The following is a 113,743-nucleotide window of genomic DNA, read 5'->3' on the forward strand; positions in this document are numbered from 1 at the left end:
TATGACCCTATTTACAGGTAATATTCTAACCAGGCTGCAGTATACAACATGCCAGGAGTACGGTTATCAGTTCTATGTACTGTATCGTTTTAAATATATCAATCTGAGGACAGAATATTGCGTTTTGATCATCACTTGGCCTGAGTGATATAATCTGTTCTTAACTTTTTCCCAGTCTTCCGTAGGTAAACTCATGTTCCTAAAATATCTTTTTTCTTTCTTTGTAGAAGTTATTTATTAGCTCAGTCACCTGGGACCATTTCTGATTCCCTCCCTCAAACCATACCTTTCATGACAATGTTTGAAATTAATGCGGGAAACTGCTAAAAATAGAAGTTCTTCACTTGCACTTTAAACGAATAACGAAATGCTCTAAATATGGCTTTTGCTAGAAGAAACGATCGTAAATATTTATTTTCTCTGTATGCATCCCGCGTTTCCTGAACTGTAAATCACATTATAATAGCGATTAAAAATAAATAACTCTCCGTCTGCATTTGCGCAGCCATAAAGCTGTCGGCTCCCTCTGCTGTTAAGCTCGAGAGCGGCAACACAGCTCGCAAACACAGGAACGCTTCGGGGACGCGCCTTAACCCTACCCGGAAGCGCGCATAAAAATGGCGGAGGGGCCGCCCGACCACCCCCTGCCAGGACGGAAGTGTCACGTAGACCACTTCCGTCCGGAGGTCGACTCGCTGCGCGCGCAGACAGAAGGTGTACGGTGAGTGAACGGGGCCAGAAAAGTAGCGCGCTTGCGCGCACATTTTCGCGCGAAAGCTGTTTTGGGCGCCTTCCCCGCCGGGCGGGGCCTGCTCGAGTAGTGGACAGATGCGGCCGGCAGGAGGCGCGCTGGGTCTGGTTGGCGACGGCGGCGGCTGCGCCATTGGCGGGTAGGAAATGCCGCCAGATGGCGGTTTAGGATTGCGGCTCTACTGAGGTGCGGCCCCCGGCACCGCCGCTTGTTCGTTCCGGCCCGGCTTGGCCCCGGCCCGCCTGGACCCTTCTCCCGTGGCACCGTAGGATTCCCGGGGGCGCTGGCCCAGCTGAGGTAACGCAGTCAGCGCGGGCGGAGGGAGGGGGGCTCCGAGGCTGAGATCCAAGATGGAGGCGCAAGGGGCGGGGGCAGCGGGCCCGCTCTCTCTCCCGCTCGCGCTCTCTGCCTCGCTCGCTCGTTCGCTCACACTCGGGCCGGGCCAGCGGGCGGCAGCCAGAGCGAAAGCGGGGAGGGAGGGAGGGAGCGGGCGGGCGGCTCTCGCCCGAGGAGGTGGCTCCTCCCGGGTGGCGGCCCTCTTTCCCTCCCGGCCCGGCCCTTCTTTTCCCTCCCTGCGGGGCCGGGGTGACAATGGAAGGGCGGCGGCCCCACGGGGCGGCCTCGCCTCCCCGACCCCGCCAGTGCCTTCTCTGGGCCCGGAGCCCGCCGCCGCTGTGCACCCGCCCCCGCGCGGGGCCTGCCCGCCTTCCCTCACTCTCAAGCGCTCTTTCCCCGGCTCGTTCTCGGCCGGGCGGCGGCGCTGAGCGAGAAAACGTCGATCACGCTGCCCTCGCTTTCTCTCCCGGGGGTGGGTGGGTGGGTTGTTTGCCACTGGCGACGCCGTGGATGTGGAGCCGGGAGAGGCAGAGGGCCCACACAGCGGGGACACTGGGATGGGATCGTGAAAACCGGTGGCGGGCGAGAACGTTAGCAGGGCAGCGCCAAGGCGGTGGAAGGCGGAAATGGGGAGGCCATTTGGGGGTAGCGTTGATCCCCGAGGGGGTTGGCCGAGGCGGAATCGGAGAAGATTCCTAAAATAGCGGGACTGAGTTGGACTGAACAGTTGCGGGAGATATCAAGTGTTAGCTCCTGGTTGCAACTCTGGTTCTTGAAGGGGGAAGAGATTTAGAGGCAGATTTCTAGTAAACGCTGGTCAATACTGTAGGGTGATGGGTTGACGCTGGGTACAAGTTGGAGTAAGTGGAGAGTGGCCACTTAGGATGTTTCGCTTTGGTGGAGTGGAATAATTGGTTGGTAGGTGACCAAAGCAGTAAGCGCCAGAAGTTCCATTCTGGTGTTAAAGATCACCTTGGATCTTTGTGTTCCTGCCTGGTGGCATAACTTAAGAATGTTCTACAAGTTGTATTGACTGGAACACAGGTCATCTTGTGCTAGACGGCGTACCCTACAGGAAGACTAGCTGTGACTATGGGACATGCAGCAACTAGTGGATCATATAACAGCAGTAGGGAATGGTAGAATGTGGGGGGTGGGGCGACACACACATATTACCTTCCAGGAATGTTTTCATCACTGATTTGAATAGGCAATGCAGTACTTACTTGAGAGGAAAACATGTGAGTCAAGAGATAGGCCAATAAAAGTTAGCTTTCATTTTTATATAATCTTACAACCGTGTACCAAAGAATAATTTATCTCCTTTATATTATAGAACATTTTGTTCTTGTCCAAAACCAGAACATCAACTCATATACACTATAAACTTATTCACACTTTTTTTTTAGGTAGTGCTCTTCCTAGGGTTGAAATATTGTGTATTGTTAAATAGTCAATACTTTTGAACATGTTGCAGAATCTCAATGAATATTGTGAGTTTTGATGAATAGAATATAGATAAGTGCTTTGCAATTAAGAAGTTGATTGGAATGTTCTCTTTTTGTTCCACTGGAGGAGGAGGATATTTTTAGATTTATTTTCCTTCACCAGAAGGTCCTAAGGTGGGTCACTACAATGTAAAATTCAAAAGTAAAGCAGTTTAATAAAACAAAATACAACCACACCTAGGGTGGGTCCTAAATAAATACATGAAGTGTGATAAGCCAAATTAGTAATACAGAAAAAGCTGTTCATGTAAGAACCAGAATGGTTTCACCCAACTCTTTAACTGTTGACGTTCCTCTGAAAATGATTGAGCAACCACCCATTGGAATAATATAATACATTTAACCTTCTGAAGATTTGCTTAAAATAAAATACTGGGAAATTTGCTTTAATGCAATATTGGACATAGCTCAAGATTCCTAATTAAATTTATTTACAGCTTATTTGTTTAAAACATTTAAACTCTGCTTTTTAGGACAAAAGGTTTTCCCCAATGTTCTGCTCAGAGAAGATCTATTGAAAATAATGGACATATTGGGATCATTAATTTCAAACTTGTTAAATTGGATACAACCTAAAGACCTCACAAGATGACTTACAACCAGCAATTTAAGAGCAGTACAGCGAACAATTATAGAACAGTTAAAACTGAATACCTAGTGAAACCACAACTGGTCAACATAAAAACATTAAGAGAAAAGTTACTGTAAATATGGGAAGGGACCTTAAAGGTAATTAGTCCAGCTGTTGCTAAATATAGGAAATCTGCTGCTACAGGCAGCATACCTGATAGGCTGCTAACCAGCCTCTGCTTAAACTTCTATTAGCTACGTTCTAAGCAGTCTGTTCCACTGTCAGACAGCTTGTACCATTAGGAAGTTGTTCCTGATGATTAATTAAAATCCCATTTCATGTCATCTGCATCCATTGGTTTGGATCCTGCACTCTGGGGCTGCTTCTCCCAATCTGGTGCTCTTCAGAGGTTTTGGACTTCCACCAGGGCCCCAGCCAGCATGATTGGTGGTCAGGGATGATGAGGATGTAGAGTACCTGATGCCTGGCACTTTGATTAGAATATCAACAGGAAAATACAATCAATCAAACCGATAATATTTGATTGTAACATGAGCAAACTATTAGGATTCTACTAGCATCTTACGTAGTCACATTTTGAGCAGATTTGAAGTTCCTGAAATATCTTTAGAGGCATACAATATGCTAGATTGAATGTAACCAGTGTGTGTGTTTGGGCAGCATCAGCTTTAGGGCTGTGGGTGGGTGGGTGGTTGCCGTCCCACAGGGTGCCAAGCTGATGGGGCGCAAAATTGAGAAGATCCATTTAGGGGAGCCAAATTTTGGGCTCGCACAGGGTGCCATGTAATGAAAGATAACCAAAGTCTGCCCTTGGTTTGGGGCCCAGTCAGCTTCTTTGAGAGAAGGGTACAAACTTTGTTGAGTTTGTTGTTCTTATACCTAAAGCAGGCATGTCCAAAGTCCATTTCGGGGTCCCAAGCCTGGGGTAAAATCCTAAAAAAAGCTCAACAACTTCAACTAAAAAAAAAAGGTCACAAATTTTGGTCGGCCCTCATGGCCTTTCACTTCATCAAATCTGCACCTCTGTGAAAAATGTTTGGACACCACTGACCTAAAGGATGCAATTGTAAACTCAAACAAGGATTTTAAACACCCATTTAAACGTGTTAACCTGAATACATATGTGTGTGTATTGCTTGAATTCATTTCAGTAGAGCTTCAGGGTTTTTTCCTGCATTGTGTCAAAAAGTTGCAATCTGGATTTCATTGAAATTATCACTTCACATTGCCATTTATGGAGTTGCATTTCTATTTTCGTTCTCCCCCAACCCTTCAGGTGTGTAGAAGTTGCCTCAGTGAAAGCAGTACTAGATGATTTGGGGCCAGGGTTAGCTGAAATGCAAAATTATCTCTTTGTTGAAACAAAATAAAAAAATTCCTTCCAGTAGCACCTTAGAGACCAACTAAGTTTGTCATTGATATGAGCTTTCGTGTACATGCACTTTGTTGTTACTTAATTTGCTTCCTGTGCAATCCAAAGAACATTAGAAGAGCCCTGTAGACCAAAGGTCTATCTCAGGCACCCCCAAACTTCAGCCCTCCAGATGTTTTGGACTACAATTCCCATCTTCCCCAACCACTGGTCCTGTTAGCTAGGGATCATGGGAGTTGTAGGCCAAAACATCTGAAGGGCTGCAGTTTGGGGATGCCTGGTCTATCTGGTGCAGCATTCGATTCTCATAGTTGGCCAAGAGATGCCTATGGGAAGCCTGCAAGCAGGACCTGAGTGCAATGGCACTCTCCTAGCTTGCAGTTCCCAGTAATTTGTATTCAAAGGCATACTGCCTCCAGCAGTGAAGGTGCAGTGAAGGTACCGGTAGGACAAACTCATTGTTGCTTGTAGCCACATTTAGATGTATGTTCCTGGGTGGGTAAACCATAGTTGAGTAAACTAGGAATAACTGTCAGCCTCATGCTCTTTTCTTATCTCTTCCCATGCCTCTTATCTCACCAATCATGCTTAGCTTATAATACAGTTCTCTTTTGTGTCTAAAATGAGGAACTGTGATTTTAATAATCACTTTATTAACCAGAATATTAAACCATTAGTATTTTGTTAGACTTTTGAGCTGCTGCTATTTGAATAAGCAGCATCATTCAGGGGATTGGCAACTACAATATGGCTTGTTGGTTTCTGGTGGATATACCTGATACTGTTACTTATTTGTCTATCAAGATGTTGCTATACTGTACCACCCTTTGCCAAAATAGTTACAGGCTGTTTTCCATCAAAACAAGGTAATACAAAAACACAATACATAAAATACAAATAAATAAATAATAAATGAGTAATATAATTAGTAAATTCAAACTTGTTAGATCATTTCTTTTACACAGTCTTCTAAAGGAATCTGTTTGGTTCACTTTTTGAACTATATTGTTGAAACACATTATGGGAAAAGAAAATTATATCTATCATAACAACTTGATTTCATTGAATTTTTTAAATAAAAAACAATCTTAAATTTTAACACATACAGTATAATTCAAAAGATATTACATGAGTCAAAAGATATTCAAAAGCAATTACTGGTATAGTGAAACTGGTAACTCAACTTCATGCACAGGAAGAGACACCTATTATCAGATGATCTTGCCTAGTTATTTAGTCAAGGCTTGTGATGTATTATTTGTTTAATGATGATTAGTATTAAAAGAATTGACCAAGACACTAATTAACTATGTAGCTGTTCCCACAACATTATTGTAAAGATGAGGTTACCAGCGATCACCAACCTTCTTGGACACATGGGTGCATTTGGAAATTTGAGAAACTTGTGAGCCCCACCACAAAATGGCTGCCATGGTAAGTGTGCCCAGTCAAAAAGGACAATATATGACACAGATGGGGTCTTAGCCCCAAATACCAAAAAGCAAATATTTGACCCCACTTCACATAGTAAAATACCAATTTCACTGGTGGGGTTCAACTTGCCCATGAAACTGAACACAAGGCTGCAGTCCTTTGCATTCTTATATGCAAGTAAGGTCCATTTAACTTGGTGGGATTTAGGTCTGAGTAAAACTACATAAGATTACTCTGCATTTCTCATCCACCTCTTGGGTGACCAGATGCAAAGTACAGGTCCTGAACAGCATTAGAAATTCCCCAGGTGCCAGGCATGTTTTGCGACAGGTGTGGGTCCAGTTGTGACTACTTGGGAGATCTCTGTATGCCAGGTAGGCAACTGACATTTCCATCTGGCTGGCCCGCCCAGCTTTCTTAAGCAGGTGAGCAGAGGAGCTTATTTATTGTATTTATATCCCACATTTTTCACATGGTTCACCCCCTCCTCAGTTAATCCCTACACTGACCCTGTGAGGTAGATTAGGAGGCTGTGATTGGTCCTAGGTCACCCATTGAGCTTCATGAATGAGTTGGGATTTGAACTCTGATCTTCCAGGTCCTAGTCCGACACTAGAACCACTCCACCACACTAGCTTTCTAGAATACGTCTTCTATGGGGCAGCTATACAAATTAAGTAGGTAAATAAATATGGGGAAAGTAAAACGTCACTTAGACAAGGATCTGAAATATTTTCCTTGAAGCTTGAATTTGTTTTTTTCTGGATTGCTTTATTTGACGTTTTAATGTGTTGTAAACCGCTTTGAGATTTTCTTCCCCTTTAAAATATAAAGCAGTATAGAAATGACAACAGCGGTAATAGTAATAATTATTATTCATTCCAGAAAAAAATGATTCTTAAGACATTTTGTTGTGGCAACTGTAACTGAGGTGCCATTTGGAAATTACCGGTAGCTTATATATCTGAGTTTCTAACACTAGTCCTGAACCTTGGACAGTTGCCTAAGTTCCATGACAAGCAACATCTGCTGAAATTCCCTCTCCTAGAAAGTATTAAAAGTGAAGGAGTCCTGTCTTACTCTATCTTCATCTGTCCCCCTCTTTCCTAAGGCTGGAATCGAAAGCATGCCTACATGCTTGCTTCTGGGTAGACTTATGTATAATTGTTCTGTTCATCCTAGCCACACACAGTCCCCTCTACACAAGCATACTTTTTCTGTGAAGTGACTAGTGATGTTAAATTCTTGAGAATAATCTTTTGGAGAATATTCTCGATTAAAGAGGTATGTACATTTAAAGCTGCTGTGTAGACGACACAGAATTTACAGTTTGTGGAGAATATTCTCCAGAGAATTTTCTAGCAGAGAATATTCTCAAATAATCAGAGAATGTTCTCACCTCACATCTAGCAGTGACAGAGGCACACTAGTTTAACACTGATTCATTTGCTTTTTCTCATCGTCTTTTTCTGTGGGTTCCAAAGCTTGCCCAATCAGAAAGGAAATGGAGCGGGTGCAGACATTGAAGGCTGAACAAGGAGGGACTGGGACCTGAGCAGTCAGAAGAGTAATTGATGAGCAATTCAGCACAGAGGAGAGTAGATCACCTGCTGGGTACCATTGCATGCCTCTGGTGTGCTGTGGTGCTTTTTAACATCATGTTGGCAACTCCAGAAGTTAACTACAAATAAAATGATCGGTTGCATGTTGGCTTGGTCTGGAGATCTGCTTCCACTCAGGGATAATTGTGAAAGTCCTTGATACGCCTTTAAAAAAAATATAGATATTTATTTTGATATGCCTCCATAGGTATGAAACAAGGTTTATACTATGTTGCCATCAGACACCAACTGTATATGCTATTATTATACATTAACAGGTTCACTAACACAACTCCCCCTCCCACCCCAACTCAGCAGCTGATTTGCTGATGCACTTACCTTTATCTGCTAAAAACACTGGCCAGTAAATCCAGAAATGCAGAGATGAAGCCATCAATTGCACTACTTGAAAATTTACCGATAGGTCTTGTCTTTTTTAAAAACTTGAAAAAAGAATCTTTCTACCTCCCTTTCTTCCAGTAGGTCCTTATTCCTGTTGCCTTTATTTTCTTTTCAACCACCTCTCCCCTCTTCCCATTTGCTCTTGCATACTTCTAACTGTACTGCATCTTTATTTTTGCTGTGTGCAGTGAACTGTGCAGTTTACTCTTAACAATTCATTGCAGTAGGTCTTTGCAAGTGCCGGTAAGGTTTTTGCCTATTGCAGGCAGAACTCAAAACCAAAATATGCCACAAGTTAAGTCCAAAGTATGGTACATTGCCATATGTCATATGCCATACATATACAAATAATGCATATACATTCATCCCTTCTGCTGCTCAAGTGTCTTGGTGTAGTTTTGCATCTGTTCTAATGAGCCAGAGAACATGCTGCAACATTGAATGGATGAATCAGGCAAGAGCACAGCCTGACTGTGGTGTAAATAGGTTCACAGGCCCCCTACCTGCTATCCAGTTGTGCTGCAAACCCCAGCTGCTTGCACTATATATGATGAAGCATTCTCCCTTCATTTTAAAAAAAAACCAGAGTGGCTTATATATCAGTAAAAACTTAAGAAAGTACCTGTATGAGGCTTACAGTCTTAAAAAAAGAAAAGGAAAAGGGTGGGGAAGGAAGAGAGGAAAAAGCAAATTCAGGCATAGTTCTTAAAGTTATAGTTGTTTGATCACCTTTGTCCAGGACAGTGGTATCCAAACTTTTTTCAAAGAGGGCCACATTTGATGAAGTTAAGGGCCAACCAAAATTGTTGACCCTTTTTTAGGTTTGAAATTGTTGTGGTTATTTATTTTACCCCGAAGTTGTTGAGCTTTTTTTAGGGTTGAGAGTGTTGAGAGCTTTTTTCTGGGATTGAAGTTGTTGAGGGTTTTTTTAGGATTTTATGGCGGACTGGATTAGACCCTCAAAATGGACTTTGGACATGCCTGGTCCAAGGAGTTAAGGATGATGGCTGTGAAGTTAACCCACTTTGTTTAAATAAGAATTCTAATGGGGCAGGTTAAAAAGAGAGTTGGCCTTGGGCCACCTGATACCTGATCAGCTTAATGGCTGAGCAGGGGTTTGATCTCCAATCCCTCTGTTTCATACTTAACTCTCAGTATCAGAGATCAGAGCTGCATGTACACTGAGTCTAATACTACATGTGAGTACTGGATAGTGTCCTCCACGCTATCATGAATTCACCATAGTAGTGATACTGGTGTTGATAGGATGGTTCTGCAGCTCTGCACCACTAGCTGCTGATGCTCATATTGTGTGCTACATTTACAGTTACAATGCAGCTTAGTGTTTCCCAACCTTGTGCCTCCAGCTGTTTTCGGACTACAATTCCCATCATTCCTGACCACTGGTCTTGCTAGCTAGGGATGATGGGAGTTGTAGTCCCAAAACATCTGGAGGCACAAGGTTGGGAAACATCTTAACATGTTAAATTTCCCCCTTTCTCCAGTTAAAATTAAGCTTCATCTACCATTCCCTTAAAAATAGCCTTTAAAAACCACATGCTGTATCCCACAAACACTATGAAGTTCTATCATGCATTAAATGCTGCAGTGAAACAAACTAAACCTTTTATCTCAGGAAAGGTGGTAATTTAACAAATGCAGATGGCTGTGGTGGGTAAGAATCCTATGTACAGATGTACTTAACATATGTAAGCTGCATATATTTTTTCTAATGTGAAAAAATATATAATGAAAACTAAAAATACCAAACTAATTGATTGTAGACATCTGTTTGATCCTTAGTGTTTACCCCAAAGTAGCAAACTAGTATACTCAAGGTGTATGAACATTTACTTGGTAAATTGGCCTGTTTTAAAGACTGCATTAACATTATAGGATGCAAGGCAAATTTGAGGAAAAAACACTTGCTTGGTGACTTAGTGGATGATGTTTATTACCAAAGTGTTATAGCTAAGGGATAGGGCACATATTTGCATACAAAAGATCCTAGGTTCAAGCCTTGGCATTTCAGGTGGGATTTCTTCTCAGCCTACCAGAAGCCAAAGAGAACTGTTGTCAGCCAGTGCAGAAAATATGGAGCAGAATGAACTAATTGTCTGATCTGATGCAAGGCAAATTCTGTGATATTTCAATTGTTCCTAGCACAGGTACTATGCTTCACAGTTCAATATGAGATGATTGTATCAATTGGGAGGATGCCATGTGCTAGACTATAGCCCTATAATGTAGTTACCCTTACACAGGGAACAGATATCTGTGTGAATCCTGTTTAGTAAAATTCAGAACATACAGTGGTACCTCGCTAGTCGAATGCCTCACAAGATGAATTTTTCGCAAGACGAATGCGTTTTGCGATTTCAATGGAGACTCGCAAGACAAAGTTTCTATGGCCCGCTTCGCAAGACGAATTTTTTCGTCCTATAGGGTGCCTCGCAAGACATTTTTTTTTTTTGTCTTGCGAGGCACCCTATGGGAAACCGCACTTCAATGCGTTCCTATGGGAGCCGCTTTGCAAAATGAATCTTTCGCTATACAAAGTGACTCGCGGGACGAATTAAAAGTACATGGATAGAACTCTTAAGATAACTGGAATTGGCTTCTCTGATTAACCAGCTATTCTGGACTCTATACTTTGCTGTTGCCAGAAGGGGTTGAAGGAGTTAATGCAGGGAGGCTGACATTTTAGCTGTGATTGAATAGCTATTCAATGTTGTAGAGTCAAAAGGCCACTGCTTTACCAAAGAGGAGGACTGTTTTTCAGAAAGCCTTCCTATTAGCAAAGAAAAGATCTTGCAGAATGATTAGTGGGTGCGAGGGGGACACCTTTTTCAGATTTTAAAGTTTCTGATTGAGACAAGTCAAGAAATAATCATTAATTAGAGTGCAGTTGAGACTGTGTGTTGTGAATTTATGTGCTAACACAGGAGGTTTAGGGCATTGGACATGAAGGAAGATTTCCCTTGGCAGTTGTTTATGCCATTTCATTCCTTGGTGTTTTGCTACCTAATACTAAGATATACAAATGTAAGCAGAAACTTCCAGCATCTTAAACAGTGGTCCTCTACTTTTTCTCTAATATATGGAAGGTATCTCATTGTTACACAGGATTTTTCTGTATTTCAAAATCAGGAAAGGATCACCTTTATTAACACTTACATAACATTCAGAAACCCTTGTAAAAATGCTCTAGGTTGAAGCACTGCAACTACAAATGTGCATGATTCTGTAAGAAGTGCAAAACCTGATGGCTGAATGCTGGATGAAAAGGCTGTTCTAATTATTTTTGTTGGCCTGAACCTCTGACTCCTCCCTGCTGTTCTTGTGGGGAGAGAAGGTCTCAAGAGCAGTAGGGGAAGAAAAACTCCTTTTTGTCATTTTGGTATATAATTTTGTATTGCAATTCAGCATTTGTTGAATCAAATTGATATGTTAGTTTCTCCAGACTCTGGATCATATTTCAGGCAATATCTGTTCAGTGTTGCTTATGCTCACATATTACAATCACTGCATTTTAAAAATTTCCTAAAATAAACAATCTGAGGCAGATTATTCTCTTTTACAGATAAAATGCTAGAACAGCGAGAAAGATCAAATTGGTTAGAAATGGTTTTTTCATAAGGGGTTCATGACCCCCAAAGCAGGGTGGATTGATTTACCGTATTTTTCCATGTATAAGACACCCCCTATTTTTGGAGACTCCAAATTAAGAAAACACCCCTTAGCACTATCTGTGTATAAGACAAGCCCCAATTTTAAACCTAATTTTTTGATTAACCCCGCCCCTAGCGTTATACATGGAAAAATACGGTAAATCACAGTTATCTAAATGAGCTAAAAATGATGCTGATTTAAATTGACACTATTCCTAAACAATTCCTAAATCTGAGCACTAAACCATGTCATATATATATATATATATATATATATATATATATATATATATATATATATGATTGATCTACATACAGTATATGTATATGTATGTGTGTGTGTGTATATATATGTCCCAGCCTTTCACCGTAACCGCTGAACCGAATTGCATCAAATTAGGACAAAGGGAGGGAATCTGGCATAATTTCCCCCCCAAAAAACCATACCTTTCATACCTAAAATAATGATTAAACACACAAAAAAGTGGCGCACAAATTAGACATCACCAGCAGAAGCTCTGAAGACTCCAGCAGCATTCAATAGAAAAGCAGACCGCGCTCTGTCACCAGCAAAAGCTCTGAAGGGTGGTGCCAAATAATGACATCAACCGAGCAACAGAAACCACCAAGGTGGCCATTACCAGACAACCCACAGAGTCAGGCCGGGGCCAAGGAATCGAGATATAGGATGGAGGCCTCAGCTCGCATTTAAATACTAGTCCAAGCCAAGGCCGAAAGACTAGGCCCTGCCTCTAAAGCCTACAGACTAGGGCTCGGCTCTACTTTACAGACTAGGCCTCAGCTCTACAGTCTACAAACTAGGCCTCTGTAACGAAAGCTCCTCCCTCTCTATTACTAAAAATGTGACACAGGAATCCAGGGGGGAAACCACCCTCCCTCTTCTCCTGCCGCCTTAAGATAAAACCCTTTTACTTGTGGGTTTCTTAGTAAAGAGAGTCTTCCAGCTTACGTGGCCTGGTATCATGAGAAACTCTAGGCTGTTTGACGGAATAACCTCCTGCCTACAGTGAGAGTCTCACTCAGTTTGATTCCCCACTGCAAAAGTTTGCCCTTTCCACTCTGGCAACTTTGTAGCACCCCAGGTTACCCTCCTAAGCCTCCTCAGTGTAACTCTAAGACACAAACCGTTGCCTCTATTCCCGAGGTAAGTTTTGTCTTCTATTGAGCCACCACTTCTGTGAGATTAGATACCCAGCTGGAATAACTAAGCACATCCACTAACATTTAAGAAAGCTTTATTTTGACTAGATGACTTTTAAATGCGTAATGGTTTCATGTGTACAGGTTCTTAGATCGTATTCTTAGTTTCAATTAACAATGGCTAGATAATATAATTCAATTAAACTCCTCAGAACACTTTAAGATCTCCTACGCCTACCCACACTCTCCCTTGCTCCCACAACCCTCTCAACCAAATTAACTGCCTCCCATTCCTTTTAAACTCCTGGCAGTCCCGCCCCTCAGGAATGGAATGCGTCATTTATCCAGGAGGTTGGGGTTTAACTCTCTGCACCCTGGAGTTCTTTTGCCCACCAGGCCAATCCGTCACAGCCTCTACTCTACTTTAAATACTATCCCGAGTGGAGACCTGGGTGGGGGGTGGGGGGAGCCACAGGGTGGGGAGAGGGGGGGATGGGATACCTCATGGGTCGCTACCGGATGGGAGTAATCACAGGGATGAGACACAACAACGGGGGGGACGGACCACATAGTCCAGGGGGGAACGGACACATCCTCCTCCTTTCCTGGGAAACAAGGACCCTGAGTCAGGCACAGCAAACAATCATAAGAAAACAAAAATAATTAAAACAACAAATCCAAGGACAAAGTTCATACATCCGGAAGAGCATATGACATCAAAACACTAACACAAGTTATGCAACCATTACCATTCAAAACACAAATGAGATCAATACAACCCCCGGCTTCCGGTAGCCGGGGACTGCTTTCGCGGCTGCACAGCCCAGTCGCGGAAACGCTCCCCGGCCTCCGGAAGGCATCGGAGCCGGGACTTCGCTCCGATGCCTTTGCGGAGGCCGGGGACCGCCTCCGCAAAGGCATCGGAGCGAAGTCCCAGCTCCGATGCCTTCCGGAGGCTGGGGCTTTGCTCCGATATCTTTGCGGAGGCCGGGGACCGCTTTCGCGGCTGCAGCCCAGTCGCGGAAACGCTCCCCAGCCTCCGCGAAGGCATCGGAGCAAAGCGGTTAATCCGTTCTAGGGGGTGTTTTTCCTCCTCTAGAACGGATTAATCAACTTCCCATTACTTTCAATGGGAAAGTTCACTTCGGTTTACGAACACTTCGGTTTATGAACAGACTTCTGGAACCAATTGTGTTCGTAAACCGAGGTTCCACTGTATTGTATCTTTTTTACAATGGGCATCCATGACAGTTTAAGGTTAACAGTGCAATCTTGCCTACTAAGAAATAAGTCTCATTGAATTTACTCTCTGCCAAGTGAGTGACTGCATCTTAAGTACGGGAATATAAGAACATATATGGTTAGTTACCTTTCCCCCGATTGTTACTACTTTCTGTTTCACTCTCTCCTACCCTAGTTCCACCCTCTCAAACAAAAAAATGAAATATCCCATGATTGATAAGTAGCTATTTGAGAGACTAGAGCAATTCCATTTTTTCATGTGGCAATGAAATGCCCATGTTTGGTAGGTAGAATGTAAATATTCATATTGTGAGGAATTGTTGGTTTTTTAAAATAGAAAAATCTCATTTAACTTTTTGTATCTGGTAGAGATTGGTTCACTTTAAGCCCTAATGGTTGGGCTAACCTGCTTATATCCAGACATTTTTTTATTAAGCTATTATAAGAGAAGCTTAGTAGTTAGTTGCTAATAATGAACTCAGTCTCTGAGTGCCAATCCTTATGTAGTCAAAACAGCACTGTCCATGCATAAGCAGGAAGGTATAAGCAGGTTTTGAGGAATCCCAAGGGTTGCAGAACTCTTAAAAATACTGCCACAAAAACAACCTGGTGAGAACTGAGGAAACTAAGTACTGTAGCTACATAATGCTGTGTGAACCAGGGGGCAGGGGGCATTGAATTGAGTGGACTGAAAAGAACGCTTGATGTTTTCTGAACCCCCCCTTTTTTTAAAAGCTTTGATTCCAAGGTAAATGAGGTAGTGTGAGCATGATTAACACAGTGCTTATTTTATTTAAGCTCTGCAAACAGATTCTCTACTAATTGCTTAATAAAAATTGGTCATCCAATAATTGTACAGACTGATTTCTCATTGAAGTTCTTAAACTGAAATTCTGAAGCCTTATAATCCATCAAAAAATAAGAGGTGATATTTAAATCCTGACTCCTTTCCCTTCACGCTTGGATGCTCTGGGTTATAGACCAGTTACCTTCTGAGTAGGTCTTTCTGGTATATTGACACTTCCTTCACTACTGAACTGCACAAAATCAAGAATATCATTTCCTCGAGATTAGATGGTGAAAATTTGCAAGAGTACTCGTGCGTAAGAGTTTCCTGGTTACTTGTTAGAACCATTTTAAGAAACTTTGAAAGTATCTATATACACATGACCAGAGTAAATCTTAAAAATGCAAGTAAAACCCACCTTGAACAGATGCCCCGGAAGCAGCTTCCAAAATTATTGGCTGTTAAATAACTTAAAGCTGTATTGAAATCACATTACAATGTATATTATGACGACATACTTGAACATATGGTTTTACCTTATTATCATGCTACCTCTGCCTATTAAAGTTGGATGGGATCAAGGAGACTTTTGCCAGTCTTTTTAGATGATTTAAGAAAAATGTTATGACTTTGGATTTGGTGAAAAATGTAATATCTATGTAGTATTGTCCCATCCTACTACTACATGGTGTAAGTAGGGAGTGGGTGGCACTGTGGTCTAAACCACCGAGCCTCTTGGGCTTGCTGATCAGAAGATTGACAGTTCAGTGCAATGGGATAAGCTCCCATTGCTTTGTCCCAGCTTCTGCAACCTAGCAGCTCGAAAGCATACCAGTGCAAGTAGATAAATAGGCACGGCTGTGGTGAGAAAGTAAGTGGCGTCCATGTCCCTTTTTTTGGATTACAATCCTTTTTTCTTTCTTTTTTGAGGCCCCATTGGCGAAAGCATGCCTTGGGTTACAACCTGTTTTGGGTTACAACCAGACCTCCGGAATGGATTATTGTTGTAAACCAAGGTACCACTGTATTTTACTTTAGTGGATTTCTATTGTATATTGTATCTTTCCCCTGCAGATTGTTTTGGGGCGCCTTTTGAGGGAAGTGATATATAAATTGGATCTAATCTAATTGCAGGTGCTGCTGAAAGTGTCAATACGATATTAGGTGGTATGGCCTTCAGGTAGGAAAGCACCATTTTCCTCTGTCTACAGAATATTGTAATGTTTTTGTCTCAAAATTGGTAAACTTTTTGCACTTTCATGGTGCTCAAAAGTTTTGACAGGCTAAGATAGAGGTTTGTGGAAAGTATTAAATCAATATGATAGCAAGTAATTACTGTATATAATAAATTGACTACATAAGTTGCAATGAATTATTAACGTTTTATTTTATTTTATCAAGAACTTAGGCAAGTTTGCCTTTTTCAGCTGCGCTATTTTTTGTAAGCGTCGAGCCTCTTCCAAATAGTAAAAAGGAAGATAACCCATATAAGATTGGAAAATCTAAATTGTGCGTACATGCTAATTTAAGTAATTTCAATAGACCGATGGAGATGATTCTATATTAATATTGTTATAGTATAAATCTGTAGTATAGTATCTGGTTTACAAATTGAAACCAAAATCAGATTAGCAGCAATCATTATTGATAGTAGAGCAGACTCTTGGATAAAAAAAGTATGGTAGTAATCCAATTACAAAGGAGCTAGAAATGCATCTCATATTTAAAATGGCAAATGCTCTTAAAACTTGGTGTTTGGATAGCTATGGCTGGTGATTTGGTGCATGAAACGGGATAAATTAATGCTTTACCTTCAAAAATTCCTATTTGTATTCAGTTTGATAGTCATCAGAATTCCTTTGGAGATGCTGTTGTTGTTGTTGTTTGGTCATTTAGTCGTGTCCGACTCTTCGTGGCCCCATGGACCATAGCACGCCAGGCACTCCTGTTTTGCACTGCCTCCCACAGTTGGTCAAACTCATGTTCGTAGCTTCGAAAACACTGTCCAACCATCTCTTCTCCTAGTGCCCTCAATCTTTCCCAACATCAGGGTCTTTCCCAAGGATTCTTCTCTTTTCATGAGGTGGCCAAAGTATTGGAGCCTCAGCTTCACGATCTGTCCTTCCAGTGAGCACTCAGGGCTGATTTCCTTAAGAATGGATAGATTTGATCTTCTTGCAGTCCATGGGACTCTCAAGAGTCTCCTCCATCCAGCACCATAATTCAAAAGCATCAATTCTTCGGCGATCAGCCTTCTTTATGGTCCAGCTCTCACTTCCATACAGCAATGATAAAGAATATTCATGCATTCATAGACCCATAATAGAGTCCTAATATTATATAATATTGGCAACAAAAGGTGGGTTGTTTGTTCTTAATTTAAAGATTTATTATTATGCTGCCTAGTTAGTTGGTCTTCTGGTTTTTGAAAAGAAGAAATAAAACTTGTGGTTGAAGCTTGGATAGAGTAGCATTCCAACTCATTGAAGTTTATGTTATGAATATTAACAGCCAAAAATAATTGTCAAGGAATTGGGGCACTGTAATAAATAAGACTAATAGTTTCTTCAGTGCTTCCCAACTTTGCAGAGAGTTTTTGACCCCCTCATTTACTTTACTGCTTGTCATGGATGACTTTATGGAAGCTTTGATAATTAGGGAGGGTTCTGCAATACTGCCTGCTTCAGCAATAACATATTTTCCCAGTGACTGCATGTTTGGATTATTTTAATTTGAGACACACTTGTAGTCTCTTTTGGCATTATGGAAAAATTGGAGAGGGGTCTTGCTCCATGTCGGGTGGGAAAAACACTCTTCCCTTTCTCTAATTTTTCTCACTTGTGTAAACAATTCAGGAAATGATTAGCCTTTCATTTCATGCTAGGCTTGCAAGAATTCTGGAATTCAACAGGAAGGGCAGGGGCGGAGTCTAACTTCCACTCTGGAACAAGCATGGAGACATTTAGAAATACGCAAGAAAGTTGCAAAGTGAAAGTCTTGACATTTTCATGAATCCTCTGTACATGAGAACTTGAAAGGGGTAGAATGGGGTAACTTCAAATAACAGTTGGCTATTTAAGAGACCTTGGAATAGAGGTTTCAAGAGTTAACTTAGTGGAAATGCACCCTAAAGCTAACTTTTTATCTACAGATGAAATTAAAATGGGCTTAGTAAAAATGGTTGAAAATATTGGGCTCCAGCAGATCTGAAATGTAAGACACTGCCTACCTTGGATGAATATTGGTGAAACAAGCCTGTGTTAAGGGATTGCCCTAGTCATTTGCACTAGTCATTCATCATAGATAGATACACTTCTAATTAGTATAAACATGAAATATTCAGCTTACTGTAGAGGATATACTATATTTTTATACTATCTGTGTTAGATGCAGCATTTTATTATGTGGAAACTTTAAAAATTGCACCTCAGACCTAATCATTTTCAGTACAGTTATGTCTTCTGTGTCATGAAAGAGACTGCCCTACTTTATCAAACAATTCATTTCACTTTGATTTTGTACTGGAGAGTAAATGACATTGTGTGTGTGTGTGTGTGTGTGTGTGTGTGTGTGTGTTGTTTTGGGGGTGGGGGGAAATCTTCACAAAATAAGGTGCTTTTTGTCCTAGTTACCAGCGCCTGAGAAGTGAAGCATGATTTGCATATGAGAAAACATCTGCTTGCTTTCATGATGCATTAAAGTCTTGCTTGCTTTGCATGCCTTCCAGCCCCCACACAATAATGACAGATTTTATGTAGGCAAACTGTAGACCAGAATCCACCATGCAAGTAAAAGAACCAAAACAAAATAAAAAACACCAGAAAACAATGAAAGCCTTTAAAAAAAATATTGATTATCTTAAGGTATTGCAGTGTTCTGGTTCTTTGTTAGCCCAACAGTTTACAAGGCTCTGCTTGAGCTAGGAGGAAGGAGGCAATGCTCCTGGTGATAAATGAGCTGAGTAAATATAATCTTTCTACTGAATGTGTTACCCCTAAATTACAGTAAATAGTCCTGCTTATTTTACAAAAGCCAAAGGCAAGTATTAGACTTTTCCAACAACGTTTTGGTCTTGAAGCATTAAGCAAGTATAAAGAGGCAGCTTACATCCCGAATCCAAAGAGTTTAGCAGTATTAAGTAATTGAAATTATAAACTTTTGAACAGATGTATCAAGACTTTGAAAATATGATGTTAGCTAGCCTTCTCAGTCTAAGTCCTATGAACTAGGCTCTTTAGTAAGTTATAGTGGCATCTCTTGATAGATTTATCCAGTGACTTACTCCTTCACAGATTTTTACATGGGGACAGTGCTTATTGAATCTACAATCATAATATACAGAGTTAATACTGCCCTGAGGAGTTGCTGAGCAAAATATATATGAATGTTTGAATGAATCGCAGTGATGATGGCCACATCAGATAAAAGCGAGGTTGAAGTTTAAATATTCAGCAGATGTGCATCAGCAGTTTGCAGTTGAATACACAGGAGTCTTTGTCTAAATATGCTGTGTACCTTTGAAGCAGTGCTACCTCCAAACTAACTGCTGTCTTCATTTCAGTGTATCACAGTTAAGGAGAGACATTCAACATTTTAGGTGAGCCTTCTGTTAACTTTAAAAACAAGTAATAAAACAGTCAGAAAAGCAACATCAGAACAATGGGGAAAAACATTGCAAATTCTGCTTTAGCTATTTGAACATGCCTTCTGATAGTTATCCTCTAGCTTTTGCTTGTTTTCTTAGAAGTTTGGTTTACTAGAGTGACATGATTAGAGATTATGGAGTGTTATGACTTGTAGAAGTTAGTTGGCCCATAACATACCAGACATGGGCCCACCATCTGTTGGTGCTTCACCACAACCAGTGTGATCAGCAGAGTATGCACAACTCCAGCATGGTCTTCTAGCAGAACAGCAGAGTTTTTCTGCTTTTTCGTAATCAGCCTCTTCCAGAAACCCCAGTTAAGAAAACTCCTTTCCTACTCAGTTGATTTTAAAGTATAAAGTGTTTATTGTGTCAAGACACAAGACATATCTAAACACGATTACTACTATAATAGAGTTCTACTGGCCTTTGAAGTAAAGAAACAAATATACATAGAGATCCACTAGCGATTTGCTATGCTAGCTCACACTGCTATGTAAAATCCACCAAACATGGTTTCTCACAGACTCCCCCCCCCAATTGCCCCCAGGCCGAGAATGCAATGCAATCTTGGTTTTTATACCCATCTCTGCAAGTACACACATTCCTGAGCTAAACTGAAGATGGATGAGTCAGCAAGCCAGACTTTCAGTCTTCTACTGTTGCTAGGCTACCCAGTGCACCTGGCATTCTATCTCTAAGCAAGATCCAAACAAGGGGGATATGCTAGCTCAAGAGATAGACCAAGCAATTAGTGTAATTTCATTCCCTTTTCAAATTACACCAACATGGAAGAGCATTGTTAGTAGCATGCATGTTTAGGTACTTGCATAGTATGTAGAATTAAGGTCTATTGACCTCTGTTAATCTTAGTTCCGCAGTGATGGGCAACCTTTTGAGCTTGGTGTGTCAAAATTTGCCAAAAAACCGAGCTTAACATGGGTGGTATGTCACTTCGAGAAAAGAACCATAACTTCACGATATTTATAGTTTAAATAACAAAAATGTATAATTGTAATAAATAACTGTATTTAATAAAACAAAAACTAATTATTTAACTTACCTGCTTAGTGACTTCTTTGTTCATCTGTCAGTCGGTTTCTTTTGTTGGTCTTGATATTATTTAACTTGTGTGGGATGCTGTGAACTAGCATATTATTTTACTGGGGAGGCAGGGGGAGCACACACCCCTCCAGTTTTAAACAGGTATTTTTAAATACTTTCTTTTTCTGGAAGAGATGAGTAAAAGGGGAGTCTATGTATTAAAGGTGGGGGGATGGGGTAATAATAATGATATAAAGGTGTTGATATGGGGGGAAGCAAAGGGGGTTTAAAAAAGTGAAACTGAAAAAGTAAGAATAAAAATAGGGATGAAAATAACAACAATAATAATAGTAGCACAGGTAACAACCACAAAAAACCCCCACAAAAATAAGATAAAATAGAAAAGGATGCAAAAAATAAATTGTTCTCCCTTCTTTAGGTAAAATGGAAAAAATAAATAAAAATGCAAAGTATAAAACATAAGAGATAAGAGACCAAAGCAAAAATGAGATTTAAAAAGCAAAATTATAAGCAAGAGGTGGTTGCAATGATAGTGCCTTGCTTAAAAAGGAGAATATTTTTTAAAAGGGAAAAATTTTGGGGGGGTGGTGTTTGTCTTGTTTTTGTTCTGTTTTCCAAATTAGGAGGAATAGAAAATACGGGGGGAGGGGGAGGCCTGACAATAAAAATAGAAAAGATAAAAGTGGAATAAAAAATAAAAACAAAATTTAAAAAAGGGGGGGGGATATAAAAAATAAAAAGAGAGCTCCTTGGATGATATCAAGCAGTGTTCTTCAACCACGGGGAGTCCTCGGCCCGTTCAAGGCACGCTGATCGTCGGGAAGGGAGGCCCGGGTCGGGCCTGGCCTCGGCCGCGTGGTTTTTTGCGGCCTCCCTGGCGCTCTCTTACCTCTGTTCTCCCGGCAGCAGCGGCGACAGTAAGCCAGGGAGCTTGGGTGGTCGGGGGTTCCTTCTTTTCTCCTCTCCCTTCTCTTTCCCCTTTCCTTTCCTTTCCTTTTTACTTACTTTTTCCTTGGGCGAAAAACCGGAGCAACTGGGAGCAGGGCAAGAGGGAGAAATCCTGCCGCGGTCTGCTTGAATCAGGCAGGCCACACACCCCAGCTGACTGGATTGGGTGGGTGGTGGATGACTCGTCCAGGGTTCCGCTCAGTCGTGCAGGACTGGGAAAACATCCTGTGCGCACGTGAAGGGATTGTGCCTGCCCGCAACCCCACCTCCTGCTCAGGCAGAAGTGGCTCTGTAACATGAGGGGATCACGAGAACAAATGGGGGGGGGAACCCAGCGTGAATGGGCTGATGGTGCGTGTGCTAGCAGTGAGGGCTCTGCGTGTCACAGGTTCTCCATCACTGGTGTAATGAGTTTATAACTGATACAGCTTTTGTAGCCCCTCTGCTCTGGCATATTTCTTTCCAGTTCAAGGAGCTAGTCCCAGTATTGAATCCATTGAGTGAAACACCCTGGTCTAAGCACATCTGCTTGCACATCTTCTGCGCATGTAGCTCATGGAGCAGGAGGAACTGGAGCTAAATCTGTTTTCCATACAAACCTGACTCAGGACGTATCTCTAAACATATCTGCACATGGCTTCTCTGTGTTCAGGGAATAAACTCTTCTGGAATGTGAATGCTGGGGGATTCAACTCAAATGTTGTGCTAGGGGAGCTACTTGCTGAAGGAAGCAGTAGAAGTTGAATTTTTAATTATTTTTTGCAGGTCCATACTTTTAGTTCCCTAAATTGCACACATGCTTGCCTTGTATTGCCTGCTTGTAGGCTCCAACGTAGTATATTGTGTTGCATAATATATTGTTGATGATCTGTCCCATATGTTAGCACTTAATAATCCTAGACTGGTATATGCTCAGGAAAGAAAACTTTCTGGAGTTCTTTAGAATATATATTTACCGCAGCCCAACGTGTATTACATTTTCACTCTTAACTCTGTATTTACAGAGAGTATGTGAGATTAAAAGTGGAATGCAAGCTGGGCTGCAGTAAGTATATTCATATATCTTCCTCATACAAACATTTGTCACACTCACTTTTCTTCATCTGTATGAACAATTAGGTAGTTCATTTTTTATATATAAAAATTTAACAAGATCCTATTATTGGTCTTTAAATGAATGTAAACTACATGCTAAAACGTATCTGGAGTATTGTAGATTTCAGAGAATGAATTAGATTAGAGAACACTCCATGCAAGGCTTTTTAATCCCCCATTATCTACATCTGCAGGTTTAAGCAGCTGCAGTAGATTATCAGCATTTAAGATGAATAAAGATGATGATGATGATTATATTTGTAGACTGCCCTTCTGACTGGGTTGCTCCAGCCTCTCTGGGTGGCTCCCCAGCAGAATAGTAAAAACACGATAAAACATCAAATATTTAAAACTTCCTACACTAAAGAAGTGTGGGGTGCAAACAAAATAGTAAAATAAAATGTGGGAGGATAGAGAAAGGTGGCTTAACTATTATTGTTTTTTAGAATATGGGAATGCTAAATGGAAGCTGCATAACCTGTTCAAGGCATTTTAATTCTATGTAACAGTCATAGAATTTATGGCTGTTACGTTACCTTGTTTTGAAATTACTATGGAATGAAATAAAATAAAAAAATTCCTTCAGTAGCACCTTAAAGACCAACTAAGTTTTTATTTTGGTATGAGCTTTCGTGTGTATCTGAAGAAGTGTGCATGCACACGAAAGCTCATACCAAAATAAAAACTTAGTTGGTCTTTAAGGTGCTACTGAAGGAATTTTTTTATTTTACTATGGAATGAAAGTAACAAACTTAGACTTAAAATATTTAATGTTGAAGAGAAGGAAGTCTGTTTCTAAAAAGTTGGGGATAATTTCTCCATACTCATCTACTGAAATTGAGATTAGAGGATATTGTGTTGGAAGTAATTCAGTGGCATACTAAGAGGTAGTTGCCAAACCTTAATTTGGTTAACTTCCAAAATTTGGGCATTGCATCAACTCAAAAGGTCACGATTTTTTGTAATTTTATTTGTTGACATGATGGGAGGAAACCCCAGCAAAAATAGTTAGGATGCTTTAGCTTTCCAGTTGCCTGTGATATTTGCTTACATATGTTAATCAGTGTTAATTTGCTCTTCCATCTTAAATCAGGTGATAGAGGAGGTAGGGTAGCAGGAAAAAAATAAGCATTTTTCTGTGTGCCAGCATTACCATTTAAGGCATCTTGGGTCTCCTTGCTCTGCTGTAGAAGTATGTTGACACACAATTCCTGGCAATTTTTCAATAGTTAGAAAAGTTGAAATTCATTGGTTTGCCTATTTCTGGTATTGGAAGTTTTGTCAAAACGCAAGCACAAAATACAAGCATTATGTTGAGATGGGGAGAAGGCTGCGTTAGGCACATTTCATGTGAAAATACAGGTTAATAACCAACACTGGTCATATGCAGAGTAGACCATTGTAATCAATGAACCTCAGCAACTTAAGTTCACAGATTTCAATAGGTATGACTTGGTTGGAAAGTTTTTGTTATAGAAAAGCATGTACATACTCAAAACCCACTCTGACCTTCTGTCAAAAAAATATGACTCAGTTGTTGAAACAACAAACCATCATTTGGTGCATACTCCACTGCCATTTTATATGCCACTTCAGTCAATCAATGATACAGATGAATGTCTTCCCCATCAAACAAAATTCCCATAATTTACACAACATAGCAAAAGAGTAAAACAATAATAAACTTGCAATTAAAAGTTTAAACTGAAGCAGGAAAGGCAGACACTGAAAAACACATTCATCTATGAAAATCTCAAACTTAAAATGCTCGGGACAATAAAACAATTCCTGTTGCACCAAAACAACATAATGGCCACCAATAGAGAGGCGTAGTTTTGGGTTGCCATCCACTTGAAAAGGGCCTTTTGCATTTCTGCAAATTATATTTTGCCGTTCTACCCAAGCAGGCAAATTATAGTTTACACTTTCTCTCCAAACTACGGTATGCTTGTTAATACTTGCTTAGAAGGCAAGAGCAAATCATGGTTTTGCCAATTTGGATGTCAAAGCAAGCTATGGTTTCCACGAGAGAGCAAAGTCTAGTTCAGACATCCCCAAACTTTGGCCCTCCAGATTTTTGGACTACAATTCCCATCTTCCCTGACCACTGGTCCTGTTAGCTAGGGATCATGGGAGTTGTAGGCCAAAATATCTGGAGGGCTGCAGTTTGAGGATGCCTGGTCTAGTTCAACCACAACACTAAACCACAGATTTAGGGTTACATATACAATCATGCTCCTTTCTACTCTGTGTCAGATACATCTGCTTTCATCTACAGCTAACTTCAGTTTTGTTTTAATCAGGACCAGGTTTAATTATGGGCAGGCCACGATTAAAACTGATTACAATTTTGTTTTAGTTTGCATAGAACAAACTGCAGTTAGTTGAAAACAAAAGCATATCTCTTCTCATGAGCATGCTGGAAGAGAGGAGAAGGGAAGGAGGAACATCCTTTGCTCAACTAATGTTATATTTGAAGAGAGCCTAAATAACTAATTAAGCTGATGGAGGGAGGAGCATGTGAGCACAAAGCTCATTCCCAATGTGTGTACCAAACCATGGTTTAGCATTTGGTGGAAACTAGCATCCAAATACATTGAGCTAAAATGTCTTCTGTGTGAAGAACTGCTCATTGGTTCTTTTCAAGTCATGCATTACAAACATGGCAGAATATTACGGGGTTGATCTGTGTCTTGGACTGACAAGACTCTAGAGATGCTTTCTAGCTCTAGCAGGAGAGTGCTTGCCCTATTTTACAACTTATCTGTTTAATCTGTGTGAGTTATTCAGTTCTCAAACCATGAATATTCTCTTTCAATGAAACATAGATATTTACTTTTAATTTTGGGAGGAAAACACTCTCTTCCTTAGTGTTTGTTTATAATATTTATATCAGCTACCCAGTAACATAGTTCTCTGGGTGGCTTACATGCCTAAAACAAAATTCAATGTTAAAATGCAAATATTACATAAAAAATAGCAGCATACTAATTTATATTTAGAGAGAAACTTAAATACTAGTTCATAGTCTGACTGAAAATATACAACATAGAAAGAAGGGATTAAAATTCAAGATTTTAAGAACACAGATTTTAAAGGGTTTGAAGAATGAAAAGATACTTACCTAGTGCTGAAGATGACTCTGGGAGGCCATTGCATATCTAATGTGCTGCCACTGAGTCAGCTCTTCCATTGCTAGACATCTGTTTCGTTTCACTTGGGGGCGTCTCTGGTCCTCAGGATCTGAACAGGCAGATAGGCATATGTGGGAGAGCCATTATTTTCAGTTCATGTGAAAAAGCAATGAAAATGGGTTGTGAAACTGTCAAATTGCCCAACAACATGTGAAACAGAAACTAACAATTTAACTTTTGGGTTTTGATTTGGGCCATTTTAAAATGAGGCTGCATTTTAAAACAATTTTTAAATCTAAATTGTATTTTAATCTGCATTTTAATCAATTGTTTTTCTTTCTTTTATGTTTTATTGTAATTTTATTGATGTCAGCCGCCTTGAGCCCAGCTCTCACTGGCGGAGTATAAATAATATTATTATTATTATTATTATTATTATTATTATTATTATTATTATTATTAACTCCTCCAGCTCTGCTAGGCAGACTCCAGCTTGCTGCCTGTTTTAGCCCAAGCAAGCAGCCTCTCTCCAGCCTCCCATCATGCTTAAGCCTCATTTTAAAAATCATGCTGTTCTTATGGTACACCTCTTTACTTGCTAAGGGTTGTACGCAGTACTACACTAGTGGGGTCCCACTGGAGCAGTGAGACAACCATTTTCTCTCCTCCCACTGCATGCCTCTAAAATCTGCCCCAACCACCTGCAGCTGATTTTGAGAGGGGACAAGAGAGGAGGAAGAGGATTCTTTGTTGTGTGCACAGAAGTCCCTTGTGCCAGTGTATGTTGCATACGGCTTTACGTTTTTAGATTAGCTTCTTTCCTTATTCCTCTACTTACCTGACCCTTCTCTTCCTTCCTTGATCTTTTCTTACCTCTATGACTTATGCAGAAAAATCCCTAAGACAGAAAATCAAAGAATATGTATTAAGGGGAAAAAAGGAGCAAACAGCTTAAGACTGATAGGTCCCAAGGCTCACAGAAGATGCTTAATATGGGCCTTTTTGATTACCAGTCCCAATGGATCCATGAAAGGGCATGCCCAAAAGAAAAGGCCTTAGTTAATCTGGAGACACATTCTAGATCAGATATGGACTTCTCTCTTTTTGATGCGAGAATCCAGAGCAGTGCTGCTATTCTAGCATGGCTGCTGTGAAATCTAGTCCTTGGGGAGGTCTCCCAAGCCACTCCCTTCTCTTATATATATTAAGGCTGTGTCTGTTGTTTTGTACTGTATTTTTAGTTACTGCTAGTGTAAGGGTGGTGTTTTTAAAATTTATTTTATTTTTGTTACTGCAGTTGTGGAGTGCCTTGAGTGTTAATTTCACTAGAAAGACAAACAGATTTTTAAAGTACAGTGGTACCTCCGGTTGCGGACGGGATCCATTCCGGAGGTCCGGCCGGATCCCGAGGTTTTCACAACTGGAGGACCACTTACTTCTGTGCATGCGCGCGGGGCAAAACCCGGTAAAATACTTCCGGGTTTGCCACTTTCTCATCCCGAAGTTTACGTAACCAGAGGGTTATGTAAATGGAAGTAACTGATGATGTTACCATTGCAGGTCTTTAAAAAAAAAAGAAATTTGAAAATACTGCAGCACAATTCTTCCTCCATTACTAAACGTGTATAGTCAGTCTCTTAAAAGTTTAGGTGGGCCTCCCTCCTTTTCTGACTTCCTTTTCATCCATTGATTGTGATAGATTGCTTGATGGGCTCCCAATAGGTAATACAAAATGCAGGCCAGGAAATTGTAGTATGCTGTGCAATGTTTTAAGTGCCAGGCAAAAACATTTCTCTGTCACCAGGCTTTGGCTGATTAAACATTCTGTGGCTTTTAAAATGTGTTTGTGGGAGTAGGGTTATTGGTCTGTTTTTGTTCTATTATGTATTTTGTGTTTTCATGCTGTGAACTGCCCTGTGATCTTTGGATGAAGGGCAGTATACAAATTTAATAAAAAATAAAATATTATTTTATTACATTAACTCATGGCCCCCGATATCGGGTCAACATTCCAGCTATATTCAGGTATTAATGAATTGACTCCACCACTTGTTTCCATGTTTCTTGTTACTGGTTTGATAAGATCCTTTACTTTCAGTGTGGAAGATGGTCAGTGCCTTAGCAAGGTTGTACCTTGGAATTTAGAAGGACTATGTTTTATGATGACTTGAACTCTAAGTGAGGAAGAGAAAACTTAATATACTCCATATGGATCAGGAACAGTTGCATGCATATTCTTTCTACAAGTTTGCATTGCAGATTGTCTAATTTCATTTGGCCGAGATTATTGCAGTTCATAATTATATATTGAGTTTTGCTTGTGCAATGTCCTCATTGCAGAATTCTTGGAGACCACATCTAAGACTTTGGTGTCACACCATTCTTAAACTTTTAGCTAAGATCTCACTACTAGAGAACCTTTTTTTTACTTATTGCAGCCTGATATTTTCTGTTTATAACTTTAGTAAAAGGAAAGACATTCTATTCTGTTCTGTCGGTCTTAACAAATTATAATACTAAGTATTGTCACATTAATAATAAAATAATGCATACATTCTAAATAATAATAAAAATTCCTTCCAGTAGCACCTTAGAGACCAACTAAGTTTGTCATTGGTATGAGCTTTCGTGTGCATGCACACTTCTTCAGATACCTTCAGATACCTTCAGATACCTTCAGATACAGGTATCTGAAGAAGTGTGCATGCACATGAAAGCTCATACCAATGACAAACTTAGTTGGTCTTTAAGGTGCTACTGGAAGGATTTTTTTTTTATTTCGACTACAGCAGACCAACATGGCTACCTATCTGATTCTAAATAATATTTATGCTGCACATGACATTGCTATCATAGGAATTCAAATTTAGATTTATTAAACCAGTAGGCTTTCTCTTTGTTTCAAGCCAGGATAAGGCAATCAGTTTTTGTAAGTTAGATTTGAAGGTAGCTGATAGGAATATTTGCTGGTGCTCTTTTTATCATATCTTTTCCTCTGGGGAAACAGTACCACAGCCAAGACATCAAAAAGGCCAGTTCTTGTCACTGATGATTATTATATAGGGAAAGAAGGGATTTGTGAAGAGAGGCATAAGAGTACAGATCTTTGTAAGTGGCCACTTGCAATAGATAGGTGTGTATTTTACATGTTTTGTGCTGTGATGCAGGTGATGTTAGGATTAAAGGATTACCACAGTGATGGTAACCACGACATGTTCATTTAGATTGTGTTCAAATGCCCAATAGGCAGAAAATTCTGTGCTAGGTATCTTAGGGTACTGAAGGGAGGCATTTCATTTAAGACTTGATTGCTAGCTCAAATTTTGAACAATTTAGGAAATTTGCTACATTTGTTGCCTGTTTTAGACTATGTGGCAATTGATTTGAAAGCATAATCTGCGATAAATTGAGAAATACTTAAAGTAAAGCTGAGATTCATATTCAGGGAGGTTCCAAGAACATTGCTGTGCAGAGATATAAACAACATTGCATTAGTAAAACTCCAGAAAAGTACTCACAAGATGATTAAATTGATTTTCATTATAATTTGGGTTTCTTGCCTTTTGGCTTTTAAAATACTAACTTTAATAATATAACCATTGTTCCTGCTTCCAAACAAATTGTGTGCACCATGTTCCTTGAAGAAAAGAGAGGGGTTATATTGGATGCCATTCAACTAATTTTACTCAATGAACATGACTAAGTTAGGCCCATGAATTTCAGTGCGTTTCCTCAGATTAAAACTTAGTTGAATAGCTCCCTCGACAGTAAAGCAAGATGAGTGCCACAAACCCGAAGTCGTCCACGACTGGACCTAATGTTCAGGGGTCCCTTTACCTTTTTACCCTATGAAACCAGGATTGGGAGTTGTCATCTTCCTCCTTTAAACTGTTGACTTTGGTTGTTAATGTGCTACTTGTCAAAAAGACTGGAACTCAATGGCATCCCCTAAACTTGGGAACACAGCAGTAGGATGGCCACCCTGTACTAAATGTCCCTTTTTCTGCTCATGCTAATGTAAATATCAGTTCTCTTCAGAGTTGATGTGCGAGGTTATAGATGCCTGTAGTAAATAGCTCTGATTGGTTTCTTTGTTTCTGGGTTGCCTCCTAGTAGCATGATCCCTGTGCAACTTGGGGCCTGAGTACTTGAAGGACTTACCTCTCCCATGCTTTTATATCTGCAAGGAAAGTCCTGTTGGTGGTGCTTTCAGGGGATGAAACCTGTGTAGCAGTTGCATGAAGCACAGTGGTGGCCCCTGACTTTTGAACTTCCTTCTGATTGAGATTTGGTTACCTCTCACATTAGCAATGTTTAGGTATATTAAAAACATTTGTATTTCAGTAGGCTTTTCATTGCTAATTGCTCATCTTTAGTAGAATGCATTTTTTAAAAAAGATTATCATGGTCTGTTGATGATTTTAATTATTATTTTTTTAAAAATACTATGCTTTAAAAAGTTGTAAGTAATCCTGAGGCAGGAGGAAGGCTGGGTATGAGAAAACAATTTTTAAAATAAATTGTATCATTAATTTTTCAGTGCTTATATAGAATGCAAACTGATTTAGGGCTGTATCAGATTTGTTCTATCTTTATCCTTAGCTTAGAACATTGCATTAGAATATATGTTGGAAACAACAAGCTTCACAAGATTTCCACATGCAAAATATACTTCCTGTTGGAGTATCTTTCATTTTGAGCTATTATGAGTTGTGCTTGCTAATGACAGGCATGTTATATCCACTCTGATGGTACTTAAAATGCATAACATGTATTGCAGAAAGCAGTGGTTGCTATAGCAACTTCCTAGTAGGTCACAGGCAGTGTTGTGTATATATGATCTGGCTGTTAATGCACGCTAATATGCCTGATGGAGAGAGAAGAAATATAGAAGCCAGGAATGAGTGAGATGAAACCTCATGGAATTCACATTGGAAATTACTGTAATTTCAACAGCGATGGTAAATTGATCTATGGAATGTGGTATGTTAGTAGAATTGCTGATACTTAAATACAGAACCAAGATTTTCTAGAGTCTCCCCTGCAAAAAAATAAATTAAAGCTATTGGAAATGAAAGGATAGTATGCATTTTATGTGTATCTGGTCATTTATTTTTTGTTCTTAGTGGTTCAATTTTCTTTTTACCTTAGTTTGCTCAGCTTGTACATTGAGTTGAAGCTATTCTTTTTGCTTGACCCCTGGAGATCAAAGTACACTGATTCATTGTGTGAGATGCTATGATGTTGCATTTTAAACATTGAATCTGGGCCACTGAATGCAGAAAACTGCATGATTGAGCTCTTGCTATATAGAGCAGTTGGTGTCCTGGAACCATGACATCTATTTGTTTCATAAGATAGATATTAAAGCAGGGTTATAAATAAGTATGAACCTTCTAAGGCTGGCTGCAAATAAAATGAAGCTCCTTCCTCTGTAGCCAACATAGAAATACTGGTCTGATTTGCAGAAAAGTTGTGCTTTGTTTAAACCATGGTTTGTTTAACAAACCTTGAGTTAACCACGAGTTCTCCAACAGATGATCAAACAAATCATAGTTCATTTCTCCAAAGTTTTGTTTTGTTTTCTAATTGCTCTTGCCTCATGCATTTGTGGGTGGTGAGCACCTAGGGTAGGACTATGGTTAGGGAAGGGTGATATCAAGTCATAGTTAAACCAAAGTTCATAATTCAACAACAAAACATGCCTTAAGATTGTGATTTGTTGGCAGTAAACAAAGCATAGTTAAGGTGTTGGACAGGGTTCATACATAGCACTTAGCCATAAGTGTTCAATGTAAACCAGGCCATATGTCTCTTACATTTATTTTTTAAATGACTTTTTACTCTACTGGTTGGTAGAAGAGAAATGGATCACACCCACTCTCCTCTGCCAGTTTGCTTACCCACCAGTTTGCTTACCCACTGTCTTGGAATTCCATATGCCCACTTGCATATGCTAGTCCCCTGTATGTAGTTGCTGGGTGAATTGCTAAATGCAAGGATTTATTAAGATAACTTCGGCATAGGCACCAAGTAAAGGGCAGCAATATTTTCTTATGAGAACTCTATTGGACTGTAGTCATTGGTATGACTTGATCTTCCATTCTAAATTTAGAGCTCTCGGTTAAGGTGCATAATGCTAGCTTTGTGATGAAATACTTTCCTCAGGGGTTTTTCTTCAGTAGTATTACATCTGAAACCAACAAATAGTAATTATTTACTGTCCTCTGGTCATTGAGAGGAGGGGTAGCTTACCATGGGGGAGCATAGCTCCCATGATATTGCCATTATTTTCAAAAGTTGGATGTGTTGCAAATTTAAAGTTTTAGCTTTTGGGATGTGTCTTTTACTTTTTTTCATTTGGGCATGTTTGAATTGTTAGATAGTATTTATTCATTAAAATTAATGTAACACTATTTCTGTAGTTTAAGAGGGAACAAAAATACAGCAACATTCAATCAAATTTCCTAATATGAAAACAAAACACAACTGTAAATCATAAACAAAGTAGAGCAGTTTACAAAACAAAGAATTAAAAATTAAGAGTTAGTCCAGAAAAACTTGGGTATACCTAGGTTTTTTACTGGTGTTTAAAAGTCATCACCATCTCCCCCACATAACTTAATTGAGGAAGGAGGGTGTTACCACTGAAAAGGTCTCCTTCATGGTTTTTCCAGGTGACAATCCATTAGTTGTGGAACAAACAGTGTGTCTCATCAGACGTTCTTAAAAGATCAGCTTCTACTGTATCAGGGAAGGGCTCTGTTTAGGTATCCTCGTCCCAAGTTATTTAGGCGTTTAAATGTCAACAAAAAACCATTAAACTTGGCTTGACATTACATAGATATCTAGTGCAGATATTTCAGCCGTTGTAATACGTATAAAGCTGGGTGTCCCTCTAAGAACCCTAGCAACCACACTTTGTACTAGCTGTGGCTTCTGAAGCAGGTGCAGTGCGGTTTTCTAATAATGAGCTTACCACTGTGGAAGGGTTATCCCAGTCCAGAAACAGCCATAGTTAGAGCACCAACTGAAATTGATAATGGGTGCTCTGAACCACGTGATGTCACCTGGGACTTTGACAACAGTGGATCCAGGAGCACATGCTTTTTCAGAGGGAGTGTACCACTATCCAGAGTTGTTAACACTATCCAATTCTTGGACCTCAGAATCAATATTTATTTATTAGCTCCATCTAATGCTTAACTTATATGCAGAATTCATCATGCAAAAGGCTAGACTGGATGAATTCCAAGCCGGAATTAAGATTGCCGGAAGAAATATCAACAACCTCAGTTATGCTGATGAGACAACCTTGATGGCAGAAAGTGAGGAGGAATTAAAGAACCTTTTAATGAGGGTGAAAGAGGAGAGCGCAAAATATGGTCTGAAGCTCAACATCAAAAAAAAAACTAAGATCATGGCCACTGGTCCCATCACCTCCTGGCAAATAGAAGGGGAAGAAATGGAGGCAGTGAGAGATTTTACTTTCTTGGGTTCCATGATCACTGCAGATGGTGACAGCAGTCACGAAATTAAAAGACGCCTGCTTCTTGGGAGAAAAGCAATGACAAACTTAGACAGCATCTTAAAAAGCAGAGACATCACCTTGCCGACAAAGGTCCGTATAGTTAAAGCTATGGTTTTCCCAGTAGTGAGAGCTGGACCATAAAGAAGGCTGATTGCCGAAGAATTGATGCTTTTGAATTATGGTGCTGGAGGAGACTCTTGAGAGTCCCATGGACTGCAAGAAGATCAAACTTATCCATTCTTAAGGAAATCGGCCCTAAGTGCTCACTGGAAGGACAGATCGTGAAGCTGAAGCTCCAATACTTTGGCCACCTAATGAGAAGAGAAGACTCCCTGGAAAAGACCCTGATGCTGGGAAAGATTGAGGACACTGGGAGAAGGGAATGACAGAGGATGAGATGGTTGGACAGTGTTCTCGAAGCCACCAACATGAGTCTGACCAAACTGCGGGAGACAGTAGAAGACAGGGGTGCCTGGTATGCTCTGATCCATGGGGTCACAAAGCGTCGGACACGACTAAATGACTAAACAACAACAACAACAACAACAGTGCATGACTGCATACAGGCAATGGTTTAGGACTTACTTCGCCAAACCTTTATTAGGCATTACAAACACAAGCCATCAGAAAACATCCATATATGAAATTTTAAAATAGATAAAAATAAACAGCCATGTAAACATATGTAATAACGAGGATTTTCATAGGTGTTTCTTCCCGCTAAATAGTGCCATTCACTACTCTGAGAGATACTATTGATAAAAACTTAGCCACCCTTGCAGTTACTTCCAGGTTAATGTCAGGCCGATAGGATATGATATTTTCATTGTGTCGCGATGTTAGACTACCCAAAAAAAGGGGATAGTATAGCTGGTTGTACAGTGGACAGTAGAAAAGAATATGTTATACTATGTCTGGTATATTTTTTAAAATCTGCAGTGTCTTATCGTTTCTGAGGATGTTTAAATATCTGCCCTTGACAAAAGCTGAGGGAAAAATATTCAGTTGAGTGAACTGGACTGGAATTATTAATTTTGAAATATGTAAGTGACCCTGCTGTCTGTTGCATTTAAACCAAACCATAAAACTTGGGGGAGCAAATTTTATTTATAGCTCACTCAATATTTTGTTTTTCAAAACACTGGTTTAGGAAACTGATGGAAATAGAGCAGGATATTGTGAACATACTGGTGTTAGCTTCTCCCCACCTCTCTACTCATAATGGCTGTTCACATTGAGGATAAAATTACGTCCTCCAACATGCCACAGATCAACTGTCAGGCAAGTGAGGCACAGTGACCCATTACCAGTCTTTGGAACAGATCCCATAAGTAGGAGTAAATGCACCATAAAATTGTGCCCCAGCTTCTTGAGATGATTCAGGAGTCTTGGAAAATGCCCTGGGGGTGCCCCTGCAGCCCCAAACTCCGAGCGTCCTCTGGTATGCGCAGCTCTGGAAAAGGCATTTCCCTTCTTCTCCGGTGCGCTTCAGTAACATATATCAAAAGATATACAGTGGTCCCTCGACTTACGAATTACTCGACATCCGATGTTTTTTGCTTTTTGTTTTAAATAATTTTTATTGATTTTCCATAGAACAAAAACATACAAAAAACAAAAAAGGAAAAAAGAAAAAAGAAAAAAAGAAAATATTTTTACCAGAAATATAATTCAAATATTAAAATTCTATTCTCCTTTCTTAACTATCGACATTTAAATCCACCCCCCCTTTTGCCAGAGCCAAATTTCCCAGACATTTCAGCGAATTCCTAGTGTCAAACCAGTTTCAGACCGTTTAAATCCATCCATTACAACATTCCTTTATAAATCACCCCATTCCCACGCTTTCCCACCAAGCCCACCAAATTTGTTTCCACATCTTCTGTCGTCTCTTCAATACTACTCCTGTTGCCCAACCCATTTCCACTGTCTTTGCATTGTTCTTTAATTCTGTGGATCGAAACCAGTCCTTTGCATTATCAAGTTCCAGACCGACTTCATTTCCCCCCCTTTTCTATCCAATTCCCAGTGCAGACCCTGGACTCCCTCTCTCACTAGGAGTCCAGCAGTATACACTGTTTCTTTTTTGAGGCCTCCTTGTATCCAACCAAAGTCTTGTTCCACATCTCTCACTTGTGGAACATTGTATCCTTTGTCTTTTTCCTCTTCTTCCAATATTTGTTTTTGCACATCTTGCATTTCTTCTTTGTTCATTGGGGTCATTTCTTTCTCAAGTCCATTTTCTGCAATATAACAATCACTCCTTTCTCTCCACAATTTACCAGTCTCTCTCAGCTGCTTGTTATTCTCATCCAGTTCCTGTTTAATCTCCAAGAGTACCACAAAAATCCTTTGCCAGGCCAAGTCTTGTGATGATGTTGTGGCTACAGCCATCTTGGGTATCTCAAATTTCATATGAGTCCAGCAGATTGTACGGCCAGAAATGGCAGGGATCAAATTCCATCTTCTCTATCGCCATTTTTAAGTCCAAACTGGGTATATTCTTCCTTTAAAAACATTTCCCCCAAATAATTTCTAGAGCCTTAATCAATACTTTCAATACTTTTTAAACCAATTCTTTATTATTGCCATATTCTAAACACCATTCACTGACCCGTCCAGGAACCCGGGTCCAGCTTCCAGAGGGACTTTCTTTAAAAATACCATAATTTTGCAGGATCCTCCACTTAATTCATGCCTCTCCCCTGTGCCTGCTACAGAGGAGGGTTTTTAAGTCCACTTTCTAGTAAATTCAAAGTATCCCACTTTATCAGCTTAGGGTTAGCTCATTGCATCAGTCTCTCAAAAGGGGGCAATCGACTTCCTTTTTAAATCACCCCCTGCAGCCAATTCTTGATTTTTTTTTAAAAAATTTGAATACAGCTTTTTGCTGACAGGTTCCTATTTAAAGTCCTTACTTGGAAAAAGGAAGGAATCCACCGCTCTCCGCTGCCGGCACGTAGCTTCACTTCACGAGGGTGACGATTTCGCTCAAGATGGCCCCCGCGACTACCACTCACTCTCTCTGGGGCTCTAAGGTTTACCGGGGAGTTGAGGAGTCACAGAAATGGGACGCCGCTAAGCCCTTCGTCCCCAGGACGCACAACCTGGGGCTCTTTTGGGGAGGCGCGTCGCTATTGCGCCTTCCCCCCCCTCGCGGAGCCAGGTTGCCTCGGAGCTCGAGGCAAACCCCGCCGATCAGCGCTGGCGGTGGCCGGAAGTCTCGACATCCGATGTTTTTGACTTACGAACGGGACAAATGGCGGCATGCTTACGAATTTTTCTACATCCGAACGGAAACTGTTGGCGGTTTAAAATGCCGTTTCCTCGACTTGTGAATTTTTCTGAATATTTTTTTTCCTACGGGAAACCGCTTTTCAACTTACAAACTTTTTGACCTATGAATATGCATTCGGAACAGATTAAGTTCATAAGTCAAGGGACCACTGTACACACACTAATCTTCCAGCATAACATAGCAGGAAGCATGAGACACTGTAGAGCTAATCTACGTACGGTATTTATATACACACTATGTACAGACAAAGGAATCATGGCATCCTCTCCAGCTCTGAGAGGGAAAACAGGACAAGTAAAAGCAAAAGTACAGTACAATAGTACATACAGCGGAAGAGATAAGACTGTCTCTTCTGTTCCTACACTCTTCCCAGAGAGGCATGTGATTTACACCAATCTCATCTGCGCATCGGAGGCATGAAATACTAATGAGGATCTCTGGACGACAAAAGCTGCTAAGAGATTTAGGAGAATTAACAGGATCACACTACTCCGACCCCCCTTCTGAAGGAGGTCATCCATCAGGATGATAAAGGCTGATTCTGTCCCCAAACCAGGCCTGAACTCAGACTGGTAAACATAATCAGTTTCATCAAAGACTGTTTGATGTATGGTGTATAGATCCATTCTTCTTTTGTGGAGGTTAAATTATTGTGCTAAGGTCAAAAATAATATAGTAGCCATGTCATTTTGAATAGCTGGAGGGGGCATCAAATGTTGCCGTTGGACCACCCTATTATAAAGTATTTGATACAATACTGCATGGGAATTCATGGAACTAGAGGGGGAAAGAGCATTAATGCAAACCTTGCAAGGTGGAAGAAAGGCAAAAAAGCATTGCAAAACGAAAGAAAACCATAGTTTTGCTACAAGGCAAACATACTGTAATGCTTTGGGGAAAACCTTAAGGAATTGCTGTACTGCTTCTGGCGAGCTAATTAGGTTTGTGGTTGATTGTGGTTATTGAACAGTGATTTTTAAAAGTATATGTCACCAGGCTAAGCAGGCTACTTGCCTCTGAATACCCCCCCCAGGCCATATCAGAAGTTTGAACTGTGCAGTGTCCAAATTACGCTGGTGAAGTGCAGTGGCCTGGTTATCATACTAAAATAAACCATAGTTTGTCTAGACTTAAACCAATGGTTTAATTGTGAATGTGTCTCTCCCTGCTGTGTGGGTCCCCATGTAGTGCCAGCATGGCTCAAACAGGCCATAATGTATGTTGTTGTATTATTCAAACCCAGATCATGGTTTGTTTCAAACAGATAAACAAACAGTAAGCCAGAAATAAACGTTTGCTGTTGGTTTACTTTTGGCATACCATTCGTGTTTTGTTTGAAACAAACAAGCTACAGTCAAGTTCAGTTAACATAACAAGCAGTGTTAGAAACTGGGATAGAAAAGCTAGAAGCCAAATGGCTTTTGGGACCTGGGTTGTGGGCACCAAACAGAATGTCTAGTCACCCCTGTGGGGGGCAAGCGGGCCGGCAACACTTTTTATTTAATATTTTGATAAGCATGAATTAATACGCAATTCACATAAGTGACACATTGTTAATATGAAAAAATTCCTTCAGTAGCACCTTAAAGACCAACTAAGTTTTTATTTTGGTATGAGCTTTCGTGTGCATGCACACTTCATCAGATACACTGAAACAGAAGTAGCCAGACCCTTATGTATACAGTATTCAGAGGGTGGGGGTGATGGGAATGGGTGATGGGCTGATAGGAGTGGTAAACCTGTTGATGACTGTTAACAACTCTTAATGACTGCAATTGGTCTGGGGGGGGGAGAGCAAGGGCTAAGGTGCTAAGGAAAGCTTGATCATGTATAATGAGATAAGAATCCTATGCCTCTGTTCATTCCAGGTGGCTCCATGGTTTTAAGCTTGCTAATGAGTTGCAATTCAGCAACTTCTCTTTCCAGTCTGTTTCTGAAATTTTTCTGTAATAAAACAGCTGCTTTGAGATCTTGTATAGAATGTCCTGGAAGATTGAAGTGTTCTCCTACTGGTTTCTCTATCTTGTGATTCCTGATGTCAGATTTATGTCCACTTATCCTTTGGCGTAGGGTTTGGCCTGTTTGTCCAATATAGAGAGCTGAAGGGCACTGTTGGCATTTGATGGCATACACAATGTTAAAAGATGAGCAATTAAGTAGTCCTGAGATGGTATGTTGGATGTTGTTGGGGCCAGTAATGGTGTTGTCCGGGTGTATGTATATTAACATTGTTAATATAACATTTTTAGCAGAAATTGTTAATACATGTTTAATTTGGTGTTTACAATAGAAATATTGGTACCGTACTTCAGTTTTCAAAACACTCCGCTCTTTATTGTTAAACTCCTTAACATATTGTTTATCCTTGACATATATTGGAGGCTTCAAAGTGCATACATTTCAGTAATCCTTGAATGCCAGCCAGGTGCAAAAAATGGCACCCAGACTTTTTGAGCTGCTTGCAGATGGAGAAACTTTAGCAAAAGGCACCTGGTGCCCTGTTAATTTTGAACCCTAATGACAAACCATACTATGGTTTATTAGAACTGTATGGCCACCATGCGGCAGGGAGAGAAACCATGCAGGAAGGGGCATGGCAAGGGATTTTTTTTGGGGGGGGGGTTTACAAAAAATACATGGCTTAAGACAAATTGTGGTTTATCACAGTGTTTCCCAACCAGTGTGCCTCCAGATGTTTTGGGACTACAACTCCCATCATTCCTGACCACTGGTCTTGCTAGCTAGGGATGATGGGAGTTGTAGTCCCAAAACATCTGGAGGCACACTGGTTGGGAAACACTGGTTTATCATATGCAAACCAGCCATATATAGTTCATTTCAAAGCCTAAAAGCAGTACTATTTTTACAGGCCTTTTTAATGCTCTACTTTTAATATCTGATATGCTGTGTTTTTATGTGATTGTTTAACTCAGTGGAACTTTCAGCCTTGTATTTCTACTTTTTGCAGTTTTAAAACTATTTCTTTTATTTAAAATTGTTTTAAGTGTGCTTTAGATTTTTGTGTAAGATCCTCTACCTCACATTTGGAAAATACACATGACTTTGATCGAGAGAGTCTTCTCCCTACCATCTACCCTTTGGTTTATTGAATCTACAGTTTCATTTCAGAATTATGGTCTTTAACTACCTTTTTTATTTAATAGGCTGGATTTGGAGATTTCTTGAAAATAATTACGAGATTGGCTGATAGACGTCACCACAAGATACTCGTTGGGTTTTAAAACATAGTGGCCTACATCATGATTACTTCAGAGTTACCAGTCTTACAGTGAGTAGTTCATTTTCTTTCTTTAAAAAACAACAACAGTCAAATATTCAAAGTGCATTGCTTACCTTGTATGGTAATTGAAGTTCTTACTGTGTGTTTGGTATCTGATGACACATAGCTCTACTTCTCCATAAGGCTGGGTGAGGGCCAATGAACTGAACTTCAGCCCTAGGAAGACGGAGGCACTTGGGGTTGATAGTTCCTGTGTCCACAAGATGGGCCAGGTACCTGTTCTGTATGGGGTTGTAGATCCTCTGAAAAAAACAGGTTTGGAGCGTAGTCCTGGATCCATCTTTTTCACTGGAAGCTCAGGTGACCTCTGGTTGGAGTGCCTTTTACAGCTGGTATGTCAGCTGCTGCTGTTTTTCGTTAGGGATAGTCTGGCCACAATGATCAATGCATTTGTAACCTAAAGACTCAATTATTGCTATGTGCTCTATGTGGGAGTACCCTTGGGCTCGGGTCAGAGTCTCCAGCTAGTACAAAATGCTTTTGCTAGACTGTTGAGAAGGCAGACTATCACCAGCAGATAACTCCAGTGCTCAAAAGTCTGCACTGGCTGCTTAAAAGGTAAAAAAAAGAGAGGTAAGGCTGCCTATATGCTGTTGGGCCAGGTTGAAGGTTCTTTACAAGGCTCTTTAACAATTTGAGTCCACCTCAAGGACTACTTGATCCTTTATATATTTGAATGATCACCGAGGTTTTCATGGAAGTCACTGTTAATGGTCCTCTATGGCAGTGTTTCCCAACCTTGGGCCTCCAGCTGTTTTCGGACTACAATTCCCATCATTCCTGACCACTGGTCTTGCTAGCTAGGGATGATGGGAGTTGTAGTCCAAAAACAGCTGGCGGCCCAAGGTTGGGAAACGCTGCTCTATGGCTTGGATGCATGGCTCGTGTCCACCAGGAGCTGTACATTTAGTATTGTGGGCCCATGTTTATGGGATTCCCTTTCAGTTGAGGTCAGACAGCTCCCCTCCCTACTGAACTTTCCAGCACCTACTGAAGTCTATTCCAGCTGGCATTTTAATTGATGTTAGATTTTATAGTTTTAAATGATTTTTATTTTTGTATTTTTGTAAACCGAAGTGAAATGGTTTGATATATATATTGTTTAAATAAATAAAATAAAGAATCTGAGTGAGGTTTCTGAGAAAGGCCCAAGAGTTTCAACTACCAAAATCCCCATTTGTGTACTGTAAGTGTTTAGGCAGGAGGCCATGCATTGTTATCTGTGAGATGGCCTTCCGGGACAGGGTTTATATAATGTGTTATACAGAACAGTTGCATCTTATACAAACTTAATTTGTGTAATTTCACCAATATGCAGTTGAAAGCAGACTGGTTTAAATTGTGCAAGTTAAATCTAAGCAAGGCAGAGAGCTTAAAAGCTCCTTTATGCACTGGGTCCACTTGAATTACCCAACATGTGAAGACCTTTTAGGCTCTTTGCCTTGCTTGGGGGACAAGGCCCACTTGGCATGCCAGTTTTGGCATGCTTGTGTGAGTTTCTGCAAAATCTTGCATGTGCATCCCTAGCCTCTCAGAACCTGCGTGCTGGGTGGGCATTGCCCAGAAAGCAAGACAGAGAGCTCAAAAGCTCCGTTTTGTGTGGGAACACCCATGCTGACCTGACCACGAAAAGAGCTTTTAGGCTCTCTGCCTTGATTGCTGGGCAAGGCCCACTCAGCACACAGTACAGCTGTTAGCTGCCGTGCGGCTGCAAAGATTTGAATATGCACAATTTTTGTGTTGTGTGGAACCCTTGGAACTGAACCTCCATGTAAAATGTGATTGTAATGTATAGAGAAAGTTTGAAAATAAACTCATCAGCTTTCTAGTAAACAAAATTTCATTATGTGAAACAGATAATGCTGAGGTCTATTGCCTTGTAGAGGTAGAAGAAACTTGCATATGTTTTTAAAGGTTCAGAAAAATAAATATTTTTCGGATGTAATTAAGAAGTGAAAATACATTTGGCCATTAGTTACGTATACACAGTTTGCTGTCAGTCCCAGGGACCTCAATAGGAATTGCAGCTTCCTCCTATGCATGCTTATATAAAAGCTATGGTTCCATTGCAGGGGGTTGGACTAGATGACCCATTGGGGTAACTTCCAACTCTACAATTTTGTGATTATATGAAATGTCCTAATAGCAGTATCTCCATGGATAAGAAACAGAGGAAGTGACTGCAGTGAAATCCTGCTCGTTCTCCTTGATCTCTCCACAACTTTTGTTATTGTTAACCATGGTATCCTCCTAGAGTGGCTCAAGGAGGTGAGGTTGGGGGCACTGTATTACAGTGATACCATTTAACCCAGTGTTAAAGCCATTATTAGAATGTGCGGGGTGGAGGGCACGGGTATTGTTTGGTGCCCTGAGAGTTGGTACCCTGCAGAATGCCACAGAACATTTTGTCCCCCATGCCATTTAACAATGATGATAAAACTTGTAATATTTAATACTTGGCATGCAGCGTTCTTAAATTTGTTTTGTTGATCTACCGTCAGATAAATGAACAATTTTTGATACTTAACCATTGAGACTATATATCACAATTAATTAATCTGTTCCTTTAATGTAAGGGCTTCAGATAGTCTTCATTTCAAGAATGACTTGCCATATGGAGCTGCTGTTTAAATAGCACAAATTCAAAAGCCCCTCTAGGAGCATGATAATCAGGTTTCGGGCATTTGGGATCCTGACCGTAACATTTTAAAATCTCAAACAAGTATAAAGAACATATTTTTCTGGCTTAACAGCAAATTTACCAGTGTTCTATGCAATGCTTAATTTCTGAACCTAGTAGGGCTCATTTTTTCTTTGTCTAGAATCTTATACTTCTTTTTAACTGGGGTAATGGTAAAGGCAAAGGGACCCCTGACCATTAGGTCAAGTCGTGACCGACTCTGGGGTTGCGGCGCTCATCTCACTTTATTGGCTGAGGGAGCCGGCGTACAACTTCCGGGTCACGTGGCCAGCATGACTAAGCCGCTTCTGGTGAACCAGAGTAGTGCAGGGAAACGTTTACCTTCCTGCTGGAGCGGTACCTATTTATCTACTTGCACTTCGTGCTTTCGAACTGCTAGGTTTGCAGAACCAGAGACCGAGCAACGGGACCTCACCCCATCATGGGGATTCGATCCACCGACCACCTGATCAGCAAGTCCTAGGCTCTGTGGATTAACCCACAGCTCCACCTGCGTTAACTGGGTTACTGGTGTTTAATTCATCTTTTTATTATTTGTAAGCCACTTTGATTTTTATTGCAAGGCAAATAGAAATACAAAAAGGAAGAAATATAGACTTAATCCAAAGTGCCTGTTGATGGGTAGTAGTTGCTCAATTTTGTGAGGGAACAGTACTCAGATATTGATTCTGAGACCTTTATTTTTTACAGGTCAGAGCTGTTCCCATTAACCACAGTTAAGTTTTTGCCAAATAGTTATGCTATTTGTCTTGCTGTCTACTATTTAACAAAGCTTAGAAAACTATTATGTTACTTATGCAAGCTATATTCATTTCAAAACAGTGTTTAAAAAGTGCCATTAATTATGCTTCATTTTTGGACTTTAAAAACCCACAACAAAAATGTGAATGAAAGGAGCCCAGGCAGCAAACATTTCTGTGGTTAAAAACCAATACAATTAAAAAACCAAAAACATTTCAAAATGGCTAAAACATCTAAAAATATAGTGGAAACATGCCATATATATTCAGTTTTTTCTTCAGAATATGGGAATTTAAAATCATGTTATTTTTGTTGTGTTAAGAGAATAGCAAGAATATGGTTGCTACAAGATTCTGTGCTCCACAGTGCATTTTTGGTCTTGCTTGGTGTATTTCTTCAAGCAACTGTAACTGGTGATGGTTACTCTGGAGAATATATAAGCAATTTTCTGCTAGCAGCAGATAAATGCTGCTATTGGACAAAGAAAAACAGCAATCTGCCTTTCTGCAACTATCAGATTGCAGTTTCCCTACCCCCCTCAAAGAAAACCCTTTAATTGGTGATTCTAGTCAAAAGGTTTCTTGATGTACTGTACTACAATGTGCAGTATATGAAATAACTGAGAAGGTAGTGTTTGAGCTAGTTTAAATACTTTAAGTGGGAATCTGCTCTAGCTTCTGCCTGTTAGCAGAATTACCCTAGGACATTTAGTAGTAATGAATGTCAGCAGAAAGTCTCTTTGGTTTAAGGAGTATAGGTTCTAATCCTGACTCCACCCACCTTTAGAAGTGCCCCAATAGGTTTTCAGGACCCAAATTGTTATATTTTATTTTAGTATCCTATGAAACTACAAGCTGCCAGAGGCATATAGTCCTAGGGCTTGCTGATCAGTAGGTTGGCGGTTCGAATCCCCGTGACAGGGTGAGCTCCCATTGCTCGGTCCCTGCTCCTGCCAACCTAGCAGTTTGAAAGCACGTCAAAGTGCAAGTAGATAAATAGGTACCGCTCCGGCGGGAAGGTAAATGGTGTTTCTGTGCGCTGCTCTGGTTCGCCAGAAAGCGGCTTTGTCATGTTGGCCACATGACCCGGAAGCTGTACGCCAGCTCGCTCGGCCAGTAAAGCGAGATGAGCGCCGCAACCCCAGAGTTGGCCGCAACTGGACCTAAATAATGGTCAGGGGTCCCTTTACCTTTACCTGTGGCACTCATAGGGTATCACTCCCTGCTGCTTGCTTCCTAGCTGCATAACTGCTTTAGTCTTTGAAATTAAAAGCTGCTGTAATATTTTTTAATTAAAAAGTCTTAAATTTAATAAGCTAAGCTCTTGGTTAAACAAGTTGTGAATTTACTTCTCTGCCCACCATACCCTGTTGCTGAACTTGCCTAGTGGTTTGTCACTGCTGCTGTGATTATTTGTCTCAGAGGCTCCCTCCTGTTCACAGAGCTGTGATTCCCTCACAAACTCCCCCTAAATATATATATATACCCTTTACCTTCTCCATCCAACTCCTACTATAGCCAATTAGGAAAGAGTGTCTAGATATAAAGAGCAATGCAGGTAGATATCTTGCATTCCCAGGTGACTCAGGTGAAAAAATGAACAATTAAATGTGTGAACTAGAAGTGATTAAAGGTCAGGTGAGTTATTTGGAAAGCACAGCATGGGCCACTTTTGTCTAAACCTCACACTTTTCATTATCAAACCTTTTTTTAAATGTTTTTGCCAGGGATTGTAACTTCATCATTTGCTTACCAAGGTAGTCATATCAAAAATTGTGACTGCCACAATGCTTGGTCATGGAACCAGAGATAAGGCTTATTTTTCTCCTTTGCTCCTCAGTTTCTAGTTCAAAGCTGGGGAAAGTGGTGGGGACTTGTTGACTTGACACTGTGGCACTAAGGTGCTCAGCAACACAGCAAACAGCTCCTAGTCTTCCCAGTTATTGTGCTAGGAAGCGGGTTACGATTGCTGCACCTTTGTTGGGACCATCCCCACCCACTCAAGCTCAGTTAGGAGGGAGCCAGGAGCACATTGGAGAATGGCAGCATGCTTTCCATGGCATGATCTGCTCTGAAAGCCTCCTTACTGCAGCATTTTCAAATTTAGTCCGTTTAACTTGGGTCAGACTTAACAGCAGAGCATAACTGAAGAGATGTAACTTGAGAGTATTGTCTCCTCAGCTCTTAAAGTGCTATTCTGTTTGTTTTAATGACATCAGGAATTAGGTGTTTATGAAGTGGCCATGAATGCAAGAAAATATTTTTAGAGTTAATAAGGTTGGATTCTTCTGTAATGTCCCAATTAGTCTTGTATGCTCCTTACTGCCTAACCTCTTTCTGTGAGAGTAGTCTTAAACAGCCAAGCTGGTCTGTTTTGCTGATAAAACAATTGTGGCTTTTATGGCTTAAACCTTTATATTACAAGCCTTCTCTGTGAATAAAATATTTTTTTTACTTTATACTTCTTTCAAAAGTGACATGAAACAATTATATAGAAGGTTTTTTTAAAACAAGGGTTACACTATACGGGGGTGTAGCGAGGTGGGCTTATGCGTGCTCTGCTGATGTGCACGGGGGTCAAGAACGTAAAAACTCAGAAAGCGATCAACTGGTAATCCATCTTTAGAGAAACATATCTAACAATGAGAATAAATTGATCTACATGGGAAACATCAGGGGTTGAATCTACTGTCCAGTACAGTGGTGCCTCACTAGACGAATTTAATTCGTTCCACGGGTCTATTCTTATAACGAAAAATTTGTCTAGCGAATCCCATAGGAATGCATTGAATAATTTTTTTAAAAAAAATTGCCCATAGGAACGCATTAATTGAATTTCAATGCATTCCTATGGGAAACCGTGGTTCGCTAGATGAATTTTTCGTAAAACGAATTTGTCTAGTGAGGCAACCTCCGCTAGAAAAATCCTTTCTTTAAGCGAAATTTTTGTCTTACGGGGCGTTTGTTAAGCGAGGTACCACTATATATAATCAGGTCCAGTATACCTGAAGGAGCGTCTCTTCCCCCATCGTTCTGCCCGGACACTGAGGTCCAGCACCGAGGGCCTTCTGCCAGTTCCCTCGCTACGAGAAGCCAAGTTACAGGGAACCAGGCAGAGGGCAGAGTGGCACCCACCCTGTGGAATGCCCTCCCACTAGAGGTTAAAGAGAACAACAACTACCAGACCTTTAGAAGGCATCTCAAGGCAGCCCTGTTCAGGGAAGCTTTTAATGTCTGATGGATTTCTGTATTTTAATATTTTGTTGGAAGCCGCCCAGAGTGGCTGGGGGAACCCGGCCAGATGGACGGGGTATAAATAATAAAGTATTATTATTATTATTATTATTATTATTATTATTATTATTATTATTATTATTACTGATAAACTATAAAGTAACCTGCCTGTTTGATGTTGCTCAGTATTGTTTCTTGATCTGTATTAACCATCAATTGGATAATCACATATAGTTTTTGAGAAGTACAATGGCTGACCCAGAGCCTTTACCTCCTTACTGATTTATGTGAGCACACAGGAAGAGATCAATTTTGGCAATTAATTCAAGCAATCCAAGAAAGTTGCCATTGTTTGCTGAACCAAATGCTTCATCAGCTCCCCTAAACGCAAAGCCACATTCTGCCAAAAGGGAAATCACTACAATAACTCACTGAAGTATGTGCCTCCAATAATCCTGCTCTGCTTTGATTTTCTCTTCGAGTTTTAATGTGAGCGTTTGACCATGCTTTATTGTTAAGTTTGTTAGCATTGAGTTCATACAATTTTTAGAGGTTCCTTGGGTTTGAACAAGATAAGAATGATGCCAGTCATCAAATCCAGTAGAAGCTAAAGCTGTAGTTGAGGTAGTTTGGTTAAAGAAAAGTTTGCACACAAAGCAGTAGACCTTTCATTTTGTGGGAGAATACACTAGCCATTCTCAAGGGTAGGCCATTTACATTGGTGGAATAGAATAAATTATTTGAGCAGAATTGGGCTTGGTTTTCGTATGTTCACTTTGAAGTGCTAAAAGGTGCATCCAGTGCTGACATTCCGATGGACCTTTCTCAATCCAGAATATTTCCTTGTTATTCAGTGTGGTCCATAAGCCCATGCCATTATTGTCTCTGAAATTACTATTAGCATGAACAGTTGGTATTTTTGTGTCTATAATGCTAGGACTTTCGCTGAGATAATTTGCTTTTGTTTTCCCATTCTTTAAGACGGTAATGAGCTCGAACTGCTTCTTTCGGTGTAACTATCTTGTGGCATGTTCCCTCAGCATCTTGTGTTATTTCTTTGGCTGCAGGCCCTGTCATTTCATTGTCATTTTCTACAGAAGTTGCTGTACTTGTAGTGGTAGTTACTTACAACAGTTCTCATTGAAGTTCTTGGGAAGCTGTGTTCTGTATGTGAACTGGGTGTTCTTCAGTATGCTCAGACTGCTCAGTATAGTCTACCTGATTTTATTCTGTTTGTAAAAATGAATGTTCTGTATATGAGGGATTCTGTAGGCTGTTTCTTCATGCTGTACAAAGCCATATGATGTGATTGGCTTTAAACATTGGAGCATTTCCTTCTGTTCTTTTTTCGCTTTCATTTACTAGCACCACTTTTATATCGCTTACTCATTATTTTCACAAAAGTCAAATTTAAATATTATTGTGATTCACAATGATATAAAATAATCCTCACTTGTTCTCAAAATGCACACTGTAATGGTAGCCAGTGATCTGAGCACTTGTATTGCTTCATAGCTGACTTTATCATTTGATTTTGAGTAGCTTTAAAGCCTCCATGAACTTTATTAAACTGTAAGTAGGCACCTGTGTAACTGTTATGCAGTCATAGACTCATAGATCACATGTTTAATGTTGCTAAGCAACTGGGCCTAGGTAGTAAAATTTGCCTGTTTTTTTTTAGTGGCAAGAGGCCAAGGCCTCTCCAGATTATGAGGCTTTGGGCTGTAGCCCACTCAGCCTGCATGTAAATCCGGCACTGTTTTCAACTACAGTTTAATGTGATGTGTGAACCAGACCAAAGTCTCCTTTAGATAGCTCTCAATGCCAGCATTTCTCATACTTGTCTTAGAAATTTTATACATTTCCCAAGGGGTTACATATCGTACAGAAGCCGTTTTGTAGCACTGCTCTCTGAAATCCAAATCAGCTATAGACCATTATTCTCCAAATAAACATTTTCACACCGCCAGTCTTCACCTGCTTTTAAGAAATGAACCTTTCCCCCTCTCCCCTCCCTTCTATTTTAGTATAAAGGAGTTTTCTTAATTGAGGTACCAGTTTCGGGCAAAAATTGTCTTTCCCAAACCCATTACTTAGGCATTCATGAGTGCTGTGGCATAGATTTACTGTATATAGGAACAGCTTGCAGCAATGATGGAGCATCCATAGCTCAGTGGCAGAGCACGTACTTCACATAGAGAGGGTCCTAGGTTCAGTACCTGGCAGCTCCAGTTAAAAGCATAGCAGGTGAAGGGACAGACCTCTTCTGAAACTGTGGATTGCTGCTGACAGTCAGAGTAAGGTAAAGCTAAAGGGACCCCTGACCAATAGGTCCAGTCGTGACCGACTCTGGGGTTGCAGCACTCATCTCGCCTTATTGGCCGAGGGAGCCGGCATACAGCTTCCAGGTCATGTGGCCAGCATGACATAGACGCTTCTGGCGAACCAGAGCAGCACATGGAAACGCAGTTTACCTTCCCGCTGTAGCGGTACCCAGGGTGGATTTGATTTAAATCAAACTGATTTAAATCACGATTTAAATCACTAGTCATAGTTGATTTAAATCATAAAGACTAATTCTTGCTGGTATAACTTTAATATGCAAGTAGATGAAGATTTTTAGAATAACAACTTTTCATATTAGTTTTTTTATCCCCAGTTTAATAGGTTAATCATTCATATTTGGACAACTTTACTGTTGTACTTAGGAAGGAGAAAAATAATCATTACCTTAATAATAACAATTTAAATAGATTTATTCAACTGAAACAATAACATTTCAGCAAATGTTATTTGCTTAAACAAACATCCATGTTTGTTAACTAATTTGGCTAAACAAAAACAAAATATATATATTTTAAGAAACTTAGACTGTCAGCCCAGCCTACACATGAAAAACTTAAATACTGTCCACTCCAAACAATCAGAAAAATATTGTTTCTATTCTATTCACTGAACTTCTTGAAACTTAGAACTGAAGGGGTTGCTTCTGTATTCATAGGTTTGTAGAACAATAGGATTAAGGTCTTTTTCTCAACTCTGTTCATGTTATAACATTTTTGCTGTGAAGAAGAGGCATGTGATCTCTGTTGAGTCAAATTCAGTTTTGAGAACTGCAAAAGTAAACCAAGTACCTGTGATAATATCTTGTAGGCAGAGAAACTGCCCAATAATCTTACAAAAACCTCTGGAAGAGCATGACATTGTGAATGGATTAATGGAATTTATTTACCCCCAAAATTAAACATATACAACCTTATACTACAAAATTAAAAAACTAATCTTTATTTCATGATGGAATAACCTTTGGATGGTAATATGTTTTCCTCAAAAAGCATTTTATTAAAAAAATCCAATTTAAATCAAAAAAATCGATTTAAATCAAAAAATCCAATTTAAATCAAAAAAATCCGATTTTTTTGATTTTTTTAAAAAAATCATTGATTTTTATCCACCCTGGCGGTACCTATTTATCTACTTGCACTTTGACGTGCTTTCAAACTGCTAGGTTGGCAGGAGCTGGGACCGAGCAACAGGAGCTCACCCCGTCACAGGGATTTGAACCGCTGACCTTCTGATTGGCAAGCCCACAGCGCCACCCACGTCCCATGACAGTCAGAGTAGGCAGTACTGTACTGTAAGAATAAATAGTCTGACCTGCTAAATCTGTGCTAACATTTGATATGTGAACAAATCCCTTGAAGGGCTTTCTTCAATCTACTGAAACAGCATGTAACAAGATCCCTGGAATCTCTGTGGCCCTCCAGGTGATAAACTAAAGCGCCCATCATCCTTGGGACCTGTTCTGTAGGGTAACATGTTGATAGACATTTTTAACCTGGGCTTAAATTATGTCCAGGCCTGAAATTCAAAGTAGTTTGCTTATGTGCCCATCAGAACTGGGCATATACCGGTAGCAAAATTTTGGTGCCTGAGTCAGGGTGTAGGCTGTTTTTTCCTCTTGCTCTGGGCCTTTTCACCATTTTCAGTTTTGTTACTTTTAGTTGTTGGTTGCTGTCATTTGGAGGTTCTTAAACCAATTATTTGCTCTGGGCAAGAACTGAACTGTCTCATCACTTCTGTAGAATCCTAATGTTGTCAGCTGTAAAATGAGACAACTACTAATTTTACTGCGTATGCTATTTGTGAAAGTTTTTTATCGGAGAATAAGAGGAAGATACAGTGGGAGTTATATACGAGGCATAGGGAGCAGCATGGTAGAAGGCAGAAGTGGGAGAATGTAGCCAAAGCAGTAGTATCCTGATGATTCGTATGGAAACTTCATTTGTTTTAGGTGAACATACCATGTTCCTACAATGCTATTAAGAAGAATATTGATTTCGATTTCAGTAGTGTTTTTTTAAATGTTGAATTTTTTTAAGTAAGAGGAAAATGTTTAAAGATTTATAAATATTTATCATGCCTTACCTGTCTATTATCCCAGTCAATTTCCACCCCATATTCCAAGCATTTTAATGTCATGAACACAGAACTGATCCAGTTGCCTGCTGCATCCTCCACACTCCTTCCTGTTAGTAGTCATCCTGTGAGCTGAGAGCTGCACTTGCTTGACAACATGCATTTTGGGACCATCTTTACTAGCCCCTTAGTTTTGTTTAAAAAGTAGAGTTGGGTCCAAATATTTACTCAGTTATGCATTAATAATTTGTTTACTAATTTTATTTTTAACTGACATTTTCCTTCAGGGATTCTACAAATGAAACTACTGCACATTCAGATGCTGGTAGTGAACTGGAAGAAACTGAACTGAAGGGGAAAAGAAAACGCGGTCGTCCTGGCAGACCTCCAGTATGCCACATTTTTTCTTTGAATACCTGTTTTAAGACTGTTATTGCATTGCATTTTCTTAATTTCCACATTTATATATTAATCTGTATGAAACCTTGCCATGTAATTGGTAAACAAGTAGTATTGGATGCTTTAGTGCAGCAGAAAGCCAGCTTGTAAGAGAAGTTAACCTTTCATATTCTGTTTTGTGTCACATAAATATTACTTTAAGTATTGAAGCAGGTTTGATATGCAGAATGTTTGCAAAATATATATTTTTTTCAAAATATTATGTTTGCAAAATATAATAAGACTGTTTTCTGAAAATTGCAAGAAAATATTTTGCTTTTGCTGGGTGAATTGTTTAAGAAGGTTGTTAAAAACAGGGTGGCATACTAGCATCTTGCAAGTGGATTTCTGCTTATGCTTATGTTCCTCTCCTCCACTCTGCAGTCTCTTGCATGCCCCCAAAATCTGCTCTAGAGCAGGGGGCTGTCAGGCAGAGAGGGAATGCAGGAGGCTACGTGGAAAGGAGAGGCCGAAGAAATTGCATTTCACAAGTGGAAATCTGTTGCACAGTTAGTTGGGTATCATTGGATGTCACCTACAGGATAATTCATGTTGCTTAATTATTATAATAAACCTGTTATGGAAGATTTGGTTTCTCAATTGTGCAGGAATGCTAGAAAATGGTTCTTAGTTAAATGATCTCTAGAGCATCATTAAATCAGCAATGTAGATAAACCTTTACTCTCATGAATCCTAGCCTGCTCTTGCTACTTTCAGTCTTTGCCACTCTTTTAGGTTCTTATAAATTTCCTCATGTTTTCTCACCCTCTCTCTTCTTCAACACCATTTCTTCCTGAGCATTTTTCTGGCACATGGTGTCTTATTGCAAGCTTTGCATGCTCCTAAAAGCCAGATTTGTAGTAGTGTGATGTTGAATTTCACCTTCTGTGTCTCCTATGTACAGCTTTGGGTATTCAGTAGTCCATTTCAAGATTAAATACTCATTTCAAATTAACAAATTAGTGTGTATGGTAGTGTGCCTACCTTTGTAGTATGGAAAATGGCATTTATTGGTTTTAGGGGTGGAACAGAGAAGCTTTAATTGACTGTCAGTGAAGAATGCAACCCCTTTAAAGACAGTTTGTGTCATGGAATAGCTGATTTATTTTGAAATGCAATTTGCGATTGGGACTTGTTTATTGCACTAGAATCTTTAGAGGCTAATTTACATTTTTTGGCATTGAATATTACAGACTGTGTAATGTGCTAAGTTTTTAATGTTGCAAGCATTTACCTTTCTTTGAATTCTATATGCACTACAAGCTCACACACAAGTTATGGTTGCTCTCAGCTTCCTGATACATGTGTGTCCAGTGTACATAATGACTTTTTTTTTAAAAAAAAGTCATGTAGTTACTTCAAACATATATGCTGTGATTTCCTTATTTGGTCTTGCTGGAATTGCAATTAATACAGCCAAAATTGAGTGCTTCTAAGTCCCAAAGGTCTCATCTGGAGACCTTCAACATGTGCTGAAGTCTGGTTCTGCCCCTCCCCCGGTTAATTGTAATAATGTAGTCTGAATTATAAAAGTGTTATTCAAAATGCCTACTCCTTGTCAAGGGAAAGAACAAAGTTTGCTTGTTAGCAGAAGGGAAAACAGATACCGTATATTCCGGCGTATAAGACGACTGGGCGTATTAGACGACCCTCAACTTTTTTCAGTTAAAATATAGAGTTTGGGATATACTTGCCGTATAAGAAATACGACCCGGCGTATAAGACGACCCCTGACTTTTGAGAAGATTTTCCTGGGTTAAAAAGTAGTCTTATATGCAGCAATATATAGTACTTCTTTCATTTGTATTTAAATTAGTAGCTGATCAGGAGTCAGCTAAGTTTTACATGACCTAGAGCAGGCATCCCCAAACTGCGTCCCTCCAGATGTTTTGGTCTACAACTCCCATGATCCCTAGCTAGCAGGACCAATAGTCAGGGAAGATGGGAATTGTAGTCCAAAACATCTGGAGGGCCAAAGTTTGGGGATGCCCAACCTAGAGTCTGCCCTACATATGAATAGATGCAATTAGTGCAAGATCCCAACAGTCTCAAAGTATCTCTTGCAAAGAAATATCGGTATACAGTTCAACTTGAGACAACAGTTTTCTATAATGGTGGTATTAAACTGGCTTAGAAGTATAAGTTTGTGTAAGAACAATCCAGGCCTCTGGAAGATGACCCTCTTGTTTAGTTATCACTGCTAAAGTATGACACTCAACACTCTGAAGAAGCTTACTGTGCATGTTTTAAAGACTTTCCTAAAGAGCAGACTTTGGTGGCTAGTTGTTTATAATTATTGGTTCAACCCATTTGCATTATGTCTTGATGTTATCATTTTATTGTTTACACAATATTGCACACAGCGCAGGGAGAGTTCTGGTGCAATTAGTGCCAATAATAAATGTCATTTAAGAAATCAGCTCAGTGCTTAAATCTTACTTGATTTAAGAGACATGACGTGTGTGTTTCCAATTAAAATACACTCAGTGTTTGGTAATAAAAGTTGGAGATGAGAAATAAAGTAATTTCAGTTGCTAGCGCTCATGCATGCGCTGTTAGCTTTCAGGAAACATTGAGGTAATATAAAATAATGCAACTTCCCCCATTTGCAACACATGTATTATGCAACATGTATGTTCTTTTAGTGAATACAGGAGTTGGATTTGGCAATGTTTGACAAAAATAGAAACAGAAAACCTGGTTACCGCTGGAAATTCTCAGTCTCTACTGCCAGTAATGGTTAAACAAGGATGGAAGAGATGCCATACAGACCTTTAGAAAGACTCTGGGGGCTTATTTGTTTCAAGAAGCTTATACATAATGTATTTTTTGCTACATTGTTTTGTAAAATAGATTACTTTGGTAAATTGGTTTTTATATTCTGGGGTGGGAGGGTGTTACTGCTGACTAATTTAGTTTGTGTATGTGTAGAAATTTTTGTATTAATACTTCGTACTCCTGTTGCATTTCTAAGTTTTCATTATGTAATTTGCCTTGAGAGAGCTTTGCTTGGAAAGACAGCCTATAAATATTCAAAAGAAATCAATAAAATAATACAGCAGTCCCACATTTTCAGATATGTGTTCCTGGCAAACATCCCATAAAGGCTTTTGCCAGATCACACCCTCCCAGTTTCAACTTCTAATTTGGAGAGCCTCACCTCACCCTCCCAAACAAAAATGTGTATGAATGATTCAGAGACTAAAATGAGTAAAATGGGAGAATTTAATTCTCTCATGAAAGCATGTAATAAGGCAAGTGATACTGTATCAAGACTTTGAATTCTCCTTTGCGTAACAGAAATCTTGAATATCTACCATTGGTCAGCCTTTAAGCCTTTTGGGAGGAAGCATCATCTTAGTGATAGAGCATATCCTTTTCATGCAAAGGTTGCAAGTTCAATCCCTAGTGCCTCCAGTTAGCAATGAGATACTAGGTGATTGGAAGAGCTTATTTGAACTTAAAAATCAGCTGCAAAGGTTTATAAGGTTTGGTTTATAAGGGAGGAGAATTCAAAATCCGCTAGGTGATACCTTTATTAGGGCTAACCAAAATGCCACAAAAGTGTGGAAAGCATTAAAAAAGAATATTAAAAAAGAACTTTTACGAATGATAAAAACTTATAAAATACCTAAAATATTCTGTATTTATACATGCCCAGACACCATTTGTTAATTCGATTGAGCTCTAGCAGTGAAAGCAGGATCTGTGGTAAAGCCCAGAGTTGAATTAAATTGGTAAGGAGCGGGAGACAGTGTCTATTTTCAAAGAAATGCCCGTATTTCTTTCTTTCTTTTTTGAGGGAAAATGCATTTTGTTGTCGCTGTTTCTTATTAAACATAAAACTGAACTTAATAAACTTATTAAATTATTAATAGTTCTTATTAAGCTAAGCCAGTGGTTTTCAACCAGTATGCCATGGCACCCTGGGGTGCCTTGAATGATGGTCAGGGGTGCCGCAGGTAAAACTGGCCTCTGTCCCTCTTTCTTTCCTTCCTTCCCTCCCTCCTCTGATGCCCTCTTGCGTCTTTGCCTCCCAAAGGCTTACACAGCTGTTTATTGCAGCAGCCCTGGCTATAAGCTCTGCATTTGAATGGTGCCTCTGGGAGGCATCTCCCTTTGGGGCAGGGGGGCACAGCTCAGAGACCAGGGACGGCAGCAGCTGACCAGAGGACTCCCAAGGAGAGGGGAGAGGATAAGAGGCTGAGGGACCCCTCCACAAGGGAGGTTGTTCAAACAAGGGGTGACATAACTGGGCTCCTAAGCCCCACAGGGGTGCCGCAGAAAGAATATAGTTAGTTAAGGGATCCATGAACTCAAAAAGGTTGAAAAACCTCTGAGCTAAGCCATAGTTCAGCAGTGCATGGTGGGGAGCTGCCATGAGCTGCTAAGATCTTTCCCCCTTTCATCCTTCTGCATAGCTCAGAGGAAGACTTCTGCCAGGTTTAGTCTCTCTTTCAAAGAAACTTGGCTTAGTGTTATTTATGAACTTAGAATCCTGGTTTATAACCCAAAATGGTGAGTTGCTAAACGAGCCAACCCGAAACCATGAGTTATTATTGGTTTATTTAGCTAATCATTGTAAACCAGTATTCCTGGTTTGTACTTGATGCTGAACCAATATTCTTTGAAAGTGAAACTAAACTCAGCAGAAGCCCTCTCCCCAACTGTGTGGAAAAAGGAGGGAGTGAGGAGTGCACTGTGGAAGCTCATCTATGCAGCAGTAAACTATGGTTTAGCATTGCATGTGGCCTATGTGGAAAGGTGACAGTGGTGTAAGAACTCTAATAAAAATGTTAACATGATACCTTTCCTCTTTTGCAAGTGAGGAGGAAATAATTCTTCCAACAAGGCAGAAATAAAATCCCAATTCTTCCCACTTCTTAAAAAAAATCCTGTAATCCCACAATTCTTGGTCTTCACTTGTGATTTTTTTTAAGTTTCTGAATTAATTTAGGTGCTAAGTGGCTCCTCTGATCATAAAATTTTGAAAGACACATATATTTATAGCAAACCTTCCTCACATTACTAAGGGCCTCCAAAGTTTAGAAACCGATTTTCAGGAGATACAGGTTACTGTTGGAAAGCCCAGTTCCATAAACATAAATTGGTTCCGTTCACAGAAAGGTACCTAAGTTAGGATTCAAGCCATTTTTAAAATTAAAAATTATTTACAAAAATCTAAACATGTAAGGGAAGGTGGGCTAGTAAAATGTTTTAAGTTAACAATATTGCTGATTTACTTGCAAGGCTGATTGTGATACTGCTGTCAGTGGGTTATATAAGGGACAAACATTGTATATAATTTTGCCTAGATATTCCCCCCCCCCCAATGTTGGTGAGTGCAGTTGCCCATCAGGAAAGCCCAGAGGTCAGTGGGAAGATTAAAGAAGAGGAGCAAGTTGGTAACTGCTTTGCATAATAGTGAGAATTATGTCGGAAGAGGGATGAAGAAGCTGAATAGGCTATAGTACCCAGCAGATGGAGTAAAGGAACAGGCAACACCTGGAACTCTAGGATCTGATTTGTGACACCATTGTAGGAGATGGCACCATTTTGCTGTGCTGCCTATAGAGCCAGAATGACACATGAAGGGCTTCAGTAGCTGATGTGTATTATTGATGTACACTGAGTGGAAACTTGCAATTCAACAACCAGCAGGGAAACAGCTTCTTCACACTGTGAGCTTTCAAATAGGAAAATATGCAGTCCAAAATGCTTCTTTGAGACTTTCAGAGGGAAGAGGCAAAGAAGTAATACATTTACTTACTTCACATGAATCTTTTACAAGTTAGCTGGGAACAAATCTTTTGTATTGGAAATCTTGTCCATACTGATAACAAGAAATTTCCTGAATTAATATTGGGGTGAAGATGGCAATGAGTAAGACTACTTGTCTTTGAACTCCGTGGCCTGTTCAGGTTCTCGTTTTTATTTTGCATAGTCAATTGATTCAACAGTGTTAATTGCAGCATAGAAGCAAGGAGCCCATCTGTTTTACTTTTACATGGGATTAAAAATCATGTATTGTAATTGGATGGAATATTGTTTATTGGAAGGCTAGTTATGTATTCTTAAATTTACAGTTTTTCATCAGCTGGCTTAGTTTTTTCTGAATTGTTGGTCTCGGAGTGACAAGGCAGAGCAAAGTTTGAGATTTTTTGCAAGTGTTGTGAATGGATTGGAAGTAACAAGGCTTAAAGTGAAGAATAGCAAGCAGAATGAGTCGGGGGCTCAAAGAAATGGAGGCAGGGATATTGATGGAAGACAGAACTCATAAGAGGTCTGAGTTGGATATTTGTCACTCATGAGCTAGAGTAACTGAAAACAATGTATCTTAATGAAAAATTGCTCAGTAACTTTGATAACTCTTCCCGCGTTTATTATATGCATGTGCTTTAAACTGCAGTTTAAATAAACACACTCTTTAATAGAGCATAAGGAAGGAAATTATGTATAGAATATATGTAACTATCCTGCTGTATTTTGTTATGCTGAAATGTAGTCTTCGCATACTTGATATATATACTTGCAATTGTAAGTGATATCAGATACTTAGACCAAACACTCTACTGCCACCACTCTGTGAGAGGCTTTCATCAGATAAATAATATCCAAGGGAATATCCTTTTCTGGGTTTCAGTCAGCATGGAATTGGATTGGGTAGAAATACAAAAGGGAGGAAGAATAAAAATATTTCAAACTGAAACAAAAAAAGTAATGTTCAAACTGAAAAGAAGCATGACAAAAATAACTATACCGTTTATAACAAAGAATACATTTGATCTTGGAATCTATGCTATACCCAGGGTATAAGGAATGGCAGGAACATAAAATGTTATCTGCTGATAGATTGTATATGCATGCTGGCATGTTTGCACACAGTATTGCTTTATGGCTTTAAAAAAATGAAGGCATATACATTATACAGGGTGAGTCTTTTTAAAAGAGGCCCTGTGGAACACGTGTACTCTTTAGCCACAGGTCCTCTTTTAAAGGACTCACCCTGTATATGAATATTGCAATAAAATGGTGGAAATGGTCAAGAAATAAGCTCGTGTTTAGAGCAATATATATTCAAACCTGAAACCCCAAACTTGTCCACAATTAGGTCATGGATGAGGAAGATCTTATTCATAGCCAACCTGGCATTCAAAATCAGCAGCTGCAGACCCAAGGGCTAGCTGATAGGACAGCCACAGTTCCCTAGGTTGGAGTGGGGGATGGTACAACTGCTTGTGCTGTGTGCCCCTTGCTGGGCCTTTTTTAAAGAATTCAAATTTGTTAAAATTGACCACATCCACTTTTATACCTTAGGCCCACCTCTACACCTCAGCCACACAGCAACTTTGACATGCAGCGCCCCCCCCCCCGAGACTTGACCTTTAAAAAGGTTAGCCACCCCAAGGTAGAGTCAGTATCAGGCCTGCTAATCTGTATTGCTTTTATTGTGTATTTTGTGTTTTTATCTTGTATTTTTATGTTGTAAACCGCCCTGAAACCTACAGATGAAAAGCGGTATACAAATTTAATAAGTAAATAATAAATCGAGTCACTCTGTGAAAGGCAGTATAAATATAAGGTGTATTGCAAGGGTGTGAAACCTACTGCCTGCTTACAGGATTAGGCCAACCATGCCTCCCAGCCAAATCACACCTACCTGCAATTAAAAGCATGAAAGTGGCTTGGCAGGCGTCTCTGATCAGCTGATCAATGGTGCTTGAAAAACCCCAAGTGCATCATGTTCCAGGTACCTGACTATTAGTTGATTGACAATGATTTGGAAGTGCTGCTCAATGGGCTTTTGCAATATTCCTTTGGATACCACTTAGAAGTTTCATACAGTGTTATGCAAGTTTTTAAAATACATGAATGTTCCGGGTTTCCCCCGCCCCCCCCCAAAAAAATTAATTTTATAACAACAATTACAACAACCAAAATGACACACTACAACAAAAAACAATACAACAAACAAATGAATGTTCTGTTTTTTAAAGCAGTATTTTTTTTCCTCTTCAAAGGAAGCAGTTTGTATTCAAAGCCCTTCCCCAGCACTTAGAATATAAAATGCTGTCTCTATAGAGGGGAAAATATTCCACTTTTAGGAGCATTTCTCACTCTGCAGAGACTTCTAAGAGCCTGTCCCTAACTCACAATAAGCTGATTGTCAGTTAATGGGAGTCTCTTTGAAGGCATGCTCCCAGGGCTAATAAACTGCTTGGCACTGAAAGCATGTCTTCAAAGAAAGTTGTTTTAAACAACAGCTAGTTAATCAGCAGTTATGTTAACCTTCTTTGAGCTTTGACAAGTGTCAGTTACATGAGTATAACATCAGGTGATCAACAGGTGTGTAATCCTGCCCACCTCTAGAAGTTAGCCTGTGGGAGATGGGAGTGGCTACCTACACAGTAGAGTCACAAGTTGTGCAGACCTTGCCTATATTTTGGCACCACTTGCCTTGCTCCTTAAAGTCAGCTGTTAACCAATTATGATAGAAATAATGGCACAAAAAGTAGAATTTGTCTTTGATAAATTTGGGATTTCACAGATTGTGCTTGACTGGCTCAGGACTGAAGTACACATGTATGTGCATCACTTGATTATGATAACTGCCAGCTGCTGAATGGATAGTAGATTATACAGCCCAGTTTCATTGAAGTTAATGGTTTTTGAGGAGGTGTAAAAGTTCTTCCTCATGTTATCTGTGGGTCCATTCACACATGCAAGGCATCACTTAGTGCATGGGTCACCAATCTTTTTACACCAGTGGGCACATTTTGGTTTTTTAGAGAGTGCTGTGAATGCTAGTCATAAAATGGCTGCCATGGGAGGCATGGCATAAAATCAGAGAGAATACTGTCATAGTGAAGCTTCTCATGTGATTGTATTTCCATACTGGAAAAGACAAGCTGTTGAATTTCTGCCTGTCGTACAGCTACTAAAGGCACACAAACCCTATTTTCCCCCAATGACAAGCCTCAGCCAAAGTCTAGGTGGCCATTCTGTACCCACTTACCTGGGAGTAAGCTCCATTAAACACAAATAGATGTCTGAGTAGACATGTATCATATTGTACTGTAGGTTAATTATACTGTACAATGAATTCTTAATAACTGCCTAGTCTTTAGCTGCTGCACAACAGGAGCCTAAGCTGCTTTGCAGAACTTTTGTATTTTGCATTTGTGTGTGTTTGTCTTGTGTAGTAATATTTGCATAAAATAACTTCCAGGAACTACCTAATCTCAAACAAATCCACCACAGAAAAGATGCACTCTGGTTGCTTCGGGCAGAAGTACTACTACAGAGTTTTCAAGAACTAAAATATGACAGTAGCCGGGGGGGGGGGGGGAGAGAGAGAGAGAGAGAGAGAGAGAGAGAGAGAGAGAGAGAGAGAGAGAGAGAGGGAGAGTAGCAGTAAGAAACGGCAGTTCTTTGAACCCCAGGGATTCTTATTGCCTGGTGTCCGAACAACTCACTTATCAATTACAGGTTTGACCTACTGACAAGTAGAAGCAGCCAGATTGGCTCATTTCACATAAATTGCTTAGATAGGGTACCTGCATGCTTTGCTTCATAGCTTTAATTTTTAGGAGGGCGAGACACCTTCTTTAAAAAACAGTTGAACCCCAAAAGTTCAGTGTCTTGGGTCTCTGCCAATGAAGGCATTTACAGGCACCATGGCATCTATGGGCACTGTACCTGATGACTCCAATTTAATGTTTCAATCATCAATCTTTTAAATTTCATTGCTCTTGCTGTGCTAGGCATCATGCAGATTAGAAATCAAAGCAGGCAAGTCCTACCAATATTTCATATTACAACAAAATAAGATGACAAGATGGGGGATGGGAAGGGGAAAAGAAAATTTAAAGTATCATCAACATAAACAGAAAATTATCACATTTGTCAGACAGCAACAAAGTGCTGATTTCCATGTATTAGAAATGCTGTCAACAGCAGAAAGCCCAAGAACAAGCTTGTGAGTAGGGAGGGAGGGAAGAGCAGGAATAGAGAGGAGTTGGAGCATGTAATGGTTAAGAAGTAAAGATTCAATCTATGTTAAGTGCAGGATTGAATAGGCAGCCAATGTGAGGTATAGGAAAGAGGAGAGAGAATATCATTGCAAGACCTGGGAAAGGTTGGCAATGCTCCAGAATTAACAAATCAAAGGCTGAAGGTGAGAAACTGGAAAACTTGCCCCAAATACAAGAATCAATGTGTGAAATTAAGCCTGACCTGGAGTTTGGCAGTATTCTTAGGAGAAAGAACTGAATAAATCTTAGAAACATTATAAGGAAACAAGAAGATTTAGCACTAGAATGGATCTGACCAGGAAAAGAGGAAAACTAGGAGGTGAAGAGAAACATTGCCAATATATTTAGAAAGTGAGACATTAGAATTAGGTGAAATAAATAGTAATTCTGTCAGTAGTCTATTGCTCAAGTTCATACAGAATGGCCAGGCTATGATTTGGCTGTCAAAAACCTTGATGTCAGCTTGCAGGCTCTTTCCCTCCTTCTGAAGTCGATTTGCAAAATATAGTTTGTCAGCTTCGATCTCTTGTGACATCCAAATTACCAAATCATGCTTATGGCTATTACTCTGCCTACAGAAGTGCCACACAGATGAAAATCAAAATCAGACAGACTAGATCTAACACATGCTTTGGCAAAATATCACAGGAAACTGAGTAAAATACAGGGGTAAGAACTTGAGGTAACTTGAGAAGATTTGGTAAGAGTGAGAGAAAAAGTTAACTGAATGAAACTAATTTTACTGCCAAAATAATAATTGAAAATGGGGGAGAGTGAAGGGGAAATGGGAGATAGAAGTGTCTGAAGCAGGGAATTAAAAGCATATACTTTGGAGAAAAAGCAGAAGCATAAACTCTAGAAGAAAAAAATAGATTTCTTTTTCTTTTTACTTGTGTTGTTTTGTATTTTTTCTTTTTTGTATTCTCTTTTGTTTGAGAAAATCTTTAATAAATATATTTTAAAAATAATAGATTGCTCAATGAGAGCAAGTGTAGAAAGAAAATCAGCATAGGAAAGAGAGGTCTATGGGTTTTGTTTTTTGCTCAAAGAATCTTTGAAGCAATGCTAGAATATACTATTTGTTGTATTGATTATAACATGGGTCGGCAAACTAAGGCCCACGGGCCAGATCAGGCCCAATTGCCTTCAGAATCCTGCCCGCGGACAGTCCGGGAATCGCCACGTGGATCGCCAGCACACATGTTCTTTCCCTCTCCCCCCTCTCACATCGCAGTGGTGACGGCGCTCCTCCCTCCCAGCTGTTAGGATCTCCTACTCTCGAGTAGGACCCTGGTAGAGACACATGCCCAACTGGCATGTTCCCTCCCTCCTGTTCAATCGTTCAGGAGCTTCGAAGCTTTCTCCAGCCTGAACATCACAGCAACTGATGCCAACTGACATGAGCACACTTGCGGATCTGCAGAGTTTGCACGGTTGCATAGCAGACCTCAGCAACTCAGCATTTGGCTAATCTATTTTATTTACATATAAACACACACGGAGCACTGCAACATGGCTCCCTCCCTCTCTAGCATCAGGCAGCAAAGAGAGAAAGAACAAAGGACAATAGTCCCACTTCAGGAAACACAGTAACACAAACATCCTGTTTCCACCAGGTACGACTCTGTGGAATGAAAACATGCTCCATCATGTGATAGACAACAATGCCATGAATGCAAACACGGGGAATGAATCTCTAACACTGGTTTCTCCCCGCCCAGCCTAGAGGAGGAAGGGGGCTGGGCTTTGTTGGTGCCAGCAGCAGCAGTGCTCGAGCAGCCGCCATTTTAAGCAGCCCCTCTCTGGAGCTCTTTTGTGCGCCGCTCATCGTCCCTCCACCGCCAGCCCCTGCCACTTGCAAGACACAGATAAACAGCCACCAGGGCTCGTGGTGCTCTTGCATCATCATCCCCCCCCCAAATATAGTCCAGCCCCCCACAAGGTCTGGGGGACATTTTTAAACTTTGTGATCATGGGCAAATTTATATTGCCCCTTTACAAAGTACTTCAAGGTTAGTGGAAATGTTGAACTAGGAGAGCTATCTACTGTGTGGCATTCCATTCATTCATTCATACATACTTTCTGTGTATAAGGCTAGTTTCAACCCCTAAAAAATAATGTCAAAAATTGGGGGGGCGTCTTATACTCTGGGCCATCTCCCCCCATTTTCTTAAATCTGAGTCCCCCAAAATAGGGGGCATCTTATAGACGGAAAAATATGGTATATCCATCCAGGTTTTTTAAGGGAGCGACCAACCAGAGTTGTTGAGCTTTCTGCAAAATAGCTTCTTTTCTTCGCTGTGCTGCCTGCAGCCTCTGGTGCGCAGCCGCATGCTACAGAGGTGCCGGAACTCAGGTCCAGTGAGTTCCAGCTGGATAGAAGCCCTGCATCTATCCATCCACCCTGATCTTAGATGAGCAAAGCTGCTTATGGAAATAAATAATAATAATACATATATATGTGTGTGTGTGTGTTTAAATTTAATGGCTTTGATCCAGAGCTAAGCATGTCAAAGGATTGGCAGAAACAGACTTTCCTTGTCCTGCTTCTCGCCACCAGAACTTCCTCCCAAGACCTAGAACTAAAGAATGGGGAACCCTGTTATTCTTTGGTGAGGAGGGCTGGAGAGGAATGGGGATTTCTCAAAAATTAGGAGGCAATGCTTTGTGTGAGAAGCTGTCTCACCAAGGATCCCTGGCATACTCACCCCATTCTGTAAGGCCCTCTGACCCTTGAAAGAAGCATTTTTTGGAGATTGAGGGGCTAGCGGCAGGAGGAAAAGTCAAGTTCTGTCAGCTGCGTTTGGCATGTTTATCTCTGGATCCAGCCCTGTGAACTTAAAGTAAGCAATTGGTGCATCATGTTTTGCTAATTTCTTGAGATTTTTTTCTTTAAAATAAAAAGCCATGTAGAAGTGAAATGAATAATCAAGATGCATATTTAAAATGCACTGTTTTTCTTGCTGATAATTCAAAACTCTGAACTCTCAGTAATACAACTGTAAGTATAAGGAACTGAATGATATAAAGGCATCAAGGTTCTTTCTCCTGCTCTTCTGTTTCCCAGTCTGCCAATAAGAAGCCTCGAAAGACTCCAGCAGAAAAATTCCGTTCTGAAACTGGAATAAGAGGAACAGGTCGAGGAAGAGCTAATGGTCACCCACAGCAAAATGGAGAAGGGGAACCTGTCACTTTGTTTGAGGTGGTGAAGTTGGGCAAAAGTGCTATGCAGGTAAAATTAATGGTGCCTGTTGCAGGCTCTGTTAAATTTTAAAACTAGGTTTAGAACATTTCCAGAAAGGTGTTCTGGTAGTTGGCACCACAAAGTACTTGAAGGAACAGCTGGGTAAATTCCCAGTAAGGAAACATATTGACCAAGTACAACTATTGTGACTTTATGCCAAAGGGTGGGTGGGGTTATCTTGATTATATGGGAATATGGAATCTCAATTACTGGTAGTAATGCGTTTTAAAGGTATTCTTAAGAAATTATTCCTTTATAAACCAGTTATAAACCAGTATTTGTAACTTACTATTGTTTTCTATTGAGTCCCTCCAAGTATGTATTTATATCTTAAATAAATAACAAATTCTGTGATTATTGGCATTCACTGCAGTTCTTAAATAATTATTTCAAGCAATTAAAAAAAAACAAAAATTTGATTGTGAAGGACTTTTATGTATTCCAAACCAAATTAAAATGTACCGTGGGGTAGTAAACTGCCCCCCAACAAGTCCATGTTATCTAAGTCTATTTCCTTAGATTAGTTTTGTTTGAACAACCCCGTGGGAATTTTAAAAGAATCCCAATACAGTGGTACCTCGAGTTACAAACGCTTCAGGTTACAAACTCCGCTAACCTGGAAGAGTTACCTTGAGTTGAGAACTTTGCCCCAGGATGAGAACGGAAATTGTGTGCCAACGGCAAAGTGGCAGCAAGAGGCCTCCTTAGCAAAAGCACGCCTCTAGTTAAGAATGGACCTCCGGAACGAATTAAGTTCGTAACTAGAGGTACCACTGTACATTCTATTAGCTGGCACAAAAAGCACCCCAAACACAGGAATTAGTATGAAATGTCAGGGAATACTTTTTGTCTCGGCCGTTTTTTTTATAATTGTATGAGAAAAAAGCAACTTGAAATGGTAAAAGTTCTGATATGAATATCTGAATATACCTTCTCTTTTATTGACAGTCTGTAGTGGATGACTGGATTGAATCATATAAACAAGATAGGGACATAGCACTTCTGGATTTAATCAACTTCTTCATCCAGTGTTCCGGATGCCGAGGTACAAATAAGTGATAAGAGTTTTATAAAACTGTTCTAAATCAGTATAACTCATCATCCAGTGTGTTTCTTGAATGGGGAATATAATATGTGGTGTGTTACCTAAAACCTGGATAGATAACTTGTATATTATTTATTCATGTGTTTTCCTGTATGAACACATCTATATAGAGAATAGTAATAAAGAAGCAAGATTTTTGAAAGATTAATCAAGCTTAGGTATTAACGCTTAGGTACCTGGTAAAGATATAAGAGCTTTATTTAACTAGAATTGAACTGCCATATTTCGTATGCCATTCTTTTTCCATAATTAGGAAACTTGTTCTTCAAAGTTAAAGAACTAATGTATTTTAAAGAGCCTGGAAAAGAATATGGAATGAAGTATTTTCATATTTGTGGTTATGCAGCCAAAGTTACACCACCACTGCGCAAGAGAATTATTAGCAGATTAGTGGCAACCCAGAGATTGTCAAATGCTTAAAAAAACAAAAAACCCTTTAGTAAAACCCAACAACAGGGGTAATAATAACAATAATAATGTCCTTTAAGAGGTCAATGACACAGAATCTTGTGGGACGTTTTGGTGGGAAGGGGGAATGGAGCGCCTGGAAAGAAAGGAAAAAGTGACACACTATATATACAAATTTGTAGGCATTGCGCGTGCGGAGATCACAACCTTTCTCCGTAACTGCTGAACCGTAATGTAACAAATTTGGCCACAACGTTCCATGCCCATCAGGGAGGGATCTGGCATAAATTTCCCCCCAAAAAAACACACCTTTCACACCTAAAATAATGATTAAACACAAAAAGTGGCACCCAAATTAGACGTCACCACCAAAAGCTCTGAAGACTCCAGCAGCATCCAGTAGAAAGGCAGATCGCACGCTGCTGCCTCCAAAGCTGCGCCGCCAGATGACATCACAAAATTCCACAGCAACCAACTGAAAACAGTCCTTTTGCATCAACAAGGCCCAGCTTTTTCAATAGGCCATAGCATTGCCAAGCAGGGGAAACTGAGTAGGCCGCACCACAGGCAAAAACAAACAGAATAGGGCCTTTCACAATGGGGGGGGGCACAGGGATGAGGCACAGCAAAGGGAGGGGAGAAACACATAGCCATGGGGGGGAGGACCCTGAGTCAGCCAAAGCAGTGGGGGGTGGGTTAGAACAGGGAAAACTGAGTAGGCCACAGCATTGCCCAGCAGGGAAAAGGCAAAAACAAATAGAATATTGGCCTTTCACAGGGTGGGGGAATCACAGGGATGAGGCGCAACAACGGGGGAGGGGGCTCGCAGGGATGCGGCACAACAGAGGGAGGGGGAAACACATAGCCATGGGGGGGGGAGGTAGGACCCTGAGTCAGCCAAAGCAATGGGGGGTGGGGTCATTTTCAGGAACACACGTGGGGGAAGTCTTATTTTAGAAACTTACAGTAGGGGAGTCAGGGTTGGGACAGGGCAGGTGAGGGGACTCTAAAGGGAGACTCTGAAGGTCCATTTAACAGAAAAAGGTCCATTTAACAGAAAAACCCACAGCAACACGTGGCCGGGCCAGCTAGTAACATATAAAAATATCACAGTAGAACTGTTTCATTGTCTAGATGTGCCATTTTCGGTCTGTACTGGGAAGCTATTTTAAAATGTCCCCAGGGATGGAACAGAGAGCTTTTCATGCAAGATTTTAATGTAGCTAGGACTGAACCCAGTCTTCCGTATCCCCAAATGGCCACTGAGGGTTGACCCTGCTCAGTGGGCGGACTACCAAGTGACTGTTGGGGGCAGGGAAGGAAAACTAGGATAGTGAGGATGGAATGGCTGGAAAGCTAAACAGAAGCATTTCAACATTGCAAAAGTTCTGTGGCAAAATCACATTTGTCTTTTGTTAATTACTGTTCATTCATATGACAGACAAATCAGCATATTTAGATAACTGATGTAGCCAATGAGGGCCAGGAGCTTTTCCAGAGTCCCAACATTAAAGGTTTTTTTAATCTGCATTTCAAAGTCAAAAGAGAATCACAGTCTCTTGTAGTTTAATTATTATCCTGAGAATGTGCATCCACATGCATTATAAACAATTCACTCTTGGAGCATACAATTTTCTTGAAGGTTCCTGGTATTTTTCTTTTCCCCATTTACAACATCTTGTAATTTTACAAGTGATGGTTTTATTAGTTCATGTGTTTTGTTCTCTTCTTCCCTCCCCTCCTCAACACATTAGCTGAGTTTGTCATGCTGCTTCACATGCCAATAAAACCAGGTTTTATGGCATACTGTATTTTGAACAATGTAGATTTAAATCAATTAAATTTAGAAGCTTCAGAATTCTCAGCAATATTAGCTGAGCTAAAATTATCTGGTTGAAGCTAGGGCTGTAACAATCTGCCTGCTTTATTAAGTCTTTTTGTTGTTTTCGTTTTCTGTTTTAAACTGCCTGGCCCCTTTTCAGAAGTAAAGGAAAATACAGTTATCTCAGGATTGTTCTATTTTGTTGAATTACCCAGTATATGACTGAAAGCATACTGAATAAGATCCAGTATGAAGGGGGGAAGTCATAATTAAATCTAAATATCATTCTATAAACTAATCTGAAATCTAGGCCAGTATCTTTTGGCTAGTATTCTCAGATAGTTTCTGATTCCAGTGTCTGGTAAAGGGACACCCCTGTATCTGCAAGACTTCACTTGGAATTAATTCTTTTGCTTTGCTGGAAATAAGTCAAGCCAGCAATCAATGAATAATTGTTTGATTATTGATCCTATTATTGCTTTTCTATTATTGATAGCTGGTCTTGCTGTTAATATTTGAACATTAATAATTGCACTGTATTTAACAACAAAATAATACAGTTTTACCTAGGACAGTTAGTCACTTTTATGGTTCTCCAAGTTATGTAGCACTAATACAGACTTGGAAAGAGAAAAATTACATAAAATTTAACTTCTTAGAAGCCAGACACTTAACTCACAGCTAATTTAATACAGCCAAGCTCATGTTCAGAGAAAGGTCATTGCAAGACTGCATTTTACCCAGACAAAATCATTTTTGTAAGGAATATAACTTCTAAAACATTTTATTAAGAAATCCCAAGGGAATAAGACATGTGCAAACACCTGAAACTAGATAAAGCTGCTAATTGAGGATTTGAAAACATGATGCGTATCACATGATTATAAAATCATTATAAAAACACATTATAGTATACTCACTTTGCTTAAGGGTAAGCGCTGTGGTGGTGGTCTGTGTGGTTTTTTTATGTGATGTTCATCAATTACTGATTGGTTTTTGAGACTAGCACATGTTGGACATAGAGAAAAGCCCACAGAAGGGAATTGGCAGAAACTGACTTTGCTGTTTCTCCTTCCCTTGCACCCCATCCAGTCTCCAACTCCTGTTGAATGGAGTAAGTTGTGGTGTAGGGGGAAGGGCGATTCCTCTCCCCCCCAAATCAGTCACAGGTAACTTCCATGAGGAAGGGGCAGGGAAATCTGCTTCTGCTAGCCCCCTACTGCAAACCTCTGCAAAATCTGGCCCAGAGCCGTCCCGGATGGGCTCAAACCCAGGGAGTGTAAAATGTGATTTGTTTGTTCCGGGGGGACTCTGGGATTGCCAGTGCTGTACAGTATAAGCAAAGCAACGAGCTAGATATGTGCAGCCCCTACACATGTTTGGCTGACATAGGACTGAAATGTTTATATCTAGTTTTAGAAACATGACTGACCCATACATGTTAATTCTTGTTTTAAAATTATAGCACAAAAAGTGCACCGCCCACAGGACTAGTGTTGTACTTTTACTGTTGCAATGCAACTGCAGTTGTTTTCTCCTCACATTTATCCTCCACGATTCCTGTTCTGTCAAGGTAACCAGAACTTCCGAATGTTTACGAATATCAGTTGTGATTCTAATCCTAGTGTCTTTCACTGGTAAATATAGAATTCTGGGCAGATTGCCAGGCTATAAATAGTGATCACCAAATCAAAGGAGAATATGTAAATGGAGGACTAGGCAAACCAGAAAAACAAAACAAAAAAAAGCCTCACAAAATGATGGAGATAATTTTTTTAGTAAGATTTTTATTAAAGATTTTTCATAATACAGTAAGATAAAATAAACTAATAAAATCAAAAACAGAGACAGAGACAAAGAGAAAAGAAAACGCCAAAGGAATACCAAAAGAAGAAAAGAGAAAAAATAAAAAGGCCTTCCAATTTTCCATCTGCCAGTTACATAAAAGAAATCATTCAAAATATTAACTCTAGAATGACATCCAACTGATCTATTTTCTGTTAGGTAATATTTTCCAAATCTTTCAACCCCGATGTCTTAAGATTAATTCATTTTCTGTTTTACAAAAAAAATCCAAAAGGGGTTCTCTAATTATTGTTATTAATAAATCTAACTTTTCTCTAATTGAACATACTATTAGCTTTGACTTCAATAAATTCAACAACCATTACTCCATATTAAACAATAATAAGTCTTTCCATCTTTATTTCATAATTCTTTTCTTACTTTATATTCATTGGCACCCAGTTCCATATCTTCCATTCCCATTTTGTGCTGTATTTGCTGTGGTTTTCCATCCAGATTTTTTTTTAAATGTCCCTTTCATTTACACTTCTTCCAAGAAAAGCGCCAGAGGTTTGGTAGGTTTCCCCCCTGAACTCACTCCAAGATGTACACAGAGTCAATTTTTCAATTCAATTTATTTATTATTACGGTCGAGGACCAGTTCATAGGTACACAGAGTCCTTTATCTCTGCCAGCTCAGAATGTCTCTAGATTTCTCCATCCATCCATGGCTTCATCATTAATATTAAATAAACTCTAAGCAGACAAAATGTGAGAGCCTATCAAGAAAGTTCAGCATTTATAGTTACTCATTTTTCTTTTGTGTGCACTACTATTGTGCTCAAGAAAAGTCCCCCCTCCATTTATTCTAATTAGGGCTGTGTCTTGAGCAGTGCTAGCATCCACATCCAGGTTCTTCCAATTAAGAGGTTTCATATTTGTCCAAAAAGCACATACTGGGGAAAGCTTGGGACTGCTTGCATGAAGAAAATGCCTTGTGTGACCAATGCCTTACTACTTATATTAAACAGGCCTGACCTTCCTAGTGTGTTTACATTGATGGTCCTAACTTGTCAGGTCACAGAAATGTTCCTTTGTTTTTGATGTTATAGGAAAAAAGATGGGATAAAATGTATGTTTTATTAAATGATTGTTACTTGACCATTTCCTTTCTTTATATTAGGGCAGATTTTGATGCTGTAGAAATCTGGTTGGCTCTTTTCTGTCTGTAGAACTCTTTTGTGGGAAGCTAAATTAGTGCATTTGGACAGACATTTTTACAGTAACATCACTTGGCTATATTTTTCTACACATGTAACTTCAGAAATCTTGATTGATACTAAACTTTCTGTCATCATGATTGTCATCCACTGCCTGGGATGATACTCCTTGACTATTTGCTTCCAGCTTCCAGGGTCAAGAGAGATACATTATTGAATATGCCTTTCATTGTAAACTGCTTTTCTCTCTGGTCCTCCCTAAGATTTTAAGGACTTAAGTTCAATTCCCCCTGAGTTTATTTTAATTAATATGTTTCTGAGTACATATTTTCTCAGAAGATTATCAGATTTGTGTGCTCTGTCTATGGAACTTACTGACAAATTAAAAACTGGCAAATCACTGGGCATCCATCCAAGAGTTCTCAAAGAACCCCAGTGTGAAATTGCTGACCTTCTAACAAAAATAAGTAACATCTCTAAGATCGCTTCTATAATTGAGGACTGGAAAGTGGCCAATGAAACATCAATAAAAAAGAAATGCAGGAGAGATCTGGAAAAGTACAGGTCAATTTGCTTAATGTCTCAAGCTTAATGTCTCAAGCATGTAGAAGATTGAGTTGCAGAAGCAGAACCAGCTTGACTTCTACAAGGACTTCTGCAAAAAAAGATTTTTTGAGAGGCTCAACAAGCATATATATTGATAGAGGTGATCCAGTCACATTTCAAAAAAACTTGATAAAGTCCCTCACCAATGAGTAAGCTCACTAGTCATGGGAAAAGAGAGGATGTTCTCTTGTGGATCAGTAATAGGTTAAGGCATATGAAGCAGAGTGATGATGATGATGATGATGATGATGATGAATTGAATTGAATATATATACTGCCCTATACCCAGATGTAGAGATGAGTCCTCCAAGTATCAGTATTCAGAGTTGCTCTTGTTAACTTATTCATTAATGATAGAGAATTAGGAGTGAGCAGTAAAGTTGCCCAGTTTTGATGACACCAAATTGTTCAAGGTGATACAAAAAGTGATTGTGAGGAACTCCAAACTGGTTGAATGGGCAGTAAAATGGTAAATGCAGTTAACCGTGTGCAAATTGAGGGGATGTACATGGGGCATTTTACATATATGCCAATGACGTCTAAACTAGTGGTGATTGACTAGGAACAAGGCTGTGGGACTGTAGTGGATAGCTCAATGAAGACGTCAACCCAGTGTGCTGAGCTGTGAAAAAGGTGAATTGCATGTTGGGGCTAATTATTATTTTTATTCCATTCCATTCATGAATCATTATTAAACAGAACAGGAACTGAAAATAAAACTGCCAGTATCATAATGCCATTATACAAATTATTGTGAGACAATACTTGGAATATTGTGTACATTTCTCATTGTCTCAAATCAAAAAGAATGTGGTAGAGCTGGAAAGTGTTCAGAAAAGGGCATAAAATTATCAAGGGATTGGAGTAGTTCTCCTATGAGGAAAGGTTACAAGATTTGAGGCTTTTTACTTTCTTGGGTTCCATGATCACTACAGATAGTGACAGCAGTCACGAAATTAAAAGATGCCTGCTTCTTGGGAGAAAAGCAATGACAAACCTAGACAGCATCTTAAAAAGCAGAGACATCACCTTGCCGACAAAGGTCCGTATAGTTAAAGCTATGGTTTTCCCAGTAGAAATGTATGGAAGTGAGAGCTGGACCATGAAGAAGGCTATTCGCCGAAGAATTGATGCTTTTGAAGTATGGTGCTGGAGGAGACTCTTGAGAGTCCCATGGACTGCATGAAGATCAAACCTATCCATTCTGAAGGAAATCAGCCCTGAGTGCTCACTGGAAGGGCAGATCCTGAAGCTGAGGCTCCAGTACTTTGGCCACCTCATGAGCAGAGAAGACTCCCTGGAAAAGACCCTGATGTTGGGAAAGATTAATGGCACAAGGAGAAGGGGACGACAGAGGATGAGATGGTTGGACAGTGTTCTCGAAACTACAAACATGAGTCTGACCAAACTGCGGGAGGCAGTGGAAGACAGGAGTGCCTGGCGTGCTCTGGTCCATGGGGTCACGAAGAGTCGGACACGACTAAACAACTAAACAACAACAACAGTTTAGGGGGAAAAGGCAACTAAGGGAGGATATGATAGAGGTGTTAAGATTATGCATGGTTTGAAGAAACTAGATAGGAAGAAGCTTTTCTCATACTGGAATGTGGGGACATCCAATGATGCTGAATGTTGGAAGATTAATGACAGTACTTCTTCACACAGTGCACCTTTGAAATTTGCTCCCACAAGATACAGTGATGGCCACCAACTTGAATTTAAAAGAGGACTAGACAAATTCATGGAGGATAAGGTTATCAGTGGACCATAGCAATGAGGGGTATATTCTGTTTTCACTGTTGGAGGAAGGGTGCTTCTCAATACCAGTTGCTGGAATCACAAATGGGGAGAGTACTATTGCGTCCAGGTCTTGCTTGAGGACTTCCCATAGCCATGCGGTTGGCCACTGTAAGAGCATTAGGTTGAGCTTGAGATGAGCTTTTGGCCTGATCTAACAGGGCTTTTCTTATGTTCTTAAACATTAAAACATCAACATTTTAAATCAAGCAGCTTCAAATAGAACTTTAGAACTGCAGCAGTTTAAAACAGATTCAGAGTAATCAAATATTAGTTGAAAAGCAGCTTTAAATAAGGAGGTCTTTAATGACAGGCCCTTAATCGGGGTATCTGGAGGCAGTATTAAGGGCAAGTTTATATGGATGCAGATAGTCCTTAGCATAACTTGATCTCAAGCTATTTAGAATGTTAGAAGTCCGCACTAGCACTTTAAATTGGGCCTCAAAACCAACAGGTAACTTAATGCAGCTGGTACAATATAGATATTATATGCTCTGGCTTCTCGGCCCCAAAAAGCATCTATGGCAGCCAAGTACCAGCTAAAGCTTCTTTAAAGGCAGGCCGAGATAGAGCACATTAAAGTAGTCTTGTATAATCAGGTTGTTTCATAAGCTTCAGTATTCTTAGTAGAGAAGAGGAACAGCCAATCCTCAGAAACAGACACAAGTCCTCTCTTACTGTTTCACTGGTGAAAAGGCTGCACTTATATTTCCTATTATACACAAGTTTTATTGCTGGCTTCCAGACATAATCAGTACAATGAGATTTGATGTGGCTCCTCATTTTGCCATAATGTTCTTTAATAGGTAGTTCAGAATATCAAGATATGCAAAATAGGAAAAACTTTTAAGTGGAGTAAAATATGTATGTTATACTTATTCATTTTATTACAGGCACTGTAAGGATTGAGATGTTTAGGAACATGCAGAATGCAGAAATAATCAGGAAAATGACGGAAGAATTTGATGAGGTATAGTATTAAACGTTCTGAAATATTTTGAGCTGTAGGTAAAAGTGTGCCAAGAGTTCTCCAGGATAGGGCTTCTGTTGTGTCTACCCTCCAAGCTCCAGATTGAGAGGGCACACAGAGAGGGTTTTCTGTAGATGATTTCAGGCACAGGTATTGTCTAGGAAGAAGCATTTGGATAAGTATTGAGGTTCCAAACCTTGTAGAGCTTCATAGACCCAAACCAGAACCTTGAATTGGGTGCAAAAATGAATTGGAAACCAGTGCAAGTAAAATAGGTCAGTGTGAAGTGTTCATAACACCATTTCCCAATTAACATTCTTGCTGGATTTTGCATCAGCTGAAGTTGCTAGATCATCTTCAGAGGCACAACCCCCCCCCCACACACAATGTATTGCAGAAATTAAAAAATGGGAGATTGTCAGAGCGTGGATCACTGCTATTAGGTTATCCACCTCAAAATAGGATTGCAGCTAGGATACCAGCCTTAGTAAAAGGTACTTTCTGACACTATCACTACTTGAGCCTCTAATGATAATGGTGGATCAAAGAGCACCCAAGTTGTGACTGGTGCCCATTGTGACCAATAGAGTAGAAGGCAGGGAGACCAGAAGTAGGTGGAACCAGAGCCAATGACAGGAAGAGCCAACTTATTCTAATTTGGCTCAACCATCCTCCATGTTGAAAGTTTTCTAATCCATAAACCTTTGTTTTTGTCTTGATACAATGTGAGTGGAATGTGCTCTTTCCCCTTAAAATAGGTTTTTTACACATAGCATTCTCTCAGTATAGTAGTTGTATGTAAAAGATGAGACTGCTGAAATCTAAACTTGTGTTAAATATAGTATGTGCATTTTGTCTTTCTTCAGGACAGTGGTGATTACCCACTTACGATGCCTGGGCCACAGTGGAAAAAATTTCGATCAAATTTTTGTGAATTCATAGGAGTTCTAATACGACAATGTCAGTACAGCATCATTTATGATGAATATATGATGGACACAGTGATCTCTCTTCTGACTGGTTTGTCAGATTCACAGGTCCGAGCTTTTAGGCATACCAGTACGCTTGCTGGTAGGTACATCTTAAAGGAAAGTATAATGCTCCTATGCATAAGAAGCTAACTTATCCTTTTATGTATATGAAGCTAATTATGTTTTGTAAGCTGCCTTGGGAGCACAGAGATGAAAGGCAGTATATAAGCACTTTAAATAAATAATAAAAGACTATAACCATAATGAAGACAGTACTGATATATGAGCTGGTCATTTTTTAGCAATTGTTTTCTACATTCAGTTGGAGCCACTGACTTTCTTCACTCACTATGGGAGAAAGGAAATGGCAGGGACAACACTGAGGTGGGAGAAAAAACTTGTTCTATGATCAGACATTGCCCCATTTCTAGTATGTGTTCACTTTCAGGTCCTTTGTTTTACCAGACAATTTACTACCACTTGGAGATTGAGGTGGAATTTGAATGTAATGACAAAGAGTGTTTTGGGGGCATATGTCTCAGACTCCTACACCCATTACTTACTCTTCAGGCAAAGGCAGGAGATTAGAAGATTCTGTTTCTTTATCAGTAAACCCTAGTTTGCCTTTACCCACAAACCAGGATCCCAAATATTTAAATCAGCTTGCCACATTTATATGCAAATAAATGGTTTGAGCAAACCAGTTCCAACATGTTTGGTTGCAACCTCAAGCTGTGGTTTGTCAATAATAAGTAAAGTATGTGTTTCTAGACTCTTTTGCCACATGAAGGAAAGGGGGGATGGAGCACATGGGCTCAGAGTGTATACCTACTTCTTCCTTATAACCACCAGCAATTAATTCAGCCATAGATTTTGAAATTTAGGAGCTATTTGTCTAGAATGTAAAACAGGTCTGCTATTGTCTATGGAAAGAAGGTCAGATATATATAAGGTAGATTTCACTTACAGTACTTTGATGAGATTGAAAGAAGTCTTTGAGTGGAGACTGGAAGAAGCTATATATGGTAGTCTTTGTTTTTATTTTTGAAAAATTAAGTTATTTTAAGCATGGAAACCAAGCAAATACAAGCAATTTCCATCTGGTTTCAGGGACTAAAATAGCTGCCCTTTTTATTGTACATTCTTTCTAGCTATGAAGCTTATGACTGCTCTTGTGAATGTTGCCTTAAACCTGAGTATTCATCAGGATAATACACAGAGGCAGTATGAAGCTGAGAGAAACAAAATGATTGGTAAAAGAGCCAATGAAAGACTGGAGCTTCTCCTTCAGAAACGAAAAGAGGTAAGTCAATAGACCAACACTTTTCTCCTTGTGAGTATGTTTTCCAGAAAGCTAGTTGAAGAAGTTTTATTATATTAAACTCCTCTGAAAAGGATTCCATGCACAGAAAGGAGAAAAATTGTTGCAATGGATTAGACTTGTGAGGAAGTATCTGACACATTTGCATTGTGTATCAATTCATGTGAGCAGTGCATGTAAGTCATCAGCATGGAGCACCAAATTAATTTTTCCATACATCCTGCTCTTTTGGCAGAATGCTTGAATGAACTATTGAATAGTAACAGAACAAATGGTTTTTTTAATCAGCTCACTTCACAAATTAGCACTGAGTGGGAACACGTCATTTTTTAATGCCGTGGACAAGAAATAGAAATTATACTCACATGCTCCCTGCTCCGCTGCTGGGCTGACCTAGTCCTCTCAAGGGAGCAAACAAGATAACTTAAGGAGCAGGCACAAGACTAGCAGCATGAAAGAAGCAGGGAGCTTTCAGACAGCCCTTGCAGCACTTGTTTGAACTGAGCAGGATTTAATCTTCACTCATCAGCTGATGAGCAGAGATTAAATCCTGCTGCTTTGGCTGTGCAGGTGCACAGCCAATGTGTAAGTTAACCCTGTACTCTCACCCAACAACTGATGTCACGAGTGATGTCAGCAGGTGGGCATGGTTATGGGGAAAAGGCCTTGTAGGACATATTGGACCCCTTGATGGGCCAAGACTGGCCCGTGAACTGGAGGTTCCTCATTCCTGATACATAGCTTGGGTCATATCAATGTTCAAGAGATCAAATAGGATATCAATAGGAGCACTGATCCAGTTCAACAGGAAAGTCTCCAGGAAAATATTGGGAAACCAAATTCAGAAGCCTGCTTTGATAAACTAATTTAAAAGGTCCTCCCATCTCTGCAGAGCACTGAGACTGCTTCTACCATAACCGTAAGCATGTAGTGATTTGTAAATGACAGAGGACCCACCTGATTTTCCCCACTCACAAATCATCCTCTTACCCGAAATAGAAGACAAAGTCATGAATATGATCTACCACGTGCTTCAGGCCAGATGTTACTTGAGTCAGGCCCATGATATAGGTTTCATTAGACAAGGGGGTCCCCAGTTCAGATATTCAGAAAAAGAATACATCTAGGAACCAATTTTCTATTGTAAATGATTATGTTATTAATCTGAAATTAATAGGTAACCTTAATTTGCGTTTCAGCTGCAAGAAAATCAGGATGAAATTGAAAATATGATGAATTCTATTTTCAAGGGTATATTTGTCCATAGATATCGGTAAGTAGAACAAGTGCATTCTTAGATGTGGGTAGTAGTAAAAGATGTCAAGTTTCTCTTTTTGCTTAAAATTTATGAATGCATTCTGCAGTAAAAATGGCTTTTCTGACAAAAAAATGGTAAACACATCTAAAGCTTGTTAATACATAAATGTAGATTTTATGAAAGTATGTAATTGTAAATTGCTATGGGCTGAACATTGAATAATTTTTATTAATTATGGATTTTGCATAGTTGCATTATTGATACACTTTGCATATAAGGTTCAGAATATAAGATAATAGGTCCCTGCCCCTATAGGATTAAAATCTGACTTGGGAGACAATAGAGGAAGAGGACAGAGATGAATGAAGGGTAAATAAGTGAAGGAAGAATATAATTTCAGTTATGCACACACAGGCTTAGTTATAATGGAATATGGAGACGAAGGGATCAGGCGAAAGGATTCATGGAAAAGTTAGATTGTGAAAAGTAAGAAATGGCATTATTGAAGTCTTAGGGGAGACAGTTTTCAGCATGAAGAGCAGCAAGGGTTAAAGAGCAGAATGATTTCAGGGGCAAAATTGTGAGATTAGAGAAGGTTAACATTGTGCAAAATGATGAAAATTTGCTCTCTATATATGTACACACACAGAGAAGAAGCAGGGAGACAAATTACTTTCTCGCCTTTTTTCACAGTGATGCTATTGCTGAGATTAGAGCTGTTTGTATTGAAGAAATCGGAGTATGGATGAAAATGTACAGTGATGCCTTCCTGAATGATAGTTATTTAAAATATGTTGGTTGGACGCTTCATGACAGAGTAAGTTTTACATGCGCTAGCATAGATCTCCGGAAGCATGTTCTTTTCATGTGCTATGTTCTTGTTTAAACACAAAAGAAAATTCTGCATTCTTCATATTTCTTTCTAGCTATATTGATAGTTAAATTATATTCAATTGTACCTGATTTTCCTGATTTATTTATGTATAGCATTATTCATAAGTGTCTTTCTTCATATTACTTTCTCTCATCTCTTGAAAAGGTGTGAAGCCTTGTTATGGTCAGCATGAAAGAAGCTACTTAAAATGAAATATATATATGTGGAATTTTCATAATTGTCAGAAATAAATGTAGTGATAGTGATGGAATTTATGTTCCAATTTAGGCTACGGTAGTTCAAATTTCCCCCTTATGACTGGTTCTATTAACTTATATGGATCAGTTTTCACAACTGTGAAGTAATGGAAGTTGTTAAGTATTAACCTGTTAAAGAAAAAAAACAGTAGTGCCAGATCGATGACATTATGTGTTGTCTTGGTTTATAGTCTGCAGTTCATTAGCACAGTTCTTTATATCTGGAATTATAGCAGCAATCCCCAAAACACTGGCAATGCTTCTAAAAACTGAGGCTCTTGCCAACATGCATATTCTGTCTGCATTATTGGCCAGCAACATTAACCTGTTGGCTAATGACAACCTGAGGATGTTGATCCATGTTTGGAACTAGATTACAGGCAGCAACCACTTTAGGCATGTCAGATATGTGCGTTACCACACACACATGCATCACACTGAACCTGGAAGTGACCCAAAAATGTCTTAAAGAGTGGTGGGGGCAGAACAGGTGTTTCCAGGCTTTTTCAATGGTGTTTCAAATATATGTGATTTCTCATAAATGTGCAGTGCCTTGGAACGTAACCCCTATGTCAATTGAGAGTTGCATAGTGACAGAACAAAGTTTTGAATACCAGGTTGATTAGTCATACCACCTTCCTTACAGAGCTCAAGCACCCATGCCCTGAGCTGGTTGTAGCAGGATAATTAAATCGCTTGGTACTGATGCTCTGTTGTTTAAGGTGTAGATCTTGCAGCAGTCCCCTGTTGATTCCCTTTAATCTGGAAGCAGTAAAGGATGTTTCTGTGGTTACTTAGCAGCTGTATCCAAAGTTAACTGTTTCTCCGCCTGTGTTGTATGAAAATATCTGGAACTAAGTTGCACTGTTGCTGTAATTGCTGCTGCCCGCTTTACCTTTACACCTTATATTAAAATGATGGCTATGGCTGTCAACAGCATGGTATCAACTGACAGACTTGCCGTTCTGATTCTGCTCAATGGCTGCAGTTGCCACAGTCTGTCTTAAAATGTGGACGGAGGGGACCAAGTTTTCTCTGTATTTCAGCCATAATCAAAAGTTTCAATATTGTTTTGGGGAAAATATTGTAGGAGTTTGAATTAATATATAATAACAGTTTTGCCTGATGGTACATATTTGTTTCAGTTAGAGAACATGGCATATCTGTTTTTAAAAAGACCAGTAATCATAGCAATAATGATGTCATTGCCAATAGTGCTGCTGAGGGAAGCAATACCTCAGGAAGGCAAGACTTAGGAATGGTATGTGATACCCAAGCTGTTGAAATGATACTGCACAGTTCCAAATAAAAGAATTACCCTTCCAGTCCTTGTTACTGTATAGTATTGAATTGCTGTTTATAGTTACTTTTGGAGAGATTTATACACCACACTTCAATAAAATCTCCAGGGCAGCAGGAATTTATATATTTTGCCAATCCGATTATCCTGGGAGGAAATTAATTTGTTTGTAATGAAATCTGTAATCTTATTGGATAGATGTGATTTTAATGTTGTAAGTAATCCCAAGTACTTGGTAGAAAGATGACTAATATAGAAAATAAGTTTACAATTTTCTATATCGTTAATGTTTAAAAATTTCATTCTATAAGTATTATATGAAATGAATGGTTAGGTCAATGGTGCATGGTTTTCTTGAGGATTTGATTACTTTTAATACTTTTGAATATGTTTTTATTTAGCAAGGCGAAGTGAGGTTGAAGTGTCTGAAAGCTTTGCAGAGTTTGTACACCAACAGAGAGTTGTTCCCCAAATTGGAGCTATTTACGAATAGATTTAAGGTAAGTGTGACATACTATGACTGCACAAAAGTTAATCTTTTAAAGTCATATACAAACAAAATGTATCATGAAGCTTACATTTGTATAAATTGTTCTGGTCGCTGAGATGAGCATTTTTGAGCACTATAAGACAACTGGCCTTTTAAAATTTAAAATCTCATATGGAGCGTACATGGCATAGTGTGTTACAGTCCAAACTTGGTACTTTATTACTTCCCCCCCCCCAATTTTTTTTTGAAGTACTAAATTTCATTGGCTTATGAACAGGAATTTGCTATGGTCCACATGCTCTAACAGGACCCAGTAGGGTTTACAGCTTGCCTAGCAGCTACCCAACTCAACATCCACCTCATACATGTATGACTTTTCTGTTCAATTTTTTGTACAGCATTGCATGCAATACTTTTGATATATAGCTTTCTGAGGATGCTTTCATGTTGTTCCTACGGTGTTTTGAGGGGAAACAGCTTATCATGTTTAACAGAAAAGTTTGCCTGTTAAGACTATTTAAATGTCTTCAGCTGTTTCTTCTGAATTCATGTGTGTTCTGTCTTTCTCAGGATCGCATTGTATCAATGACACTTGATAAGGAATATGATGTTGCTGTAGAAGCCATTCGATTAGTCACATTAATACTTCAGTAAGTATGTTTTAAAGAAATACAATTTCCATTTGCCAACAATATATTATACTTACATTGTGTAATGTAAAGTAGTGCATTTTAATAATAATAATAATAATAATAATAATAATAATAATAATAATTTTACACATTGATGCTCCACTATAGCTATTTTTGTATTACAGTAATCCTCAAATTTTATTTATATTGCATAAAATGCCCTTTGAGTATCTCTGCCCAAAATGTTCAAAGCAACAGGCTCACCCTGTTTGTGAAAAGAGATCATACAAATGAAAGTGTACCTGATGCAGTTCCATCAGTTTTCCATGCTGTGTTTGACGTAAAATTACTTACCGTACTTAGGGACCATAGCAAATTTAATTGCTGTCATCATTTCTGCACATCGGGAGGTACAATTCTCTCCTTTTCTGATGCTTAGCAATTAATTAAAGCACCTTCCTCAGGCTACAGCTCAGACCTTTTTCATACATGGAAGTACTCGATAATTTTAAGGGATGTTTTGCATTTGTAAGAGTCACTACAGATAGCAGTGTTATGTTCTCTCAGATGAAATACTTCTCAATGGAGAACATTTGTGCAGTCAGCTGCAAGGCATTGCTGTATTTATACCACTTGATTACTTAGTGCCTTTGTAATCAGTGCCTGCAGGATACTCGCCTGAGTTAATTAGGTACTTTCAGTTAAATTCTACATCACTTTGAGTATAAAGAATGCTGTCTTCAGGGGAGCCATGTCTGGTTAGGAAAGCAAGCACCTGTTCTATAAAAGTACTTTGAGGCAATAGGCTGTGTCCGGAGAACTGAAATGGCAATCCCGAAGGCTGCTAATGTATGAAGGAAGTAACTTTAACTGATTCCCTTCCCAGTGCAGCCCCTTGAAGCCCTAGAAAATCGGCTCCCGGACACTCATACACCTGGTGTATTCTATAAAACTAATTTTTACATGGAAAATAATTGTTCGCTTTAAAATTACATGGTGTATTTCAGCATCCAATGTCATTCATGTAAAAAACCTTGGTTGAATTTTGAATGAGACCTAGTTAGGTTTTCATATATTATCTGTTCCAAATGTAATTTTAGGTAGATAGTAAAGCTGTAGCTGAGTGGTTTGATTCAGGAGGTATGTTTTTCCCCCCCAGTGGAAGTGAAGAAGCTTTGTCCAATGAAGACTGTGAGAATGTTTATCATTTGGTGTATTCTGCACATCGGCCTGTTGCAGTTGCAGCAGGGGAGTTCCTTCACAAAAAGTAAGCCTATCTAATTTGTCTGAAGAACATAGCAAAATATTGAGAAGAATCTAGAAAACTACCATTAAAGGCATGGTGCTTAAATGACCAAATTACTTTTATGCTACTTGCTTTTAGGTTATTTGTTAAAGTTCTTTTCTATAAGACTTTATTTTATTTTAACAGAAAAGTGGCCCAAAATGTTATTTGTAAAACTGAGCCAGAATATGAAAAGTACTATCTTCTGTTTCTAGACTGTTTAGTCGGCATGACCCTCAAGCAGAAGAAGCACTAGCCAAAAGGAGAGGACGGAACAGTCCAAATGGGAATCTTATTAGAATGCTCGTTCTTTTCTTTCTTGAAAGCGAGGTAAAATTATGCTTTAAATTCCTTAAATTTTGCAATCTATTTCTTTACAAAAATTGTGTCTAATAAACTTGTTAATTTCAAAAAGTATTCTGAGTCTCACTTGCTTATTTAGTTCTGCCACTAAGATATGCTGATATCCCACCTCATGTTAAGCTACAAATATTGTTTAACTATGGTTTAATGTGCACTATCAGCATTTTAGCATATATGGCTCAGAAGTCCAAGCATTGTTTCTCCCTTGGAACAGAAGAGACAGGTTCCTTGCTACAACTTTTTTCTGCTTCATTTTTTAAAAAATCATTGCCCTTGCATAATTCTGTGCAACTGAAAGCTGAAAGCTTGCTCATTGCATTATACATACTGTATATTCCTGCATATAAGACTACTTTTTAACCCAGGAAAATCTTCTCAAATGTCAGGGGTCGTCTTATACACCGGGTCGTATTTCTTATATGGCGAGTATATCCCAAACTCTATATTTTAACTGGAAAAGTTGGGGGTCATCTTATACGTTGGGATATAATAATAATGTATTAATAAAGGTGCTATTCTTTTATTTTGTTCTAATGAGCCAGCACAGCTATCTTTTTTTATCTGCTAAGTAAAAATAATTTTGAAACTGAATATACTGTTCCAGTAACATCATAGTCCCTTTTATAGTATACCATGGCTAATATATGAATGGCTAATTCGTTTTTTGTCTTCATAATTGTACTAAATTCAATTTTTCTTTAATTTATCACAGAATCAAATGTTTTCTTCAATCAGAAAGTGTTTCTCACAGATTGCTTAAATCACATCAGTTTATGAAAATGTAATACATAATACATGACTGTCATTCTGCCACATGATTTCTATGAATTAACTGAAGCAAAAAAATTAATACATTAATTCATAACAGTCAGGCATCCTTAATGCTTCACAAGACCCAGGGACAGGGCTTTTACAAGCAGTGATATCAAACTCCCTATTGGCCAGCCATGTTGCATCAGCTACAGCAGGGTAGAATTATAATGTCCATATTCTTAATTACTGTATTGCACCACTTACATTCTTATAGAGTACTACTGACAGATATTGATTGGTATATGTGTCTGAGAGACCTTCTGGTCAATTATTATTCGTTATTTCTAGTTGCATGAACACGCAGCTTACTTGGTGGACAGTTTATGGGAGAGCTCCCAAGAATTGTTAAAAGACTGGGAATGCATGACAGAATTGCTGCTTGAAGAACCCGTCCAAGGTGAAGAAGGTATGTATCACATTTATTTTACGAAATCAGAATAGCGTAGCCTGCTCTCTTGAATTTTGGGGCTCTGGAAAAATGAACACAAGTTGACAGTTGCCGATAGTCAGCAGATCACTATATATTTACTGCAATAAAAGTTAAAATTAGAATTTATCTTTGCTTTCAATTGTACTGTCAATTCTGACGAAGTGCAAGGACCTTGTTTTTTGTATTGTGAAGTGGTTTGTAGCCTTCTGGGATCTTGAGAATAACAACAACAATTTATCAAATCATATCTCACCCCTCTAATGTAAACACATCTTTTGGAATGACTTAAAAGACAGGGTTGGCAGTTAAAAATAATTAAAAACATTGTTTTTCTCTGAAAAAACAGTACTGTAATGCAGGGTGGTCCAATTTTCCATACCAAGTGGGCTGCAAGAGTAATTTGACATGGAACCTGAAAGCTGAACACTGGCTTGCCGTACAGGGGGTGGAGTGGGGGAGAGAAGGACGCCAATATTTGGCAGAGTCCTTGAGCCCTCCCACCTCCTTCCCATCTCGTGATAGGTGAAAAAGTGACTTAATTCCACTTTATCTAGGTGGATCCATGCTTGCATTTCCCTAGCTTATTAATTGTAGTTACTTCTAGTCCCTGTTAAGATACTCACTCAATCATAGTTGCTGCCACTATGATAGCATATGCCACTGTGGTGCCTTTAGAGGTGTGTAAAGCAGTTTTGCTTTATTGGTACTCCCAGTGCTTTCACTAGGCATTAAAAAAAAGATGCCCATTCTTCAGTTGAAGTAGTATTTGGAAAAAGGGTTCAACAGTTTTCCTTTCACAGTCATATATCCCACCTTAGTTGTTGTTGTTGTTTAGTCGTTTAGTCGTGTCCGACTCTTCGTGACCCCACCTTAGTTAGGGCACTGTTAAATTTCCCAACTAGATAACCTTCACCGGTAATGAGGAGGTTCCATTGGTACTGATCTGAAAGGTGGTTTTCCATTGCCGTTTTCCATTGTAGAAGGTCATCAGGACTTCACTTTAGTTTTTGGGTGCAAAATTCACTTTTCAGTTAGGATAAGTGTTCTGTATTTTTCATGTATTGCTAGCTGTGCTCTTAGCCAGGCATAGGCAGACTCGGCCCTCCAGATGTTTTGAGACTACAATTCCCATCATCCCTGACCACTGGCCCTGTTGGCTAGGGATGATGGGAATTGTAGTCCCAGAACATCTGGAGGGCTGAGTTTGCCTATGCCTGCTCTTAGCTATATTTTTTCTTAGCACATAGGTATTTTTTCTCTTTAGACATTGGTATAGGAAAGGATGGTATATAGAAAGCAACATTTCGTACAAAGATTACCATAATAAAGGACAAAAATGGAAAGGACCTAACAGAAGCAGAAGACATCAAGAAGAGGTGGCAAAAATACACAGAGGAATTATACCAGAAAGATATGGAGGTCTCGTACACCCCAGGTAGTGTGGTTGCTGACCTTGAGCCAGACATCCTGGAGAGTGAAGTCAAATGGGCCTTAGAAAGCACTGCTAATAACAAGGCCAGTGGAAGCGATGATATTCCAGCTGAACTATTTCAAATTTTGAAAGGTGATGCTGTTAAGGTGCTACACTCAATATGCCAGCAAGTTTGGAAAACTCAGCAGTGGCCAGAGGATTGGAGAAGATCAGTCTACATCACAATCCCAAAGAAGGGCAATGCCAAAGAATGCTCCAACTACCGCACAATTGTGCTCATTTCACACGCTAGCAAGGTTATGCTTAAAATTCTACAAGGTAGGCTTAAGCAGTATGTGGACAGAGAACTCCCAGAAGTACAAGCTGGATTTTGATGGGGCAGAGGAACTAGAGACCAAATTGCAAACATGTGCTGGATTATGGAGAAAGCTAGAGAGTTCCAGAAAAACATCTACTACTGCTTCATTGACTATGCAAAAGCCTTTGACTGTGTCGACGACAGCAAACTATGGCAAGCTCTTAAAGAAATGGGAGTGCCTGATCACCTCATCTGTCTCCTGAGAAATCTCTATGTGGGACAAGAAGCTACAGTTAGAACTGGATACGGAATAACTGATTGGTTCAAAATTGGGAAAGGAGTACAACAAGGCTGTATATTGTCTCCCTGCTTATTTAACTTATATGCAGAATTCATCATGCAAAAGGCTGGACTGGATGAATCCCAAGCCAGAATTAAGATTGCCGGAAGAAATATCAACAACCTCAGATATGCAGATGACACAACCTTGATGGCAGAAAGTGAGGAGGAATTAAAGAACCTTTTAATGAGGGTGAAAGAGGAGAGCGCAAATATGGTCTGAAGCTCAACATCAAAAAAAAAAAAAACTAAGATCATGGCCACTGGTCCCATCACCTCCTGGCAAATAGAAGGGGAAGAAATGGAGGCAGTGAGAGATTTTACTTTCTTGGGTTCCGTGATCACTGCAGATGGTGACAGCAGTCATGAAATTAAAAGACCCCTGCTTCTTGGGAGAAAAGCAATGACAAACCTAGACAGCATCTTAAAAAGCAGAGACATTACCTTGCCAACAAAGGTCCGTATAGTTAAAGCTATGGTTTTCCCAGTAGAAATGTATGGAAGTGAGAGCTGGACCATAAAGAAGGCTGATTGCCGAAGAATTGATGCTTTTGAATTATGGTGCTGGAGGAGACTCTTGAGAGTCCCATGGACTGCATGAAGATCAAACCTATCCATTCTGAAGGAAATCAGCCCTGAGTGCTCCCTGGAAGGACAGATCCTGAAGCTGAGGCTCCAATACTTTGGCCACCTCATGAGAAGAGAAGACTCCCTCGAAAAGACCCTGATGTTGGGAAAGATGGAGGGCACAAGAAGAAGGGGACGACAGAGGACGAGATGGTTGGACAGTGTTCTCGAAGCTACGAACATGAGTTTGACCAAATTGCGGGAGGCAGTGCAAGACAGGAGTGCCTGGCGTGCTCTGGTCCATGGGGTCATGAAGAGTCGGACACGACTAAACAACAACAACAACAACAACAACAACAACAACAACAACAACAGCATATCATTCCTAAATGAGCTTTTCAGGTTTGGTGAGTAGAGAAACTGAATTATGGGAGCTGCCTGCTTCCCTCAAATTCTGTTACTACTTTCAACTTCTAAGTGGAGCCATTTCCCAACCTAATGACCTTCTACAGTGGTGCCTCGACTTACGAACTTAATCCGTTCCCAAGGCACCTTTGTAGGTCGAAAAATTCGTAAGTCGAAAAACGCCATTGGAAACGTGATTTCCCAAAGGAATGCATTGGAAACGGAAAAATTCGTAAGTCGAAGCAACCCTATCCCTATCTAAAACCGCCGCAGTTTCCTTTTGGATGTCGAGACATTCATAAGCGCACGGCCATTACCCCCATTCGTAAGTCGAAAAATTCGGTTGTCGAGTCTTTCGTAAGTCGAGGTACCACTGTATAGGCAATGGAGAGCACCTTTCAGATGAATACCAATGGATTGGAAAAACATCGAAGAGTTAACTAATCAATTGTAAAATGCTCACAATGTTAAACAAAGGTTCTGGGTTGTTGATTCTTTCATAGACTAGTCTGCATTTCATTGGACCACTTTTAAATTCTTGTTATCTCTTTAGCAATGTCTGATCGGCAGGAAAGTGCACTTATAGAGCTGATGGTATGTACCATTCGACAAGCCGCAGAAGCACATCCTCCAGTGGGCAGGGGAACTGGGAAGAGGGTAAGATATATTATTTTTCACTGAGATCTTTTGTTCAGCCAAGTTATATTTATTTTATCGACATGCAATAGCTCCCCATTAGAGAACCAATAATTCAAAGGCGTGTTGAGAAATAGTATTTGAATAAAGACTATTAACACTTAAAATAGTATGTCATTGTCCTTTTACAAGGAAGCTCTTTTGACATGTGAGTTATTAGGATTGATTTCCATTGTCCAAGGACAATTCAGCATGGTTTCTCTTCAGAATTCCCAGGGAGATTAATGACAGGAGAATCCTGGGGGATTTGCTGGAGGCAGCAGTAGAGATGGTTCCTTTGACAGAGGTCTTAAACGTACTGCTGCGCCATGTAACCCATAGGCCAATATATTTGTTGGGGGAGGAGTGTATGTGGTCAACTAGGCATTGCAGCACCAATGCACTCCAGTATGGTAGTTTCTTTTTGATTTAAAACAGGTTTCTGTAGCTTATGTCTTTCAATGCCAACACCAGAATCTCTCATATCTTCTGTCATGGTTTCTGATATGCATTCACTGTCCTCCCTAATACTGCAAACTATGTGATGTGTGTGCTATGTAGAAACATAATGTTTGTCCAGCTCATAAGGAGTCTCAGCAACCCTGTTTTTAGTGGTTTCAACTTAGTCTACAACTCACCAGTTCCTAAGCCTACCTGCTGTGGAATAGACTGGGACATGGGGCATCCCCCTTGACTGGAGTGCAGACTGCTCCTTGAAATGTTGTGACATCTTGTGAAGCTCACTTTGCAGGTTTTCTGGGCAGAATCCTTTGATGCTGGTCAGGAATACTCTGATTTGTGTATGCCAGAGTTGCACTCCCCTGGTCTAGAAGAATAGATCCCAGCTTATTGGATGAAGACATAATTTTGCGTTCCACTCTCAAGCATTTGTTGTGAGTGGCAGTTTCCTTGAGATTTATTTCAAGGCATTCATTTTCTCCCTGCATTGGGTCGCACTGTGGGTGGTAGCACTGCTGGCACATCTCAGAGAGATGACATATTTAAAATTTTGCTCTTTAACTTCTGTGAGGCTGTCTCAAAGGGTAAAACAGACTGGATATTCTGGATCTCTTCATCATACTGGACCGTACTTACAAGTGCTTCCTTTGACAATTAAGAGTGCCCTTGAATGCTGACTTTAAAAAACATATTCGAACCTCTAACACTAAATTATTGCCGTTAAAATAATCCAATTTAACATGTACTAACATTAAGTCAGGGACCCAGGTGGCGCTGTGGGTTAAAGCACAGAGTCTAGGGCTTGCTGATCAGAAGGTCGGCGGTTCGAATCCCTGCGACGGGGTGAGCTCCTGTTGCTCGGTCCCAGCTCCTGCCCACCTAGCAGTTCGAAAGCACATCAAAGTGCAAGTAGATAAATAGGGACCGCTCCGGCGGGAAGGTAAACGGCGTTTCCGTGTGCTGCTCTGGTTCGCCAGAAGCAGCTTTGTCATGCTGGCCACATGACCCGGAAGCTGTCTGCGGACAAACGCCGGCTCCCTCGGCCTATAGAGCGAGATGAGCGCCGCAACCCCAGAGTCGGACACGACTGGACCTGATGGCCAGGGGCGCCTTTACCTTCACCTTTTAATATTAAGTCAACAGGGTTAGGCAAGGGGAGTAGGTTTGGCACAACAATAATGAGACTTCAAGGCACCACATGAATGGTTTGCCATGTTATTGACTAGAAGATGCTAATTACTCTGAAGTAGCAAGCAGCTGGGACCCAGGTGGCGCTGTGGGTTAAACCACAGAGTCTAGGGCTTGCTGATCAGAAGGTTGGCGGTTCGAATCCCTGCGATGGGGTGAGCTCCCGTTGCTCTGTCCCAGCTCCTGCCCACCCAGCAGTTCGAAAGCACATCAAAGTGCAAGTAGATAAATAGGGACCGCTACAGCGGGAAGGTAAATGGTGTTTCCATGCGCTGCTCTGTCATGCTGGCCAGAAGCGGCTTAGTCATGCTGGCCACATGACCTGTAAGCTGTCTGCGGACAAACGCCGGCTCCCTCGGCCTATAGAGAGAGATGAGCGCCGCAACCCCAGAGTCAGACACGACTGGACCTGATGGTCAGGGGCCCCTTTAGCAAGCAGCTAGCATCAGGCTTTTTGTCATGCTTTGATGGAGCTGCTTTTTAGATTCATGGGATTTCATGGTGTTCCCATCAGAAGTGTGATTTTTTAAATCTTAGCCATTTTTAAACGTTAGCTATGACAGTATTGGTTCCTCCCAAAATCTTATTATTTCCCCTCTCTTTGGCAGTTGTTGTGCACCTCTCCGCTGTACTTTGTTGCTTTCCTACTCATCCCCTTATTGATATAATAGATGTTAACTTGACAAGAGGGTACTGCAGTCGCTTTGCCTTGCAGTGCAGAAGCTGTGAAACAAAGCTGTCTGCTTTGCAAAGGAGGGCTTGTGAAGGGTGTGAAAGGTGGAAAAGATCCTGTGGCCAGGCAAAGTGAGGAATAAGGTCTTCTGGTAAAGTGCCACCAACAGTTTAGTATTGGGATTCGTTTCATTTTCCAGCCAATTTTGCCTCTCAGCTTTGTAGATTGGCAAGTGACTTGAATGGAGCAGTCAAGCCAAGGTTAGGGAAGATGCCTCCTGCTGGAAGGATCAGTCAGGGTCCTCTGAAGACTGACCCTGCTTGTTGTCAGTGATGGTTGGGTCATTTTTCTCTGAAAAATATTCTTCTCATTTGTAGCTTTTCTGGTATTTGCTTTGTGTCCATTTATGAGTTTAGTGACCTTTTGCTTCCTCTTCCCACCTTTCCTTCTGTCATTCAGACTGCTGTGAGTGTTTATCTCCTTTCTCAAGGTCTTCAGTGCTTTTTCCTTCAGTTCTTTCCCCTCAGACTTTACCCTCCATCTCCCTATCTACTTCTCTTGTGTATGCTTCCATGCTTGTTTTTTTGTCCTCACCATTGCCAATCACTGGTTGAGGAGGGAGAATGTTTAGATCTACCCAGCTGGGTGCAAGGAAATCTGCTATTGGTGACTTGTAGTGCCCAGAGTTTGGCACACCCCACGTATTAGACCAAGGTCACCATTTTGAGTATTTGTGGGAGAATCATCAGCATTGGCCCCAATAGATCTGTGGTACCGTGTTATCTTGTAATGCCTGGCCTAAACATAGCTTCATTTAATGGTTTGTTAGAAGTTAACAGAACATAGTTAAGTGTGTGTATTCTTAAGCTAGTATAGTCCTCAAAACAAGAAACTGAAAGGTGCACTTAAAAGTTACATTGACAAGTGTTGCTGTAATAATTTGCACTGCAGTAGTTGACCTGGCATTATTACAGTGGAGTCAACTTTAAATGCCATTTTAATAACTTAAAAGATTTTTTAACAATTTAGATGGTTGTCACACTAATATAGTGCCTTCCCTGGTCAGCAGGTGCATTTTGTGCCACTTAGATTAAAAGATACTAATTGACAAAGTTCCATTGATGCCTTTTAAAAATGACTTTGAGATGTTGCAGCCAAGAATTGTACTTTGTTTGTAATATACTTCTAATTTTTATAGGTTTTAACAGCAAAAGAAAGAAAAACTCAGATAGATGATCGAAACAAACTAACAGAACACTTCATTATTGCACTTCCCATGCTACTGTCAAAGGTATATTTGCTGAAGTGTTATTTCCTAATGCTAGTTGCATAATTGCTTTTTGTAATCTGGGTATTTATTTTCCTCCTTTACCCCTCTCTGTTACCAGTATTCTGCTGATGCTGAAAAGGTAGCAAACCTTCTTCAAATCCCTCAATTTTTTGACTTGGAAATTTACAGTACAGGAAGAATGGAAAAGGTAATCGTATATCCAAATAACTGTTCTGTTTAACTTTCAGATGCTTGAATATCACTGATTCATATTGAAGTGTTTGAATTAGATAGCTGTCTAATGTCGCTTTTAATGTATGATATATTCTGTGTTCTTCAATACTCTGTTGGAAGCTGCCCATAGTGGTTAAGGCAACCCAAGTGGGGCACAAGTAATTAATTGTTGTTGTCTTGTGGTACTTTGATGTTTAACTAACATATAGGAATTTATAATACTATAATAAATGACCAGATTTCCTCTCTCTTCCACAGCATTTGGATGCCTTGTTGAAACAGATTAAATTCGTTGTAGAAAAGCATGTGGAATCAGATGTTCTTGAAGCCTGCAGCAAAACGTACAGCATTCTGTGCAGTGAAGAATATACCATTCAGAACAGAGTTGACATAGCTCACAGCCAGCTCATTGATGAGTTTGTGGACCGATTCAACCATTCTGTAGAGGATTTACTAAATGAGGTGCATTTGAAATCTCTTAATTATGTACTTTTTTGCTTGTATCCCAGAAAACCAAATGAGAACTAAGTTAAGTATTGGGGTGTAAAAGGCAGAGAGGGCCCAGACACAGAGGTGGGTGAAAAAACATGAACATATTTAGTCCAAAGCATTTAACTTTTATATCACTGCCCTTCTGTGATATAAAGATCTATGGGAACTGTATCATTCATGAATCCTTGTACCTGAGATGCAGCAGTGGCAGAGCTGAACATCTCCTGGGAGTTCACAGGGAGGTCTCCCTACTGTAGCAGTGAGTTTGAATGGGAAAGGGAATGGGCAGCTTTCATGCTTGGCATGTCTCCCAGCTAAGCCTGAAGTTTGGAATGAGGTTGGAATGAGTAATGGATTCAGGGGTTTGGAACAGGAAAAATGAGTTTCCAAAATGGACAGGATCTCAAATCTAATCTTAGTTTCCATCACTAATTGTAGGTAGGCTATACATGTATGTACCACTGTAAATTAAGCACACTATAAAGTGTTCAGTCCTTGATCCAGTATGTTCTGTTTCCAGGGAGAAGAAGCTGACGATGATGACATATACAATGTTCTCTCCACTTTAAAGAGGTTAACGTCTTTCCACAAGTATGTGCCTTTGACATGTTAGCCAAATCAATTGATGTAGTTACATAGCCAAGTTACACATGATGCACAACATTAGAGAAGATATGAAAAAGTGATATGTAGAACAAAGGCCGAAAAGTGCTAAAGAAATTGGAAGGTTTCAAGTCATGTGTAGTACTTAAGCACATATATTGGAAATACTTGATGAAATGTTCAGTGCCTCTGAGCAAGATGGTTCTGAAACATACCCATTCTGAATCAAATCCTTGCTTTAAGAGATGATGCACAGTTGAGTTACTAATCCACCTAATCATAGCAATGACTTTATTGTAACAGAACAATTTTTGCTATGTTTTTATTTGGTATATTGATTTTTATTATTTTATTTTTTACTACTACTTTCAGTGCTCACGATCTTACAAAATGGGATTTGTTTAGTAACTGCTACAGGTTACTGAGGACTGGAATTGAACATGGAGCTATGCCAGAACAGGTAATAATGGCAATGTGTGTTTAGTTTCTACTAAGGAACTTAAATTCCCCCTTATAAAAATAAGTGCAAGAATAAGATTAATTGAGAAATACAATCTCATTTTTTTGCAGAAATGTAATTTAAAGAATTCTGAGTTACACAGTACTTCAAAAGGAACCCACAAGCATATAAAATGATTAATTTTTGTAGACAAGGCATGGAATGTGTCTCCCCTGTCTGTAGCAAGTTTTAACTTTGCCTTCTTAGAAGGGAGCCTGACTCATTATGATTTATATTTTGCACTGCTGATATAGCGATAGGGAGGGTTGTCTTTATCTGTAATAAAGAATTTGTCAATACTTCACAATTAAATGTTTCTCCAACCATCTAATGCTTTCTTGTAATTCTGTGATGCCTCCTTCAGGTCACTTGTGGTGACGTTGATGTTGTGCTCTAGTAATCATAGAAATGTTCATATTATCAAACTAAAGCATTTCTAGTTTGGGAATCACCTGGCTGAAACCAGAAGTCAGAATGCTCAATATATGTTTCTGTACTGTCTAAAACTTGATCATTGTTTTAAACTACTGTGAAAGTCGCAGTTTTTCTTTTCTAGCTTCAAAGATAAGTAAATGGCCCCTGAAGTATACTAAAATGGAGGGGGGGGACAACACTTTAAAAGTGGATTGTACAACCTGCTGTTCCCCCCCCCCCCAAAAAAAAACACTGTTTATGTTTCAAATTGCATAACTTTGCACTTCTGTCTTCATTTTATGTCCATTTTGTTTCAGATAGTGGTGCAGGCTCTTCAGTGTTCCCATTATTCTATTCTCTGGCAGCTGGTAAAGATTACAGAAGGATCTCCTTCAAAAGTAAGAAACATTTGGATTCCAATCTTTCTGAAGGGGTTGTTATTCATTTGATTCTGCTGTGCTCTCCACTTTGTGTCCTTCCATGTATCATTGCATGGTTAGTTTTGTTTAGTATTTCTACAGTGTAGCAACTCATACAGCTGTGAACATAAGTGAGGTAGATTGAGATTTTTAAAAGGAATTAATTTGAGTCCAGGATTTTCCCTACATATTAAGTGAAATATTAATGCATTTGCACTTGTGTTTGCTAAAAGAGCAGAGTTTCTCAGACTAGCATCTCATCTAGACACTGATAGAAAATGTATCCCAGGCTGAAGCAAAGTTTACATGTGCTACCGTAGTTTGCTGTCTTAGCTGGAACAGAAGAACAAGATTTAACTTCTTGAATGTGCTTCAGAAGACATTGTAAACCCTTGTCAATTTGATTTATACATCATTCATAATCTCAGATTCATATATGAAGGCCTTGCAGCTTTGTCACAGACTCACTATAACTACCCTCTGCATTTGTACCACCTGTTATCTTTTGGACACTAAGTGATGCCTGTCCTGTTCTGCCGTGCTTTTTAGTGGTTTTTAAAGAGCCTGTTGCAGCTCTTATATTCTGACCCTTTCACTTTTAACTTGCTGGCTGTGTTTTAGAATTGTATATTATTCTATTGTTTTTATTGATGAAGCACCCTTGAAGCAGAGGATCTTTCTGTTATTTTTGTTTGAGTGCATATGTAAAGGTATGAACTTTCCAATCAAGGTATTAGTCATATCTGTTCAGTGAGCTTTCTAGTCTTTAGCAAAAGTAACATCCATTCTCTGTGTTGTACCTCATTGCTCCCTGATGTCTTAACTTGCTAATTTTGAGAATGTATGTGATTATGATGGGCTTCATGGATAGTAAAGCTTCCTATTTTTGTAGAGTTAAGGCCAGAATAAATGCAGAGGAAAAGATTCAGGATTCTCATATTGTGTGCGTGTAGTGTTTCTATTTTGGTTTTTTACCTCATGGGGAGCAAAGCAGCTTGGGAAGGGGAGCGGATTGAGTAGCCCCATCTGCTGAAACTGGCAATATTCCACAACTTTTTCACTTTAAAGAAACACACACAAAACTCCCAAATATTGTATTGTTAGATTATACAAATTATATTTTTCTGTCCCCTCATACTGTATGCCTGTTTACTTGGGTGTTGGTTTTAACAGGTCTCTGTAACTTACTGTCGTGTTATAATATGAATTTTAAAAAGTGATTCTGAACCACCTTGCAGGCCTTATCTAGGCCAAAAATTACTTTATTTATAAATAGTGCGATTTGGTTTATTTTCCTTTTGTCTTTATGTCTAGTTTTCTTTTGTTTTTTTGTCTGTTTCAGTAGCTGTCTTGATGGACTGGAGCTTTGTTCAGTAATCCTACTATAATCCTTTTTTATTTTGGTCTTGACTAGACAAACTTTGATTAATATGTAAACAATTAATTCCTGTTTAATATTTGCTCCAGGAAGATTTGTTGGTGTTGAGGAAAACAGTGAAATCATTTCTGGCTGTTTGCCAACAGTGTCTATCAAATGTAAACACTCCAGTCAAAGAAGAGGTAAAAGAAATTTCAACAAATTTTCAACATGTCAGACTTAAGTAAATATTTTAAAGCTGTGTTTTACACCATGTTAAAACAACACACACACACACACTCCTTGATTAACATGAATAATAAAGTCACAGACATTTTAAATTTTGCAAAAAGTGTTTTGTTTTTTGCTGACCAAAGTCATTTTTGTTTGTTGTGGAGAACTTTCACAGAGGATGAATATAATTAGCCACAGAGTCAAAGATGCTTTCATTTTGTGTGACTAGATTCTGGATGAAAATTACATGTCTTCATTGCAAAGAGCTTGTGTTTATCATGTCATGCAGCACAAAAATTAGATTTCCTTTATTTTCTTCAGAACTTTAAATGTACAGAAGGAATTAATTAAAATTACTTGCAAGTAACCTCGAGAACTAGGTGTCATTTCAGAATTCAGTGGACAATTCATTCCCTTGCCGCTTCCTTCCTTTTACTCCCCAAAGCACTCAAGTTTAATGTAATGTCAAAATCACTCATTGAATTCAAGAGTGCATACTGTACTTTTAAAAAACAACTAAGTGTCCAATCTAGAATAATTCGTGGAAATGTGACAACACCAGACACACATATGTTAATTTGTGGAGGCGGGGAAGGTAAATTATGCCATTCACATCTTGATTGGTTTGGTTCATGAAATCTATGATCTTACTTTAAGCTGCTCCTGAATGGTGCATAGGCATTGGGATGGAATAGGAATCTCTTTCTCGATATAGATATAAAGATACATAGACACACACACACACACACACACACACACACACACACACACACACCTCTATTTATAGTAGCTATTACACACCTTTTCTTCAGCTGTCTGGAAAGTAATGGCAAGGATTTATTACTCATGCAGCTTTGATCCTTTTCAACATGTACATCCCAGTTATTGCTGAAGAATAACTTAGAGAGGTCAGTAATAACTTGCTGCTTCATCTAAAGCAGCTTTCCTTAGTTCAATATTGCCCTATATTGGCAGTTCCCCTCTGCAACAGCTGAATTGTGTGATCCACCAAATATTTGTGTTGAAATTTCATGCTTCAGATTGTTCTTTTTGGAATCTGAGCCTTTTTTTATGTCTACAGAGTGATTGACTGCAGTTATTTTGTGTTCCAGGCTTTCATGCTGCTCTGTGATCTCTTGATGATTTTTAGCCACCAGCTGATGAGTGGAGGCAGGGAGGGTCTTCAACCTTTGGTGTTTAATCCAGATTCAGGACTCCAGTCTGAACTCCTTAGCTTTGTAATGGACCATGTCTTCATTGACCAGGATGATGAGAACCAGAGCATGGGTAAATGTTTGTTATCTTGATTTACACTTGCACATAGCTTTAAAAACAACACACCTTACCCATTTATCATGTTTATTTCATTTATGGGCTATAATTTCCCCATATTTATCTTTCCTTATCAGTGTTTTTGTCCTCTAAACCCCATTCCTAGGTTACTCTATGGGAGTGTGAAATGTGGTATCATTAGTAATTCATCTGCTTCACAGAGAGGATGAGCATACCATAAATTTGTAAATTAGAGATTGAGAACCTGTGGCTTTCCAGATTATTCCAACTCCCAATAGACCTAAGCAGTATGACCAGTAATCAGGGATGACGGGAGTTGTAGTTCAGCATCATTTGGAAGGCCACAGGTCCACCATCACTGTTGTATATGATACCACTCATTGCACACCAGTGTCTTACAAGTAATATCAGAAGTGATTATATTGCATTGATAGTGTTTTGGTGCATGCAGTCGGAGTATTGCTTAGGAAGGGTATCTTTATTTTTAGAGCTTATGATTTATGTGGAAATTGTTCAATTTGGTTGTGTACTTTTTATGTATTTTTTATTTATTGTTTATGACTGCTTTTATTTGTGTTTATATAAATATTTTATGTTGTAAGCTGCCTTGATCATAGTTTTAACTCTGGAAAGGTGGCAAACAAATAAAATTATGATTAGTAAAAGAAAACAATTTGAGATGTAATAATTTTTCATAGAAATTCAGTTAGCTATCCTTCCTTAAAAAAAAGCTTGATATTCTTGCCACCTTCACATGTAATAATAATCTATGGTTTATCATGATGTGCATAAACTATAGGAAGCTTTGGGCTCACATGCTTTCCCATCACCACTTCCCGTGCACTGATGAGGAAGACTTGAAAGCATTTATTTTCAGTTTCATTTAACAACAGTTCATTGTATTATCCAGATCTGGAATTGTGTTCATACTAACCATAGCTAGTTCAAACAAGACAGCTCCAGTAAGTAGGGTTTGAAGTTGTCCTGTCTGAAACTGCCCATGGTTAACATTAACCACAATTCGTTGCATCAGACAGCATGACAAACTACAGTTATCTTAAACTGAAAGTAAAAGCTCCTGAAGACCTCCTCCCAGCCACAGGGTAGAGGGAGTGTGTGGGCTAAAGCCTGCTGTTTCTCATGCACATTTCACTAAACCATGCTTTATTATGATGTGCAAATGCAACTACTAGACTACTCAAAATGTCAAATTTGTGGCTTGGTTACAATGAGAAATCAGCTTCCAGAGTTCAAACTCCTACCAATACTCATAATTCATTTTGAGTATTCACCAAATTGCTGTCTGACTGTTATCCCACTTAAACCATCCAGTCATATTTTAGTGAATTGTATTGAGTGCCAGTTGAATTTGTGAAGTAGAGTTCAATGTCAGTTTCAAAGGTAACAAATATTTTACTGCTTTAATGTCTAGAGGGAGATGAAGAGGATGAAGCTAATAAAATTGAAGCTTTACACAAGAGAAGAAACCTTTTGGCTGCCTTTAGCAAACTTATAATTTATGATATTGTAGACATGCATGCAGCAGCTGATATCTTCAAACATTATATGAAGGTATAGTTCCATATTTGTTTCATTTCTCATAATAATAACAGATTTGTGCTGCGAATGGCATTAACTTCCAGCATGTGGTTTTGCCTTGTTTTGAATGATTCTCTTATTGGACAGTGTTAGTACTTTGTCTAGTCTTAATTATCCTTGAATCCTGCATCACAGGGGGGTTGGACTAGATGACCCTTGGGGTCCCTTCCAACTATAATTTTATGGTTCAATGAATCCTGCAAGATTTTTAGTAATAATATGGCTGAAATATATTGGCATATGGGAGTGATTGCTAGCTCTTTGGCCGAAACAATGGCTAACCCTATCTATAGGAAGCTTCCATTCATAGAAATAGAGTGCCACTCATGAAACAGTCCTTCCATGAGCAGAGTTCTTATTCTATGTATGAAAGCTTCTTCCATTGAAGAAGCAAAGAGTGTGAATTCAGCCCTCTGATTGACACCCAATGACACATGTTAGGGCTTCCCCGTCCTCTCCTCCCCCCCCCCCACTGCAGCTCATCACAAATCCTTAACTTCACTCTAAAGCAGGGGTGTCTAACTCAAATTCATCGGGGGCCGCATCAGCAGTTTGGTCACCCTCAAAGGGCCAGTTGTATCTGTAGGACTATGTGTCCACTCTTTATTATCATAAATTATTGTCACTGCATTCAATTATTACTGTTTTTTGTAATAATGTAAGTAATAACTAGCTCTGAAAGCAGAAACATAGTCAGAATAATGGCAAGTAGATATTTAAATGTACAATTATTGTACAATTTATTGAAAAAATGATTTTTGGTAACTGCACCGGGTGGTGGAGGCTCGCTAGGGTTTCATGCAGGACCTTTGCAGAGCTACTAGTACCTGGAGATGCTGGGGTCCTTCTGCATGCAGGACAGATGTTCTGCCAGTGAGCCACCACCCTTCACCAAAGGGACTGGCTGAGGTTGACTCACTGGAGCTGCTCTCCTGGTTCCAGGGTTTAAGGGCCAGAAGTATGAAGCAGCATCCTATGTTTCTGAGGAGAGGGAGAGGGAGGGGAGGGGAGGGAGGAAGGAAGGAAGGAAGAAAAGAGGGAGTGGGAGGGAGAGAGGAAGGAAGGAAAGAGGGGAGAGAAAGAAGAGTAGGAAATAAGGAAGGGAATAAAGAAGGAAAGAAAAAGAAAGAGGGAGAGAAGACGGAAAGGGAGAAAGAAGGAAGGAAGTAGAGGGAAAGAAAGAATAAGAATGAGGGAGAGGAAGAAAGATGGGAAGGATGGAAGGAAGGAAGTAAGGAAGGAAGAAAGAAAGAAAAGAGGGAGCAGGAGGGAGAGAGGAAGGAAAGAGGTGAGAGAAAGAAGAGTAGGAAAGAAGGAATAAAGAAGGAAAGAAAAAGAAAGAGGGAGAGAAGACAGAGATAAAGAAGGAAGGAAGGAGAGGGAAAGAAAGAATAAGAACGAGAGAGAGGAAAAAAGAAAGGGAAGGGGGGGTCTCTGCCTTGATTCAGCACCAGAAAAGAGCGCGAAGGGACCCAGGGGCAAAAAACATTTCCCGTGCAGCGTGAGGCAGCGGGTGTCCGTTTTAGGAGAAGTGCGTAAAGCCTCAGGGTTGCACGTTCGTGAGGCTGAGCCGCTGCTGAGCTCACGTTCATGAGGCTGAGCCGCGGCAGGAGGAGGAGGAGGTGAGGCAAGAGGAGGAGGAGGAGGCTACCCTGGTCGGTGCCCGGCAGCGCTGTGCGGAGAGTCCCGAGCCTCTGGGACGCAGCAGTGCTCTGTAGCACTTTGAATCCTCCTCCTCCTCCACACGGCGCTGCTGGGTGCTTTGTCTGTGCTTCAGCTTCAGCAGCAGCAGCAGCAGCAGCAGCCGTTTCCAGGCGCCGAGCCATGGCAGGAGGAGGAGGATTCAAAGTGCTACAGAGCACTGCTGCGTTGCAGAGGCTCGGGACTCTCCGTGCGGCGTTGCCGGGCGCTGACCCGGCAAGCTGCCTCCTCCTTCTCCTGCTGCTGTGGCTCGGGGCGCTCCACACAGCGCTGCTCCGGCCGCCTTTCTACCCCCCCTGGCCCCAGCTGTTTGTCGGCGCTTTGTCGGCGCAGCGCTTCAGCAGCAAGGTCCTGCTGCTGGGTCCCACTGGCTGGGGCGCTCGGCGGGCCACATGACAAGGTCTGGCGGGCCGGATTTGGCCCCCGGGCCTTGTGTTTGACACCCGTGCTCTAAAGCATTGTCAACTGAAGGGGAACAGAATACAGTGGTACCTCTGGTTATGAACACTTCGGGTTATGAACACTTCGGGTTACGAACTCTGCTAACCCAGGAGTAGCTGCTCCTGGTTGTGAACTTTGCCCCAGGATACGAAAAGAAATTGTGTACTGGAGGAGCGCGCGCAGTGGGAGACCCCGTTAGCGAAAGCACACCTCAGGATAAGAATAGTTTCAGTTTAGGAATGGACCTCCGGAACGAATTCAGTTCGTAACCAGAGGTACCACTGTATAGAAAAAGAGTACATAAAATTGAAGATAGTCAAGACTAAATGTTACATGTTACAACTAAAAGAGTGTTTTCTCTCTCTTTCTTTTAGTACTACAATGACTATGGGGATATCATTAAGGAGACATTGAGTAAAACAAGGCAAATTGATAAAATTCAGTGTGCAAAAACCCTCATTCTCAGTTTGCAGCAGGTAAGAATCTTAGGCATCAAGAATTGTAACTTGTGAAACAGTTCTGGATTAAAGTGGAAGCTCCCCCCCCCCAAAGAAAACTGCTACATTTCTTGCTGTTGACCATTTCTTTTTACTGCTGTGTTAGACGTAATTAATAGATTTGTTGTCATTCATTCCCAGTGTTGAAACAAATTCATTTAACCATAAATATTTTTTACATGGCAGCTGACACCCATGTATATACTGCAGACTTCCATTTGAAACACTTGTGTTTAAAATTTTAACCATTCAATTCTTTCTTTAGCTGTTTAACGAGCTTGTTCAAGAGCAAGGTCCTAACTTGGACAGGACATCAGCCCATGTCAGTGGTATTAAGGAGTTGGCCCGAAGGTTTGCTCTTACTTTTGGCCTGGACCAGATCAAGACGAGAGAGGCTGTAGCCACGTTACACAAGTGAGTGGCAAAGGATACATTAAAAGGCACTTAACCTGTGTGAGAGATTTTTAGTGTGGAATCATGTCAGTTTGTCAAATAATAATGGCAATTTGCTGTTCTTTCTATTTATGAATTCAGCATACAGTATATGCTTATGAGAAATATTCTGGTGTTGGAGATAAATTTATGTTTGTATTAGGTTAATATTTTAAAATCCTTGACTGAAGAGCTAGTCTACCTCATCAAGGAAGTGGGATGTATAGCAATTCCATCTCCCTCTCTAGACTTTCAGATTGGGTGGTAAACTGGAACATTTGACTTCTGGTGCATAAAGTGACAGAAACTGTCTCAGTGGCTCGGAATTCCTTTTATCAGCTTTGACTAAGAGATCAACTGTGGCATTACTTGGACAGATAAATGTCCAAATAACAATTATTCATGCCCTGGTGTCCTCCTTAGATTGCAGCAGTGCATTATATATGGGGATGTCTTTGAAAAGAGTCTAGAAACTTCAGCTGGTCCAAAACCAGGCAAGATTTATAAATAGGAACTGACTGATATGCCTATGTTACGTCCCTCATTTTTCATATGCACTAGCTGCCAGTATGTTTCCCCGTCCTATTCAAAGTTTAGGCATTACCTTTTAAATCCTAAATGCTTTTGTGACACAGGGTACTTGAAGGATTGCCTCCTCCTATGTATACCAGACCCTAAAGTCATCTTTAGAACCCCTTTTCCACATTCCCCTGTAGAATGAAGTTTGATGGGGGGAGGGGTTACTTCAGGGAGGGCTTTTTCAGGGGTGGTGCCCTGGTTGTGGAATGTCCCTTGTAGAGAGGCTCGCTCGACACCCTCATTATGCTTCTTTTAGTCCCAGGCTTTTAAAATTATTAAGCTCCTTTAGTGCTTTTTAAAAAAGTTTGCTGGTGGTGGTTCAATTATTTATTGTGGCTATTTCCACTTCCTTGTTTTGTTTTGTTTTTTGAAATATGGCTTTTATGTTGAACTGTTCACTGCACAGAGAGTATGGGCAGTTGTATAGTTATTGGGCAGTTGTTGTTGTTGTTGTTTAGTCGTTTAGTCGTGTCCGACTCTTCAGTATAGTGTTGCAAATAAATCATTTATGTCCTTTGAATCTTATTACAGAGATGGCATAGAATTTGCTTTTAAGTATCAGAATCAGAAAGGCCAAGAATATCCTCCTCCTAACCTTGCTTTCTTGGAAGTGCTTAGTGAATTTTCTTCTAAACTCCTGCGGCAGGACAAAAAGACAGTGTAAGTACTCTTTTGCTGATTGTATGTTTATTTTGTTGTTGTTTATTCAGTTTATATACCACCCTTAATCTGAAGATTCCAGGGCAGTGTACAACATTAAAAACATGATCACAGAAAAATCATAATGCCCCCACCACCGCTTTTAAAAGGCCATAGATTAATAATTGGATGCCTAGCTAAAGAGAAATGTTAGTGATCTGTATACAGGAAGCTAAGAATTATCTGCTGTTTGAAATTACATGTAATGGCAATTTCTGTAACTGGCTTTGGAATCCACAAGGGTTCAAACTGTTTGGATTCAGGGAACTATGGATTATCTATTAAAACCATGTTCCCATAGCATCCTGTCTCGTACTCTGAAGCAATGTAGGCAGGTAATAAAGAAATAATGTACCTTGACTCTAGAAGAGGAGCCTTATCCTCCTGATCGCCTGTCCTCTTTGTGAGGGTTGGGGGAGCAAGAACTGGCAAGATCTCATGAGTTGGACTGCTTCTACAAGCTAGGTTTTCAGGCTCAAGTCCCTTAGTTTGTTTGTGTGCTAGCCTGAGGATGCTGAAATTGTATTCTGACTATGCATAATGCTTTAAAAACCGCTGCTTCTCCCTTTATTTTGTATTAATTTTTAGATGATAAATTATTTTCACATAGGTTTTGCAGATTTTTAGTCCTTGTATATATGCTTGGTACATTTGTGAACACAGTGTAAATAATAATTATTTACATTTGTGAACACAGTGTAAATAATAATAATATTAAAAGGTAGTTTGGCTTCACAAAAACAATACAGTGGTACCTCGGAAGTCAAACGGAATCCATTCCGAAAGTCCGTTCGACTTCCAAAATGTTCAGAAACCAAGGTGCGGCTTCTGATTGGCTGCAGGAAGCTCCTGCAAACCGAAACACTCACTTCTGGGTTTGCGGCATTTGGGAGCCAAAACATTAGACTCGCAAGGCGTTTGCGAACCAAGGTACGACTGTATTGGGAATAAATCTAATCCCTATATAGCAGCTTTGGTTGGAAGAAGACACTGGGCAGTTGACGGGGATATACTGATCTTTAAGTAAATAAATATTATTCTCTTGTATAACCTTGCACAGCCCGAGTTTGCACATTCTAAATCTGCATATAAATATTGCAAGCTGCAACAACCAGAAAATTCCTGCTGCTCTTGTGGATGGGGGAAAAATGAAACCAAGTAGCTATTTCATATTGTTTTTGTGTGTGCAGTTTTGTTAATACGTTACATGTGCACATGGGAATCCCTATATGTGTCCACCCCACATAACCCCACCCCCCAAATGCATCAGTTTTTAGCTATTGGCAGAAAACCTTTACCCCCCTACAAACAGTCAGGGTAAATTTCCCTCTGAATGTAGATGACCCTGGTACTGTATAATGCAGAACATCTGATGGCTAATTAAGGCAGACGTGATACTGTGATTACAAAAGCTATTTTATTCATATTTTGTTTATTTATCCTCTTGCTGTCTTCTCCTCCTGCCACCAGTCACACTTACCTGGAGAAGTTCCTAACAGAACAGATGATGGAGAGGAGGGAAGATGTATGGCTTCCACTGATTTCCTACAGAAATTCACTAGTTACAGGTGGAGAAGATGATAGGATGTCTGTAAATAGTGGAGGCAGTAGCAGCAAAGCCTCTTCAGTGAGAAATAAGAAAGGCCGACCTCCACTTCACAAGAAAAGAGTTGAGGGTAGGTATGGGTTTGAAGAATGCCTGTTACTTTGTGGGCCAGAATTGCACCTGACAAAAAAGTGAAACTTTCTTTGACTTCATGCTGTTGAAATAGATCTCGTGATATGAGAGTGGCATCTCTTATTGGAACATCATTTGACAGCAAGGGAGTTAAGGGTCAAAATTTAAACAACCCATTATTTAGGCAGAAATAGAAAAAGCAAAAAAAGAAGAAGATACAAACATTTTCAGGCCTTTTCACAAAAGTTAGTCACAGCTTTCATGAAGATTCTAGTGGCTTTGAATTTCATTATAAGTCACATTTTTACATTGTATGAGTAAAGTACTTTCATAAGGCTACTTCATATTGTCCATAGGTAGCTTCTAGTATACAGATCTTTGTTTATAAAATTTATTACCCACTCTTCACCATAGAACAACATACCCAATTATAAAAACAAGCAATACAGTTCTAAACAAAAAGAGAATAAAATAGATTACATCAAAGAGATGGATCCTACAAAACCAGTAATTCAAAAGCCAGGACATAGACGTATCTTCAACGTAAGTCAGAACTCTGTAGGGAGTTTGTGGGAAGTTCCACAATTTAGGGGTTGCCACAGAGCATAGCTGCCAAGTTTTCCCTTTTCTCGCGAGGAAGCCTATTCAGCATAAGGGAAAATCCCTTAAAAAAAGGGATAATTTGGCAGCTATGCCACAGAGAAAGCCCTGTTCTGGGCCACTATTTCACCGCACTTGTGCAGGTAGCAGAACTACTGAGAGAACCCTTCTGCTGATCTTAACACCCAAGAAATTTTGCCAGGATTAAGGTGGTCTTTCAGATATTTGCAGTCTTTTGTCCGATCTTTTTGTACTTGAAAGTTTTATTGATATAGAGAGCAAATTGGCAGGCCTCAAAACTATAAAAGCAAACATTGTGGCATATAAATTTTGTTTTCTCTTAGGTAAAATTCCTAGGATGGGGAAATCATCTGTTTAGACTGAGATTAGGCTGGGCGAGACTTCTTGCAAGTTTATCCTGTTCCCCAAATATCTCAGCTTGAGATTTTTGAAAAACTGAATAGATCAAATCTTGTAGGGACCTTGTCTTAGTGTAGCAATAGAGGTAATTGATTAAATGTGTGTACACATGCTTCTACTGAAGGTATATCAGATGGGTTTGTTTCCACATGCAAGAGGAGGAGGAAGTAAAATCAGTGAGAATGTAGAAAGCTTTGCAGATTTTTAAGAGTAATCCTAAAAGGTCAATATACTGCTTATATCAAGAAGTCAGGCAATTAGTGGATTTGGGGGAATGACACAAAATTCACTTGCCAAGATCACCAGATGCTATACAGCCATACATCGGGTTAAGTACGCTTCAGTTTGAGTACTTTCAGTTTAAATACTCCGTGGCCCCGGAAGTGTTTACTTCCTGGTTCTGCGGCATGCGCAGAAGCGATTTGCGCGGTTTGCACATGCGCGCTATTGCCGCACAGTTTAAGTACCTTTCAGAGTGCAAATGGCACCTCGGAACCAGTTAAGTACTTAACCCGAGGTACCGCTGTATTTATATATGAAACAGATTGGTATGAAATATTCAAAAAAAATATATCATGCAGAGCAGTTTGCTTAAGGTTTCACAAGCAGTTGGGTAGGAGATTGGGTTTTCTCAGTTATTAATATTTTGTTATTTTGCAATGTTTATGCAGCTTTTCAAAACCAGTTTATTACGAAAAGGTTATAAACAAAGAACAAAGTAACATAATTAGAATCCAGCATAGTAAGTTTAAGAAACAAAAAACATAAACACGCTACCAGTCAAAGGAGACAAGCCCTTTGGCTCATGTCTCAAATTAACTAAGAGATTTATGTACCTGCAGAGGTGGGAGGAACCATGATGCCAACACCATATGAAAAAAAAACCCCTATAATGTGTAATAGTTTATTATCTTTTGTTAGATGAGAATATTGAAGGCTCCTGGCTGAATAGAAATGACAGCATCCAAACTCCAGGTGCTCTACAGACTCCACAACTCACATCAACGGTGCTGAGAGAGAACACTCGGCAAATTGGGGAGCAAATTCAGGAACACGAGTCAGAACCTGGATCTGAGCAGGATTTTTTGCACAAGTATGTACCAATGAAATGCTTCCATTGTAAAAAGAAATTCCTATTTAAAATGCTGCTGGAATGAAAAGCTTAATTTAAAAACTTTCATAAAACTAATACAAATGTAGTCTTCCTATTCTTTGCGTTTTTGAACTGAAACAAAGCAATTTGGCAAGGGGGAGTTTAGTGCAGAGCTTCCCAGGTATTCTTTAAAGTTGTTTGTTTGTTTAAAAATATCACCAAGTTGTGACTGGCAGCACAACTGCCCCTTCCTTCTAAAAGACACAACAAAAGATTTCCAGACCAAAAAAAAAAAAAAACTTGTGATAGACAATGCAATCACATTCCGCATGGCAAAAACAACCAGGGTAAAGTATTGCATTTTTCTGAGGCACAAAATATTGTGCTTTGAGTGCTGCACCTGGAAGGGTGGAACCATGCCCTTTTTACCCACACAAGAACCTAGTGAGGTAGATTAGTTTAAGAGATGGTAACTGGTTGAAGGTAACATAAAAATATGTCGGGCATCGATCCATTGACTGAATGACCATATTCTTCAGTCCTCAGATGCAGATATCTTGGCTGGGCCAACAGAAATTAGAAGACTTAAGTCGAAAGGACAGGACGGGCATGAACTACATGAAAGGACGAAGTGGTGTAAGGCATGCAGTGTAAGTATTCAGATCCCAGTGCTGAAATAAGTTAGATATACAGGTGAAACTCGGAAAATTAGAATATCGTCGAAAAGTGCATTTATTTCAGTAATGCAACTTTTTTATTTTTCACAAATGCTTTCTTTTGCAAATTCCACAGTAATAAAATAAATAGTTACAATAATACAAAAATAAAGAAAATAAACATTGCTATTACATTTCATTAATTACATTCCATTTATAATTGACCCTCCTAACGACAAATAATTACAATTACAACAAATAAAGGCTTGACATATCTTGCTTTGCATGTCATGCATCTATCTCATATATTGGTTTCACCTTTTAAGTTGTGTTACTGAAATAAATGCACTTTTCGACGATATTCTAATTTTCCGAGTTTTACCTTTACACTAATAATTCAGTGATTTGTAAACAAAATTTGGTTAGTTGTATTAGTAGCCACTTGGCTTCCAGCAACTCTAGAAAGATATACAGCGCACACAAACAAAGCTATGATGGGGAATAAGGCTTGCCACAGTAGGCATAGTAACTGACATTTGGATTGGTAAACACAGGTGAGCACTACTACTGTACTATGTACTTGTGTAACAGTGATGGTAGTCTCTTCTGCTGGTTAAAAGTTGCATTAATGTGACTTGTTGCGGGCCCTAGTTCATGTCATAGGTTGGCTTATCTTGGGATGTCTGCATGTGATTGGTGCTGGAGTACCTAAATTATGGAGCTGAAATGGTGTCCAAGCTTCTGTATTCTGCTGAACAGAATTAAAGTACATTAAAAACATCAAGAGCATACCTAAAGGCTTAATCACAGTGGCCAATTGTGTTGAGCAAGTGCTTTAGCAAATATCTGCATCTCGGTGGTAAAAAGGTTTTCTTTTTTATTATTTAAAAATCGAGATGAGGCATTTGCACTTATGCATCCATTGAGTCTCATAATTTTGCAGACCATGCTTCTATAGATGCAAAGACATTTCTGAGAAGTTGGGTGGGTGTTCTTTCTTGTGGAAATCAAACATAGGTCCATATGTTCATGGATAACAATGTGGTAAATGGGAACTGATTTAGTTCCTTGTGGAGAGGAAGAGCAAGAGCAGTAACAAGCTTCCCTATCTTATGCTTAAGGGAGGGGTGGTATCTGATGGGGGACGTGCTCTTTCTGGGGTAGTTTGTCCATCTTTGGTCCCCACCCTGTTCTCAGCTCTCACCTGTGACTCCTAGAAGCTGTCAGGCTGTCAGGAACAGCTTTGACTGGCCAGCTAAGCCAGGTGAGGGTAACCTATGGGTCTCAAACCCTTGGTGAGTTAGGGACTCCCCTGTGTGTAAATATAGACTCCAGCAGATTGAGTGGACAAGACCATTAGTGGATCCAGTGGTCAAGAAGGCAGTTTCTGCACATGCTATAGGGGGAAGTGAGGGGCAGATGGGGCTTGTCAAGATGTGAAAGTAGCCTATGTAGGAGAAGGAAGACTGATCCTAAATCTCTGCTGCCTTGTGGGATATCCTTGGGAGAAGACAAGGCTAAGGGGTAAGCCCTACAGAAATCCAGAGTGGAGTCCCCAAAACAGCTGGATGGTGCCTTATAATCCTCCTTCTGGCAACTCCTGTAGCCAAACTAGTGCCAAACATAAGTATTTCTCTGCTTTCCTTTGGACAGCATCAGCGAGACAGAGAAGGTAGTATTGTCATTGGGGCAGCCGATGAGCTCCTTAACACACTGCCTAGGCTTGTGCCCCAGGGAGGTCACTTTATTTCTGCCAACACAGTGGTTTCACTTCAGCCCCAGAGCCGCACCCCATTGTCTCTTGATACAGACAGATGCCAACAGTATCTTATGCTTTAGTCAGTATCTACCCAGTAAGACCAACAATTATATGTTTGATCTCATTACCAACGTATTCATATTTTTTTCTCCCAACAAGGCGGGGCCTAATGGAGGATGATGCTGAGCCCATCTTTGAAGATGTAATGATGTCTTCACGAGGCCAGTTAGAGGACATGAATGAAGAATTTGAAGACACCATGGTCATTGATCTGGTCAGTAAAGATTTTAATATTTGATGTTTTGGTGTGTTCCTTTATACTTTGTTGAAAGCCACCCAGTGTGACTCAGGTACAAGAATTTGCTGCTGCTGCTAATCACATAGGAGTAATAGGAAATAAAGATAGTACTTTACTCTTTTCTCATTGGAGCACTAGTATACCTCCTCTGAGCTGGCTGTCATGGTTTTGAGATGAGATCGTTCAGGGGGCTTGCATGTCCAGACTTGCCTTGGGGGTTCACAATCTGTTCTCTCTCTCTCTCTCTCTCTCTCTCTCTCTCTCTCTCTCTCTCTCTCTCTCTCTCTCTGTGTGTGTGTGTGTGTGTGTGTGTGTGTGTGTTTGTGCTTTATTGGTTTGCTCTGTCATTTTTCATATTTTATTGCTTGGTTCTGCCCCCCCCCCAATAGTAGGTTGATTCTCACTTGGCCAAAGGCAAACTGATACTAGGGGCGGGGGGTGGGCAGAGAGAAAAATACAAAGCAACTTTCTTTGGTGTGACATTTCCTGCTTTCAAGCATTAGGATGAAGGAACGTAATCTCACTTAGAAGTGCCAGAAACACCTTTCAAGTAAGATCAATGGTCCCTTATTTTCCCTCTCTGTAGCAACAGCAATATTAAGATACATAAAGTGACATGTAATGCTGTAATAATGATGATGATGATGATGTGCAGGATACAGGAACTTGTACCTCAAAACTGGTCTTGTGACACCAATGGGCTCTCCTCCCCCCTCGTCCAGTCTCCTATCCTGAGCTAACTCTCACTTTCATATTCAGGGATCTCTTGTTGTTGGATAGGTGTTGCCCCTTAAATGGCAACAAAAATTGCCATTTGCACCACTCACTGTTCAGATTGCTCCAATTCACATTACAGTGGTGCCTCGCTTAACGAATGCCCTGCTTAACGAAATTTCCGCTTAACAAACGGATTTTTCGAGCGGAGGTTGCCTCGCTAGACGAATGCATTTTAGGAAAAATTCGTCTAGCGAATCGCGGTTTCCCATAGGAATGCATTGAAATTCAATTAATGCGTTCCTATGGGCAAAAAAAATTCAATGCATTCCTATGGGATTCGCTAGACAAATTTTTCACTATAAGAAAAGACCCATGGAACGAATTAATTTCGTCTAGCGAGGCACCACTGTATTAGCTCCAGGAATAGACAAAAAGTCCTTCCTAACACTTGCTGTCTCCTGCTGCCTCTGACAATGACAAAAGATTTCTTTTCCAGCCCCCTTCAAGAAACAGACGAGAACGAGCTGAATTGAGGCCAGATTTCTTTGACTCTGCAGCTATCATTGAAGATGATTCGGTAAGATTTCACAAGGTATTGTTTGCCATTTGGAGCTGCAAAGGATTCTCCTGTGCTTAACTTTTGTTCTCAATTATCTTTCCCAGGGATTTGGAATGCCGATGTTCTGAAGTCTGGCGAAGACACTATACAAATGTGGAACTCTGTTCTTTAGAGCTCAAGGCCTATATACTGTGATAGCTTATATGAAAACCACATTTTTGATGTGATTTGGTTTGATTTTTAACCAAATTATTAAGGTCATTTCCTTTTTGTAATGAGAGAGAAGAGGAGCTTCTTAATGAAACAAGGAATATTGGCCAGTCACCTCAGAAAGGCTGACCTACAAATCATTTGTTTCCCTGTCCTTGACAGTCCTAATACAGGTTTTTTTCCTGGATGGGGAGAAGCTTTTAAATTAAAACAGTTAAAAATAAACACTGTTCTACACGTTTTCAGAAAACATTGAATGAAAACAAAACTTTTTAACTTTATTTTTCTGCTGTACAACTTCAAAATGTTTTAACATTTGCCTTTTTATGTTTTAGAAGCTAGCCATTTTATTAAATTTATGCCTGTCTGCCATTGACCAGCAGTGATGCTATCAGCAGGCCATCCTGGCTGGAGAAGTATTGTTAAACGCACTGGATGTGACTAGCAGTATGGTACACTTCTGGATCCTCTCTGACCATTGAGTGGAACACTCTTACAAAAGAGGCTAGAAGTCAGATGTATGCATCTCTGCCAAAAAGTCAGATTCTGAAAAGAAAAAAACCCCAGATTTTATACTTCTGAGAAGATTTATTTTTTATTTATAATAGGGCATAAAGTAAGAGATGTCCATAAGCCACTTTTCCAACAGATGCTGTGTAACATTCATTTTATATAGCACTAGGGGAACACACAAACAGCACATTTTCTATTGGTACTTGTTCTGTGCATTTTTAGCAACTTATACCAGCAAATAAAATATTCTCAGAAAAACAAACCAGTGGTTCTAAAGTAATCTATTTGCTGTTTCTACTACCTATTTCATGCCCTGTCAGATCTGAGGTACAAAAGCAGCAACTTTCCTGAGGAACGCAAATCACTGGGCGGGGTGGTGGGAGGAGGGAGACAGGAGTCACACTTGCATTTTCAAAGCAATTTTAACTGTACCATAGAGAAGTGTCTAACTTTCCATGCCGTAAATACCCTTTTGTGCTATTTTTGTAAATTAATTTTGCCAGTTAGATTTACTGTATGTGCTGCATAGAAACTTGTGCTTAGATGGTGACGTTCTTAAGCTTACAATGGAATACAGCTCTCAGTGTTAACTGTGCATTATTAAGAGTAATTATTAAATGATTTTCTAAAAAGCAGAACAATCCAAAAAACAATCAGCTAATTATTTGTTCTAAGATATTTTCAGTGTCTTCAATGATCTGGACTTTCACTCTGCTTCAATATTATGATTCTTCCAGGTAGCTGCTAATGTAGTTATAAAGGACTGATTTTGTTCCTCGGAGGTGAGCACAGCTCCTGTTAATAAGAGCATTTGTAAAAATGAGGCCAAACTAGTCTTCTTTTTGGAGTTTAAATGTTAGTGTGCTTTAAAGCAGATCTAAATTGACCCAGTCTAATATACCTGCTTCAGAGGTGTTTTTGATAGCAGTTGCAAAATAACTCTGACCTCCCATAAAGGTCCTTTTAATGACTTCAAGGTGCATCCAATGCTTACTTGCCTTTTGGGAGACAAAGACAACATGTAGATCAAATCATTTAGTTGGGATTTCCCCTCCTAAAAATTGTACAGTACTCAAATTATGGTTGCCAAAAACATCTAATAGTTCAAGGAAGACAGTTGTTTAGGAATTGAAAAGTTGCTAAAGTCACGAGTTGGTGCTTCAGGACAAAGTACAAGTTCTCCCATAACAGTGGACACAAATGGTGCAGTAGCACTTCAGTTTAGTGGGCAGAGTGGCATAGCTGTTGATGGTTTAAATCCATCAGAGACAAACCTTGTGCTCCACAGCCCTTCATATGGAAAACCTGAATTTTAATTGATCCTTATAGAATTCTGTAAAACAAAAGCTGTTTACAAGTAAGTTACCTCCAATGGGTTTCCAGTTCAGTTTGCGGTCAATAGGTTTTTAAAAATGTGTCTCCTTGATTGGTTTTGCTAGTAATTCTGTAAATTGTACATTTACAATTTGAGGTTTTTTCCTTTTGTACAATTTAAAACTGATGCTTCACTTTTCCTTTAATAAACTCCTCAAAATCACATGTGCAGTGGAGTCCTTTCCACAAAAGCATTTGAAAATGGGTGCTTTCTGTTTGGTCTGTCTTCCACTAAATATTTACCTATAGTGAAGCTTGAAAGTGTGCTAATCCTGCTGCTTGCTCAGCATTCTGGGCAGATCAGACATTAAGGGTTTTTCCTTCTGCAGTAAGAGTGAATATGTTTGACCCTTAAGTGAAACATTTCAGCATCTTTAAAACTTTACATAAGCAGTTGCTGTCCCTTACCCATACCTAATGTGCAATTCAAGTAAATAGATTCAGAGCATGTGGCGTTGAGATTGGAGTTGAGATACTGTGACCTCTAATGCGTGCAGAAAACTTTGCAGAATCCGATTGATGGTACAGGATTCAGAAGTCTCCTGCTTTCATTGAAAGAACCACCACCTCATGGTTGTGCAGTAGGTGTGTACAAAAGCCCTCCAGAATTCAGTAGACATTCCTAATTTCTCCCGTCAATACACTTACTGCCCAAGCCTCTCCTGCCACCACTTT

The 113,743-nt window shown here is 39.8% G+C and overlaps 1 protein-coding gene and 1 long non-coding RNA gene across 3 annotated transcripts; both read left to right on the forward strand.

The window, feature by feature from the left end:
• The first annotated feature begins 846 nt into the window (after positions 1–846).
• STAG1 (STAG1 cohesin complex component) lies at positions 847–113,231 on the forward strand. Of its 2 annotated transcripts, XM_088669722.1 has the most exons (35): positions 847–1,048; positions 39,738–39,862; positions 51,256–51,358; positions 64,509–64,673; positions 65,634–65,730; positions 72,194–72,264; positions 74,322–74,398; positions 75,265–75,469; positions 76,521–76,672; positions 77,890–77,963; positions 78,642–78,765; positions 80,781–80,879; positions 81,440–81,519; positions 82,661–82,768; positions 83,002–83,116; positions 84,251–84,368; positions 87,987–88,090; positions 91,627–91,719; positions 91,817–91,906; positions 92,191–92,394; positions 92,945–93,015; positions 93,400–93,487; positions 94,258–94,338; positions 95,827–95,919; positions 97,063–97,237; positions 98,676–98,815; positions 101,359–101,460; positions 101,747–101,895; positions 103,024–103,152; positions 104,662–104,867; positions 106,811–106,982; positions 107,522–107,632; positions 109,557–109,671; positions 110,909–110,989; positions 111,076–113,231. In XM_088669722.1, exons 7-35 carry the CDS (start codon positions 74,339–74,341, stop codon positions 111,097–111,099), a joined length of 3,363 nt encoding a protein of 1,120 aa, XP_088525848.1. In that variant the 5' UTR covers positions 847–1,048; positions 39,738–39,862; positions 51,256–51,358; positions 64,509–64,673; positions 65,634–65,730; positions 72,194–72,264; positions 74,322–74,338; the 3' UTR covers positions 111,100–113,231. The 2 variants fall into 2 exon arrangements, with proteins under 2 accessions (XP_088525848.1, XP_034988286.1); XM_035132395.3 differs by lacking the exon at positions 72,194–72,264.
• Positions 70,318–70,559, forward strand: LOC148685697 (uncharacterized). The gene is made up of 2 exons (XR_015950017.1): positions 70,318–70,411; positions 70,474–70,559. It is a non-coding gene; the product is annotated as an uncharacterized LOC148685697 (long non-coding RNA).
• Positions 113,232–113,743: the final 512 nt, after the last annotated feature.

Source organism: Zootoca vivipara, chromosome 5 (genome assembly GCF_965207765.1).
Source record: "Zootoca vivipara chromosome 5, rZooViv2.hap1.1, whole genome shotgun sequence".
Taxonomy (NCBI): domain Eukaryota; kingdom Metazoa; phylum Chordata; class Lepidosauria; order Squamata; family Lacertidae; genus Zootoca; species Zootoca vivipara.

Bases quoted from the DNA above. Each gene is read 5' to 3' on its own strand.
- STAG1 (XM_035132395.3), top strand. From the start codon at position 39,834: ATGATTACTTCAGAGTTACCAGTCTTACA. The intron at 94,339-95,826 runs GTAAGAAACATT...TATTTGCTCCAG, and splicing joins CAGAAGGATCTCCTTCAAAA to GAAGATTTGTTGGTGTTGAG. The intron at 103,153-104,661 runs GTAAGTACTCTT...TCCTGCCACCAG, and splicing joins CGGCAGGACAAAAAGACAGT to TCACACTTACCTGGAGAAGT.